At 42.9% G+C, this 138,923-nt stretch overlaps 5 protein-coding genes across 5 annotated transcripts; 1 reads left to right on the forward strand and 4 right to left on the reverse strand.

Annotated features, from left to right (window-relative positions):
- Positions 1-2,556: 2,556 nt before the first annotated feature.
- LOC139444072 (arginase-1-like) lies at positions 2,557-13,139 on the reverse strand. The gene is made up of 9 exons (XM_071224981.1): positions 13,065-13,139; positions 10,962-11,034; positions 8,906-9,012; positions 7,613-7,878; positions 6,968-7,024; positions 6,718-6,822; positions 4,737-4,813; positions 3,491-3,550; positions 2,557-2,717 (listed from the first exon to the last, which is right to left on the reverse strand). The coding sequence occupies exons 1-9, from the start codon at positions 13,137-13,139 to the stop codon at positions 2,557-2,559; spliced, it is 981 nt and encodes a 326-aa protein (XP_071081082.1).
- Positions 13,140-44,640: 31,501 nt separating this feature from the next.
- On the reverse strand, positions 44,641-87,374 carry LOC139443303 (nuclear pore complex protein Nup133-like). The gene is made up of 34 exons (XM_071224280.1): positions 87,134-87,374; positions 85,752-85,888; positions 83,202-83,305; positions 82,689-82,907; positions 80,868-80,933; positions 79,598-79,708; positions 78,659-78,775; positions 78,255-78,314; positions 76,800-76,861; positions 75,414-75,481; positions 74,672-74,751; positions 74,320-74,413; positions 73,347-73,406; positions 72,266-72,347; positions 68,864-68,909; positions 68,007-68,111; positions 67,520-67,676; positions 66,696-66,805; positions 65,545-65,651; positions 63,717-63,819; positions 61,421-61,540; positions 60,290-60,427; positions 59,009-59,222; positions 58,370-58,503; positions 57,781-57,820; positions 53,973-54,097; positions 52,845-52,904; positions 51,861-51,933; positions 48,774-48,835; positions 48,132-48,188; positions 47,809-47,889; positions 46,343-46,410; positions 45,606-45,691; positions 44,641-44,801 (listed from the first exon to the last, which is right to left on the reverse strand). The coding sequence occupies exons 1-34, from the start codon at positions 87,262-87,264 to the stop codon at positions 44,665-44,667; spliced, it is 3,414 nt and encodes a 1,137-aa protein (XP_071080381.1). The 5' UTR covers positions 87,265-87,374; the 3' UTR covers positions 44,641-44,664.
- A 1,535-nt stretch (positions 87,375-88,909) lies between these two features.
- On the forward strand, positions 88,910-98,108 carry LOC139443245 (protein ZNRD2-like). The gene is made up of 4 exons (XM_071224217.1): positions 88,910-88,983; positions 90,873-91,033; positions 93,948-94,032; positions 97,600-98,108. The coding sequence occupies exons 1-4, from the start codon at positions 88,971-88,973 to the stop codon at positions 97,974-97,976; spliced, it is 636 nt and encodes a 211-aa protein (XP_071080318.1). The 5' UTR covers positions 88,910-88,970; the 3' UTR covers positions 97,977-98,108.
- Positions 98,109-102,206: 4,098 nt separating this feature from the next.
- On the reverse strand, positions 102,207-111,840 carry LOC139443116 (uncharacterized). The gene is made up of 2 exons (XM_071224063.1): positions 111,829-111,840; positions 102,207-107,952 (listed from the first exon to the last, which is right to left on the reverse strand). The coding sequence occupies exon 2, from the start codon at positions 107,928-107,930 to the stop codon at positions 103,134-103,136; it is 4,797 nt and encodes a 1,598-aa protein (XP_071080164.1). The 5' UTR covers positions 107,931-107,952; positions 111,829-111,840; the 3' UTR covers positions 102,207-103,133.
- Positions 111,841-118,974: 7,134 nt separating this feature from the next.
- Positions 118,975-131,140, reverse strand: LOC139443936 (cytochrome P450 3A41-like). The gene is made up of 5 exons (XM_071224823.1): positions 131,035-131,140; positions 126,274-126,963; positions 125,897-125,998; positions 124,004-124,183; positions 118,975-119,452 (listed from the first exon to the last, which is right to left on the reverse strand). Exons 1-5 carry the CDS (start codon positions 131,104-131,106, stop codon positions 119,120-119,122), a joined length of 1,377 nt encoding a protein of 458 aa, XP_071080924.1. The 5' UTR covers positions 131,107-131,140; the 3' UTR covers positions 118,975-119,119.
- Positions 131,141-138,923: the final 7,783 nt, after the last annotated feature.

The following is a 138,923-nucleotide window of genomic DNA, read 5'->3' on the forward strand; positions in this document are numbered from 1 at the left end:
TAAGGTTCATAGCATGTATGTATATTTCTCAAAAACAAGGTCATGAAAACCATTTAGTACGCACCCTCCTTCTTGATTCGCATATATTGCAATTCGGTACCGATTACACTTACCAACTGCAGAATAACGAGCATTGTAGTCTGCGGCATAAAACATATTTTCCAAACCATTTCATATTCATAATCAAGGTGCTAACGTGATTTGATGCACCTTGTGAAGTCAGACCCGTTTTATTACAAAAAAGAACCTGATTATTGATCAGATCGTCTTGAGTGGACGCCGCCATTTTGTTTGAAGCAACTGCATGTGATATGAGGTGGAATCTGATTGGTCAATAAGAGGGACATAGAAGGGACATAACTCGTAATAGCCACACAGCTCGTAATTCCAGCCTAGTTCGGCAAGGGTGGAAACTGGCATTTTACAGTCAGTTAACTCCCTTGCCTCGGGAAGATGCATGTCCTGAGCAAACTGGCGGATCAACACGCCGTGGGTACTGTCCAAGAAAGAAATTTCCAAAAAAAAAACCGCACAAAACATGTTTTATTAAAACAATGGATCTAATGGTTTTAATTGGTTGGTATCAACCACTTTCGAAGGCAGTGAACATAAACAGCATCTACGTATTACCAGTGTCCTCAATACACCGTACGTCTGACACCAGAAGTAGCATAGGCGTCCTTGGCCCTCTTTATGGAGTACTCGGTGTACGGTGTACTAGGCTGGTGGGTACGTCACCTCGGGTTGTAACACCGGTTTTATGGGCATTGCTTGTACCAATCCAAAAAATAGGGATTAATAAGCAATCTGTTTGTAACAAACTTTCTTCTGCTTACACGAAACTTAAAAGCAACACACGAATTATTTTTTTTATTATATCAGAATAATAACTAAACAAAGTATAATAAATACAATCAATCAGAGATTCGCATCATCTGGTGAGGTAATGATAACAAATGGCCGATAGACAAATTGAGTAAGTTAGCGCTATTTATGCGCTTATCGAGCGTTAACAGCCATTAAGCTCAATGTTGACGTACCGGAATTATGTCGCGCCGCGAACAGCTGCAAAATTGTTAATGCGGCGTAAAGCAATATTCACTCACACACTGGAATTACGTCGTATGCTGATTAACAAAGAAATGATTAGATACTCTAGTCATTCATATTGGCTTTCGATACGGTAAACAAGCTATGGATGTTGCGTATAATTTGCTTCCTTTCTGATTCAGCCATAGCGTTTCACATCCGATATAAATATAATGTCACACACACAGAGTACACACAATATGCAGACCACCCCTACACGAAACGTCGCTGTTTTGACGCCTGTATTATTCCAGGATAACACAGATGTGCGTTTTTTGGTCTCCCATCAACCAAACCTTGGATAGGACGAAGTTTGTTTGTCTGTTGTTTAACGCCGCACTCAGCAATATTCCAGCTATATGACGGCGGTCTGTAAATAATCGAGTCTGGACCAGACAATCCAGGGATTGACATCATGAGCATCGATCCACGCAATTGAGATACGATGACATGCATCAACCAGGTCAGCGAGCCTGACCACCCGATCCCGTTAGTCGCCTCTTACGACAAGCATAATCGCCTTATATGTCAAGCATGGGTTGCTGAAGACCTATTCTACCCCAGATCTTCACGGGTGATGATTGCCGTGACTCTTACCTCAGCTTAATTATTTTCATTGTTCGTCAGTTTGAATTTGTATTTCATTTTAACTATCATGTTATTGGTATAATAAGAATGTATTAAGTTGGGGATTTTCCGTTAGTCTTAAAAACTCGAACCATTCTGATTATACAAACAAAAATGACAATTCACCTGGACAATCCTAAACTTTTTCAAAATTCACTATGGTGGCTTTCCCAAAGACATAGACCACATCATTCAAAGTACGTTTATTTCTACCATAGTTTTAATCGTAGTTTACTTGTAATTTTAATTGTTGGCTTAACCTTCAAACAATCACAAGTAGCCAGAGGGATGGTGTAAATCCTGCTGGAGTACCATCTAGGTAGCAGAAGTACCGTAAGTCCCCATGGTTACTAGTATGGTGACCTACCTTGGGTTGTTGGTGATCTATAACCCATTTTTATTTGTATTGTAATGAATAGTTCAAATTTTATAATGACATGCTAGTTTTAAATATAGGTCTGTGATAATCTAGTTATTTGACTGTCCTTTGTCGACAGGTTTTATAGTTCAGTTTTGTGTTTCATGAATATATAACTTGATTTAGTCACGATATGGCTGAAATATTGCTGATGTGACTATAAACCCATAACTCACTCACTCACTCACCCAAAGACATAACCAAAAATATAACCTACATTTGGGGTTAGAGGACAAATTTCAAGATTCTTGTAATGGTCACTTCAACACTGACGGCAACGATGTTACCTAGAGTGTAACGAAGGTGTCACGCACTGGGAAGGAGTTGCTCCAGTGTCAGACGTGGTTTCCATATTGTGGTGTGAACACAGAGGATATATGTTCTTGAATGACAGAGTCTTTGATGATGTGGAGCAGACTTCCTCAAGGCTCTGGTAGGGTGTACCCACGGGGAATATTACCACATCTCTTGCTGCCATAGAAACGGGACATGACTTCAACTGTGTTCTTGACGGTTCTTTGCTGTTCTTCTTTGCTGCCAAGCAACGCATTAACTTCCACACAGTCAAGGACACTAAGACGACCTGTAACACGGGCAAGTTACACATTCAACCACAAACAGCAAACCTGAACTATTTTGTTTTCGTTAAAAGTGCGAAACGGCCATGAAAATAATCATTGGCAGCATATTTGGTCAGACTTGAATGACGTGCAAACACGAAGGTTTGTTTGTTTGTTGTTTTACGCCGCACTCAGCAATATTCCAGCTATATGACGGCGGTCTGTAAATAATCGGGTCTGGACCAGACAAAATAAACAAACCCGTTGTCCGTTTTCTAGTGAGTGAGTGAGTATGGTTTTAGGCCGCCTTTAGCAATATTCCAGCAATATCACGGCGGGGTACACACATTGTACCCATGTCGGGAATCGAACCCGGGTCTTCGACGTGACAAGCGAACGCTTTAAACCACAAGGTCTAGGCTTCCCGACCGCCCCTGTCCATTTTCTAAGCTCACGGGGCGTATATTACGACGAATACGGTATTTCAGTTACATTACAGCTGGTAAAATGAAAGAGAATAAACTATCATTAACACGGTAACTTTCAATACTGTAAAACCCCGTAAATCCGGAATTCACCTCCTGAACAAAACATTCCGGATTAACAAATGTCAGGATTAGCTTGGGTAATTTGTAATATCGGGTAAGTTACATTTCGACCAGCGTCCCCAAAATTATGTTTTGAGAAGCGAGGATTCCGGTTTAACCGGATCCGGAATATCGAGGTTTTTATGTATACGGATAGTATCGTAACGGGATAAGACACGTATGTTGTTCATAACGGTATTCTATCTCACCTGTAGCGGCCACCTCCTCAGCTATGTAGTACGCCTCTCTCAGGGACAGACCGCCGGGGACTGTAACACATACATGACATAATGGAATCTGCTGGGGGGGGGGGGGGGGCAGGGCATAAATAAAGTTTGATTACGAATACGAAGATGACCACGAAAGAACTGACAGAAGAGAACGACGGTGAAGGGAAGAGTGAGTGAGTCTGGTTTTGCGTCGCTTTTACTTCCAGCAATATCATGACAGGTGACACCAGAAATGGGTTCGCACATTGTACCCATGTCGGGAATCGAACCCGGGTCTTTGGCGTTACGAGCGAACGCTTTAACCACTAGGCTACCCGGCCGCCCTGAAAAGGGAAGGTGCGGTTCTGGATAGGCAAATGGTCTTGGTTCCAATTACTTGGACCAGAATTTTATGTGGCAATTATTTATTTCTGATTAATCATTAATACAGTAAACTACGGTTATAACGAACACGCTTATAACGAACTAACGGATATAACGAAGTTACTTTTTGGTCCCGACTGTTTGCTGTAGTTATGCTGTATATATGTTTATAACGAACTACGGTTATAACGAACTAAAATTAGTAGTCCCTTTGAATTCGTTATAACCGTACTTTACTGTATGATGCTATTGAAAATTTAGGATATTACTTCATGATTTCAAGATTAACTTGTTATAAAAAAATGCTATGTGTGTTTGCTCTTTTTGTGACCGATTTTGATTTGAAGATGAATATCATGTATTGTTTGTATGCAATAAATTAAGACTGACTTATCTCCCTTGGTTATCAAATGTACATTGCTGCAAGTGTACTTTAGTAAGCTTGTGAAATTTGACAAATGTTACTTAAAACATGTATTTTCTTTAAGACAAAATTTAAAATCACGTAACAAATATATTGATGTAATTATAGTATGGGCCACATGGACAGAAATGTTGATTTATTGCATCAGCATCAGAAAAAAAACCCTTTAATTATTGGGAATTTCGCCAGATTCGTTTATATTTGACAACAAATGCGCTTCACACTTTAAACTGGTCAAGAAACGTTAAACTGGTCAAGATACGATAAACTCGTCAAGATACGTTAAGGTGGGCAGGATACTTAAAACTACGAAAGACCCGTGTAAACTGTGTTAAACTTCGTAAAATACTTCAAACTTGGCAAGATACATAGGATTTCACAAGATACGGTATTCTACTCAATCATATTGGAGCTAGTGCCAATAGCTTGGCGACTAACCTGCTGTCCCCGTGGAAGGGATGATGTCGGGGTCCATGGCGTCGACATCAAAGCTCACGTGGATTGGGCGAATCCCACTGAAACATCAATTCAGACATACACTCTGGTCAGACACTCTCTGGCCATGCTAAGTGTTAATAGCATGGGCGGATACAGCTTTTTTTAAAAGGGGGGGGGGGTGCACAATTAAGATCTATTTATTGTCTTTGGTGGTAATTTATACAGAAATAAAGATTTCTCTCTGAATAAAAAGGGGGGGTGCGCACCCCCCCATCCCCACCCACCCCCCCACCCCCCCCCCCCCCCCCCCCCCCCCCCCACCCCCCCACCCCCTCTGTATCCGCCCATGAATAGTCATTGGTAATGGCTACAACGCATCGTTCTGGTTTGTTTGTTTGTATGTTTGTTTGCACAGCGTGAGCTTCGATTTACCCAATAGGGATACGATGACATGCATCAACCAATTCAGCGAGCCTGACAATCTGATCCCGTTAGTCAACTCTTACGACAAGTATGGGTTGCTGAAGATCAATTCTGACCCGGATCTTCACGGGTAGCCAAATTCGGTGGCTCCTTATACGACCAGCAATGGGGTGCTTGGGACACATTCTACCCCACGGGGACTTCCACTGGTAATCTGCACCGTACGCATGGTCTCAGTGAATACGTTCCTGTACCCACGGGCCACGTCAATGAGTGTGTATATTCATAATGGACCGAGCAATTAGCTGAACAACATGTGATGCATCTTCACGAGGCAAGAGAGTTAACTGACTTTAAAAGTCCAGTTTCCACCCTTGCCGAACTAGGCTTGAATAACTGGGCTCGACCGTTGCGCCCCCAGTGGCTATTACCAATTATGTCCCTTCTAAGCCTCTCCTATGGACCAATCAGATTCCACCTCTCGTATCACTTGCGTTTGCTTCACACAAAAAGAGGGCGCCCAGTCAGGACGATCTGATTGATAATCAAGATCTATATTGTGATAAAACGGGTCTAACATCGCGAAATGCATCAAATCACGTGAGCACCTTGATTAAAAACATGAACGGATTTGGAAAATATCTGCTGACAACGAATTGGCTATGCACATGCTTTGCAAATCCTGCAATCGATCGAAATCTGCACAACAGTTTACGAACCGGATTTCGATTTCGGTGCGCGATTTTGATTGGACTATGCATAGACTCGTAAGCCCGGACAAAACGTAACTCCATAATACCAGCCTAGTTCGCAAAGGGTGGAAACTGGACTTTTATAGTCAGTTAACTCTCTTGCCTCGGGAAGATGCATGTGATGCGACATTAGGACAAGGGAAAACACATGCCATAGAAATTGATTGAGTGATATGCATATAGAGTGAGTGAGCTGGGTTTAACGCCGCTGTAGACAGTATTTCACGGCATGTCAGCTTAATGTGGGAGGAAAGCCCGAAGTGATGCAGGTCACTGTGCTAGAAACATAGCCATCCGTGTCCCGATAAGAATTTAGAGCATATAAAACACAACTTTTATCTAATATACAGATTCTCCTGAACCAGGAGATGGATTTGGCATTAAGAAATTTATGCTTGTAAACATATCTTCTTCAATATAAAAGATTATGTATCTTCAGTTGTTAATGGTCAGTCTGTAAACTAAGAACCTTATTTCCAAACCTGAAGATCCGGTTTAGAATTGATCTTCAACAATCCATGCTTGACGTAAGGTACAACTAACGGGATCGGGTGGCCAGGCTCGCTGATTTGGTTGATGCATGTCATCGTATCCCAATTACGTGGATCGATGCTCATGATGTCAATCTCTGGATTGTCTGGTCCAGACTCGATTATTTACAGACCGCCGTCATATAGCCGGGATATTGCTGAGTGCGGCGTTAAACAACAAACAATCAAACAAACCTTTCAAGAAAATGAAACTTATAGTTCGCTCCCTGCACTGGTCACTTATCATGAATTCTACAACTGGTGATGCCTTCTTACCTTGGATCCATTGCCTTCAACGCTCTCTCAACAACAGCTGCCACGCCGAACTTGTCAACCTCATGCATGGAGAAACTGTGTATACCCAACTTGTCAATTATCGCCCTGAAATACACACCAATCGATTTCATAACGAAACACATCATAACTGGCCCATTTGTAAAAACAATTGTATTATATTGTGTTTACATATTGAAGTTCGGACAATGCGGGGGGCACGGGTGGCCCGGCCAGTCGTCTAAAAACTCACTTCTCTCCACCGTCCACGTCGCGTAGACCGATGTACGCTATGTCTTTAGCTGCCAAACTGAAAAGTATGTAGGGTTTTATATCATTTCATAATTCGTAAGTATTCAGCGAAGTGTGTAAATGTTATCTGAATTGAAAATAATTGTGAAAAGCATTAGGATATATTGCCAACCATTTTATACTGGTATCGTAATACATGCACACCTCTGCAAAATGCAGCATGATCAAAACGTATTACCACATTGATATACTATATCTTGCTGGCGTAGCACCCTTTCTTGTGGAAACGTATGTTTAAATCTACAGTGAATGAGTGAGTATGGTTTTACGCCGCTTTCAGCAATATTCCATCAATATCACGGCGGGGGACACCAGAAATGAGCTTCACACATGGTACCCATGTCGGGAATCGAACCCGGGTCTTGGGCGTGACGAGTGAACTAGATTGTCTGGTCTAGACTCAATTACTCATAGACCGACCCCACATACCCGGATTTTTGCTGATTGCGGCGTCAAACAACAAACAAACAAATCTAATTCTATTGGTATTCAACTTCTGCAGGCGATCCTAACATATAGGAAAGTAAGTTCAGTACTGCGGTGATAGTCTACCAAGCTGAACATACAAATACCGTCCTCCACTCACCACGGCTTGGCCCACTCGAATCCAGGGATAGTGGGCATGTATGGCTCCAGTTCCTTCACGATGAAGGAGAGAGGCATGCCGTGCACGTTGCCGCTAGGAGACGTGAGGGGGGTGTTGATGTCGGCATGGGCGTCCACCCATAGCACCACGAGGTCCGGCTCCGCCTGTATGTGGCCCTGAATAGAACCCATGGCGATGCTGTGATCCCCGCCCAGTACCAGACATCCCTGCTTCTGTCGCACGACCTTCTCCACAGTCTCACACAGCTGAAGGATGAGGATGATGAAGGTTGCAACATTAACATAAAATCAAAGATATTACCACAAAAAGCCAACTTGTTCCCCATGCTACCATCACAGATGCTTTGTTGTGTGTTTGTTTGTTGTTTATCGCCGCACTTAGCAATATCACAGCTATAAGACGGCGGTCTGTAAAATAATCGAGTCTGGACCAGACAATCCTGTGACTGAAATCATGAGCATCGATCCACACAATTGTGATCGATAACATGTATCAACTAAGTCAGCGAGCCTGACCACCCGATCCCGTTAGTCGCCTCTTACGACAAGCATAGACGCCTTATTACGGCAAGCATGGGTTGCTGAAGACCTATTCTACCCCGGAATCTTCACGCCTGTTTGAAGTATGGTTTAACGCCACTTTTAGCAATATTCCAGCAATACCACGGCTGGGAACACCAGAAATGGGCTTCACACATTGTACCCATGTGGGGTAATCGAACCCAGGTCTTCGGCGTGACGATCGAACGCTTTAAATACTGGGCTACCCGAGCACTCGTTTTCCTCAGAGCTCTTTAGATACAGGACTAATATCACCCAAAATTTCATTTGTTATTTAGTTCCGCACGATGGTATCAGAAAACAAACGCATCTGAACATGAATGTTACGCAGCGTAAATACTGCCTGAAACCAGTATGTGTACTGCATTATACAGCACATGACATTCGTATGCTCTCGGTTGAGAACGAGATGTAAAATACGTAGACTTGAGAGAAAAATGGCGCTTGTCGGGCACAGATTACTGCATGAGGGTACTAAATGTATTGGATGGTCAGGTTCGGTGATTGTGAAATCAATCATTGGTTTGTCTGGCACAGATTCAGTTGTAAGACAGGTGGCCGAGACAAATCTAAACGTTTGCTGACTGGCGTTACGACACAGGATACTAACACTGTGTATAGATGAAGTGTTTATTTTTTTAACAATTGTATCGGTTTGGGTTTATAAAAATGTAATGCCATTATAACAAACTATTAATTTTGGAATACATACCAGCTTGTTGGCTGCTCCTACGTTTTTGGGTCTTGAAACGTTTTTGATTGGTTCGTCAGAGGCGATGTCAACCACTGCCAGATCTCCGTGATCTATCACGTCGTTCCCTGCAACAGCGTCGTGAGGAAAATAACTCGCAAAACAGGTGACCGTTAACCAGATAACTAAAGAGTGCAAAAGACAGTATTGTGCAGACGAACTTGAATGAAAGAGAGAGACTGGTTAGGTTTGTCTGTTTTGTTTGCATGATATTTTACGCCGCACCCAGCAATATTCCCGCACTGCAGATCTGATCTGATAATCGGGTACATGTGACGTGATGAACGTTTCACACCCATTTGGTCATTGGCTTTATTAATTCTTGAATGTGTGAGTGAGTTGGGGTTTACGGCGCTTTGAACGTTATTTTTTACACGGCTTGTCAGCTTATTTAAGGAGCAAAGCTCGAAGTGATGCAGATCACTGGCGTTTACCACTCGGTGCCTGGAAGATGTATTGTTGGTATGAATCGGTGCCAGGAAGATGTATTGTTGGTATGAATCGGTGCCAGGAAGATGTATTGTTGGTATGAATCGGTGCCAGGAAGATGTATTGTTGGTATGAATCGGTGCCAGGAAGATGTATTGTTGGTATGAATCGGTGCCAGGAAGATGTATTGTTGGTATGAATCGGTGCAGGAAGATGTATTGTTGGTATGAATCGGTGCAGGAAGATGTATTGTTGGTATGAATCGGTGCCAGGAAGATGTATTGTTGGTATGAATCGGTGCAGGAAGATGTATTGTTGGTATGAATCGGTGCTATAGGAAGATATATTGTTGGTATGAATCGGTGCAGGAAGATGTATTGTTGGTATGAAACGGGGCCAGGAAGATGTATTGTTGGTATGAAACGGGACCAGGAAGATGTATTGTTGGTATGAAACGGGGCCAGGAAGATGTATTGTTGGTATGAAACGGGGCCAGGAAGATGTATTGTTGGTATGAAACGGGACCAGGAAGATGTATTGTTGGTATGAATCGGTGCCAGGAAGATGTATTGTTGGTATGAATCGGTCAAAAGCGCCAGATGCCGATATCGTATCCCGTCAGTGCCCGGGTTGTTATTCAGCCTTGGGACCAACAATGTTTACAGGTCTTTACAGTGTTGTCACTACCCCTAGTGTACTGTACATACACCCTGGGCACTGGGCACTCCAAACAACCCACTCGTGCGATGGTAGATGACCAGATGGTGGAAACACGAATACGTACATACACCCGAAACACAAGTGTCAAAACTTGTGGTGTCACCCTGGGCAAGTGACTAAGTTCAAATGTGCCATTCACGGAATGGGTACCCGATATTTAAGGTGGATGTGAAAACTTCTAGAGCCCTAAAGAGATGTTTATGTGTGTATTACATGCACAAGCCGTCATGGTAAAGACATTTGACATAATAAGCGTTCAAAACAAAAGTTTGTATATCCAGCCTTATTAGGCTCATGAGACACATTAAAATACATGTGTATTCATTGTGAAATAATGAAATTTTCTTTGGGTTCATTGAATTTCCTGCATTCTGATTAGCTGAATTGGTCACGTGTTATAGCATTCATTTTCTAATAAATGTAAAAGATTAAGCCACGCCCACCGAAGCGGACTACTTTTATTACTACTAACTTTCGGTGAATCTCACACTCCGGCGCAGTGGTGACTCAGCATAAAAGTGTATCGTCATGCACGTGTATCGACATTTAGCGAAATTCATGCATATTCATTGTCCATACAAGCCTATGGGACAGAAGACCGAGAAGGAATGAAACAGCAAACGTGCAGGCTCGCTCGACTGTTTTTTTTACCCCGCGCTCGCCTCGATTCCACAACTTTCATGTCTTCGGGTTTCATTGAGGTATGAATCGAAAAATCGATGTGCAAACTGTATGAATCCGCTACTACACTGATGAACCGAAATAAATACACAGTCACTCCTTGAATAATAAATAAATAAAGAAACAAATGATGTCACGTTGGTGAAGTAGTAATGGGTCCTACGGATGATCTACAAACAAGCATCACCTGCTTCCCTCATCTTCTCCAGCATCCCAGCCTGACGGATCAGCTTCGGGGCAAGCTGCGTCCCCGCCTTGGGCTGCACAACAAAACACTTAATTATAGATAAACAGCATATTACATCACGTTACTTATATTTTGTTATCAACAATATATCTAAATATTCGATTGCGATTGCATACAACAAAACACCGCGCCTCACATAATGGTATTGTCTCTAAATGTATCTACACGGGCGAAGAAAATGATAACGTGTTTCAATTCTTCTCAGCTGGTCTCAAAAACCCGTGATGCAGGTCTTACACGTTTACCATATACTGCTGACAAACCTACTTGCCTAAGGCATGCAGCTCTGCACAGGGGTTACAGTCGTCTAAGGAGACCGAGCCACCTCACTACCTGTAACGTATTCATTGTTTATGATATGTCTCAATCTCATTAAAATGAGATCTTAGTTCTCGCTGCCGCTAAACAAAGATCTGAGGACATGAAATTACGGGTCACGTCAGACCGACCTTGCGCGAACTTTGACCGACCGATAGAAGGACTGACAAGAAGTCGACATTAGCCAATCAGAAGGCAGCTTTCTCGTGCTTTACGGCACTAAGTTCAAATTGGCCAATAGGCTTCGAAACAAATTCTCGATTACATTACATTACATTCTGGAATGGCTAATAGATGGTCTACATTGTATTGATTCAGTCGTTAAACCCGTAACTATCGTTCGGAAAACCGAGTGTTAAAGTTTTCGAGTTTGCATTATCAGAATTCACATTCCGAATGTCACTTTCATGATCTTGTAAGCGACGCTCTGATTGGTCGTATGAAAGGTCGTTCTGACGTGACCCCTAATGGGATGTCCTCAGATCTTTGTTTGGCGGTAGCGAGAACGAAGATCTGATTTTAATGAGATTGTGATATGTCTATGCAAAACATGACATAAGGATAACATATAGATGAACAACCTCTGTATAACCTGTAGCTTCACTGGAGTGGAGAAAGCTAATATGTACACAAAAGGGGTGATGTAAGGTAAACATCTTAACAGGTGAAGCCAGCAGTATAAATAAAAGGAAATATGACTGATAGGGTCATAAATGAGCTGGGGATACGCAGGGGGTATGTAATAGCATTGATCACGGTTGATTGATGGTCTTCTCCGCTCCGGTGTAACCACGCCCTAATCTACTGGGCTCTGTTCCACAAAGCGATCGTAATTCTACGACTGTCATAGGTCTATGTTAAAGTATGAGAGTTACGATCGTCTTAGCGCTACGATCGCTTTGTGAAACAGGGCCCCGAACTGTATAAACACTGCCTTATATATAAATGCTTGTCAACCGTACTCTGATAATGATGTTAGAACTTACAACGAAACGCCGTCCTAATTGTTATAAAGTTGTTCATCCAATATATCTTATCCTAACTTGGTACTCCAACTTTTGCGACCTGTGAAGATCCGCTGTAGAATAGGTCTTCAGCAACCCATGCATGCCGTAAAAGGTGTCTATGCTTGTCGTAAGAGGCGACTAACGGGATCGGGTGGTCAGGCTCGCTGACTTAGTTGATGCATGTCATCGATCCCAATTGCGTGGATCGATGCTCATGATATTAATCACTGGATTGTCTGGTCCAGACTTGATAATTTACAGACCGCCGTCATATAGCTGGAATATTGCTGAGTGCGGCGTTAAACAACAAACCAACCAACCAACTTCTAAATGCCTGTCATGTATGGTATTATTTCAAGTATAGTTAATTCTATATGTTTGTGATTTTTTTTATAAAAAAACAACAAAACTCTAACATGTCTGCTTTTATGAATCCTTCGCTCACTAATATCGAGAATTAAGAAGCCTTGCGGCTGAATGACTGAACAGACAGTTCACCTGACGTGACCTCAATTGAGGTGTCCTCAGACTCCACGCAACCACACCAACGGGGGTACAAGAGACCACACAATATACACATTGTATAACAATAAAATATATTAATCGTTATATCACGAATATGGACCTGATGTCAATATTACACATATTTATTTTTAGCTATTAATGAACACGTCAACTAGCAATTGAACAAATTTCCTTCTATATGGATATTACATACCTGTCCTTTCGAGAAGGGCATTCCGATAACGCCGATCTTCATTTTTGCACCTGTAGTAGAGATAGGCATGGTCATACTTGTAGGTGTTGAAATAATTCTCCTGGAATCAGCCTCTGACTGCCGACAGTTACTTACTTACTTACTTACTTACTTTGGAGATTTAACGTGCGCTTTCCGACTGATGCGTATTTCGCACACGGGCCCGGCCAGGCCATTTAATGTGTTTCCGAAAGGGGCGAGGGTGGTATGTGCAACCCAAGAGGGGGCTTTAGGGGTTGCTTATATAGAATTTGGGAATTTTGAGATTTGGAATAGATGCTGATGGGGTTGGGGAGGAGAACTAAGGGAGCTGCCGACAGTTTTAAATGAACTGGTTAAATACCTGCAGTGTAACTAAGGTGTCTTCTCCCATTGGCTGGGAACACTTGTTGCGTCAAAGGGGCGGGGCTAATTCATCGGCAACATATGTTCCCAGAAATGAGCGTGAGAGTCGTGTTCTTCTTCTTCTGTTGGAGATTTAACGAGCCCTTCGGGTGGATCAAATTTCGCACTCGGGGCATATCAAGAGAGACAGTAGTATATTAATGAGATGATAAATAAAACTGAAAGAAAAATTTGCAATTGATGCCCAAAATTGTTTCCATGGGTGGTTATGGGTGTTGAGGGAGGAAAATAATTAGGAAAGAATAAGAGGGATATTAGGAATATGGGCCTTGGGAGCAGCGAATGGCTGTGCCTGGGTTTCTTGTGTGGGGGTGTTCGGTTGGGTAGTTATATTCTACTGTTTAATTTAGTTTTTATGACGTGCGTGAGTATGGTTTTACGCCACTTTTAGCAATATTCCAGCAATATCACGGCACGGGACACCAGAAATGGGCGTCACATACTGTACCCATATCGACGTCATTTTCTTAGATTATGGAAGATTTGAGATCCATAATCAAGGCTTGACCTGATTAGTGTTTGGAAGATATTTAGTACGGTTTGTTTGTTTGTTTGTTTAGTCCCCAGTTTGAGCCGCTTTTCGATCACATGATATTTAAGTCCTAAGCACACCTGCTTTTAAGGTATTGACGTGTGCTTCCCTAATGAGATGCAGATCAACCCCAGGAATTTTGCTTGCGTGTTGAATGTTATATTTTGTCCATTTATGGAAATTAGGGGGGTTATTTGGCGCTAGTTGCAGAGTTTGAATACTATGCCTGTGTTTTTTTATATGTTTAAATTGAAAGTTTATTTGGCTGACCACTCGGCGACGGTGAGGTGAGATGAAGTCAAATTGGGTTTAACGTCGCGTCCAAGATTATTGCGCTTATATAACGTGTGTGTGTGGCTGCTTGTTCAAGTCCGGACTGATGCCGATTTTTAGTGCTAGCCCACTGAGATACCATGCCGCAGTTTAGCATGAATACCTCACTCAGACACAGTATACTGATTCCGAGCCGACCAGTATCTTTTAACGTCTTTTGGTATGACGCGGCCGATCGAACCCCGGACCTTCCGCTCTCCGGGCGGACGCTCTACCTCTAGACCACGGAGGCGGTCACTCGGCGACGGAGTTAATTGCGTTTGTTACTACTTGGATTTGGTTCGTGCGGACCCAGAGGAGTCCGTCGCCTGCAAACATAGATCTATTAACTGCGGGAGGTCGCCTATCGTTATATTGAGGGGGCACGGGTGGCCCAGTCGTCTAAGGTGCCGCGATTCGCTGTGCACAGTTGCCTCCCTTGGGCACGCCAGAAACCTATGATTGTGGGTTCGAATCCCGGTTATGTTTCTAGGTTTGTCAGCACCATACCCGTGCTTGTGGGTATATGTGTGAGACCTTTCCTCCCACATTAAGCTGACACGCCGCGATATAACTGTAATACTGTTCAAAGCGGCGTTAAGCCCAACTTACCCACTCACTCACTCACTCAGTATATTGAATAGAGCTGGGCTTCGTACGCTGTCCTGAGGTGGACCGTTTTCTAGCTTATAGGTCGGATGTGGTGCCATCAGCTCCAACTAGAAAGACGTGGATTAAGTTTGCCATTGTACCTTTCATGCCTTTGTTTTTTAGGTTTTACATTAGAGCGTGGTGCCAGACAATGTCAAATGCTTTAGAGAAATAAAGGAACTGCTACTGTATATTGTTTTTTAGCTGTTCCTCCACCAGCATCCTGTTTGAGCCTGATCCAGGAAATATTACCTACTACTAGCACAGATTTCTTAGCAACTGTGAGCTGTTACTAGTAGGTACAAAGACGGTCACTACGTCTCTGGAGACTAACATTTACTGCTACTACTAGCTAACAGCAAAGGAGCATGTCTTTGATTTTCATTGGTCAACGAGTCTACGTAGACGATAGGGCTGCAACGAAGGAAGGTCACGATATGATACGCATCTCGATATTCTGGTCACGATACGATACGTATCTCGTTTCGCAATGATACAAAAACAAGACTTAAAGGATGTCAAGATTGAACCTTTCATGATTTTGGAACAGTCAACATTATTTTATAATAACAAGACTACTGAAGTTGTTAAGCTTCAAAGTGGAACTTTGTCTAACTTTCCTTCAAAACAATTCAAAGTTCAAACAACAGGCAATAATTAATGTACTTCACCAGTGATACAGCCTCAAAGAATTTTTATGCAATGGTCGAAGAAATTGTATCTGAAATTGTTGTTTTATCAGGAATAATATATTCCAATATCGTGTTACTTTAGTTGCAGCTTTTACTCTATATGTATTTAAAATTATAAAAAACACAAGCGTAGCATTTTGGTACTGGTGATTGCTGTTGCAGGATATTTTTACGTATCGAACAATTTGACCAGTCACCGTAGGGACTTCCCTGCGACAGTTATTTCGAAAATGTTATGTTGAAATATATTAGCCAAATTGACACAAATATGACGTTTAACGAGTCAAAGTATGACATTTTTAATATATGTATCCATTCTTTAGCAACTAAAGCTCGTTTCAATGCGTCAAATGCGGTTATCTGACCGTGGTTGCTGTATCTCTTCACACACGATTTCGCTTAACGAAAATGAAAACAGTTTTATATGAAATTTTGAATAAAATTAATAAAATATGTTACAAACACATGTCCAGATATACAATGAACACGTTTTAATAAACAAGATAGTATAATGATTGTATTGAATTGCGTACTTCAGTTCGGTTTTGCTGAATGGTATTTCCGGTGTTATGTGCTTGCGGTGATCAGCTGATGTTTTTTGAAATGGGGAAAAACATCTGTCAGTGTAAAACCTGAATTTATTAAAAATGTAAGTACGTTTTGGGGAGCCATGCTTTACCGCGCCCCATAACCAAGTTAGCGGTTTATTGACAGGCAAAGACCGCCTCCATGGTCTAGTGGTAGAGCGTCCGCCCGGAGAGCGGAAGGTCCGGGGTTCGACCCCCAGCCGCGTCATACCAAAAGACGTTAAAAGATGGCACTTGTTGTTACCCTGTCTGGCGCTCGGCATTAAGGGGCTAAAACAAGGACTGGTCGGCTCGGAGTCAGTATACTGTGTCTGAGTGGGGTATTCATGTTAAACTGCGGCATGGTATCTCAGTGAGCTAGCACTATAAATCGGCATCAGTCCGGACTAGTACAAGCAGCCACACAAACACACACACGTACATGCACGTCGCTATATAAGCGCAATAATCTTGGACGCGACGTTAAACCCCATTTCACCTTATCAAAACAGTGTGAGTATACCTGTAAGCTAGATACAAGGGAGCATGCAATGGGTATGACCATGGCATGATAAGCTGAATCTGAAATCTGAAAAAACAGTAGATCTATTTTATACCATTGTTGGAGTGCATGATAACACACTTTTATCATCCAAAACTGGCTCCCACTTGAGATATCGCTTGAGTGAGATCAAGCGATATCTACACTGTAGATATCGCTGCAATGAAATTGCATCACAATGCTTTGCAGACCATTGTGACGTCATTGTTGCCATGACGTCACAATCATATGACATCACTACTGGTTCTGCTACTGAAGCTGTTTGCAGTACTTTTTACACTTAAGACACTGCTTATTACTGTCTACAAACTGAAAAAAAGTTGGAAGAATGATGTTGTATAATAAATAAAATCTCACCCTCGTGTCTTTTGATGTCAAATATATCAACACTCGTTGATAAAAGTGGAAAAAATCCTCGGCAAGCCTCTGAGTTTCCCACTTTTATCAGCTCGTGTTGATATATTTGATATCAAGAGACACTCTTGTGAGATTCTCTATATATAACCAATCATAGCTTCACTTCCAAACAGATTCATAGGAAACAAAAAAGGTGAAAGATGATGGCATGACTAAATGGAACATATGATCACTGAAACATAGCACATTGGAGATTGAAATATAGTATTACAGCCTGTTAAATGATTAACACCATGATACATGAGTACCTGGACAAAATAACATTCAATATGGCTGCAATGTCGTCAGCTCATATAATCAGTTTACCAGATTCAACCTAATTGAGGCTAGATGTGCCCATTGTATTGGTGCCATTAAACTGACTCATGTAACAGAGCTCCAGATAGCTTTTTGAGCACTTGAGTTTTTACTCTAAAGTTTCTGTTTTAATTGGGTAAGTACATTTTTCATTGGGTAACCAATATTTTTTCACTCATCTATTCATCACTCTATTGGGTCTTTCCCAAAATTAGCGAACATTTTAAGATTTCAAAAAATATGAAATAATGTACTAAATACATAGGTTTGACTCAGAAAGCAAATTACCTTGTAATTGTGTTTCAGAAATTAAGTCCTTTGTACGCATGCTGAAAAAGCTTCATTGGGCATTTACGCGAGCTGTTTTAATAATTTGAGCTTTTCATTTAATGCATGCCTTTCTGTACACAAGTTAATTGAAAGTAATTGGGTTTTAAATAATTTTGGGGGTATTTTACACAAATACGCTGCTTATCTGTAGCTCTGATGTAATAATTTTTCCCTCATTACCTTTCGCCTGCCCATCACATGACTGACAGAAATACTGTTCAAACAAACTATAGGTGTTAAAATGGCTCTGTAGCTCCCTTGAATTTTTTCCGGAATATATTATTACATCAAAAAGGCAATACAAGGGTATAAAAAATAAGCAAAAGAAACAAAACTATTTATCTACAGAACAGACTTTCTCACAGCATCTTGACCAAATAAAAGGATGGCAGTATATGCAAGAAGACAAATTCACCATTATCCCCTAAATATTAAATACTTGCCATGGAAACTAAATATTTGTTTTAAAAATCCCAAATTATCAAAAGGCACCAGTTCGACACTAGACCTATCTATGTGCCATGCTTGTTCAGGAAATATTGTAAGTTTTGTTTAATCTGCCCAGAAAGGAGCACTACCCTCATTTTCAGTACGACTCAAAGTTGTGGCAACTCAAAATTTTAATTTTTAAAAAATCCTAAACTATCAAAAGGCACCAGTTCACCACTAGACCAATCTGTGTGTCGAGTTTGGTGAAGAAATATTGTAGGTTTTTAAGGTCTGTTCCAAGAACGAACACTACCCTCCTTTTTCAGTCAAAGTTGTTGCCATTAAAAAGTGGTCAAATGTAGTGAATATGGGATAACAATGTCTTTGTAAAGTACAGATCCAAGTTCTTTTTTGGTTGGCCGGGACTGGGTAGTGTTGTAGTTTTATGTCCAATTCCTCTTGGGATACTTAGGGGCACGGGTGGCACAGGCGTCTAAGGCGCCTCGATTCGCTGTGCAGAGTTACGTCCCTTGGGCACGCCAGAAACCTATGATTGTGGGTTCGAATCCCGGTTCGCTCCGTTTATGTTTCTAGGTTTGTCAGCACCATACCCGTCATCGTGGGTTTCACCAAAGTGGTAAACGCCACTTCGGGCTTTCCTCCCACATCAAGCTGACACACCGTGATATAACTGGAAAACTTAAAAGCGGCTTTAAACCCAACTTACTCACTCTGGGGATACTCGGATTATGTCTCCTACCTGGATGGGTCTGGGTTTAGGGTCGTTGTAGGTTACATCAATTCCATCTATTTCTGGGTTTGTTGTTGTGTTGTTGTTTTGATTTACGGTGATTATGTAGACGTTGCCTGTTGGGACTACTTTGAAGCACCTGACGCCTTGGGTAGCAATGCCATAGTCTTTCGTAAGAATTTGGTTTAGAGGGCATGCTGGGGGTTGAGATGACATATAGACCTTTATGTTTGTAGATTGTTTGTTTAGGTTCTTGGGGAATGTTTGTTAAAGACAAACCAAAATTAACAACAGTTCTTTCAATTTTCAATTCTATATAAATTAAACTACCCTAAGAATATATAGTAACTTTGACTTAAAATACGGCCATAGATCATGCCAAATTGTCCACTGTCGCCTTAGGCTCGGCTGCAGTGACTTAAACGCTGATATGTTTAGACGACATGTATCAGACATACCAGACTGCACATGTGGATATCGCTTTGAAGATGCAATTCACTTTTTCCATACCTGGCAAAAATACGATAATATCAGAAACACTATGTATTTCTACACACATGGGTATGATTTAAAAACGATATTACATGGCAGTAGTTCAGTCAGCAGTTCTACAAACATGACTATTCTTCAGTTCCTTGTCAAAAGCAAAATATTTGAGTAGCTTAATTTTATGCATGTAGTAAAGGAAACCTGCATTATGTTATTTCACAGACACCACTTGCATCAATGTATTGGCTTCATGTATTTCATTTGTGCATTTAGTATGTTTATGTTTAGCACTATCTATATATAACCAGCTGTTGTGAAGTTATTACCTGGAGTGATATTTACATAAGCAAGTTTGGCTTGTTTACCGATCCAGATTTCTGTTGAAATATAAATATGTTTAAACCATATAGTAACAGTAATCGGGTGGTATATAGTGAACGATAAATACACAGACAGTTCATCTGTACATCTACTGTTCGGCCGTTACAGAATATCTTACTCTCTAATTCTTTATTCAGTAATTGTGTAGGCCTACAATTGGTCATCTTTCCGAGGCAAGGGAGTTAACTGACTTTAAAAGTCCAGTTTCAACCCTTGCCGAACTAGGCTGGAATTCCTGGGCTCGATCGAAGCGCCAACAGTGGCTATTACGAGTTATGTCCCTTCTATGCCTCTCCTATGGACCAGTCAGATTCCAGCTCTCGTATCACTTGCATTTGCTTCGAAGAAAACGGTGGCGCCCAGTCAAGGCGATCTGATCGATAATCAAGATCTATATTGTTACAAAACGAGTCTTACATTGCGAAGTGCATCAAATCACGAGAGCGACTTGATTAAAAACATGAAGAGATTAAGAAAATATCTGTTGACAACGAGCTAGCGGTGCACATGCTTTGCAAATCCTGCAGACGACCGAAATCTGCATGACACTTTACAAACCTTTACAAACCGGATTTCAAACCGGAGTGATGACAATAGCTTCAAAATTTGAACTTGTCACAATCTTCAGATTCACCGAAGTGAGCTAGCACTATAAATTGGCATCAGTCCAAGCTCACACACACACACACACACACACACACACACACACACACACACACACACACACACACACATGTATCACTAAGGTTATCTCCCAAAACCCCTACATCCCATTTCCCCTACAACCCAGTTCCCCTACAATTAGTTAAAACAACACGCGGCATTTACCTGTCTGGCATTATGAACTCACCTAAAGGAGACATTAAGGTCTGGGGTAGAGGTAGTAGAAATGAAAGGGGTAGAGCTTTAGGAGATTAGGGGACTTAAAGGAAAGTTTTTTGTTTTTTTTAAACAGCAACAGGCACCTCACTAGAAGCACTACACGTAGAAACGGGAGAACTCCCATTGAAACTAAGAAGAGAGCAGGCAATATTATCGTTCTGGGGACGAACATCAAACCCTTTGGTTAAAGAGATATGGCAAGACAAAAACACTCGAGATGAAGCCCTAGATCGAAAAAATCCCTCACTAAAGCCATCTGGGATATTAGTATGTGAACTCATTCGAAGTCACAATAGCGATGACATTCAGCCTCCAGAAAGTCACTACAAAGGGTTACACCCTCCCTGGACAAAGTTGACACTGCTTTAACATCAGAAGTCGCTAAAAATGAAAACCCAACCCTACTACGATCAGTAGCTATCACTAAAATTCAAACTACCTGGGACAGCTGGGCCCATATATACACTGATGGATCCAAGAATCCTATCAACAACAGTGCTGGTTACGGGATCCATATCCACAGCTCCAAACCCCAAGCTCATTCAGTTCGCTTGCCTGATGGTCAGTCAGTATTCACGGCTGAATTGGAGGCAATTCATCATGCACTCAAACTCATACCGGAACTTCCGGAAGCAAAGGCAGTCGTCTTATCAGACTCGCTAAGTGCACTTCAGGCCATCAGTGGGAGAAACTCAAACTCCAGGCCAAACACAGTCAACAATATTCTATACGAATATACAAAACTATCGGACCAAGGGCAACAGGTGGAGCTGTGTTGGATCCCCTCTCACAAAGATATTCATGGGAATGAAAAGGCAGACTCACTGGCGAAGCTAGCTCTAGACAAAGCGGGTATATAGCCTATTCCCTTTAGTAAACTAGAGATAAAAAGCAAAATCAAAGCCTCCATAGCAGAAAGATGGCAAGCCCAATGGGACGCAAGTAAGATCGGCAGATGGCTATACAAAATTCATACAAAGCCAAACTCATACTCAAATGAAAGGAAAATTGAAATTGCTATCTCACGCCTCAGACTTGGTCACAAAAAGCACTATGACAAGGTTTGTTAATCTTGCAATCAGGCTGAAACCATTGACCAAGTGTTACTAGAATGTCAAGAACATGCCCCAGCCCGGGCTAGGTTAAAACAAGAATTGCAGTTAGATCCGCTATCTGTCATAGATCTCCTAAAGCCAAGAGATGCAACAGCGAAGGCCAAACTAACTCTATTTATGAGAGATGGACAGCTGCTCGAACGTATATAAACAGAGCAGCCAAGGATAAAAATGAAATCATATCAATATATGAAAATAGAGATCATATCAATACAAAAACAGAAATTATGTGAGCACCGAACTCACAATAGATATGTGAACCCTTCTCACACACAGGAGCCCCAAAGAGGGACAGGTCAGCCGAAATTGCTTAGGCAGAAGGCGACCTCTTAAACACCTAATGCAACAACAACAACAACAACAACAACAACAACTGTTAGCTAGTCTGGTATTCCGACAGCACCTGTACGTACAGCCGCGAGTAGGATACGCCTGCTTGCTGGACTTCACTTGTGGTAGTCGAGTTGGAATCTCCGCTCGACATATTTCTGTTAGTAATTGTATTTATTTTATTGCCGACTAAAGAAGTTTGGACTCAACGTATTCTTCGTCTTCAATCTGAGCTAATTTCCCCGTCAACACATGCGCGTTGACAGTTGTATCGCTGTGTAGATTCTTTCATATGTTAACGATGTAAATCACCCCACTTTTAATGTAACATACGTCACTAAACCAGTTCATGTGCTCAACCATTTCCACTATCATTTTCACAAAAGATCGACGATTAAAAACAGTTATCACGATATATTGTACAAATCTTCAGAAATACATAATCTTTACAGGGAAACTGCCATCTTGTTCTACTATTGTATAACATTAGATATATGCTCCTGTACCGCCGCTGGTGGTTTAATTTATGACAAATAAACATAATTTGGTTTGCACCCAACCATGCGCGTGCTGAATTATACAGCGCCAAGCGTTCAGAGCGCCAACGAAGTTTTTCAAATTAGAAATTAAGCAAACGAATATTAATCAAATTTCTTATTGCTAGAGCATATGCATGAACAACAAGTGCTATAATGGGAAATATATTACACGGCACCCGGATGCTCAAAATCATAATACAATGGTAATATTCAATATTTGTGTTCCAGCGAGTGAATACCAAATAGACAAGGCCCAAACCAGTTCTACAGACACTGACTCTCTCAAAGGCAGCAAGGTGCATTATACGGTTAAATGAAAATTGGTCTGTATCGCATCCGCTCGTGACTTGATAAAAATGTCGGACAACTATAACATACATAAAGGTGTCTCGTCTGTTATTTCAAAAGACATGATTTTATTCTACCAAAACATAATATGTCAGTTGTGATGCATCTCATTCGTGGCAGGGGCGGTCGGGTAGCCTAGTGGTTAAAGTGTTCGCTCGTCCCGCCGAAGACCCGGGTTCGATTCCCGACATGGGTACAATGTGTGAAGCCCATTTCTGGTGTCCCGCGCCGTGATATTGCAGGATTATTGCTAAAAGCGGCGTAAAACCATACTCACTCACTCACTCATTCGTGGCAGGCTATATAATGCAGGCACGCCCCTTTATGTATCATTCAATCTTTAAAAGAGGCGCTTATTAAAATACGAGCCATAATACCATGGGTTTTTTAACCTAGCAAAACAAAACAGTTGATAGCAAACTGTTCACTCGTTTCCTAGAAATGGTACGGCACGGGGGGCATTTAGTACCCTATTTACGAAATGAGCGATACTGTTGTTCTCCCGTCTATTTTCATCATACACAATATATCTCATTTAATATCTTGAAGCTGGCAATGAAAGCACGAACTCAATTACAGTGCAAATATAAGAGTTCATTTTGTAAAAGTTATTATTTTTTAACTTCAAAAACTACGATGTGCCCACTGATACCGTCATTATGTTGACGGCCTGATTGTTAACAACCATGACTTGAGATATGTTATATCATTGCTTTGTATAACATCGGGTCGCATGCTGTTCACTTTCATTGGTACTGGATTCTTCTTTGCGCAATAACCAGCGTATCTCACTGATTGATTATTTGTTTTAAATTTAAGCAAGTTTTGTGCCTTGTGGAATTTTAGATGAAGAAACACACAAAAAACCAAATCGCATTTACATAAGTAAAGAAAAATATCAATTAAGTCTGAATACGTCAATGTATCAGTTTTTTGTTCTAAAAAGTACAGGTATTAGTATTCATATTCCACTTGTTAATAATTTGTATTTGTAACATTTTTTAAATTTTCTTGCATCGGTTGTACAATACATTTACAGTCGTAGTCTATTGACTTTGCAAACGATATTAGGCTGAGCCCCCATAATGTTTTTTTAAACATTGCATATTTAGCAATTTCGTGCCGTTTGGACAATATTCATACCAACAAATGTAATAAGTCAGTGGCAAAAGTAAATAAGTCAAATAAACAAAGATGGCGGATGCAGTAAAATTTCAAAGTTAAATCAGTACTTTTAAAAAATTGGGAATATCATAAAAGCAAGCCATCATCGGAGTATTTCTTTGTGATGCCACACCCCTCATTATAGTGCAAGTATTCGTGATAGAAAACGTATGATGTCCGGAAACCTAAGATCAGACAATAATAGTATTGCGTTATGAATAATAATAAAGTCATGTTTGATGCTGAAAGCTCTGATCGAAAACAGGACAATCCGCGACGGTTGTCCGGAAACACGATATTTTTCAGAGTATTTTCTTTTAAATCTTTGATTATATTTTTACGCGGAAGATGATTTTTCCAAGGACTACTGTTTTAAAAAACGCGATTTTCCGCGGATATTTGACATCATAACAATGTATACCGTACAATTAAACCGTACAAACCAAATTCATCACTTTTAAGTAATAATGATATAGCTTTCATCCTCTGTGTAATCCACTCTGTTGGCTAATCTGCTATGCGCACAAGAGCATGTTACAAATCACCTTGCGGCATCCCGTACAAACCAATCCAAGCTCAGCACAAATCGATTTCAACACTTTCAAGTGATTATAATAAAGAAGTCACCGCCAATGCAATCACCCCCGACTGCTAATCCGCTCTGTATATTTGACAATAAAGTCTACCCACATACCAAGCACAGCGCCAGGAAAAGTACCGGACGCCTCAATCGCTTACCCGTCAATATCATTGCAAGGAGAGTATAAGGACTCCCGCTAACAGTGAGGAGTACTATTTAAACATCCCAATAATGTTACACGCCACTATATCAGTTTTATTTGTAACTTGCTAATAATATTAATCGGCATTTTGCACATACAAGACAATTATAGAACAATACACAGCAGTTACCCCCCTTTATCAACATTTACAAAGAAACACAGTGCTCAACTTAAAATACTTCATTTTGCACACATACGATAATTCATAACAATTACCTCCCTTTACTTATATATACAAAGAAAAACAATTTTTGATACATCATATATACAAACTTGTATATTTTTGTATATGTCATGAATACAAACTTGTATATTTTTGTATATGTCATAAATACAACTGTATATTTTGTATATCTCATCATTCCAAACTTGTATATGCTTTGGATATGCCAACTTTCCAAAGCATATACAAGCTTGTATATGTGGATTTTTTTTGCACGAGCCATTGTCTATGTTTAGGTGAAGTGAAATTGGGTTTAACGTATATTTAACGCACTTATATAGCGACGTGCATGCACGTGTGTGTGCGCGTGTGTGTGGCTGCTTGTACTAGTCCGGACCGATGCCGATTTATAGTGCTAGCTCGCTGAGATACCATGCCCCATTTAACATAAATACCACACTCAAACACAGTATACTGACTCCGAGCCGACCAGTCCTTGTTTAAGCCCCTTGATGCCGAGTGCTAGACAGGGTAACAACAAGTACCATCTTTTAACTTCTTTTTGTATGACTCGACCGGGGGTCGAACCCCCGACCTTTCGCTCTCCAGGCGGATGCTCTCCAGGCGGATGCTCTACCACAAGACCACGGAGGCGATCGCATTGTCGATGTAAAATTTATCTAAATATACAACTGATAAATAACATCCCACAGCGAAGGTTGGTTTAAAAAAAAGCATTCTGGTGCATCCTTGAGCTACAAAAAATGCTTAGTGCCAGTCCTGTTCATAAGCCGATTTCAAACGTGTTACAAATTCAGAAATAAACAGTTTAGAAAAATCGACACCCCGACTCCCCCAAATATACCCAAAACCAACTTATACAAAAGCAGCTTAATTTTAGATGTCAAATTACATTTACCATTGGCAGCTGCATGATACAGCATGTTATAACATGTTATAGGGTAACGAGGATCAGGTATATTTACAAACATTACACCAATATGAAATACATCCCTTAAATACTGAGATATACAATGGATATCTTGCACATTCACCCCGGAAACAGGGGTTTGACGCGGATGACTTTACATCTAAAAACTGCTCACATACAAATAAATGGACAGTTTCAATTTCTTTGTAGATAGCTAGCCCCCAAATTTCAGCTCCATATAAATAAAATTTGGGCAACTTTCGTATAAAAAATCTTAAAATACACATCATATAAATATGGTTCAATTTACTCAGGGACTTTAAAACAGAGAACAAAACCTTTTTAGCTGCAGAGATATATTTGACACATGTTTGCTCCAATTTTTTGTTGTTGTAATATGGCCCCAAAGTATTTAAAAGATGACACACATTCCAAGCGACAGTCACCATTTTTAATTTTTTGACAATTTTCCGCCCTTTATGAGCACATTTTTTTTGTTTTATCAAGATTTACACAAACAGAATACCTACTACGATAACTCCTAAGAAAGTTCGCTTGTGGAAACCAAATACAACGTCAGCAACAACGTGAACAACAGAAAAAGCTCTATCAGCTCTGGGTGGAATTGGATTCCTGGAGAGCACCCCTATTCCATCTCCTTTGCTAAATCATTCATGAACATATTGAATAAAACCGGACTCATAATACATCCCTGCCGAACCCCATGGTAACATTCAAAACTCTGAAAAGTGATGGTCATATTTAATACGAGAATATACACATTTACAGATAGCTATAATAGTATTATACATCTTTGGAGAAATCATATTGTCATTCAACCCCACACAAATCTTAGTCCCATCGATAGAATCAAACGCTTTAGTGAATCCACAAAGAGAAAATTTTACCCCTTTTCTTAGATATATAACGCAGAATAACTGATTGGAGAATGAAACCTACCTGTGATTCCACTAGTTTATCTCATGCCTCACTCCAAAACGGCAATCTTGTATTGAGAATGGAAATATAAACCTTACTAAAGCTACTTAAAATGTAATGCCTCTGTAGTTTGCTAGTGAGTAGTATAGACAATGACAGTTCTGGACCACTTCCACAAGAGCCTGATTTATATACCTATACCACTACTACAGAAGGATTTTTTTATGGAAAAATGATGATGCGATTCAACGATCGTCATGATTCGTATCAAGAGGGCGTCTTTTTCTTCTTTGGCACCCTAAATTTCGGCACGGGTGGCCAAGTCGACTATGGCGCCGCGATTCGCTGTGCAGAGTTGCGTCCCTTGGGCAAGCAAGAAACCTATGATTGTGGGTTAGAATCCCGGTTCGCCCCGATTATGTTTCTAGGTTTGTCAGCACCATACCCGTGCTCGTGGGTTTCACCGAAGTGGTAAACGTCCGAGACCTGCATCAGTTCGGGCTTTCTTCCTTCATTAAGCTGACACGCCGCGATATAACTGGAATACTGTTTAAAGCGACGTTAAACCCAACTCACTCACTCACTCACTCACGATTACACTGATCCTGGTCGCTGATCATGTGACTGAAATCTACAAGTGAGTGGCAGGTGCTCCGACACTGACCTGGAAATGACCTTAAAATGGCTACAGAATGTAAACAGAGTAGTTCTGATGTGATGTTGCCTACAACACTCATGCCATTAGCACCTACGGATGTAAAGTCTCCCTTACCGACGTCAGCACCACACAGCCGTTTAATATACTCAAGTTCATTGCACTGGACACATTTAACAGGACTTTTCCAAATGAGTTCACAAGGATATCGCACGAGTAGGGCTTCAGGTCAATATATTCACCAAGAACAGTCATCAATTCCCAGCCATCCTGCAATATCGTCATCAACCGAATCTACTTCAATTCCCGTTCTTGCGTTAAAATCGCCACGAGTCAGTATGTGAATATTTCCAAGTTTATGCAGTACTTCAAACAACGATTTAATAGGCATTGCTATTCCACAGTTTTGGCTTTTTTGTTTGTTTGTTGTTTAACGCCGCACTCAGCAATATTCCAGCTATATGACGGTAATATATGTAATATATGTCTGTAAATAATCGAGTCTGGACCAGACATACCTTGGTGATTTACAGGTTTTACTCATGCAACAAGAGTTAGTGGGTATTATCTTACGCCGCTTTCAGCAATATTCAAGCAATATCACGGTGGAGGACATCAGAAATGGGCGTCACATACTATACCCATGTCGGGAATCGAACCCGGGTTTTGGGCTTTAGCCACTAGAAACAAGAATCTTTTTTTAGATTCAACACAAACAATCAATAAACATTAAAAATACAATAGATACAACATCCCCAAATACATGCTCTTTCACATACTTGACTAATGAATGGTCAGGCTCGCTGACTTGGTTGATGCATGTCATCGTATCCCAATTGCGTGGATCGATACTCATAATGTCAGTCTCTGGATTGTCTTGTCCAGATTCGATTATTTCCAGACCGCCGTCATATAGCTGGAATATATCTGAGTGCGGCGTTAAACAACAAACAAACAAACAAACAGAAGTTGACTACATTCGTTTGACTTTGATGCGGATTTCGCGGGTTCGAATTCTGCCGTCTTATTTACGTTTTTAGTGAAATTGTCCTATAATCAATGACAGTTCAACTGTATATCTAAAGTTCGTCCGTAAAAGAATACGTTACTCAAATACGCAACGTAATTTATCTTGATATACACGATGATAAAGCATTGTTGAACTTAGAAATCAATATCAGGTTTGTGTGAAATAAAGATGCGTCTATACAACTGTGTATACCATATAAAATATATATAAGTTATATTTCATCTGGTGCTTCTTATATTATTTAATTTAATTATGCTGCAAATCAGAGGACATTTTAATTGAACACTATAACTCTTTACATGTCATCGTGTCCCAATTGCGAGGATCGATGCTCATGTCAATCACTGGATTGTCTGGTCCAGACTCGATTATTTACAGAGTGTCCTCATGTAGCTGGAATATTGCTGAGAGCGGCGTTAAACAACAAACAACATAAAGTCTACATTTAAAATCAACACACTTATGTCGTGTTTACCCATTACCTTGCACGCCTGTAATTTCAATATTCTGCTGATTCAGGTATTTTAAACACAACCTACAGCAACATATGTCTTCAATCAAAAGTATTCATGTTTCAAAACCAAACATCCAAATCTAAACAGTTCCTTTTGGGGTAATTGTACCGTAGGGTCTGTTGATTGATTTTCAATATACGTATTTAAATATAACAAAATAATGTCAAACACGTGTCAAAGATAGTCAACTAAAGAAGATCTTCAACACATTATTGTGTAAGTTGTAGCAGTATCACGGGGGGAGCATGGGGTTTTGTTGTTGTTGTTGTTGTTGCTGTTGTTGTTGTTGCTGTAAGTGTTTAAGAGGTCGCCTTCTGCCTAAGCAATTTCGGCCGACCTGTCCATCTGTGTGAGAGTAGGGTACACATATCTATTGCGACTTTTGGTATTCATAAAATTTCTGTTTTTGTCTTGATATGATTTCTATTTTCGTATATTGATATAATTTCATTTTTATATTTGGCTGCTCCGTTTATACACGTTCGCGTAGCTGTCCATCTCTCAGAAATAGAGTTAGTTTGGCCTTCCAATAGCGTCTCTTGGCTTTAGGAGATCTATGACAGATAGTGAATCTAACTGCAATTCTTGTTTTAACCGAGCCCGGGCTGGGGCGTGGTCTTGACATTACAGTAACAAGTGAGTAATGGATTGAGGTTGATTGCAAGATGGACAAACCTTGTCATAGTGCTTTTTGTGACCGAGTCTGAGGCATGAGATGGCTATTTCAACTTTACTTTCATTTGGTCTTATGTCTCCCGCGTTAGGTTTCATGCCAGGAGCCAGAGACGAGTGGTATCACACCTAACGAGCCGAAGACGAGTGGTATCACACCTAACGAGCCGAAGACGAGTGGTATCACACCTAACGAGCCGAAGACGAGTGGTATCACACCTAACGAGCCGAAGACGAGTGGCATCACACCTAACGAGCCGAAGACGAGTGGTATCACACCTTACGAGCCGAAGACGAGTCTTATAAAAATTAACGTGCTGGAGACGAGTGTTATAAAACCTAACGAGCTGAAGACGAGTGGTATAAAAATTAACGAGCCGAAGACGAGTGTTATAAAACCTAACGAGCCGAAGACGAGTGGCATAAAACCTAACGAGGGCACATAAAAACACATGTATCCCTCGTGATACTGCAATAACCAATTTTCTGACAGACATGTTTTTTTAATATGACATTATAAAAGAATTGAAACAAATTCAAAATTGATAGAAAACAGCTGTTCGATTGAGCCGAGGTTAACTTGTGCTGTCACGTGACTTTCATTGACTCGGAAATAGCGTGAGGCTTTTTGCTTCAAAGCAAGGTTTTATTTTTACCTCTCAGAAATCCACGTCCGGTCTGTCTTTTTCGTGGCGGGGTATAAGGGATCTATTCTCCCGTTCCAAAACTTATTTCCCTCCAAGGCGGGGTACATAGAATTTTATCAAGATCACGTGAACCAATCAGATCTCATCATTCTCACGTGGATGTATGATAATGCATATTGTTTTGAAATGTCGTTATTATCACGTTCATTATTTCAAATTATTTCAGTATCGTACTCAATTCAGTACCGGACACCACATTTATCTATTTTACATGTATACGACGGCTAAATGGGCTATTTGCAAACAGTTTGTGTCTGGCACATTTTTGTGTGTTAAACAACGTGTTATTTTAAAGGGAGGTATACATATTTAGTTGTCTGTCCAGGTAACTAATTTTAACAATTGTTTTCTAAATAAAATATTATTTAAACCACGTTAGCTTACATCTTGCTGAAACCTGTGGCACGGACAATATCAAATATCCGTGTCAAACAAAACCCCTACATCACTGGCCTACAACAGTTGTACCTGCTTTTATAGAACACCAGCTGTTGTTATCAATCAATAGTTGTAGAAATATGAAACGTCAATGCTAGAAAATAACAAGTCAACGAACCAGATTCCACTAGGCGTAAAATGTCAAATAGCCGTGAATGGATCACTAAAAACCAGGCATGACATAAGGTTACATCGCGGCGCGTCAGCTTAATGTGGGAGGAAAGCCCGAAGTGATGCAGTTTACCACTTCGGTGAAACCCACGAGCACGGGAATGATGCTAACAAACCTAGAAGCTTAATCGGGGTTAATCATAGGTTTCTGGCGTGCTCAAGGGACGCAACTCTGCACAGCGAATCGCCGCGCCTTAGACGACTGGGCCACCCGTGCCCCCTTATTAACCTAGTGAATTTCACAGTCCACTCAGACACTAACATACTAATCAGTATTTTTTACGAGGTTAAAAAGGTTAAGTAGTAATCAGATTTACTTTAATTGTCTGCTTCCTTTTTAATACTGTTAGGCACACAGCAACAACTCCTTGATGAACACGACCCGTGAAGATCCGGGGTAGAATAGGTCTTTAGCAACCCATGCTTGCCGTAAAAGGTGACTATGCTTATCGTAAAAGGCGACTAACGGGATCGGGTGGTCAGGCTCGATGACTTGGTTGATGCATGTCATCGTATCCCAAATGCGTGGATCGATGCTCATGATATCACTCACTGGATTGTCTGGTCCAGACTCGAGTGAGTGAGTGAGTGAGTGAGTATGGTTTTACGCCGTTTTTAGCAATTTTCCAGCAATATCACAGCGGGGGACACCAGAAATGGGCTTCACAAATTGTACCCATGTCGGGAATCGAACCCAGGTCTTCGGCGTGACGAGCGAACGTTTTCACCACTAGGCTACCCGACCGCCCCCAGACGATATGAAAGCCCACCGTTTGATGCTAGATGTACAGGGTGTGATAATATGCATCTTCATCATAAACACTCCAGATTTCTTTATTCACAGATTCCTATTAATTTATTTGAATGACAGATCAAGGTTGATAGTCTGTTTCACAATACTCAATGTTGATTCTGACGAACGAGTGTTGACGAGCTGATACACGACTGGGCGTGGCATGCGCGTGACATGGGCGTGTCACTGTCAAGTCAGCTTATTTATGCATTTATGATACACCACCTCTGTATTATAATTACACCTGATTTATGTGGGGATTCGAAATTTAAGAAGAGTGTCTGCTTTCGAATGATTTTAATCAAACCAACCACGGTAACTTAATGCCATCTCCAACTACAGCCCCATATCTGATAGCGTTCCATGGTATTGATGATGTATGGTGTTATATTGACAATTCTGTTATATGCGTAAATAATACATATAATTCGCATCACCCGGTGACAAGCGTTTACCAAGCTATCCTGAAAACTAATTAATGTCGCCGTCGCATGAAGGTAATGGAGGGTAATGATCGTCACACACTGTTTGTTTGTTTGTTTGTTTGTTGTTTAACGCCGCACTCAGCAATATTCAAGCTATATGACGGCGGTCTGGAAGTAATCGAGTCTGGACCAAACAATCCAGGGACTGATATCATGAGCATCGATCCACGCAATTGAGATACGATAACATGCATCAACCAAGTCAGCGAGCCTGACAACCCGAACCCGTTAGTCGTCTCTTCCGACAAGCACAGTCGCCTTTTACGACAAGCATGGATTGCTGAAGACCTATCCTAACCAGGATCTTCACGGCAGTACATCTGTAAAAGTGAAAAGTTTCGGCTTTCGACTAAATAGCCTTTCTCTCTCCGGAGCACTTCAGACAGATTTTTCACGGGACCATGACACATTTCAAGAAGTGTTTGTTTTTGGAATTTTGGATGTAGCACCCACTAAAGTCCGATCTCCTCGACAAGCTCGTGTGTTACAGCTGAAATTCACCATCAGCTATCCTTGATCCTTCGCTGAAGACCATCGCTGTCCTTGATCCTACACTGAAGTAGGGGCAGTTTTCCTGTGATACCAAACATGATTGATACCATGCATGAGCCAGTGAATGTTGTTTAACGCCGCAATATTACAGCTTTATCACGTCAGCCTGTAAATAATCGAATCTTACTAAATAATCCAATGATTGACAGCATGAGCATCGATCCACACCCACGGGTTACGATGAACTGCAACCACCCATGTCACCGAGCATGAATACCCGATCCATCTCAGTAGCCTCTTACAAGTGTTGGTTACCGGGGACTAATACCACTGACTCCCCCCAGGGGACATCACGTATAAAAAGGTTTTTGCTCTGGACAAACTCCCCCAAAATACTTTTTCAAATCTACAAATACACCCTACATTTTTCGTGAATCTCAAGCATATTAAATAAACCATAAAAAACAACAGTTATGATGGTTCACAATAGACGACCAATGGGATCGGATGGTCAGGCTCGCTGACTTGGTTGATGATGCATGTCATCGTATCCCAATTGTGTGGATCGATGCTCATGATGTCAATCACTGGGTTGTCTGGTCTAGACTCGAGTATTTACAGACCGCCGTCATATAGATGGAATATTGCTGTGTGCGGCGTAAAACAACAAACCAAAAAAAACAAAAAAAAGGTGTTCTAGTAAGCAGTGTATATATTGATACATGATACACCCACGGGGTCTGTGAGGACTGCCAACGTGGTGGTCACGTGCTGCAGTGGTGACCATCGATACCAGGGACGTCTCCTTGACCTGGTCAGTGCGTGGCCAGATTACAGTATACACATGATACCTGCATAGACAGATTTATTGGTATGGGGAGCCAATGTTACAACCCAAAAGTGTATTTGATTACATTGTGGTGCTTATTACATTAATTTATGAGAGATTTATTGTCCCATTGGAAAAAGCACACTGATTGATAGTTCAATTTCACCTTAATACTGTTCTTGGAAAATGTTAACATGACCAGCTAGTTTCTTTCGTAACTCCTAGGTTTTTATACTTTTATACTATACAGTGCAGAGGTTGATATGTGAGCTAAAATAATGCCAAGGCACTGTAGCTCACCTGATATGTCGTCAACAAAAGTTGTTGCTGGTGTTGCTGCTCAAATATTAAAACATGTTTTGGTCCCACAAAAAAACCTCAATAAATACCAAATTCGATTACATTTATGTTACAAAATGGCTGAGATTTGGTCATAATTAGCTTAGTTAATGTGACTGCCATGGTATATTGAAAGTCAGGTTTGAACCTCTGGAGGTGAGGTTAGGTTTAACGTCGTGTCCAAGATTATTGCATTTATATAGCAACGTGCATGCAAGTGTGTGTGTGGCTGCTTGTACTAGTCCGGACTGATGCCGATTTATAGTGCCAACCCTCTGAGATACCATGCCACAGTTTAACATGAATACCCCACTCAGACACAGTATACTGACTCCGAGCCAACCAGTCCTTGTCTTAGACCCTTAATGCCGAGCGCCAGACAGGATAACAACAAGTACCGTCTTTAAATATCTTTTGGTATGACGCGGCAGGGGATCGAACCCTGGACCTTGCGCTCTTCCGAACCTCTTGAACAATTTGGGGTGTGATCATTGGTGAGAGCCAGTATGTGAAGTTTCAGCTTCATAGATCCAGTGGTTTCTGGAGAGATGTGGTTTACAATGTGAGAAAATGCATTCGTATTATATTCAAGGCTATTTTTCCTTTTAAGCACAATTGAATCTGTTTCGACAAATAATCGAAACTGGTTATATAATTGTTCTCCTTGAATAATTTCTATAGAATCGGGGTAAGAATGTAGGTCTACATCATTTATAGATTGTCATATTTACTTTAGATGCTTGTAAAGGTGGCTCTTTACTGGCCTTATTAAGCCCCCGTTACACTATCGTCGGAAAGGGCAAAGGACTATATTGTCCTGGGATTGGCTTCAGAGGAAGCACCAGCTTAGTGCCTTTAACTGTTGTCTCAAAGAGAGGATTCCAGTGCCGATGTCAGCTATTTAAGTGAGTGAGTGAGTGAGTATGGTTTTACGCCGCTTTTAGCAATATTCCAGCAACATCACGGCGGGGGACACCAGAAATGGGCTTCACACATTGTACCCATGTCGGGAATCGAACCCGGGTCTTCGGCGTGGGGAAGCTATTTAACAATGAACAGGGAAACGTTTGGCTTTCTTCTTGAAAACGTGAGGCCGTACATTCAACGCCAGGACACAAGACATCAAATCCATTAAAGTTTGATGAGAAACAGTATTGGTTTCTGTTGCATCAAAGTCGGTCAAAATCTTTGTGAAAGTTTTGGACGGTATGTTACACAAGTGTTTGATACTGTATCGGGGGCTTTAGATCACATAAGTCTCGAAGACAATACCAAATATTTATCAAATGTAACAACTTAGGTAATATTACACTTTATCATTTTCAAGTTTCAATTATTCTGCAAAACTCTGTTCAAGTATTTTGTTTTAAATAATCCGAGGAACCTTTTTTTCTCAGCGAAGGAATATGCCATGTAGGAGTTAACACATTGTTTATAGTGGTTCACAGCAACTTAACACGGCAATGGAAAACATGTATCACTAGGCATGATCTATGCGTAAGATTTCGACAATTTTCAGATATATATTTTAATGCATTTATTTCTCAAAAGGGAAACAATAAAGTGAAAGTGATAACTAGAATTAATCACTCGTGTTTTTAATATGGGGAAATGTCAACATCGTTCCGTTAATATTAGAATTTAAAAATACTCTCGTGATGAATCCTCTTTATATCCAATGCCCCAGTTTCTTAATACAATAGTTTCATTCAGATTTACTGACAAATGAAATCAGACCATAAAACCTTTAGTGAGAATATCAGTACCCTTCATCTGTACCAGATGGGACGTGTACCTTCACATTCAAATCATTATCAGATGGTTTATCATCAGATATGTAATTAAAAAATAACTACATGATACGTGTGGTATGTTAAGGCCTTCTAGTGTAAAGGAAGCCATTATGATGTACAGGGAGATGTCGTGCGTGGTTGGGGTGTTATTGTGCCAATAGCTACAAAGGGTGTCTGTTAATGGTAGCCAATCACTGGAGTCGTTAGTAACCTGATTATTTGCAGGTGACGCAAGTGTTCGTTCGTCATCTGGTAATATCAATATCACAGAAAAGGTAATAAATAAGATAACAATATGTAAACTCTGCAAGAAAAGAAACGCACAAGCGATTTTATATGATTCTATGATTTATATTTTATATATCATTTAAATAATCAACAGATGATAATTGATCGTTCAAATTTGATACATATTATTCTCATTGACCCAGGTTCCAGGTGGCACACGAGGAACACAGTATATTTTCAAGGTGAAGGTCATCTGTTCTCAATATCTTGTATGGCCACCATTAGAGTCCAAAACTGACTGGCATAGTCGTCCCATGGAATCAATTAGAATTGAATGTTCACCCACTCTGCCTGCAGTACTTATGCTAACCGTCGGAGGTTCTGTGGTCGTTGCTGACGTCCTCACAGTCGTTGATCCATTGCATCTCATAAATGTCCGATTGGGTTTAAATCTGGAGCCCCGGAGGGCCATGGCAGGACCTGGAAGTTGTGATTCCTGAAAAAGGATGTTGTCAGTTGTCTTGCCGTGAGAGGTCGGGCGTTGTCTTGTTTGAAAACGTTTGTTGGTTGCATAATGGGGAGGACGTGTGGCCGAAGAATCTCATCTGTGTAACGCTGTGTTGTTAAATTACCCAGAACTTGCACCAAGTCTGTTCTACTAGTGTTGGTGATGGCTGCCCACATCACCACACTACCACCACCAAATCTGTCCGCTTCCTGAATGATGTTTCGTGCATAACGTTCCACGCGACGCCTGTAATTAACACTAAAGTCTACCATCCGCACGGCGAAGCATAAAAAGGTGACTTGTTACTGAACCAAACTTGTCTACATCGTAATAATGACAACACTCTGTGACCTTGTCACAACTTACGTCGCAGCCGACAATGCAGGTCAGTCAAAATGACCCCTCGAACAAGTCGTCTAGCGCGAATTCATTCAGCGCGTAAACGGTTCATCACTATCTGAGCTGCAGATGTTCTACGCAATCCTGTCGTAATTGTAGAGGGGGCCGTCATGGTTTTTATCACGTAAATTACGTAGCCGTATGAATCTGTCCTGTGCTCTAGTAGTGCTACGTGGTCGACCAGATTTGGTAAGGTCCCGTGTGTCTCATAACGGTTCCAGTCTTGCAATGGTGATTGGTGGGACATGGTAACACCTGGCTACAGATAACAAGATTCTCCTGTTTGCAGTAGGCCGATGGCATTGTTGCGATGGGCTCCTGTCAGTCGTGGCATGTTTTCGCTGTTCACTCGCTGTAAGATTATGATGTTGCACGTGCATGTCATGTTGGTGTGTTTCAGCACCAATCTCTCACATGGTTATGTTTTACGATTTTTCCATCTTTTCACCAAATTTCTGCAGTACCTCATTCTTTCTACTAAAATTAAGCCCAACCAATGCAGAAAAGACCAATTCATTTTAGGTATAACTTTTGTGTGGATATCGACAACACTGTGTCAGATATTTACTTTTTACTACTTTTGCGCTTCTTATCTTTGCAGAGTATGTATAGAAAACGTTCATATTTTAAATATATGTCTACAGCGATACATGTGTTAAAACGAGTACTGTCGGAAATGGTAGAAAAATGTTTTTTCCGGCTTCATGTATTACATACGAATCATTGGGCTATTAAAATAACATATATCAAAATAACGAAAATCTTTTTATTCTATCCTATTCAACTGACACTGTGAACATTTAAGATTCTATAATAAACTGTATCTTTATATACCTATCCTATCTCACACTATGCATTTCTCATTCTAAGTGGAAACGTGCATAGATTTTCAATTTCTAAAAAAACAATTCACCTGAACACACCTTAACATCACCATGGTAACCTCATAATAATCCGGGACCGCCTCCGTGGTCAAGTGGAAGAAGAGCGTCCGCCCGGAGAACGGAAGGTCTGGGGTTCGATCCCCGGCCGCGTCATAACAAAAGACGTTAAAAGATGGTACTTGTTGTTACCCTGTCTGGCGCTCGGCAATAAGGGGCTAAAACAAGGATTGGTCGGCTCGGAGTCAGTACACTGTGTCTCAGTGGGGTATTTATGTTAAATTGCGGCATGGTATCTCAGTAAGCTAGCACTATAAATCGGCATCAGTCCGGACTAGTACAAGCAGCCACACACACACACACACATACACGTACATGCACGTCGCTATATAAGTGCAATAATCTTGGACGCGACGTTAAACCTTATTTCACCTTACCTTACGGGTCAAACGACCAAATGCATCTCATCTCCATGCTCGACGAGCACGTGATGTGCAGCCCTTTACAAATCGTCATATTACCAACAGACGACAATGGTGGTTTCAGATTCGTCCTGATTCACCTTGCACTTCCTTGATAGGCGTGGTTGTGTCGAAATGAACGTCAAGCCAATGTCAACCTGAGACCTGACAGATTTGGCAGTGGATCGGTTATTGTCGTTCTTCAAGATTGTTGGCGATCATAACATCTATTATCATACTTCACTGCCGTTTGTGGGGCGGTCGGGTAGCCCAGTGGTTAAGGCGTTCGCTCGTCACGCCGATGACCCGAGTTCGATTCCCGACATGGGTACAATATGTGAAGCCCATTTCTGGCGTCCCCCGCCGTGATATTGCTGGAATATTGCTAATAGCGGCGTAAAACCATACTCACTCACTCACTCACTCACTGCCGGTTGTAAAGTGTTCATAATTCTTTAATTATTTTCAAACAATTACTTCGTAGAAACTAATATCTCTTACAATTTTAGAAATTTTAAGTTATTTCCGAGTATCCTCGACATTTTTTGGAAGAATATCTATGCTCATACATTACTGTTATGGAGTATTGACTGCTAGATATGCCTTCATATGGCCCAATCGTCTAAGGCGCTGTGCAGAGTTGCGTCCCTTGGGCACGCCTGAAACCTATGATTGTAGGTTAGAACCGATATCCCGGTTCGCCCCGATTAAGTTTCTATACTTGTCAGCACCTCGTGGGTTTCACCGAAGTGGTAAACGTGCGAGACCTGCATCACTTTGGACTTTCTTCCCACATTGAGCTGACACGCCGTGATATAACTGGAATACGGTTAAAAGCGGCGTTAAACTCAACTCACTCACTCTTTTAACGCCGCACTCTGCAATATTCCAGCTATATGACGGCGGTCTGTAAATAATCGAGTCTGGACCAGACAATGTAGTGATTGATATCATGAGCATCGGTCCACGCAATTGGAATACGATGACATGCATCAACCAAGTCAGCGAGCCTGACCACCCGATCCCGTCAGACGCCATTACAGAATCTGAAAGAAATCTAAACGTGCTTCGTTTGGGCTATGGCATTACAGTTTATCTGTGTTTTTAACGAAATATGATATGATTTAAGGACTATGACACAGACTACATATAGCTGTACATGTTCATCTACATGCTGTCTATTAGTCTGTCTCACAGTCCTTGAATCACATTATTTTCCTCCTCCATAACCCAACCCGTAATGCTATACCAAGATGATGCAAGTCTAGATTTCTCCAAGATTCTGAATCTGAATATCCCATATTGCCGGGGCTCTTTTTCAATTCCCCCTGTGTTTTTTCTTTAAAGTTTAAAGTCATCAGAGAGAAAAACTCCAGTGGTCCTGAATGCAGTTGTAATGTATGATTCGGAGACGATGCCTTGAACTAACAGGAATTAGACCATGTGATTGGTGAGGGGGGTAATTAGCCACGGGACCTATGAAATTAGAACGGGGGCACCTTCCATTGCTCGTGGCGGCCATGGAAAATGAACCGAAGGAAGAGGCGGTGCTCCCGATGGATGGGGACGTGCAAATACCTAATCTAGACTGATCATGAAGTCGCTCGGACAAAGAATTGTACAAAGTAACGCAACTGATGTCATCCGAAAGTGTGGAGGTATCTCTGGATAGAACTTGTTGAAAAGTTTCATGTTGAATATGAGACGTAGTTGGTGGCTGTGTTGTGGGAGCTGTGCCCAGGCACTCTAGGACGTTCTTTGTAAGTAGCGTACCTATGGTATCTGTGTGAACCGGAAGCTGCATTTACCGATACAGGCGCACAAGTAGATTATAGCCAGTTTGTGAATAGACCCACTCTTCTGCCTGTGGGCGATGTGACCGCAGGAACGGCTGGGGCGGAAGTGCCCAATCGGTCTGAAGTCACTTGGAGTTGGAATCTCCCACCCTGGAACATTCGCCGCTACCTTTTGGTCCTGAAAAATACATGGTATGTCCACCGTAATTGGCACCATGTTGTCCTTGGCGACCACGTCACAAAAAGAACTGGATTTGCCACTAAAGCACTCTCGGAAATGCTAGAAAACTGCTTTCTGGCTTCATTTAATAAATACGAGTCATAGGATTATAAAAAGAGCATATATGAAAATAACGCATATTGCCCTAATCTAGCCTGTCCTAACTGACACTGTGATTACCCTTAGAATGTACTTTTAATATGTACAGGTAATATGATGATCAACTTAGAAAATATTCGTGTCATGCATGTATGAAATGGCCTTGGCCTATAACCTGAGGTAATTACCTGGCACCTGTCCCGAGGTGATGACCTCACACCGTCCCGTGCATTCTCACAGGTGCAAACGTCACCGAGTTGGGGGTGGTCTCAAAATATTGCTGTTGTTATTGGTTATTAATTGACATGTACGTTGATGTGGTAGCAAATATTTGTTGTTCCACAGATGATTTCTTGAGGTAGCATTTATCTCCGCTGATGACGTATATGAATCTTTACTATTGAATATTGTGTTATTTCTTGCCACGAACCCTTTACACTTACACTTTACACCAAGATGGGCACAACAGGCTTGAGCTCGCTATGTTTGACTGGCGTACGTAAGGCAACGTGACCGTGTTGTGCCGCCAGCACATATGCCTTGTACTTTACAGGGTTCTCATTCAGCCGAATTTTCTCTATGAGTTGAACTTTCTTTTCATATGGTCTGAAGTCGACAATGTCAGTATCCGATTCACGGACGTTATTTTAACTGACGTTGTTTAAAATGGGCAATAGCTGAAGTTCCAACCAGTCTATGAACACATCATTTCCTATAATTTCCTTATGAAAATAACTAGTTTTCTTTTTTTTCGCCTCAGCTAGCACACATCCATCAATAATCCCCATATCATGGGTTGCAGAGTACAAAACAATGACACGATTACCTTTACCTGATGGTACCATGGATGCTTTTTGTCCATCTGCCGATACCCACATGTAGTCAGTGGAATGATTCATCAAGGTATATTATCTGGACGCCCTGACTGTGATAATTATGAATGGTTCGGAGATAATGTGACCCCATCAACAGGATGGAATATTTTGGCCTGAAAAGTACTCGGTCATCGCCACGCGCAGTGTATCGAAATCCCATCTCTTGGGGAGCAAAAGTTAGTGCAGTTAATATTAATTGTATCTTTAATTCCTCCCAAAGTCAGGGTTACCTTCTGCTCATAAAGCTTGTACACTATACGCCTAATCACCCTGTATCAAAGCTGTCTATCATCCTTTTACGTCCCAGTTTTGTTTTTGAGACCACCCCTATGCCTGTTTGTTTTTTCATACCGTAGACTTGATTGTATGAAGTGAAAACCCAATAGCTTGGGCACAATCTCATTAAAATCAGACCTTAGTTCTCGCTACCGCTAAACAAAGATCTGAAGACATCCCATTAGGGGTCACGTCAGAACGACCTTTCATCCGACCAATCAGAGCGTCGCTTACCAGATCATGAAAGTCACAGTCGGAATGTGATTTCTAATCATACAACCTCGAAAACTTTAACACGGGGTATTCCGAACGATAGTTACGGGTTTAACGACTGAATCCATAAAATCTAGACCATCTAGTAGCCATTCCAGAATGTTCTTTTGTTCAGGTTCCAAATTTGTAATCGAGAATTTGTCAAAATATGTTTCGAAGCGTAGTCGCCAATTTGAAATTAGTGCCGTAAAGCACGAGAAAGCTGCCTTCTGATTGGTCATTCCATTGGTCAGTCAAAGTTCACGCAAGGTCGGTCTGACGTGACCCGTAATGGGATGTCCTCAGGTCTTTGTTTAGCGGTAGCGAGAACTAAGATCTGATTTTAGTGAGATTGGCTTGGGCGGTTCGGTAATTCACCCTATCTAAATTAATTAATGGTTTCCCGCTATCTCTCTAAAGTATAAAGAACTTGTATACATTTCCCAGTACAGACTCCATATCGTGTACCATGGTTATGTAAGTGTAATGTAACATGCATCATGGGAGCAATGTTAACAAAAAAAACGCAGCGTCATTTTGTCATTTTAGAAGATGCACATCTAGAATTTTCTCCAAATGAGTTTTGTGTGTGGATTAGATGTTTTATGAAGACTACATTATTATCATTATAACGGAGTCACGTGTGCATATTTCATATAGTCCGTTTCAGCCTGCCATAATTGGACTTAAAATAAATAAATACTTCAAACCGCAGGTAAGTCGATCGGTAGTTACTCGATATTTCAATAACCAGTCTGGGAAAATGTATATCTTTTACTAACAGGCCAAAAGCAATTTTCTAGCATTTCCGACAGTACTTTAATAGCCTCCCAGAGATGAGTGGGAGTGAAGGCAGGTGCTGGTCTTTTTTCTCACGGCGTTGTCGTTCTTCAAGGTTGGTTTGGTTTGTTGTTTAACGGCACACTGAGCAATATTCAAGCTATATGACGGCAGTCTGTAAATAATCGAGTCTGGACCAGACAATCCAGTGATTGACATCATGAGCCTCGATCCATGCAATGGGGATCAATGACATGCATCAGCCAAGTCAGCGAGCCTGACCACCTGATCCCGTTAGTCGCCTCTTACAACTTTTCTTGAACATGTTGAATATGTGCAACATAAAAGTCGTAATAAAAAGGTAGACAAAAAGTCCCAGAGGTTAAATCTTCATGTGTATTCATACGATACATGCAGAAATGGTTCAGTAAAGAGGTGCAATGGTGACTGGGTCAAAATTGAATCAGAAGTTAACCAACAGCATTTAGTTACATAAGCTTATGTGAATTTTGAGTCCAGGGTCCCCTTCCACGAAACTATCTCAGCATCATGACTATCATTTGAGTACTGGATTTAGGATCATTGTAGCGTTAAGATCATTTTATGCAAGTGGAACCAGGTGACCAACAGAAATTATGCAAAGTTAGTGAGTGAGTGAATTGGGTTTAACGCCGCTTTTAACAGTATTCCAATTATATCGCGGTGTGTCAGCTTAATGTGGGAGGAAAGCCAGACGTGATGCAGGTCTCCATTTATCACTTCGGTGAAACCCACGAGCACGAGCACAGTGCTGACAAACCTAGAAACATAATCAGGGAGCATGGGCGGATACAGCTTTTTTGTCTTTGGTGGTAATTTATACAGAAATAAAGATTTTTTTGAAATAAAAAGGGGGGGGGGTGCGCACCCCTCCTCTGTATCCGCCCATGAGGGAGAACTGGGATTCGAACCCCTTATAATAGGTTTCTGGCGTGCCAAGGGACGCAACTCTGCACCGCGAATTGCGGCGCCTTAGACGACTGGCCTACCCGTGATCCCTAACGCCAAGTTACTATTACTAAGACTTTGATCTCAACTATCATGCTAGACATCTTCCTCAGGTTTCAGGTTCATGAATTCATCCCTTTGACTGCATCAGAGAAGCCGAATGTGCTATGGACAGACAATACAACATGTGATAAACTCACTTAGGCCTTCGGTCATGGTGAGCTAAAAACATCAAAACATCCTTTTCTTTGGTGAAAATTGTATTGATTTCTGAGACATGATACAATATATACAAGACAGAAGCACTTTGTTTCTGTTAGTGAGAAATACAATGACCACACTGCAGCTGCTGATTCGCACCCTCTGAAAACAAAATGAAACCCAGCACAGGACCAGGCCTCATGCTGGACTCCTTCAGTTCTCCCCCACAGCACACTGTATACAGTGATTGGTTGGCCAAGACTCCTGCAGGTACAGACTGGGCGAGGGTTCGAGAAGCACTTCACTCATTTCATGTAATGTAAGAAAGACAAGGACATCCACTGTGTTAGGTTGAACTTAGATGGGAATCTCCTGATGTTTCTCAGTCATCCCTGCACAGCTTGTCTGTCAACTAGTCAACATGCTTGATTAAAAACAATAAGTTCTCTTGGCAATGATATCAACATGTTCATGTCAGATCATCACAATGTTCCCAAAGGAGAACACTGGATAAGGCAGTGTTGGTCCTGGGCCGTAGACAATGGCAGTGTTGCTGCTTATAAGCATTGGCAGGCTGGCCAGTGTTGTTGGTAGATTGTCGGAGTATTGTTGCCTGACATTGGTTGTTGGTGGACCATGTCATGTCTAACATCGTGGGGAGACCGGTCGGCTCTAGGCCATGATGTTCTTCATGTGTTCATAGCCTGCTTTGATGAGGTATTGGAAGTTGGAGTTGTGTCTGCAGGCTCCGAGCTCCTCGCTGGACAGGATCGCCTCCTGGCATGGCAGCACATCCTCCAGGTCTCCTCCTGCAACCGCAAACAGGCAGGATCAGACTCCCCATATCACATCTCAATTATCAGGGATGAAACTGTACAGATCTGTAGATTAGGGCACAGAGACACACACCCAGTCAAATCACAAAGTTTGATCACTGGAATTCTTACAGGAAGCATGTTATGTGTTGGTATAAGGTAAGATGAAGGTGGAAAATAAAATATGATGATTTGTGGAGCTGGCAGTTCCTAAACTGTGGATACATATGTGAACTTAGATCACCAGCACCAGCACCAGCACCAGCACAGGGATACAGATCACAGCACTAGCACAGGGGGATAGATCACAGCACTAGCACTAGCACTAGCACTAGCACAGGGAGATAGATCAAAGCACTAGCACCAGCACAGGGAGAAAGATCACCAGCACTAGCACAGGGAGACAGGCCCACTAGCACCAGCACAGGGAGAAAGATCACCAGCACTAGCACAGGGAGACAGGCCCACTAGCACTAGCACAGGGAGAAAGATCACCAGCACTAGCACAGGGAGACAGGCCCACTAGCACCAGCACAGGGAGAAAGATCACCAGCACTAGCACTAGCACTAGCACTAGCACAGGGAGATACATCACAGCACTAGCACCAGCACAGGGAGACAGGCCCACCAGCACTAGCACTAGCACAGGGAGACAGGCCCACTAGCACCAGCACGGGGAGATACATCACCAGCAAAAGGACAGGTGGACAAGGTCACCACACCAGACAGTGGGGGTCACATGATATACCTGCCAGGTGTATAGATCTACTCTGGACATTCCATGTTACAGGGACCTACCTTCTGTGTATGCTAGATCGATGGTCTTGAAGAACACTGTTTCCCGGATGACATCCAGTGGGTCACCGTCTGCAGTGTTGGTCCAGCTGTGAACACAAACACGGGTCAGTGGAATCCCTGGTACAGATGTCCAGGCCATGGATCTGCCACCTGGTCTTTATCACAAATCACAATACATATTTTGTTGTGATCGTCGATATTGTTGACATCGGTTGATAATTTTATCATTTAGTTTTTATGTCTACTGCAGGAACTTCCAAAAATGAGTGGAGTTTCTCGAATGGACCGATGCTAAATAATTACCCTCTCTTAACAGATTTGCAAATTATTTGTTTGAATTTGGTTGCAAATTCTTAACACATACGGGAATTTGGGACAGCTGGCAAGATTGAAAAGCATTTAGAAGTGACGCACATAAGGAAGAGAAATTAAGGATGTCAACTTCTTTATTATGAGGAACACAACGTTTCGGAGTATATACTTACTAGTACATCAGGTGAATGATGAAGGAGTAAGTATACACTCTGAAACGTTATATTCCTCATAATAACGAAGTTGACATCCATAAATTCTCTTCATCCAGTCTAGTTGAGAACCTTCTCCTTGGTCAAAATCTTATAACTTCAAACTCGGTCAAAAGAGACTAGCCTACTCACATTTTGGCAAACGATCTGTGCTTTGATATCTACTATTGGATATCCTGGTTGCTATTCACAAGATGCACCAGTCAGACTTACTTGTCTCTTAAAATGGCTCGGCACCAGATGTGTAGCTTGAGATCATTGAGGTCAGCACCTCCTTCAGCCTGAAACACACAGACAAAAGTATTCCAGGTACATCCACACAGGGGTCTCTTGAGGAGAGACTAAGGCAGATCACAGACACTCACGGAGGAGACCCTAGGTGTGCTACTAGGGGAGAGACAAAGGCAGATAACAGACACTCACGGAGGAGACCCTAGGTGTGCTACTTGGGGAGATACAAAGGCAGATCACAGACACTCACGGAGGAGACCCTATGCTGTGCTACTTAGGGAGAAACAAAGGCAGATCACAGACACTCACAGAGGAGGCACTAGGGGTGCTACTAGGAGAGAGACAAAGGCAGATCACAGACACTCACGGAGGAGACCCTAAGGTGTGCTACTTGGGGAGAGACAAAGGCAGGTCACAGACACTCACGGAGGAGACCCTAAGGTGTGCTACTAGGAGAGAGACAAAGGCAGATCACAGACACTCACGGAGGAGACCCTAGATGTGCTACTAGGGGAGAGACAAAGGCAGATCACAGACACTCAAGGAGGAGACTCTAGGTGTGCTACTAGGGGAAGAGACAAAGGCAGATCACAGACACCCTCACGGAGGAGACCCTAGGTGTGCTACTTGGGGAGAGACAAAGGCAGATCACAGACACTCACGGAGGAGACCCTAGGTGTGCTACTAGGGGAAGAGACAAAGGCAGATCACAGACACTCACAGAGGAGGCCCTAGGTGTACTACTAGGGGAGAGACTAAGGCAGATCACAGACACTCACGGAGGAGACCCTAGGTGTGCTACTTGGGGAGAGACAAAGGCAGATCACAGACACACGGAGGAGACTCTAGGGGTGCTACTAGGAGAGAGACAAAGGCAGATCACAGACACTCACAGAGGAGACCCTAGGTGTGCTACTTGGGGAGAGACAAAGGCAGATCACAGACACTCACGGAGGAGACCCTAGGGGTGCTACTAGGAGAGAGACAAAGGCAGATCACAGACACACTCACGGAGGAGACCCTAGGGGTGCTACTAGGGAAGAGACAAAGGCAGATCACAGACACACTCACGGAGGAGACCCTAGGTGTGCTACTAGGGGAGAGACAGGCAGATCACAGACACACTCACGGAGGTGACCCTAGGTGTGCTACTAGGGGAGAGACAAAGGCAGATCACAGACACACTCACGGAGGTGACTCTAGGGGTGCTACTAGGGGAGAGACAGGCAGATCACAGACACACTCACGGAGGTGACCCTAGGTGTGCTACTTGGAGAGAGACAAAGGCAGATCACAGACACTCACGGAGGAGACCCTAGGGGTGCTACTAGGGGAGAGACAGGCAGATCACAGACAATATTAATGGAGGTGACCCCAAGGGGTGCTACTTGGGGCAGAGAACAGTATGTGACATTACTATAGATATGATGGTCCTGGAGGTCACTCACCTTGTCCAGGTACTGTAAGAGGTCCAGGGCCTTCTTGAAGTCATACTCCGATGCCATCTTGTTCTTGTCCCCCACATACAGCTGAAACATAAGGCCATGTGTGTGTACGTATGTCAGTGTGCACTTAACCCAATTGTGTGGATCGATACTCATGATATCAATCACTGGATTGTCTGGTCCAGACTGGATTATTTACAGATGGCTGGCATAAATACTTGATCAAGTGTAACAGAAAACAGTCTGTTCATCTCCTAATTGATGACGCATAAAAGAGACAACCTAAAAACTTCTGGTTTTTTCTGCGAGACTGCCCCTGACCTCACCTCAATGAGTTCCGTGGTGGACATCACACCCATGTTGGCGGGGTCCATCCCCAGCGTCTGCAACACGTGATTGAGAGAAATCTATAATTACCAAAAATATAATCCTACAGAATCAATCAATATGGGATCGAAATAACTTCATAACCAGCTGACCTCAATCCTTGTGAGCACCTCAAAGTCAAGGCTGTTTGCAAATAGTACATTTGACGTGGCCAACAGGAGAAATTCACTGATCTTCATGATAAAGTTACTTCCTCCTGTGAATAGCTTGAGAAGACCTTAGACAAAATCATTCACTATTTACCCATGAAGATTCGGTAACCCATGCTTGCCATAGAAGGCAACTATGCTTGTTGTAAGAGGTGACTAATGGGGCCGGTTGGTCAGGCTCGCTGACTTGGTTGATGCTTGTCATCGTATCCAAATGTCATGGATCGATGCTCATGACATGAATCACTGGATTGTCTGGTCCAGACTCGATTTTATTTACAGACCGCCATCATATAGCTGGAACATTGCTGAGTGTGGCGTTAAACAACAAACAAACAAACAAACATCACTATTACACATAAGAATGTGAATGTGTCTGAGTGAGGTGACGTCGGCCAATGGCTGGACTGTGTCACTGTGTCACTGTCTCACCTCCAGCACCTCCTCCGGGAGCTGCTCCTGGTGCAGGATCAGGGTAAGCTCATCGTTGATGCCTGCAACACACACAGAGTCATTTCCTTCACAGCAATGTCCAGCCCACACATCTATACTTTAGAGTGGAACACACAGCCATACACACAAAACACACAAACAGCGTCAGTTCCTTCACAGCAATGTCCAGCCCACACATCTATATATCAGAGTGGAACACACAGCCATACACACACAACACACACACAGACGCACACAACACACAAACAGCATCAGTTCCTTCACAGCATTGTCCAGCCCACACATCTATACATCAGAGTGGAACACACAGCCATACACACACAACACACAAACAGAGTCAGTTCCTTCACAGCATTGTCCAGCCCACACATCTATACATCAGAGTGGAACACACAGCCATACACACACAACACACAAACAGACACACACAACACACACACAGTCATTTCCTTCACAGTATTGTCCAGCCCACACATCTATACATCAGAGTGGAACACACAACCATACACACACAACACACACACAGTCATTTCCTTCACAGCATTGTCCAGCCCACACATCTATACATCAGAGTGGAACACACAGCCATACACACACAACACACAAACAGACACACACACACAGTCATTTCCTTCACAGTATTGTCCAGCCCACACATCTATACATCAGAGTGGAACACACAACCATACACACACAACACACACACAGTCATTTCCTTCACAGCATTGTCCAGCCCACACATCTATACATCAGAGTGGAACACACAACCATACACACACAACACACACACAGTCATTTCCTTCACAGCATTGTCCAGCCCACACATCTATACATCAGAGTGGAACACACAACCATACACACACAACACACACACAGTCATTTCCTTCACAGTATTGTCCAGCCCACACATCTATACATCAGAGTGGAACACACAACCATACACACACAACACACACACAGTCATTTCCTTCACAGCATTGTCCAGCCCACACATCTATACATCAGAGTGGAACACACAGCCATACACACACAACACACAAACAGACACACACAACACACACACAGTCATTTCCTTCACAGTATTGTCCAGCCCACACATCTATACATCAGAGTGGAACACACAACCATACACACACAACACACAAACAGACACACACAACACACACACAGTCATTTCCTTCACAGTATTGTCCAGCCCACACATCTATACATCAGAGTGGAACACACAGCCATACACACACAACACACAAACAGACACACACAACACACACACAGTCATTTCCTTCACAGTATTGTCCAGCCCACACATCTATACATCAGAGTGGAACACACAGCCATACACACACAACACACAAACAGACACACACAACACACACAGTCATTTCCTTCACAGTATTGTCCAGCCCACACATCTATACATCAGAGTGGAACACACAGCCATACACACACAACACACAAACAGACACACACAACACACACACAGTCATTTCCTTCACAGTATTGTCCAGCCCACACATCTATACATCAGAGTGGAACACACAGCCATACACACACAACACACACACAGAGACACACAACACACACACAGTCATTTCCTTCACAGTATTGTCCAGCCCACACATCTATACATCAGAGTGGAACACACAGCCATACACACACAACACACACACAGAGACACACAACACACACACAGTCATTTCCTTCACAGTATTGTCCAGCCCACACATCTATACATCAGAGTGGAACACACAGCCATACACACACAACACACACACAGAGACACACAACACACACACAGTCATTTCCTTCACAGTATTGTCCAGCCCACACATCTATACATCAGAGTGGAACACACAGCCATACACACACAACACACACACAGAGACACACAACACACACACAGTCATTTCCTTCACAGTATTGTCCAGCCCACACATCTATACATCAGAGTGGAACACACAGCCATACACACACAACACACACACAGAGACACACAACACACACACAGTCATTTCCTTCACAGTATTGTCCAGCCCACACATCTATACATCAGAGTGGAACACACAGCCATACACACACAACACACACACAGAGTCACACAACACACACACAGTCATTTCCTTCACAGTATTGTCCAGCCCACACATCTATACATCAGAGTGGAACACACAGCCATACACACACAACACACACACAGAGACACACAACACACACACAGTCATTTCCTTCACAGTATTGTCCAGCCCACACATCTATACATCAGAGTGGAACACACAGCCATACACACACAACACACACACAGAGACACACAACACACACACAGTCATTTCCTTCACAGTATTGTCCAGCCCACACATCTATACATCAGAGTGGAACACACAGCCATACACACACAACACACACACAGAGACACACAACACACACACAGAGACACACAACACACACACAGAGACACACAACACACACACAGAGACACACAACACACACACAGTCATTTCCTTCACAGTATTGTCCAGCTCACACATCTATACATCAGAGTGGAACACACAGCCATACACACACAACACACAGCCAGACACACACAACACACACACAGAGACACACAACACACACACAGAGACACACAACACACACACAGAGACACACAACACACACACACAGTCATTTCCTTCACAGCCTTGTTTGGCAAGGGTGGAAACTGGACTTTTAAAGTCAGTAAACTCTCTTGCTTCGGGAAGATGGGAAGGAGCTTGTATGGCCAGTGGTCAGTGGAGGGTGACAACTCTTGCATTACTTCCTGGTACATAGAGGCCATGTAAACTGGGAAGGATTGCTTTTGATTTGTAAAGTTGTGGCCAGTGTTGAAAATGTGCAAATCACAGATCATCTCTAAAAAGTGTAGTGAGTATAATAGAAATGTTAAGAAGTAAATTTCATACATTTTGTAAAATTGAGTTGTGTTAAAAGGATGTTTCGTACATTGTGGGAGTGAGTGGGCAGAAAGGCTCCAGTACATGTATTCTCAATGTTCTACTGGAACAACAAACACATGATACAGTATCTCACCTTCTACATTCTCCTCCAAGGACTCGGGGTCGTCAGCTGCCAGGGCGGCCAGCTTGCTCAGGCTTAGCAGAGTCTGTAACAAACCATAGCAACCTGGCTCAGCCATACAGATGCTGAATCAACAGATGGACATATAGCTGACTCAGCCATACAGATGCTGAATCAACAGATGGACATATAACTGACTCAGCCATACAGATGGACATATAGCTGATACAGCCATACAGATGGACATATAGCTGACTCAGCCATACAGATGGAGATATAGCTGACTCAGCCATACAGATGGAGATATAGCTGACTCAGCCATACAGATGGACATATTGCTGACTCAGCCATACAGATGGAGATATAGCTGACTCAGCCATACAGATACTGAATCAACAGATGGACATATAGCGGACTCAGCCATACAGATGCTGAATCAACAGATGGACATATAGTGGACTCAGCCATACAGATGCTGAATCAACAGATGGACATATAACTGACTCAGCCATACAGATGGACATATAGCTGATACAGCCATACAGATGGAGATATAGCTGACTCAGCCATACAGATACTGAATCAACAGATGGACATATAGCGGACTCAGCCATACAGATGCTGAATCAACAGATGGACACATAGTGGACTCAGCCATACAGATACTGAATCAACAGATGGACATATAGCTGACTCGGTCATATGTACCTTGTACCATATGGATCAAGCACTTCATATGGAAGTACTAGGTAGCACAGGGTCAATTTTAACATGACTTGAACAATACAGAGAGGCATGTTAATCCAAATATGACATTATCATCAAAATAGGTTACATCTAGCACATGCACTATCTGACATACATTAAAATAGTCTCATTGTGTTGTCTCATTGTGGACCTGCATAGTTTACAGCAATTACATTCTCTACAGTTACGGTAGTCATCTACTAAAGTGTGAGAAATCACTGTGATATTAAGGGGATAACGACACACTACCTTCTTCTTTGCTAGGAAAGCTGTTTCTCCTTGAGCCAAATCAAACAATGTTTCGTGCGCCTGTAATGACAAATAATGATCACAAGAAAGCTCTTCACAGAAAAGAGAGTGCACTAAAATAGGAGGCTCTGTCTCTAGACTCATAACTGAAGCTTTCAGCAAATTCCATGACTGTAATAGCCAAGAAAAGAATGTGTGTGAAAAAAGTGGAAGTGACCATTTCAGGAGTGAGCGAGTTTGGTTTTACACTGCATTTAGCACTATTCCAGCACTATCACAGCGGGAGACACCAGAAATGGGCTTCACATGTTGTACCCATGTGGGGAATCGAACCCGGGTCTTTGGCGTGTTGGGCAAACACTTTAACCGCTAGGCTACCCGACCGCCACCCATTTCAGGGGTTTTGGTAATAGTGGAATACCATTGGCTTATAAAGTTATAGAAGAGACACAGAAACTGTCTACCACAGAGATGCCAGCTCTTATTGAAGGTTTGGAGCAATTAGTGGGGTAAAAAAGCTTAATTTCATGTGAAAAAATATTGTTTGTTTGTTGTTTAATGCTGCACTCAGCAATATTCCAACCATATGACAGTGGTCTGTAAATGATCGAGTCAGGACCAGACAATCCAGTGACTGACATCATGAGAAATCGATCCACACAATATTGGATAAGAAGACATGCTTCAAACAAGTCAGCGAGCCTGACCACCCAAACCCTCTTACGACAAGCATAGTCGCCTTTTACAGCAAGCATGGGTTGCTGAAGACCTATTCCAACCCGGATCTTCACAGGCCTTTTACAGCAAGCATGGGTTGCTGAAGGCCTATTCCAACCCGGATCTTCACAGGCCTTTTACAGCAAGCATGGGTTGCTGAAGACCTATTCTACCCAGGATCTTCACAGGACTTTTACAGCAAGCATGGGTTGCTGAAGACCTATTCTACCCAGGATCTTACGGGTCATGTGAAAAAGAGAAATGTTAACAGTGCTATGATGTGGGTTTGAGGCTTATCGTTAAACACATCAAATTAACACAAATCTTAAAACCCTGGACAAGTAGACAGTGTACTTATCCAGAGTCAAATGGCTACTTTTAAGATCACCACACCCCTGCTATGTTACTGACCTTATCAAAGTTGTTGGTGCCTATGTCGTGCAGCCAGCTAAGGTACCTGGTGTTGTCAGAGTTAAGGAACTGACTGAGGTCGGAGTCGGTGCCGATAGGCTGGGACAGGAGGCGGCCACGCTTGCCTGCAACACACAGACAGACAGTCAGCCTGCTTTCTTGCCGGTGTCGACATGGAGAACAAACATGGAGGATCAACATGGAGAACCAACATGGAGAACAAACATGGAGGACCAACATGGAGGAACAACATGGAGGGACAACACGGAGAACCAGCATGGAGAACCAACATGGAGAACCAGCATGGTGGACCAACATGGAGAACCAACATGGAGAATCAACATGGTGGACCAACATGGAGAACCAACATGGAGAACCAGCATGGTGGACCAACATGGAGAACCAACATGGAGAACCAACATGGAGAATCAACATGGAGAACCAACATGGAGAATCAACATGGAGGACCAACATGGAGAACCAACATGGAGGACCAACATGGAGAACCAACATGGAGAATCAACATGGAGGACCAACATGGAGAACCAACATGGAGGACCAACATGGAGAACCAACATGGAGGAACAACATTGAGAATCAACATGGAGGACCAACATGGAGGACCAACATGGAGAACCAACATGGAGGACCAACATGGAGGATCAACATGGAGAACCAACATGGAGAATCAACATGGAGAACCAACATGGAGAACCAACATGGAGAACCAACATGGAGAACCAACATGGAGAATCAACATGGAGAATCAACATGGAGAACCAACATGGAGCATGGAGAACCGACATGGAGAACCAACATGGAGAACCAACATGGAGAACCAACATGGAGAACCGACATGGAGAACCAACATGGAGCATGGAGAACCAACATGGAGAACCAACATGGAGAATCAACATGGAGAACCAACATGGAGGACCAACATGGAGGAACAACATTGAGAATCAACATGGAGAACCAACATGGAGGACCAACATGGAGGACCAACATGGAGCATGGAGAACCGACATGGAGAACCAACATGGAGGACCAACATGGAGAACCAACATGGAGGACCAACACGGAGAACCAACATGGAGGACCAACATGGAGAACCAACATGGAGGACCAACACGGAGAACCAACATGGAGGACCAACATGGAGCATGGAGAACCGACATGGAGAACCAACATGGAGCATGGAGAACCAACATGGAGCATGGAGAACCAACATGGAGCATGGAGAACCGACATGGAGAACCAACATGGAGGAACAACATGGAGAACCTACATGGAGAACCAACATGGAGTATGGAGAACCGACATGGAGAACCGACATGGAGAACCAACATGGAGGACCAACATGGAGAACCAACATGGAGAACCAACATGGAGGACAAACATGGAGAACAAACATGGAGAACCAACATGGAGGACAAACATGGAGAACCAACATGGAGGACCAACATGGAGAACCAACAAGGAGGACCAACATGGAGGACCAACATGGAGAACCAACATGGAGAACCAACATGGAGAACAAACATGGAGAATCAACATGGAGAACCAACATGGAGGACCAACATGGAGGACCAACATGGAGAACCAACATGGAGAACCAACATGGAGAACCAACATGGAGCATGGAGAACCGACATGGAGAACCAACATGGAGAACCAACATGGAGCATGGAGAACCGACATGGAGGACCAACATGGAGCATGGAGAACCGACATGGAGAACCAACATGGAGAACCAACATGGAGCATGGAGAACCAACATGGAGAACCAACATGGAGAACCAACATGGAGAACCAACATGGAGTATGGAGAACCAACATGGAGAACCAACATGGAGAACCAACATGGAGTATGGAGAACCAACATGGAGAACCGACATGGAGGAACAACATGGAGGACCAACATGGAGGACCAACATGGAGCATGGAGAACCGACATGGAGAACCGACATGGAGGACCAACATGGAGAACCAACATGGAGAACCAACATGGAGGACCGACATGGAGAACCGACATGGAGAACCGACATGGAGGACCAACATGGAGAATCAACATGGAGGACCAACATGGAGGACCAACATGGAGAACCAACATGGAGGGACAACACGGAGAACCTACATGGAAGAACATTCAAATCCTGGGTGAGGAAACTAAGTTAAACTATTCTGTGAGTTCTCAAAGAGATTCCAATCTCACCAATACAGAGGCAGACAATACAAGTATGAGAAGTCAAACAAATCAAATTTTTCACAGTTCAACTCAAACATGTCAAACGTATTGATGATATTCTAACACCAAACCTAGACCATATTCAGGACAACATTCAGGGTTTACTTCTGTGCAAGATCTATATTGACATATACTGGCAGTCAAGTTGAAACAGTTAGAATAGACCTGTGTTATGTTAAAACTCCTCCATTATATTGGCAATATATCCCCAGCAGCAAGATGTGGAGTGAGGGAGTGAATTAAAACTTAACGTCAAACTGGCAATATTTCAGCCATTTTGTGACTACAGCATTTGCAAACTTCACATCAACAAACCAAATCAAGCCAACAAAGGCAGTAAAACAACAAGTAACATCAAACTTGTGGAACTGTGCCAAGATCAAACAGTTGATTGCATCATCTACGTATTGATGGACAAATACAACATCATACCAATCATAAACTTAAATGTTTCGTTAACAACCGACACAAGTCCCTTGAACCGTCTACGGAACACTGCAATGCACATGATATTGACAGGTGTACATGTCAGGCTGTGACCTCTTCTCACGAGTCACTTTACACAGGACACTGATCTGCCCCATAACTCAGTAAGTGATACTGTAACATGTCAATCTTCAGGTTCACAACTTCATTATTAAATGTATCAAGCATTACAGGTTACTGTCAAGTCAAGGATTTCTCTCATGTGAAATCAACACAATCAACAACATAACAAGAAGAAGAAGAGGGAGAAGAAGGAGGAGGAGAAGAAGAAGAGGGTGAAGAAGGAAGAGAAGAAGAGGGAGAAGTAGAAGAAGAAGAGGGAGGAGGAGAAGCAGAAGAAGAGTGAGAAGAGAAAGAGGGAGAAGAAGAGGGAGAAGATAAGAGAAGAAGAGAAGAAGAGGGAGAAAAAGAAGAGGGAGAAGGAGGAGAAGCAGAAGAGAAGAAGAGAAGAAGAGGGAGGAGGAGAAGAGGGAGAAGAAGAAGAGGGAGAAGAAGAGGGAGAAGAAGGAGCAGGAGGCGAAGCAGACGAGGGAGAAGAAGAAGGAGAAGATTAATAACAACACACCAGTAATTTGACAAGTCATGCTACTATATATATATGTACTTAATAGGTGAGGTTAGGTAAGGTAAGGTAGGGTGAAATGTGATTTAACGACACGTTCAAGATTTTTGCATTCATTTAAGCTTAAGTTAATTGGTTATTTTTTTCGTTTGTTGTTCAATGCCACACTCGTAACAGCCAAACTAGTGGTTAATAGCATGAGCACGAATGGTGTCATCAGGGTACAATGGCACCCACTCACTTCGCCACACATCTAGAGCAGTTGATCCCAGATACATTCCTAATGTGAACGGGGCCATTCTTGGGTGAGTTTCATGTTGGAGTGAGTGAGTGAGTACGGTTTTACACCATTTTTAGCAATATTCCAGCAATGTCATGGCGGGAGACACCAGAAATGGGCTTCACACATTGTACCCATGTCAAGAATCGAACTCAGTTCTTAGGCGTGACGAGCGAATGCCTTAACCACAAGGCCGCCAGTTTCATGTTGGAAGTCAGCAGGCAGAACTTACCTTCCTTCATGTACCAGTGGAAGAGGAAGTTGGAGAAACCCTACAAGCAATACAGAGAACCATGTACACACTGCTCCGGTTAGGAAACAAGTTTTAAAGTTCAGTAAAAACGTTGATATCCTCAGAGGGAAAGTGTTTGACTGTTGCCAAAGGAATCCTACTTCGTAAAATTATTCATAAAACTGGTGACATTTAGTCCCAGAAATAAAGTTCTAATTCAAAAGTATATCAACAAAATAAAAAGTAAAATCCAAATGGAACCCACAACAATGCTTAATTTATAGAGCTGAGGCAATCAAGACTTGAGTTGGATTCAATTTTGATTTATTCACTAGGGTCTGGGAGGCAGACTGAAGCTGAGGCTGAGGATGGAATAAAATCCACTTGTGATCATTCCTGATCATTATCCAATGTAATGGAACTATAACTCTAAAAAAAAATACCCTGCCATCCAAAATTGGATTACTTCCTTTAGCCTCATGTTTCAAACAATTTTAATGCTATCCCAGTTCATCCAAACCTCATTCTTGTCACTATACACATCTATAAATCCACACCAACTTCACTCTTCAATAGTTGGTATACATACTTTGTCTGCAAACTGCTGTGTGTAACGCTGAAGCCTCTCCTCATTCTTCGTAAGTTCACAAATCTTTACCAAATTTTCAAAATCGAAGTATTTTTCAGCCAGAGTGGCAGCTCTCTCGTATTGTTCATGATCCACTGAAACAAGTACAACCATGGCAATCATAACTGCCGCATAGTGATTCCACAACGGAATACATCCAAAAGACAGCCAGTATAGATGTCTTCAGAGCTTCAAATAATGTTTCTTTAAGTGAACGACTTTTACAAAACACTTAGACAGAGAGTCAGGAACTAGCACATTATGCAGCTGTTGCATCACATGAGGCACCATTATACAGAGTTGTCTTGACAGACAAGAATCAATCACTTTCCAGGTGCTGTTGTCTGGACTACTTAAAGCATATGTAGTACCAGTTTTAGAAATGATGATACTGAAACGTCTTTCAATGTCCCCCTGGCACGAATCTACACGGTCCCCCTGACACGAATCTACACGGTCCCCCTGACACGAATCTACACGGTCCCCCTGACATGAATCTACACGGTCCCAAATACACCCAACATGAATCTACAGGGTGCCCTATTACCCTGACATGAATCTTCAAGGTGCCCCGTTACCCTGACATGAAGTGAGACATACTGAGTGGGGAGATGAGTTTGTCTCGCTCCTGTTCATATTTGCGATGCAGCTGGTTGTACTGGTCCTGTCTGCGGGGACACTGCTGCAGTGACACCAGCTGACTCTTGTAGCCGTCCAGGAGGACGTCCGCCAGCCCCAGCAGCTGCTGGAACAACACACCCTGCGTCTCGATGTCGCGCGCCTCCGGCACCGCGCTCTCTATCGTCAGCATGTACTGGAGGAGCAATACAAAAACACTCTTAGTAGATAGTAATACTCTCAGTAGACAACACTCTCAGTAGACAGTAATACTCTCAGTAGACAACATTCTCAGTAGACAGTAATACTCTTAGTAGACAACATTCTCAGTAGACAGTAATACTCTCAGTAGACAACGCTCTCAGTAGACAGTAATATTCTCAGTAGACAACATTCTCAGTAGACAGTAATACTCTCAGTAGACAACATTCTCAGTAGACAGTAATACTCTCAGTAGACAACTTTCTCAGTAGACAGTAATACTCTCAGTAGACAACGCTCACAGTAGACAATACTCTAAGTAGGTAATAACACTCTCAGCAGACAAGAATACTGTCAGAAGACAATACACTCAGTAGACAACGCTCTCAGTAGATAATGCTCTCAGTACGCAATAACACTCTCAGTAGACAACACTCTCAGAAGACAAAAATACTATCAGCAGACAATACTCTTAGTAGACAATAACACTCAGTAGACAATAACACTCAGTAGATAACACTCAGTAGACAATACTAATCTCAGCAGACAACTCTCAGTAGACAATAACACTTTCAGTAGACAGCTCAGGGTTATAAAAAAAAATATATCCAAGGATTTATCTAGAACTTCTCAGAATCCAATTTTGCGGCCACAAGTTTGCAGCAAATGTCAGTAACAAATACGCAAATGGAGTAAAATAATTCACATTTCTCATTGAAAAAATGTGACGTGCCTTCCATTTTATTGATAACAGGACCAATATAGAGGTAGGTGCTTTAATGGTCAATTTTACATCATTGCATTGAATGTTATCTTAAAATATGCATAAATTGCTCTTAAATTAGTAATATACAAACTCCCAATTGTGAACAACATAATTTCTTTAGCAATTTGCCTGCTGTGGGCACTTGGTTTAGGATCATAGATAAATCCATGATCCTTAAACATATCAAATATCACAGGGACATCCTAGCCACGATACATCCTTGTTCAAATCTGACATTAACAAAAATAGAATTCATATTCAAAGAGACTTGCTAGTTGATCTCTACAGACACTGACCTGTCTGGTGAGCATGGTGCGGATGCCACGACTGCCGCCTGCTGACGTCCAGGGTATGTACTCCAGCTGTCTGTCTGCACCCCCCTGGAACACCCCGGCGCGGGACTGGCGGTACTGCAGGCCACTGTGAAGCAGACCCTGCAGGCCAACAACAGAGTGTTACACAGGTTCTACCCCTCATGTCTCGTACTTATCTGCCATCTTCCCGAGGTAAGGGAGCTAACTGACCATAAAAGTCTCCACTCTTGCCGAACTAGGCTGGAATTTCAGGTCTCGATCATAGCACCACCAGTGGCGATTATGAGTTATGTCCCTTCTATGTCCCTCCTACTGACCAATTAGATTCCATGTCTCACATCACTTGAATTTGCTTTAAACAAAATGGCAACGCCCAGTCAAGACGATCTGATCGCTTATCAAGATCTATATTGAAATAAAACGGGTCTTACCCCGCGAAGTGCATCAAATAACTTGAGCACCTTGATTAAAAACATGAAAAGATTTGCAAAATATCTGTCTACGCCCAGTTGGTGGTACAAATCCTGCAGTTGAAATCCATGCTGTTTACATACTAGATGTTTAGTTTGTTACGTGATTTTGATTGTACTATGCATAGAGTCTTTGTCCAGCCAAACTGTAACTCCAGAATTTCAGTCTAGTTTGGCAAGGGTGGAAACTGGACTTTTATAGTCAACGCCCTTGCATCGGGAAGATGTTATCTCTTCACAAGTTCCTCTGAAGGATAGATATGTGTAGTCGGACGATACACTGACGCATAGGTGGATCACCAATTTTTACTTCTTGATACAAGTATCGATGACAGTCACACCGTGAGTAAAAAATATTGATTCTTACCTTAAACATTCATTATGTTTGCTGTAATAACTGTTAAACCAAACACTAATTAGTAGTGAAAACATAAATATTTTAATCCTTTGCGATACTTGACACTGCTAGCAGTAAATCGTCAGTGTGCCAGGTATTTGGCCATCCTGTCTCTGAAAAACATGGCTTATGCACCACAGATAAGACCACATGCAAGTATTGTGATCCTTTTGGATCGTGAGCAAGGTATCGTTATACTCATCGGATGGAATAGTTGGAGTATCGTGTACCCTAATAGATACATACCTCCAGTATTCCATTGACTGAGGACACAATCATCACACACTGTTTCGGAGACAGGTCCGAAGACAGGCTCTCGTCTTCATATTCCAACAATGCAGAGACTATTTCTGGGACCCTTGATACCTAAATTAGGGAAAAGTTTATTAGACCTAAACAGACTGAATAAACTATAACAGCATTAGAAACCAGACCTCCCAACCATTCCCTATGGTGTGGGTATTCACAGGACTAGTGGAAAATACTGGCGGAAATAAAATGAAATATAGATCCTAATCATAAAGAAAGGTTTGGAGGTTTGTGTCTACAGTTAAAACAGAAAGTCAAACACAATCTTTTACATGTTTTAGCGACTTTCTTGTCATTGTGATGCATCCTCGTTTATCCATTATTACTTGCCCGTGAAGAGATCACCCGTTTAATAAACATACAGCTGTATTACACATTGTGTAATACCAAAACGCGTGCTTATGTACTCTCGGAACACGTTTCACGAACAAATATTGAAAGCTCTCAACATCCCTTGGCTTATTCAACGACATTGTGTGTGGAGTTGATAGATCACTGAGAGGAGCTTGTACACTCGATGACCCCAGCAACCTTGTTGCTAGGCTGACGTCACATGGCATATTGTTTCGCCGATGGATCTTGCAACAAAATTCCACAAATTACGTCATCGGGTATTGTGACGTTATTGTAAACTTTGAGGTGCAACGCCTGTTCCACAAGGCGATTGTATTGTAGCGCAATGACAGTCGTTAGGTCTAAGTTAAAGTATGTGAGTTGTGATAGTCTTAGCCCTACGATAATTTTGTGAATTCTAAAGGTGGACCGTTACATGGTATCAAATTCATACTTTTCAACTTTTGACGTGTTTGAAGCATTATTCTGTTAAACTCAATTGGACTATGCCGTGGATCGTGTAGGTGTGTCAGCCTATTCACACTCAACAGTATAATTCTAAAAACGTTATAAATGGCAAGTAATAAATAAAATACTGAACTCGCTCCCGTGTAAAACCAATTTTATGAAACTCGTGAATAGTCATGGTATCTGACTCGCTTTCGCTCGTCAGATACCACAACTATTCACTCGTTTCATAAAATTGGTATTACAAGGGGGCTCGTTTAGTATTCTATATTATCATATCTCCCTGTCAGAATGGTGAGGTGAGGTGAAATTGGGTTTAACGTCGCGTCCAAGATTATTGCACTTATATAGCGACGTGCATTTACGTGTGTGTGTTTGTGTGGCTGCTTGTACTAGTCCGGACTGATGCCGATTCATAGTGCTAGCACACTGAGATACCATGCCGCAGTTTAACATGAATACCCCACTCAGACACAGTATACTGACTCCAAGCTGACCAGTCCTTGTTTTAGCCCCTTAATGCCGAGCGCCAGACAGGGTAACAACAAGTACCATCTTTAAACGTCTTTTGGTATGACGCGGCCGGGGATCGAACCCCGAACCTTCCGCTCTCCGGGCGGACGCTCTACCACTAGACCACGGAGGCGTCCCCTGTCAGAATGATGAGATCTGACTGGACCACATGTTCTTAATAAAATACTGTGAAACCTGCCTTGGAGGGTAATAAATTTCTCAGAGAGGAAATAAATTTCTTAAACCCAGCCATGACAAAGACAGGCTGATTTCTGAGAGACAGACTAAATCCCTTATTCCCCTCTTCAAAACAAAAAGGCAGACACTTTTTCTGAGTCAATGGAGGTCATGTGACACAGTAAAAGTTAACCTCAGCTCAATCAAACAGCTGTTTTCTATCAATTTTGAATTTGTATTTATTCTTTAACAATGTGACATTAAAACATGTTGGTAAGATAAATTCGTTGCAGCAGCATCACTCGGGGTACATGAGGTTTTATGTGTCTCTCGTTAGGTTAATAAAACCTAACGCGGGACTCATTAGACCCCATTTATCCCACGTTATCCTGCTACAACTTATAGTAGAACAAATCTCTATTCAATTATGATAAATACCTTGGACTCTTTTGCCACCAAAAGCTTCGCTGACTATTAAGATGAAGAGGGGGGTCAATGTTACTGGGTGATCCAGTTGTCATGGAGACAGTACACAACAAGATGAGTCATGTATTGTAGCAACTGCTGCTTGTTTCAATTAAGAAAAAACAGTGCAATTTGAATAAACAGCTATTCATGGAGTTGTGCATCTGAATCGTACTCAGTATGAAGCAATGGTGGCGAATATAGAATGGAGATAACAAACTGTATGATCAAGGATGATGATGATGCTCCGTTGTGAACAACTCCCTATACTACCAACCTCTCTGTAGAAGACGTCTGCTGGGGATAGGCCGGCAGGGATGTTGGCATCTCGCATGGACTCCAGCACTCGTCGGATACAGTTGTCTACAATTGCACTTTGGCTGGACATGAAGGAACACATTTCAGACACATCATCAGACAATAATGCCATGGGCACTGTAGCTCACCTGAATATGTAGTCCATGATTAAAAAGGTCAACAAAACAAATATTTATAAAAACTTACTGTTAACATTGATATTCAAATATTTTCTGCATGATTACTGAGGATTAAAAACTAACACTCAAATCTGAAGATTTGAACCAAATATGATGTCATCACAAGAAAATTGCAAAAGAGAAGATGTTTCAACAGCCAGTTTGTCTTTGAGGTCAAAACTAGGTCAAAATCAATTATTGCAAAATATGGAACATTTATTTTGAGTGCCACAACTACAAAAGACGTGTGCTTTCACAATAAGGCTTGTGAGATGGCCACCTAGAAAATCGGACTAAGCATGGTCAAAGTGCAGAGGTCAAGTCAAGGTCAAAATTTAAAATATGGTGAAAAACAGAACCTATCTATTGATCCCCACTACAAACTTCACAACTACCATATTTCATTAAAATTTGAACAGAAATTGCTAAGTAATGGCTAATAAGGTTGACAAATCAGATTCGAACCTCTTGAACAACTTTGGCTGTCATGATTGGTGGAACGAGAATTTAAACATTGAGTTTGTGGTCCAGTGGTTTCTGAGAAGATTTTTACATTGGACACCAGATGACGGTCAAGCAGACCACCACATCAGCCATCTTCCCAAGCCAAGGGAGGTAACTGACTATACCAGTTCAGTCTCCACCCTTGCCTAACTAGGCTGGAATTATGGAGTTACGTATTTTGGCCGGACTAATGAGTTTATGCTTAGTCCCATCAAAATCGCATAGCGAAATTGACATCCGGTTTGTATGCAGATTTTGAAGCTTGCCAGATTTGCAAAGCATATGTACTGCCAAATCAGCATTTTCAAATCTTTTCATGTTCTTAATCAAGGTGCACATAAGATTTGATGCACTTCACAAAGAAAGACATGATTTATTACAATATAAATTTTGATTATCAATCCGATCATCTTGACTGGGTGTCGCCATTTTGTTTGAAGCAAATGCATGTGATATGAAGTGGAATCTGATTGGTCAATATGCGTATGACTTCAAGTATTTCGATCAAAGAATCCCTCAGGAATAATTTTTGATTTAACTTATGTATTGCATCTTCAAATATACCCTAGATACAGTTAATGTGTTCATACTGTATAAATACCGTAAGTCCCGATGTGTTTTAAATAGCATCTGGTTGGTTGGTTGGATTGTTGTTTTACACCGCACTCAGCAATATTCCAGCTATATGACGGCGGAGTGTAAATAATCGAGTCTGGACCAGACAATCCAGTGATTGATATCATGAGCATCGATCCACGCAATTGGGATCGATGACATGCATCAACCAAGTCAGTGAGGCTGACCACCCGATCCCGTTGGTCGCCTCTTACGACAAACTTAGTCACCTTTTACGGCAAGCATGGGTTGTTGAAGACCCATTCTACCCAAGATCTTCACGGGTCAGATAGCATCTGGACGATATATGACATGGAGAAAATGTGAATCAATACGGAAAGAGTTGACAATTCTTTTAGCCCGTTTGTGCTTAGATGGAACCCAGTCGCAACAATGGCCCCGAGAGGGGCACAAGTCGATATTCGACTTGTCCTGGAATAAAGCGAGTTGGTCAAGAATGAGGGCTATGCCTCTGTATAAGTACTGTTACATTGCATGAGCCGTACATACTCGCTGTGCAGTTCTCTCAGTCCAACAGCAGCTGCCACCTTCTCTGCATGTTCACACAGCAACAGTTGGGTGGACATCATCGTGTCGCGAACAGACACTGCCTTCAACTGACACAGCAGGAAACAAATTTATTGAATAGGACAATAAAACTTTGTGGGGAGAATGTTGCATAGCGTTATGAATCAAAGAAAGTGGAGATGTGAAGAATTGGGAAACACTGCTGTGCAGAAAAATCCTGTATTTCAGTTGTTATTCTTCCTGTGTGGTATTGTCTATGATTTGGTGGCTTTAAGTATGACTGAATGTGGGAATTCCTGCACTGTAGGTACATGGTAGGCTGACAATTACATTCATTCACTGTGTCAGTCCTTACAACAACAGTGAACAAATCACTTAGCCTAGCTTCTAGACTTGTCTCCACATGTGTGTCCCCCAACTCAGCCTTTCTCCCAACACAGTCTGTCCCCCAACTCAGCCTGTCCCCAACTCAGCCTGTCCCCCAACTCTGCCTGTCCCCCAACTCCGCCTGTCCCTCAACTCAGCCTTTCCGCCAACTCTGCCTGTCCCCCAACTCTGCCTGTCCCCCAACTCTGCCTGTCCCCCAACTCCACCTGTCCCCCAACACAGCCTGTCCGCCAACTCAGCCTGTCCCCCAACTCAGCCTTTCCCCCAACTCAGCCTGTCCCCCAACTCAGCCTTTCCCCCAACTCTGCCTGTCCCTCAACACAGCCTGTCCCCCAACACAGCCTGTCCCCCAACTACACCTGTCCCCCAACACAGCCTGTCACCAACTCAGCCTGTCCCCCAACTCCACCTGTTCCCCAACACAGCCTTTCACCCAACTCTGCCTGTCCCCCAACTCCACCTGTCCCCCAACTCAGCCTGTTCCCCAACTCAGTCAGTCCCAAACTCAGCCTTTCCCCCAACTCTGCCTGTCTCCCAACACAGCCTGTCCCCCAACTCTGCCTGTCTCCCAACACAGCCTGTCCCTCAACTCAGCCTTTCCCCCAACTCTGCCTGTCCCCTAACTCTGTCTGTCCCCCAACTCTGTCTGTCCCCCAACTCTGCCTGTCCCCCCAACACAGCCTGTTCCCCAACTCAGCCTGTCCTCAACTCTCCTTGTCCCCAACTCTCCCTGTCCCCTAACTCACCCTGTCCCATAATTCCAGGCGTTTCAGGAAGCTGATGAGGTATTCGTGAGCCTTCTCCTTGTCCTTCAGCTGCTGCAAGATGATCAGGGATGTTGTGCTGCCTGCAGAGTCTGTAACACCAACATACAGGAACATGTAAGCCAAGTCAGAGAAATTACTTCACACACCGACCAGAAAACAAGAGTCAGTGCACTCTTCCAAATATTTTAACTTTGCCCTCAGCAATATTCCAGCTATATGACGCAGTGTGTAAATAATCAAGTCTGGACCAGACAATCTATAGATGAATATAGTGAGCAACGATCCACGCCAACAGAGGATGTTGACAGGCTATAGACAAAGTCACCTCGACCCGAGTGAGTGAGTGAGTGAGTGAGTTAGGTTTAACGCCGCTTTTAACAGTATTCCAGTCATATCGTGGCGTGTCAGCTTTGTGTGGGAGGAAAGCCCAAAGTGATGCAGGTCTTAGACGTTTACCACTTCGGTGAAACCCACGAGCACGGGTATGGTGCTGACAAACCTAAAAACATAATTGGGGCGAACCGGGAATCGAACCCACAATCATAGGTTTCTGGCGTGCCCAAGGGACGCAACTCTGCACCGCGAATCGCGGCGCCTTAGACAACTGGGCCACCAATGCCCTCCCACCTAGACCCGACTATCAGATCCTTTAATCACCTCATACAACCAGTAATGTTTGCTGGGGACACATACTAATCTCAAATCCCATCTGACATAACTTCAGGACCTGACTGAAACTCAAGTGTTTTTGAGCTACTTTGAAATGAGCAGAACAAGAAGGAAATGAAGCAGCTTCAGCTTACCATTTCTCAAGCTCTCCGCCCACCGGGGGTCAGATGTCGGGTAGTCATCGATGAGGTCGCGACTCAACATCGTCACCAGCTTGTCCATCTCAGATGTCAACTCCTCCTCAGCATCCGTCAACGGGAACAGGTCAGTGACGATCTTCTGAGCTTCAGGCTGGCACAGGGAGAGAAGGATCAGAATGTCACACGGAGAGATGGTTCAGAATGTCACACGGAGAGATGGTTCAGAATGTCACAGGGAGCCACATCTCACAGACTAGTTCAATTATCAATCAATCATTCGCCGGCATCCTTATTTCTACTTTTATCCATTGTAAGGGTGCTCCTCCACTGTCTGCATATAATAAGTTGTACGTTGACGTTTCATGTTACAGGCAAATAAGTACATTTTAAAGAAACTCTGTCTTCAAATACTTGTCTGGGACGAATAGAAGCCTGCACCTGCGACTACTGAATAAAAGCATCAGTGGTTGGATAGGCTTACCAAGTTGCCATTGAGAGAGTTGATAAATGCTGCCTTGAGTCGGGCTGACTTGTCGTCACTGGCTCCCATCTCGGCAACTTGTGGTCGGCTGGTCGCTAACGTGGACTAAAACATAATCGGGGAAAAATAGAAATACTGAATTCATCTTTTCTAAAATACTCTTATTTCTTGCCTGAAAGCAGAATAATCAATATCATGTAAGTTAGTATTGCTGAGGCTCAAGTTTTTTTTGGTTTTTTTTGTTTGCTTGTTGTTAAACGCCGCACAAAGCAATATTCCAGCTATATGGCAGCAGTCTGTAATTATAAAGTTTGGACCAGACAATCCAGTGATTGATATCATGAGCATTGATCCACGCATTTGGGATACGATGACATACATCAACCAAGTCAGCTAGCCTGACCAACAGATCCTATTAGTCGCCTCTTACAACAAGCATAGTCTCATTTCTCAGCCGCTGTCATATAGATGGAATATTGCTGAGTGTGGCGTTCAACAACAAACCAACCATTTCTCAGCAAGCATGGGTTGCTGAAGACCAATTCTCACCCGGATCTTCACGGGTCAGATGCTCAAGTGAAACAAAGAATAACATCTATATTCATGAAAACTGAGTGAGTGAGTATGGTTTAAAGCCGCTTTTAGCAATATTCCAGCAATATCACGGCGGAGGACACGAGAAATGGGCTTCACACATTGTACCCATGTCGGGAATCGAACCCGGGTCTCGGCATGACGAGCGAACGCTTTAACCACTAGGCTAACCGACCGCCCCTCATGAATACTAGTATGATCTTAATGTTATATTGTTGTCGAGGAGTCGGAGAGTATCGACTTGATCTGTTTCCAGTACTTACAACTTCGGATCTGGAGAGAGCCTCTTGTGCTGATTCCTCCAGGATACTAAATCAAAGAAACAATGAAAACACCACATGAGTGAGGACAGTGGGGGTCAGATGTGTGTAAGGCATTGGTAAGTCAAGAACTCTCCATCAACAAGTCAACAAATTCTCCATCAACAACCAGATACTGTTGACCTCACCAGAGCTACAGATAAGCTGCATATTTGCGTAAAATACCCCCCAAAACTATTCAAAACCCAATTACTTTCAATTAACTTACGTACAGAAACGCATGCATTAAATTAAAAACTCAATTGTTTGAAAACAGCAAGCGTAAATACCCAATGAAGCTTTTCCAACATGCGTACAACGGGCTAATTTACTTTCCAATCAAGTCTATATTTAAAATCGTTATGTACATCTAAAGCATTATTTCATTTTTTATTGAATCTCAAAATGTTTACTTATTTTTGGAGAAAAAAAACCCAATAGAGTGATGAATGGATGACTGAAAAAATATTTGTTACCCAATGAAAAATGTAATAACCCGATTAAAATAGAAACCTTCGAGCAAAAACTCAATTGCTCAAAATGTTATCTGGAGCCCTGCCTCACACTGTGGATTACCGACCGCCTCCGTGGTCTAGTGGTAGAGCGTCCGCCCGGAGAGCGGAAAGTCTGGGGTTAGATCCCCGGCCACGTCATACCAAAAGAAGTTAAAAGATGGTACTTGTTGTTACTCTGTCTGGCACTCGGCATTAAGGGGCTAAAACAAGGACTGGTAGGCTCGGAGTCAGTATACTGTATCTGAGTGGGGTATTCATGTTAAACTGCGGCATGCTATCTCAGTGAGCTAGCACTATAAATCGGCATCAGTCCGGACTAGTACAAGCAGCCACACAGACACACACATGTACATGCACGTCACTATATAAGTGCAATAATCTTGGACGCAACGTTAATCCCTGTTTCACCTCACCTGTGAATTACCATAATCCCAGCATGCATTGGGAGAGTTATTTCATCACCTCACGAGATCAAGATGTTATTGGCCATGTCTACAACATTGCTGAACTATTGCTAAGTTTTCTTTTGTTTAAATGTTAACTTAAGTTTTGTTTGCGTGTTGTCCAACACTGAGACTCAGCAATATTCCAGCTATATGACCATGGTCTGAAAGTAATCAAGTCTGGATTAGACAATCCAGTGATTGACATCATAAGCTTTGATCCATGCAATTGGAATCGATGACATGCATCAACCAAGTCAGTGAGACTGACCACCTGATCCCGTTAGTCCCCTCTTACAACAAACATAGTCGCAACCAAGTATGGGTTGCTGAAGACCTATTCTACCCCGGATCTTCACAGGTCGTTAACTTAAGTGCCATTATATTTAGAGGTAACCTGAATTTATCTCCATTCCGCCATAACAAAACTAAATGCAATGACATGAGTGAAAATAATGTTTTTTTTATTTGTTTGTTGTTAACGCCACACTCAGCAATATTACAGCTATATGATGGCGGTCTGTATAAATAATCGAGTCTGGACCAGACAATCCAGTGATTGACATCATGAGCATCAATCCAAGCAATTGGGATTGATGACATGTATCAACCAAGTCAGCGAGGCTGACCACCCGATCCCGTTAGTCGCCTCTTACGACAAGCTTAGTCGCCTTTTACGACAAGCATAGTCGCCTTTTACTGCAAGTATGGGTTGCTGAAGACCTATTCTACCCCGGATTCTTCACGGGTCAGTGAAGATAATGAGTGTTGTGGAATAGGTTGAGTTTAAACTTATGAAGCATTTAAGGAACTTTGGGGAATCTCTATCACACATCATTTACACAAGAAGAAATGAAACTTGTCTGTGTAGTACAGTTACTTCATAAGTTCACATTTACATGGATATTCCTATAGAAAACGAATCAAACCAAATCAGTTAGTACTAAACCTCACACCAGTATTATGAAATCACAGCAGTCATTGTGATGCAACCGGTATGAAGTCACAGCCACAGACAAAGAAGTGTCTTGAGTTGTATACTCCCCAGGGAGTTGAGATTGAAAATCAAGCGCACACTGATCCATTGACCGGGGAGATAATAATGCAGCACCACTAGCAAACTCTTGGACGAATTTGCTGCATTATAAATGGACATTATTATTAACCAATTAAGTGCTAAAATGCAATCTCTATGCAAATTTTTGACTAAATTCTCCTGGAGTTTATTATATACTATCTTAGTCTATCATATTTTTGGAGGAAAAATATTGCCACAGATGCTTTAAATATTGATTACAGTACAAGAATTGCTAGACATGCTAACATTGCTAATGAAATAAGGCAAAGTAGATAACACACACATGAATGAGGTGAACGTTAGGGAAGAGTGACTTCGGACAACATTCGCTGCAGTGGTGCCTCATGTCACAACTGTGTGGACCTATAATTACAAGTTTAGCAGCTGACGACCAGTGTTCCTGCTGGCTTTTGAAACTCCCATTTCAGAGGACTGGCATCTCTAAAAAATATGTCCCCCCAATTTTTGTCAGTCCCAACTTGGAACAGAAATAAAACCTTATGAAAATTACCTGGCTTTAATACTTTCAACATCATGTTCAATGCACTGTAAGTTGATGGCTGCCATATTCAATGATGTTATCCCTGAAGTAACTAAGTTAGATCTACACGTCATTCACACAAAGTTCAGTCACAAGTTTCTGTTTTTTTCCTTGGTATATTTCACTTTTGTTTGAGACAAAGTCTGTATAAATGGATATTTAACCTCAAAGAAAAGCGAAATGTTATTTCCTTGCACCAAAAATAGACAACGGGACTTTATTTGCCGGTCCACATGTACTGGCAGTCCCCTAAATTACTGGTCCAAGCCGTATTTTACCAGTAATAAACTGGTTATAACCAGTAAATGGGAACACTGGGAGTTTAGATCCACTTAGTGGACATGACACACCACAGCAGCAAGTGTTGTCAGTGGGACCCGTGAAGATTCCGGGGTAGAATAGGTCTTCAGCAACCCATGCTTGACGTAAAAGGGGACTATGCTCCACGAGATCAGGTGGTCAGGATCGCCGACTTGGTTGATGCATGTCATCGATCCCAACTGCGTGGATCGATGCTCATGATATTAATTACTGGATTGTCTGGTCCAGACTCGATTATTTACAGACCGCTGTCATATAGCTGGAATATTGCTGAGTGCGGCGTTAAACTACAAACCAACCAACCAACCAACCAACCAACCAACCAATGTTGTCAGTGGCCACACATGTAAACACAGACTCACTCAGTTGTGGCACAACTCACAACACGTGTTGCACTCCTCCACCATATTGCATTCAGTGATCCAGATCACTCACTCACTCACTCACTCTCTCTCTCTCTCTCATTACCTTTGTTCCAACTTGGCGGCCGAAGATAGACAGAAGAGGCCATGGGTGCTGGAGAAGAATACAGCGGTCTCACCATAGCGGCCTGGAGCAAGGAAGATAACCAAGCAAACATTTAATCACATAAACCGAAATTAAGGTTTCATAGTAAAATCAGGAAATGTGTAGATATCTTTACACATCTATACGGTAAATCTTGAAATTAACGCGGGCGTGAATTAAATGCGAAAAATGTGTGTGGTCTTTGCTCGCATTATTAAACAACGCATTTATATCAACAATAAGACATTTTGGATAGCAGAAATTCCAACTCAGACATAAGCTGAAAACAAACAGCTATGTATTCCACATCACTGTTTATTGAGCAGCACTTGTAACAAGTATATAAACAATGCCATTCAAACACTAATTACATCCTGTGAATTGTCACTGCTGGGGTCAAGACAAGAGTTCTACACACTTAGGTCATCAGTGATCACACCTGCAAGTCCAGACAGACGCCACCCACGCAACACGGTGTCTTTGTTCTTTGCGACTGAGTCAAAGGCCGACACGAGCCAGCGCGCATGTTTTGTTTTAGCGGAAGTACTCTAATCAGTGCTAATGAGCGGTGCTATTTGGTGTGAGATTGGACTAATGTAAGGTTGGATGAGGGTGAGGATTCTCCTGTAAACCTGACAGGACATTTTCTTTAGATATTAATCCACTGATGCTTGAGAGGAGGGGGGTGTCGCATTCATATTGAGTTACATTATTGACTAGGGGCCAGCGGTCGCATTCTCTGGAGATGCATTAATTTCACGATTTACAGTATTTACTGATTGAATGCAGGCATCACCTCTACATAAACACTACTGCAGTGAATTACGCACAAGACTGTTACGACTCATATATTGCAAGTTACACACTGTTGTGAGGTCATGTGAGCAAAATCCTTTCAAAACAACTCCCTGATTACGAAATATCCACCAGACTGGATCCAAGGGAGCAAACTATATTAATACCCAAAGAAACCTTTCAAATACCTAATGTGAATGATAACATATATCAAACAAATCTGGGGCTCTGAATGAGGTGACGTTACCTGCTCCAAGAATCTGATCTCCAGCAGACTGCAGCTCCAGCCTGTCGCTCATGGAGACCCCTGTGAACACAAGTACTAGCTCAGTTAACCAGCAGGAAACAATCGCAAAGTTGGGCAGGTATTTGAGGTGAGCTGAAATGGGGTTTAACGTCGTGCCCAAGATTACTGCACTTATATAGCGATGTGCATGCACACGTGTGTGTGGCTGCTTGTACTAGTTCGGACTAATGCCAATTTTATTGAGCTATCACACTGAGATACCATGCAGCAGTTTAACATGAATATCCCAATCAGACAAAGTGTACCGACTCCGAGCTGACCAGTCCTTGTTTTCAGCCCTTAATGCCAAGCGCCAGCAGGGTAACAACAAGTGCCATCTTTAACGTCTTTTGGTATAACGCCCCCGGGATCGAACCCCGGACCTTTCGCTCTCCTGGTGGACGCCCTACCAATAGACCACAGAGGCGATCGGCAGGTTTTTTAGGTAGGGATTTAATTTCTACTGCTCTGTTTGGAACATATTTAGTGAACATTCTACTTTGAATTTGGAAAATACAGATTCTTACTAATTAATCAGAGGTTTCAAATCACAATAACCTCCTCTGACTGAAACAGTTGAATTGACTGCATCACCACAGAAGCTTATGTTTATAGAAAAGAACTCTGCCAGCATTGTCATTTGTTGTTGTTGTTGGTTTGTTGTTTTATGCCACACTCAGCAATATTCCAGCTATATGACGGAGGTCTGTAAATAATTGAGTCTGGACCAGACAATCCAGTGATTAATATCATGAGCATCAATCCGCGCAATTGGGATCAATGACATGTATCAACCAAGTCAGCGAGCCTGACCACCCTATCTGGTTAGTCGGCTTTTACGACAAGCATGGGTTGCTGAAGACCTATTCTACCCGGGATCTTCACGGGTCCAGTATTGTCATGCATCAACACAAAGAATTTGTGGCTAACATACCTTGTTTGGCAAAGATGACCTTCTTATCATACACATAGGCTGTAGAGTCAGGAACAAGCAGATGAAGGTCGAGCAGATCCATCTCTGTGTCCTCCTACAACAGACAGGGCGATCTCATTAAACTCACGTCTGATACTCTGAAACCCTCTCTGACAAATCCTCTTTAGGAATGTGTCAGAAGGAAGCTGAGAGAACTTTAAGCACACAATTAAATTGAACAAGGTTTTTGAGTCAATCAGATGTCAATTTTCTTTAGATAGTTTGGTTTCAATTGATTTTCCGTCAGCTGAGCTAAAAAACTTAATATTCACATCATTCCGAGATTTTCTAAACGTATGCTTCAAGGCCCTACCTCATATCTCTCAGTGTGTTCCAGTGTCATGAAGTCATCCAGTGCTGTCGGGGGGTCCTCGTCTTCTGTCGAAAGTGTTGCTGCAACATTGAGGAAGATTGGCTAATGCTGCCAATAATAATGGCTCATGTTTCCATATACTTCTGAAAACAACTTAAACACCCACAATTGGAGTGAGTATAAGTGAGTATGGTTTTTACACTGCCTTCAGCAATATTCCAGCAATATCACGGCGGGTATCATTGAACCCATGATGGGAATAGAAACCAGGCAGGTCTTCAGTGTGATGAGCAAACGCTTTAACCACTAGGCTACTCCCCACCCCCCTTCCCCAAATTGGAAGGCCGTTTGCTGCACTACCCATTACCCATAAAAGTGAGTGAGTGAGTGAGTGAGTGAGTGAGTGAGTGAGTGAGTGAGTGAGTAGGGTTGACCACCACTTTTAACAGTATTCCTGTCATATCACAGCACTTTGGTGAAACCCACAAGCACAGGTATGGTGCTAACAAACCTAGAAACAATCTTGGAGAGCCAGGACTCAAACCCATGATCATAGGTTTCTCGGGTGCCATATTATATCATATTTTCAAATATCTTGGTTTCACCAAAGTGGTAAACTTCTGAGACCCGCATCACTTCGGGCTTTCCTCTCACATTAAGCTGACACACTGCGATACAACTGTAATACTGTTAAAAGCATTGACAAACCCAACTCACTCACAAACCATCCATACAGACTCACCAAGGGCATAGTGGACAACACTGTCGGTCTCTAGGTTGACCCCCGCTCCCAGCAGCATCACCCCATCACTGAAACACACAACAGAGGTCAGCAGCCACGGAGGAGTGGAAGGAAATCCGTAATAAGTGCCCCACTCTAATAAACGCCCACGGCAATATTTGCTAATATACTGGTTGGTGAACAATCCCAATTAGCACCTCTTCCGATTGATAAATGTACACAAGACTATTTATTCGTGTATAATACCTTTGTTATATACACCCTCAATTATGGGCAATAAACTTCAGGAAAAATATATCTGTCGTACATAAACATTTCAGGCTGTCAGCATAAACCACAAAATTTACCATCTTTCAACTCTATTTTTCACCAAAATAATATTCTAATAAGAGCCACCTATTTCTAATTTTGAGAGCGCCCTAGGCGCTTATTATGTCAAATACAGTAGTCACAACTCATGGACTGGCAACGTCTATCTTCCATCAAAGATCAATCTCATTAAAATCAGATCTCAGTTCTCGCTACCACTAAACAAAGATCTGAGGACATCCCATTATGGGACCAACCTTGCGCGAACTTTGACCGATCAATGGAATGACCAATCAGAAGGCACGTTTTCGTGCTTTACAGAACATATTTTGACAAATTCTCGATTACAAATTTGAAACCTAAACAAAAGAACATTCTGGAATGGCTAATAGATAGTCTAGATTGTATGGATTCAGTCGTTAAACCGATAACTATCGTTCGGAATACCCCGTGTTAAAGTTTTCGAGGTTGCATGATTAGAAACCACATTCTGACTGTCACTTTCATAATCTGGTAAGCGATGCTCTGATTGGTCGGATGAAAGGTCATTCTGATGTGACCCCTAATGGGATGCCCTCAGCTGTCGCAAAACAAAGATCTGAGAACATCCCATTAAGGGTCACATCAGAACGACCAATCAGAGCGTCGCTTACCAGATCATGAAAGTGACAGTCGGAATGTGATTTCTAATCATGCAACCACGAAATAATTGACACGAAGTATTCCGAACGACAGTTACAGGTTTTATGATTATATCCATACAATCTCGGCCATCTATAAGCCATTCCAGAATATTCTTCTTATCAGTTTGAATTTTTTTAAATCGAGAATACGTCAAAATATGTTTTGAAGCGGAGTCACCAGTTTGAAACTAGTGTCGTAAATCTAAAGAAATCTGCCTTCTGTTTGGCTAATGTCGATTTCTTGTCGGTCATTTCATTGGTCGGTCAAAATTCGCGAAAGGTCGTTCTGATGTGACCCATAATGGGATGTCCTCAGATCTTTGTTTAGCGGTAGCGAAAACTAAGATCTGATTTTAATGAGATTAGGGATACTGTAGACACTGTGGGTACCTACACTGTGGTTTTCATGTCTATGAGCCAGGATCGGAGTTGCGGCATCTGTACGGAGTCCAGGTCCTGGAACACACATGGAGGATATAAGTAAGGCTGTAACAATTCACTTGTGTATTCGATACATCGAACCGTATCCATTCATGAATTGAATTCTTTATTCGTGGCCACTAGATTTGAATATTTATCAATATACAAGCATATGCATTTACATAAAAAAAATACCCATAAGAACATATTTCATGCATAGATTTCTTCATAAGACAACACTCTTATACTATTTAATTTGACAGTATTGTGGTAATACCTACTCACTTAGGTTCTGCGTGCCAGCGTCTCTCTGAACAATACCTACTCACCCAGGTTCTGCGTGCCAGCGTCTCTCCTAACAATACCTAATCACCCAGGTTCTGCGTGCCAGCGTCTCTCTGAACAATACCTACAAACCCAGGTTCTGGGTGTCAGCGTCTCTATGAACAATACCTACACACCCATGTTCTGCGTGCCAGCGTCTCTCTGAACAATACCTACTCACCAATGTTCTGTGTGCCAGCGTCTCTCTGAACAATACCTACTCACCCAGGTTCTGCGTGTCAGCGTCTCTCTGAACAATACCTACTCACCCAGGTTCTGCGTGCCAGCGTCTCTCTGAACAATACCTACTCACCCAGGTTCTGCGTGTCAGGGTCTCTCTGAACAATACCTACTCACCCAGGTTCTGCGTGTCAATGTCTCTCTGAACAATACCTACTCACCCAGGTTCTGCGTGCCTGCGTCTCTCTGAACAATACCTACAAACGCAGGTTCTGTGTGCCAGCGTCTCTCTGAACAATACCTAATCACCCAGGTTCTGTGTGCCAGCGTCTCTCTGAACAATACCTAATCACCCAGGTTCTGCGTGCCTGCGTCTCTCTGAACAATACCTACAAACGCAGGTTCTGTGTGCCAGCGTCTCTCTGAACAATACCTACTCACCCAGGTTCTGCGTGTCAATGTCTCTCTGAACAATACCTACTCACCCAGGTTCTGCGTGCCATCGCCTCTCTGAACAATACCTACTCACCCAGGTTCTGTGTGCCAGCGTCTCTCTGAACAATACCTAATCACCCAGGTTCTGCGTGCCTGCGTCTCTCTGAACAATACCTACAAACGCAGGTTCTGTGTGCCAGCGTCTCTCTGAACAATACCTAATCACCCAGGTTCTGTGTGCCAGCGTCTCTCTGAACAATACCTAATCACCCAGGTTCTGCGTGCCTGCGTCTCTCTGAACAATACCTACAAACGCAGGTTCTGTGTGCCAGCGTCTCTCTGAACAATACCTACTCACCCAGGTTCTGCGTGTCAATGTCTCTCTGAACAATACCTACTCACCCAGGTTCTGCGTGCCAGCGTCTCTCTGAACAATACCTACACACCCAGGTTCTGTGTGCCAGCGTCTCTCTGAACAATACCTACTCACCCAGGTTCTGCGTGCCAGCGTCTCTCTGAACAGTCTGTCCACATCCACTTGGTAGAGAAGCTGCATGACGAGAAAGAAAATTACAGTGAAACATCCATGTTTACAAAGCTAAATCTTTTTACTTATGATCCCTTCACTTAGCATTAGTTGTTTACACTGTACACTAGAAAACACTCTCATAAAATTTACCTTTAAATTTTACCCTAAGAGGTCTTACTTTTCTGAGATCAAATGCTTATGATTTGTTAGGACTTTCGTAAAACAAATACTGTTATTTATCAGTTTTTTTAACTGAAGTAGTTTCCTCTATTCTATCACTGATTCAACAAAGGCAAGCTGCACATTAGACCAGAGCTGTTCCAGTAACCCATGGCAACAAGAGCAGTGAGATGTCTGGAACCAACCTTCTCTGGGCCCGAGTTGGAGATCTCCCACTTCTGTACGTGTGTTCCCGACAGGACGAAGAACGGTCGACTCATCTCCTCCTCATCTTCATCACCAGGGACAATAGCTTGGAAAGGCTGTGACGAAACAGATGGTCGTATTCAACTGTAACACCAACTGGGGACATCATCTTACACATATTTAAATTTTACAATAAATTGTATTTTTATACTTTTTCTATCTCACACTATGCACTTCTTCCTGCTTCGATCCTGGTGTGGAAATATCCAAGACCAAAGTTTCCAGTTTGAGGTGAGGTGAGGTGAAATGGGGTTTAACGTCGCATCCAAGATTATTGCACTTATATAGCGACGTGCATGCACATGTGTATGTGTATGTGTGTGTTTGTGTGGCTGCTTGTACTAGTCCGGACTGATGCCGATTTATAGTGCTAGCCCACTGAGATATCATGCTGCAGTTTAACATGAATACCCACTCAGACACAGGATACTGACTCCAAGCTGACCAGTCCTTGTTTTAGCCGAGATCCAGACAAGGTAACAACAAGTACCATCTTTTAACATCTTTTGGTATGATGCAGCCGGGGTATCGAACCCCGGACCTTCCACTCTCCAGGCGGACGCTCTACAACTAGACCTATACTTCGGGCTTGCTTCCCACATTAAGCTGACATGCCATGATATGACTGGAATAATGTTAAAAGCCACGTTAAACCCAACTCACTCACTCACTCACTCACTCTTAATCATGAAAGTGAATGGGTCCCAGTCATAACACTGATATTAGAAAAATGAAATTAAGGAGTTTACTTGCAAACCCCAATGGCCCCACTTAATTTTGAAAACTGGTTTGTTTGCATCTACAAACGTAACAAGTTAAACAGTATCTCTCGAGTCAGTAGAGGGTATCATCACACTTCAGGCTATTTGAGTACTTACAGCACCCATTGTCTGCATGGGAGAAGCTCCAAATATGAAAGACGACATCCTGCGCCCGATGCCAGCAAACATCCCCTGGGCCGCCTTCAGAGGCTGACACATGATGGTGTTCTGCAATGAAAACATTCTCCATGCACTGGAAACTTAAAGAAGAGCACCATAAATAATTTTTAGATTTTTATACAAATTTCTAATTCATTGGCGGGAGGTATTGTATTTTTAATATATTTTTTTTTCATACATACTGTTGAAATGGTCTGTGTAAGTAACTGCTAACTGTCGACTGGTGTGATGCAGTGAAAGCTCACAGCGGAGAGGGGTACAGTACCATACTAGGTCAGCCAGCTGACAGCAGAGAGGGGTACAGTGCCATACTAGGCCAGCCAGCTCACAGCAGAGAGGGGTACAGTGCCATACTAGGCCAGCCAGCTGACAGGAGAGAGGGGTACAGTACCATACTAGGTCAGCCAGCTGACAGCAGAGAGGGGTACAGTGCCATACTAGGTCAGCCAGCTGACAGCAGAGAGGGGTACAGTGCCATACTAGGCCAGCCAGCTCACAGCAGAGAGGGGTACAGTACCATACTAGGTCAGCCAGCTGACAGCAGAGAGGGGTACAGTACAATACTAGGCCAGCCAGCTGACAGGAGAGAGGGGTAGAATGTCACACGAGGCCAGCCAGCTGACAGCAGAAAGGGGTAGAATGTCACACGAGGCCAGCCAGCTGACAGCAGAGAGGGGTACAGTGCAATACTAGGCCAGCCAGCTGACAGCAGAGAGGGGTACAGTGCAATACTAGGCCAGCCAGCTGACAGCAGAGAGGGGTACAGTGCAATACTAGGCCAGCCAGCTGACAGCAGAGAGGGGTACAGTGCAATACTAGGCCAGCCAGCTGACAGCAGAGAGGGGTACAGTGCAATACTAGGCCAGCCAGCTGACAGCAGAGACGGGTACCATGTCATACTAGGCCAGCCAGCCAACAGCAGAGACGAGAACCATGTCATACTAGGCCAGCCAGCCATCAGCAGAGACGGGTACCATGTCATACTAGGCCAGCCAGCCAACAGCAGAGACGGGTACAGTGCCATACTAGGCCAGCCAACCCCTATTTTTATTTTATCCATAATCAATAGCCAGCCCATTCAGTTTATCACATTGTGGCCTTGCTAACAGGGGAACTCCTGCTAGTTACCATGGTGACTGCTGTGTGTGTGCGTGTGTGCGTGTGTGCGTGTGTGCATGTGCATGTGCATGTGCATGTGTGTACTTACCTGACCAGGGGTGGTGGTCAGCAATATGAGAGAGCTGGTGGTGGTGGCCAGGAGACATCCGAACGGCTATTAGGAAGAAAACACATTGTGAAAATATGGTGGACAGTCAGGAATTTATGTAGGCATTCTTAGAGCTTGAGAGACATAATAGCCAAAATTGAAATTAAAAGTTCAGGTAATAAACCATAGTTATGCATGTGAGAGAGAGAGGAGGTCGCTCAAAACTGTAGTCAGCAGTATTCCTGCTGTATATAGCCATGGTTTCAATATGATGGACACAAACATGAAATCTATGAAGTCTTTTAAATGTTCTGCATCTAATTTAGGATACATAGTCAATTGAATTATGAAACTGATGTTCATATTCGTTGTAATTTATGAAACATTACTCAAGGGCTTTCTTCAGACAAACAAGAATCAAAGGTTAGACACAAAATTTAATTCACTCCATGAAGCTTTCAGTCAACCTGCACACCTGGCCATGGGAAAACCATTTTCTTGTGACCATTACCATGACGACCAGTAGATCTAAGACATGATTATTATTTACAAAAAAGCTGGAGCAGCAAGGTATGACAGCCATACAAAATCAAAGTTGGCCTAACTTGTCGGCTTCATTGAAAACATCTACATATTCAGTAATATTCCAGCTTTTTGACGGCGGTCTGTAAATAATCGAGTCTGGACCAGACAATCAAGTGATTGACATCATGAGCATCAATCCACGCAATTGAGATACCAATTGAGATACGATGACATGCATGAACCAAGTCAGGAAGCTGGACCACCCTATGCCATTAGTAGTCTCTTTCGACAAGCATAATCGCCTTTTACAACAAGCATGGGTTGCATGTTGTCATGTGGGAGAAAAATGTGAGAAAAATCACTCTTGCATTTCCATCAATCTCAGAGATTTTAGGTGAAACGAAACTTGTTATATATTGTTAATCATATACACCAGCACAGATGAAATATTGCAATACATATCGTTTGAAAAGCGTATTATTACTTGCCCGTGAAGAGATCACCCGTTTAAACATACAGCTGTATTACACATTGTGTAATACCAAAACACGTATGTACTTATGTACTCTCGGAACACGTTTCACGAACAAATATTGAAAGCTCTCAACATCCCTTGGCTTATTCAACGACATTGCGTGTGGAGATGATAGATCACTGAGAGAAGCTTATGCACACTCGATGACCCAAGCAACCTTGTTGCTAGGTTGACGTCATGGCATTGTTTCGCCGTAGGATCTTGCAACAAAATTCCAAAAATTACGTCATCAGGTATTGTGACGTGATTGTAAACTTTGAGGTGCAAGGCCCCGTTCCACAAGGCGATCGTATTGTAGCCGAACGACAGTCGTTAGTCTAAGTTAAAGTATATGAGTTGGGATAACCTTAACGCTACGATAATTTTGTGGAACGGACGCCTGAATTCTAAAGGTGGACCGTTGGATGGTATTAAATTCATACGTTTCAACTTTTGACGTATTTGAAGTATTACTGTGTTAAACTCAGTTCGATTATACCGTGGATCGTGTAGGTGTCAGCCTATTCACACTCAACAGTATAATTCTAAAAACGTTATAAATGGCCAGTAATAAATAAAATACTAAACTCGCTCCCGTGTAAAACCAATTTTATGAAACTTGTGAATAGTTGTGGTATCTGACTCGCTTTCGTTCGTCAGATACCAGAACTATTCACTCGTTTCATAACATTGGTATTACACGGGAGCTCGTTTAGTATTCTATATTTACAGTACACCAAGCTGTTCTGGTACGTATTCATCCCATGATGAGCGAATGTTACCTGAAAGTTGATGACACACGCACACTCCTCGCCCTTCAGTTCAGCGCTGACCTCGCCTGTTGAGGACTCGTATGCAATGTTGGGCCAGTACCGGACCACCCCCTCTGGGGATACAGCCACACATGCTGCAGGCTGGTTGTCGCTGGGGATGACACACACCCTCTCCGCACTGTGGGCAAGGTCACTGGGGGGCAAGGTCAGCTCTTTACACAGGACACCCTGAAAACATATCAACAGTGAGTGAGTGAGTGAGTGAGTTGGGTTTAACACTGCTTTTAACAGTATTCCAGTTATATCACGGCATGTCAGCTTGATGTGGTAGGAAAGCACGATGTTATGTAGGTCTCAGATGTTTACCACTTTGGTGAAACCCATGAGAACGGGTTTGGTGCAGACAAACCTAGAAACAGGATTCGAACCCACGGCCAATTGTCGCACCTTAGACAACTGGGCCACCCGTGGCCCCCCCAAAATGTACATTTTTACATCTTTGTGAAATAGGTCGTCACTCACTCTAGTCCCTGGGTGTTGCTTGTATCTCCAGACAAACAGCTTGCGTCCCCCAACCAGCCACGCCCAGCCTGACGGGTCTACGTTAACTGTGATCTCTGTGTTTCCTGCAAGAAGCAAAGGAGTTCGTAAGTTGGGCATAACACTTTGTTGATCAGTCTGTCAGTTATATCACCTCGTGTCGGCTTACCATGGGAGGAGCGCCTAAAGTGATGCAAGTTGTACATATTTGCCACTTAAGCCCTAGACAGACGAGGATGGTCATGATGGAGCCGCTAGCTCGCTGCCTAAAAGGATCGATTGTCAAACTCACACAACAGCCGACAGTATGGGCAACGATGATGGGGGTCTTTCCCCGACTTGGGGCGTTTACAGAAATCACAACTCGTAAGCAGACAACATGTTATAAGCAAGATGGAGACCATGGCATGAAATGTGAAAAGTGACGCACACTGAAATGCAAAAATATACCACAAAGAAGTGTGTGTGTGTGTGTGTGTGTGTGTGTGTGTGTGTGTGTGTGTGTGTATATATATGTGTTAGAGGAAGGATATACTGAAAGGACACCAACAGAAAACATCAAGAAACGAAGAACGTAAGAACACTGTTCCAATAGGACACATCTGACGAGTGAGTAAGTGAGTTGCTCCGTTTAGTATATAAATTTACAAGTTGCTTTATTAAAGACTGATCTATGAGTGAGTGAGTGAGTGAGTTGGGTTTAACGCCGCTTTTAACAGTATTCTAGTTATATCACGGCGTGTCAGCTTCATGTGGGAGGAAAGCCCGAAGTGATGCAGGTCTCAGAAGTTTACCAATTCGGTGAAACCCACGGGCACGAGTATGGTGCTGACAAACCTAGAAACATAATCGGGGCGATCCGGGATTCGAACCCACAATCATAGGTTTCTGGTGTGTCCAAGGAACGCAACTCTGCACAGCAAATCGCGGCGCCTTAGACAACTGGGCCACCCGTGCCCCCACACATCTGATGAAGTCAGACAGAGAAGAATATGAGGGAGTACAGGCCAAGGCAGATAACTCCTGGGTATTGGGGCATGGGCTATAGTCTGTTTCAACTATCTCTCTGTTCCAGTACTGTCTGTTTGTTTTAGGTAGGGAAGCAAAAGCACTGTGTAGCGTCAGGTAAGGTAAAGCATGATTTATGACGAATACTGATCTGAGTATTTGGCAAACGAATCTGTATCTCCTACTTCACGCAAAGTCTGGCCTGAAATCACTTGGCCACTCATGCCCAAAGAAGAAACACATGCTTGTTGTTTTCAAGAAAATGTCGACATACATGATATAGTTGGAGTCAGTATTTTAATCACTGTGACCTGTCTTACTTGCCCTGAAAATCACTATATCATCATTATAATGAGGACCAATAAACATGATTAACAAAATTAATTATTAAATATTCATGACATTATTATATCAAAATTTAGATTGCTAATACCATGCTTGGGGTGAGTTAGTGAGTGTGTTTGGTTTTATGCCGCTTTTAGCAATATTCCAGCAATATCATAGCTGGGGGACACCAGAAATGGGCTTCACACATTGTACCCATGTCGGAAATCGAACCCGGGTCTTCGGCGTGACGAGCGAACGCTTTAAACCACAAGGCTACCCGACTGCCCCACCATGCTTGGGACAGAGATATAGTTTGTTTCAAGTGTGGTACAAGCCACACATAAAACTTTGGGGGAATTTAAGGGTGCCAAAAACAACAATCAAGAAGAATAAATTTGGATCCATCTTAAAACTTGTTGAAGTCATTTTATCATGAGCTAGTTAACATGGCTAAGCAGGCGTAATTTAGAAAGTATGCAGTTTCATTGACATCCTATTCCTTTTCTGAACATGGTGAATGATCTCCAGGTTTAGTTTCTGATTCATCTCATCATACTGTTCAATAAGGTTGTTCGTAAGCTTGTTTTGTTTTCCCAGATTATTTTTGCAAAAGAAAACTTTTCACCAGCTTATCATCATCACAATGCATATTAAAAAATGTGACTTCTAAGTTTTCATGTGTGCCCTTAATCATGTTCAGGCATCAGCATGATCAGGAACATACTTAAACAGTGCTACTGACACACTAATACTCGAAGCCTGCATGGCAATGTACATGATAATATGTAATGATCCTGGGCAGAATAGGTCTTCAGCAACCCATGCTTGCCATAAAAGGCAACTATGCTTGTCATAAGAGGCGATCTATCACCACCGAGTCTCTGGGACATACGAGAGTATGACTCCCTGCTTCAGTTAATATGTTTGGACCTACAGCTTTTCCACTGGGCCTACATTTTAACTGTTTTTTAAATGTGCGGGCGCCTCAAGGCTCTCAGTTTACTCTGCTGAGTTTCAGACACTGATGAGATATAAATCACTGGATTGTCTGGTCCAGACTCGATTACTTACAGACCGCTGTCATATGGCTGGAATATTGCTCTGAATGCGGCATTAAACAACAAACAAACATATCATATTATCAAACTTGACATTCAGAAGAATCATTTCAGAGTTGGTAATTTCCTTCTCACTCACTGTCGGCCAGGGTAAGAGCTTCTGTGATCAGAACAGGAAGAGGTACGCCAAAACTCTCAACACGGTGTTGTGAGCTGACATCATCAACTATCTGCGATGTCTGGAGAGATCGGTTGGATTTTGAAGGGGTGTGGCTTCTGAAAATAATAACACAACATTTACTATCATTAGACAGACATAAGTATTCACTGCCAACATGCAATTGTCTGGAACCACAGGAATATGAAGATGTTAAAAATGGAAGAAAAACAGACTTCAGCCTTCAGTCTTGTTGTATACAAGGTTTAAACCTTCTAGTATACATGGTCAATAATCTAATTTTCTTTAAGATATGTATTTCGGTGCTTGAATAAATACCCCAATTACAAGAAGATAATGTGCCGTTGAATATATGGCCACAGTAATAATATTTCAGTACTAACTAAATTAAATCTGAGGCACGTCGTTTGGAAATAGGCAGTATCTTTGCCGTGTTTTCCAACAATTTTACTTCCACCTAAAAATATATTACTCACTGCAATATTGTTTTCCTAATACGGGATCAAAAATACATTTCCTCCTTGTTCTAAGCACGAAACTATGTGCTACATAAATATCGTGCATATTATACGTACCATTCTGATACAGACACATTTAGTGTAACAAGACGGATGTTCCGATTGAACATTTTAGTCGGGCATCGGTTACCTCCCTTTATCGGCTTGTCGACCAGTCACTTGTACGCGAGACGGAAAAATATGTACATAGGAGAAAATCGCTGTCAAAAACTGAACATTTTGCTTGATTTTTGCACATTTTTATCCCAATTTGACCGTTTATTATTTTTCTTATGACATTTTTTACATGTCATTCGATAACTAGTATAATGATCAATAACTGTACTTAATTTTGTTTTATTATTTTCACAAATAACGCTTGTAGTGACATATTTGTGCAACATGCAGAACAAGCAGAAATCCATGGTCCACTGACAGGCCGTCACGCATACGAGTGACTCCTCTCAGGTGGCCGTCTCGCGTACACGTTACGTCCTCTACTGATAGATACATCAATATGTATTTTTTATACTATGTATACTGACCATTTTTTCTTGGGATTTTACTAGATTTGGTAATGACACTATTGGATATTACCAGTTTCTATAATCACATCCCAAAAAAACGCATGTAACAATTGCAGACATTCAGCATTACTGATACGTTGGCAATTTGTACATGCGCGAAAACTGATAACCCATAGAAGGAGGAATAAATGAATCGGCCAAATTCATATCCCGAACATAAATTAATTTCACAGAAATATTAAACATATGCTAGTTCATATCTTATAAAATTATACATGTACATCACAATAGAGTGGGTCGAGTATTAAATATGCCGTACCTTAACGAAGACAGTCGACGACTCTGCGGGGTAAACACACCCGATGAGCGTTTAGTTTGAGAGGCACGTTGTGATCCTGGTGTGAACGGCGACGCTCTGGCACGGGTACCAGTCGGACGTGGTGTGAACATGTTACCTACAAATCCGATAAACGGATAGACAGACACCTCCAAATGTTTTTAAGGAAACAAGTACCAACTTTCAATTTGTTTCAACTCCCGCGTGTTTGTATGAAAATATCTCTTCCGGTACCGGGAAAATCGCCTACAGCAATGAAAATTAATAATTGGCATGAACACGTATTAAGCCGCCAATGTTATACATCAAGGTTCCATTCATTTGCAAATCAATTAGAATTCTGTATTTAGACATTGCAGCATGATTTATATTTCTGTAAACATAATGCTCAATATTTCATGATTGTATGTGGCTTCGTTTTTGTAGCCAAGCTCCTTTTCAGCGCGTGACACAGGGATATCGCTGCGAGGAGTTTGATGTGTCGCGTCTTTTATCAAAACCCGCACTGAGCCAAATAAAAGAAATAATATTTTCATAAAACGGACGGAATTACGCAAAATGTGCACACCAGTTTTTAAAATTATACCTTCACATGTAAGTATAAAGTTCTTTGAGAATAATTGCAAATAATTTCACTTAAAAATTCAATTTTGATTTGTAAGAATAAAATTCAACTTTTCTTAGGTTTATTTCCTATATATGGGATATCAACATAATGTACAACGTCTAAGGATCTTGATAAAATGTACACGCTTTAAAATAGTTACCTTAATTTTAATAATGATGACTCCCTGAATAGAATCGTACCTGGGCAATGACGGACAAGTCCATTTTACGAACAGGTGGGTGAAGTTTCTCACAATCCTCACGTCGATTATCTGTACCTTTCCTTCCAATATCGATTGTCATATCTCTCTCACTTTTGGATGCGATTGTTCGGCCATTATGTTTATCTCCGTAGCCCGGCTATATCTATGGGGAACAACTTACTAGACACACACCCCTTTTAAAAATAGCGTCGTCCAATATATGATGTCATCAAGTTGCGAGCGCGTATTCGAATCTCCAGAAATGTCATGATAGAACAATGTTTTATCGTGAAATATATGATAGCTACGCGATAAATCGCAAAGAACAATGAAGAAATAACCACACTTAGTTCTTCATTGTTCTTTGCGATTTATCGCGTAACTATCTTATATTGTACAATAAACATATTCATATTTCTCAACCATTTCTTCAAATATTGTCTAAGTAAAGTGAAATGTTTTTCTTAGTTGTACTTATGATTATTGTTCAACACAACTCAAGAAAGTCTTAGTTTCTTTAAGGGCTGGGACGGGTAACTCGGGTACTTGGGTCGGATGGATACTGTGAAGTATTCGGGTTCCCACAGGACTACCCGGACCCGTGGTTAGTCACGTGATAAATTGTTTAATGACAAATATTATCTAGAACTCTATGTTTCAACAACAAGTTACTAATTTTCGCAGTTCTTTCTGACCACTACGCCCATTCCTTCTGGCTGTTTTTTTTCCAATTGGACAGTTTGTACCTACCTTTTGAGAACTACAGCGGGTACCCGGGTAGGGTCGGGTAGTAGGGGAGTGGGTACCCGGGTAGTAAATTTGGACCCGTCCCAGCCCTACTTTCTTTCACTCTTTACAATGTTGATCGGGTTTTCTACAAACCTAGCCGTTTTGACAATATCCACTGAGATCCGTTTTCTCTATGGGCTGTTTTAGATTGTATACGATACAAGCATGGCGTCTTGAACATTCATGTTGCAAGCTGTAACTAAATTCGGTATATCGGAATCATGGAACAATTTGGTAAATTTTATTTGTATTTCTGTTAATTTTCCATTACCCTGTTTCTTATAAATATATATACCCCATTCAGTGCTGATTATGTGAAGAATTATACTCATTTTCTGCGAAATTCGACGAGTCTACCCTGGAGAACGTCGGGGTCTGTTGCCGGTGGAGGCATTCCAGATTGGTAATTAGGGCTGGGACGAGTCCAAATTTACTACCCGGGTACCCAACCCCCTATTACCCGACCCTACACTGGTACCCACTGTAGGTCTCAGGAGATGTCTCAAAATGTCCGATTGGGAACGTTTTTAGCATAGCCCTGGCAAAACGTATTTAGATACATGTATTAAACATCTGGTCATTCATACACTGAAGTTGAATGAGGTTAAAAGGAATGGGTGCTTAGTCAGAAAGAAATGCTAACATTAGTGACTTGTAGTGTAACAATAGAATTCTAGATAATTTTTGTCATTAAACAATATTTTACAGGTCCGGGTAATCCTGTGGGTACCCGGCCCTACTCAGTACCCACCCGACCCGGGTACCCGGGTTACCCATCCCAGCCCTTGTGGAAATGGCTGTACAATCACGAGGATCTGGAGGTCAGGATCAGTGATTGGCAGATTGCGTATGATCATACTCCGTCGTCGTTGATCATTGCTCTTGATGTCAATCACTGGTTTTGCATGGCCCAGTCGCAGTTATATACAGGTGGCTGTTTGTTGTTAAACCAGACAATTTAGTGATTGACATCATGAGCATCAATCTACGCAAATGGGATATAATGACATGCATCAACCAGCTCAGTGAGCCTGACAACCGGATCTCGTTAGTCGACTTTTACCCCCAGCATTGGTTGCTGAAGAGCAATTCTTGACCTGATCTGCACAGGGGTACCTGTAGGCCAGGGTTAGAACTAAACTCAAAATCTTTACTAGCTCGGGTAGAGATAAAATGCCATTGTAATTTTAAAACAATGGGGAAATTTGGAAATTTGTACTAGCCTGCTGGAATTTGTACTAGCCCTGGGCTAGCGGGATAGCATTAAGTTCTAACCTTGGCAATATATTAAACGGTTAATCGACCTTCACTGACTCATAGATCAGTCGGGGCATGGTGGCCCAGTCGATTAAGGCGCTGCGATTCGCTGTGCAGAGTTGCGTCCCTTGGGCACGCCAGAAACCTCTGATTGTGGGTTGGAATCCCGGTTCTCCCCAATTATGTTTCTAGGTTTGTCAGCACCACACCCATGCTCGTGGGTTTCATCAAAGTGGTAAACGTCTTGAGACCTGCATCGCTTCGAGCTTTCCTCCCACATAAAGCTGACACACCGTGATATACCGGTAACTGGAATACTGTTCAAGGCAGCGTTAAACCCAACTCACTCACTCACTCATAGATCAGTCTTTAATAAAGCAACCTGAAAATTTATATACTAAGCGGAGCATCGGGTTTATGATGACACACACATGTGCAGGATATTCCATAAGGACATTGACAATGATGTATCAGTGTAAAATATATAATAAGGGTACCAGTAATTTCGACCCGTGAAGATCCGGGTTGAGAATAGGTCTTCAGCAACCTATGCTCTGTCGTAAGCATGGTAAGAGGTGACTATGATTGTAAGAGGCGACTCACAGGATCGGGTGGTCAGACTCGCTGACTTGGTTGATGCATGTCATTGTATCCCAATTCTCGAATTGTGTGGCTTGATGCTCATGATGTCAATCACTGGATTGTCTGGTTCAGACACGGTTATTTGGTGTATGCTGAAGAGTAGACAGTGGGTACATACATATTTATTTGATAGTGTGTTTTTATTCAGTTTGTGTCTTACACAAACATATTTGCTTATATACTAGATTATACAGTCTAATAGTTTTTGAGATTTGTGTTTCTAGGTGATATACATGAAGACAGTGACTATGAATGGAAGCCTCCTTCTGAAGCTGAGATGAAGATAATTCGAGCTCGCCGTGAGCGAGACAACAAGATCAGTCAGCGCATGGGGGACTACTTACTGAAGGGCTACAAGATGCTGGGAACTGTGTGTACCTGTGGGGTAAGTGTGTGTGCCTGTGGGGTAAGTGTGTGTGCCTGTGGGGTAAGTGTGTGTGCCTGTGGGGTAAGTGTGTGTACCTGTGGGGTAAGTGTGTGTGCCTGTGGGGTAAGTGTGTATCTGTGGGGTAAGTGTGTGTGCCTGTGGGGTAAGTGTGTGTACCTGTGGGATAAGTGTGTGTACCTGTGGGGTAAGTGTGTGTGCCTGTGGGGTAAGTGTGTGTGCCTGTGGGGTAAGTGTGTGTGCCTGTGGGGTAAGCGTGTGTGCCTGTGGGGTAAGTCTGTGTGCCTGTGGGGTAAGTGTGTGTACCTGTGGGGTAAGTGTGTGTGCCTGTGGGGTAAGTGTGTACCTGTGGGGTAAGTGTGTGTACCTGTGGGGTAAGTGTGTGTGCCTGTGGGGAAAGTGTGTGTACCTGTGGGGTAAGTGTATGTACCTGTGGGGTAAGTGTGTGTGCCTGTGGGGTAAGTGTGTGTGCCTGTGGGGTAAGTGTGTGTACCTGTGGGGTAAGTGTATGTACCTGTGGGGTAAGTGTGTGTGCCTGTGGGGTAAGTGTGTGTGCCTGTGGGGTAAGTGTGTGTACCTGTGGGGTAAGTGTATGTGCCTGTGGGGTAAGTGTGTGTGCCTGTGGGGTAAGTGTGTGTGCCTGTGGGGTAAGTGTGTGTACCTGTGGGGTAAGTGTATGTACCTGTGGGGTAAGTGTGTGTGCCTGTGGGGTAAGTGTGTGTGCCTGTGGGGTAAGTGTGTGTACCTGTGGGGTAAGTGTATGTGCCTGTGGGGTAAGTGTGTGTACCTGTGGGGTAAGTCTGTGTGCCTGTGGGGTAAGTGTGTGTGCCTGTGGGGTAAGTGTGTGTGCCTGTGGGGTAAGTGTGTGTGCCTGTGGGGTAAGTCTGTGTGCCTGTGGGGTAAGTGTGTGTGCCTGTGGGGTAAGTGTGTGTGCCTGTGGGGTAAGTGTGTGTGCCTGTGGGGTAAGTGTGTGTATCTGTGGGGTAAGTCTGTGTGCCTGTGGGGTAAGTGTGTGTGCCTGTGGGGTAAGTGTGTGTGCCTGTGGGGTAAGTGTGTGTACCTGTGGGGTAAGTCTGTGTGCCTGTGGGGTAAGTGTGTGTGCCTGTGGGGTAAGTGTGTGTGCCTGTGGGGTAAGTGTGTGTATCTGTGGGGTAAGTGTGTGTGCCTGTGGGGTAAGTGTGTGTACCTGTGGGGTAAGTCTGTGTGCCTGTGGGGTAAGTGTGTGTACCTGTGGGGTAAGTCTGTGTGCCTGTGGGGTAAGTGTGTGTGCCTGTGGGGTAAGTGTGTGTACCTGTGGGGTAAGTGTATGTGCCTGTGGGGTAAGTGTGTGTACCTGTGGGGTAAGTGTGTGTGCCTGTGGGGTAAGTGTGTGTACCTGTGGGGTAAGTGTGTGTGCCTGTGGGGTAAGTGTGTATCTGTGGGGTAAGTGTGTAAGATATAAAGGATGCAGCATTGAAACTAACAAAGAGAAAACTAGAAAATACAAAACAGTTGGAAACAAAAATATATGATCTAGAACATAAGATAAGAGAACATTTTCAAAGTTATTGATACCGAAACGTGAGAAGAATTATCAAAATACAAAACAGATTTAGAGAAAAAAATGAAGAACCTAGTGGAATACACATTTGGAACAGAATCCAGCGGTACGAACAGGTGAAATACCAACTACAGTCTGTAGTTACTTCTGGCACTTCGAAACCAAAAATGAAACTAATAAACTCATGAAAACTGATTCAATAAAAATGGAGAGGACGTTCCAATGGTCGGTTGGGAGGGCCTTTTTCCACGCTCCATTCACATCATTATCTTAAATTTTATCATGAAATGTTCATTTTTAACATGCCTCTTTCCAAATATGTGTATTTTATTTATAAACCTCCCCTAGAGACTGTCATATATTTTTGTGACCCTCCCCTGATTTCCTCTGACCACCCCTAAATTTATATATGACCGTTCCCTTACATTCCTGAATTTATATATGACCGTTCCCTTACATTCCTGAATTTATATATGACCATTCCCTTACATTCCTAAATCTATATATGACCGTTCCCTTACATTCCTAAATTTATATATGACCGTTCCCTTACATTCCTAAATTTATATATGACCGTTCCCTTACATTCCTAAATTTATATATGACTGTTCCCTTACATTCCTAAATTTATATATGACCGTTCCCTTACATTCCTAAATTATCATTATTCAGTTCTAACATGTATGCCTAATGTAAATTTTAATCTCTTACATCAACTTAAGGTATCCTGGTTATACTTCAACATAACAAGCTATAGTGAATCGTTTCCTATCTACGTACATCAGCCTCTTGACCCGTGAAGATCCGAGGTAGAATAGGTCTTCAGCAACCCATTCTTGCCGTAATATGCGACTGTGCTTGTCCATAAGAGGCGACAAACGGGATCAGGTGGTTGGGCTCGCTGACTTGGTTGATGCATGTCATCGATCCCAATTGCGTGGATTGATGCTCATGATGTCAATCACTGGATTATTAATACGTCTGGACCCGTGAAGATTCCCCGGTAGAATAGGTCTTCAGCAACCGATACTTGTCGTAAAAGGCGACTAACAGGATCGGGTGGTCAGGCTCGCTGACTTGGTTGAAACATGTCATCAATCCCAATTGCGTGGATCGATGCTGATTATGACAATCATTGGATTGTCTGGTCCAGACTCGATTATTTTACAGACCTCCGTCATATAGCTGGAATATTGCTGAGTCCAGCGTTAAACAACAAACAAACAAACTATCACTGATTGTCTGGTTCAGACTCGATAATTTACAGACTGCCATCATATAGCTGGAATGTTGATGAGTGCAGCGTTAAACAACAAACATACATCAGCCTATGATATTCCCACCTCAACGTGTGTGTTCCGCTGATCCTTCCAGACTATCCTCCTGCAGGACAAGCAGGGCAGCAACTACTGCATTGCCTGCAGCGAGCTGGACTCGGATGCTGATAAAGACAACCCAGGTATGTAACAGTGACGGTCAACATGCTTTTGGTAAGAGATACATTACATTATTAAACTTACCTACTGGCAGATCCATTGTGGGTGGGGTTGTTGCAGATCCAGGGTGTGGGTTGTTGCAGATCCAGGGTGTGGGTTGTTGCAGATCCAGGGTGTGGGTTGTTGCAGATCCAGGTTGTGGGTGGTTGCAGATCCAGGGTAGGTGGTTGCAGATCCAGGTTGTGGGTGGTTGCAGATCCAGGATGGGTGGTTGCAGATCCAGGGTGGGTTGTTGCAGATCCAGGGTGTGGGTTGTTGCAGATCCAGGGTGTGGGTGGTTGCAGATCAAGGGTGTGGGTGGTTGCAGATCCAGGGTGTGGGTTGTTGCAGATCCAGGGTTGTTGCAGATCCAGGGTGGGTGGTTGCAGATCCAGGATGGGTGGTTGCAGATCCAGGGTAGGTGGTTGCAGATCCAGGGTGTGGGTGGTTGCAGATCAAGGGTGGGTGGTTGCAGATCAAGGGTGGGTGGATGCAGGTCCAGGGTGTGGGTGGTTGCAGATCCAGGGTGGTTGTTGCAGATCCAGGGTGTGGGTGGTTGCAGATCCAGGGTGGTTGTTGCAGATCCAGGGTGTGGGTGGTTGCAGATCCAGGGTGTGGGTGGTTGCAGATCCAGGGTGGGTTGTTGCAGATCCAGGGTGGGTGGTTGCAGATCCAGGTTGTGGGTTGTTGCAGATCCAGGGTGGGTGGTTGCAGATCCAGGGTGTGGGTGGTTGCAGATCCAGGGTGGATGGTTGCAGATCCAGGGTGTGGGTGGTTGCAGATCCAGGGTAGCTGGTTGCAGATCCAGGGTGGGTTGTTGCAGATCCAGGGTGGGTTGTTGCAGATCCAGGGTAGGTGGTTGCAGATCCAGGGTGTGGGTGGTTGCAGATCAAGGGGGGGTGGTTGCAGATCAAGGGTTGGTGGATGCAGGTCCAGGGTGTGGGTGGTTGCAGATCCAGGGTGGTTGTTGCAGATCCAGGGTGTGGGTGGTTGCAGATTCAGGGTGGTTGTTGCAGATCCAGGGCGTGGGTGGTTGCAGATCCAGGGTGTGGGTGGTTACAGATCCAGGGTGGGTGGTTGCTGATCCAGGGTGTGTGTGGCTGCAGATCCAGGGTGTGGGTGGTTGCAGATCCAGGGTGGTTGTTGCAGATCCAGGTTGTGGGTTGTTGCAGATCCAGGGTGGGTGGTTGCAGATCCAGGGTGGGTGGTTGCAGATCCAGGGTGTGGGTGGTTGCAGATCCAGGGTGGGTGGTTGCAGATCCAGGGTGTGGGTTGTTGCAGATCCAGGGTGGGTGGTTGCAGATCCAGGGTGTGGGTGGTTGCAGATCCAGGGTGGATGGTTGCAGATCCAGGTTGTGGGTGGTTGCAGATCCAGGGTAGCTGGTTGCAGATCCAGGGTGGGTTGTTGCAGATCCAGGGTGGGTTGTTGCAGATCCAGGGTAGGTGGTTGCAGATCCAGGGTGTGGGTGGTTGCAGATCAAGGGTGGGTGGTTGCAGATCAAGGGTGGGTGGATGCAGGTCCAGGGTGTGGGTGGTTGCAGATCCAGGGTGGTTGTTGCAGATCCAGGGTGTGGGTGGTTGCAGATTCAGGGTGGTTGTTGCAGATCCAGGGCGTGGGTGGTTGCAGATCCAGGGTGTGGGTGGTTGCAGATCCAGGGTGGGTGGTTGCTGATCCAGGGTGTGTGTGGCTGCAGATCCAGGGTGTGGGTGGTTGCAGATCCAGGGTGGTTGTTGCAGATCCAGGGTGTGGGTGGTTGCAGATCCAGGGTGTGGGTTGTTGCAGATCCAGGGTGGGTTGTTGCAGATGCAGGATGGGTGGTTGCAGATCCAGGGTGTGGGTGGTTGCAGATCCAGGGTAGCTGGTTGCAGATCCAGGATGGGTGGTTGCAGATCCAGGGATTGGGTGGTTGCAGATCCAGGGTAGCTGGTTGCAGATCCAGGGTGGTTGTTGCAGATCCAGGGTGTGGGTGGTTGCAGATCCAGGGTGTGGGTTGTTGCAGATCCAGGGTGGGTTGTTGCAGATGCAGGATGGGTGGTTGCAGATCCAGGGTGTGGGTGGTTGCAGATCCAGGGTAGCTGGTTGCAGATCCAGGGTGTGGGTGGTTGCAGATCCAGGATGTGTGGTTGCAGATCCAGGGTGTGGGTGGTTGCAGATCCAGGGTGGGTGGTTGCTGATCCAGGGTGTGTGTGGCTGCAGATCCAGGGTGTGGGTGGTTGCAGATCCAGGGTGGTTGTTGCAGATCCAGGGTGTGGGTGGTTGCAGATCCAGGGTGTGGGTTGTTGCAGATCCAGGGTGGGTTGTTGCAGATGCAGGATGGGTGGTTGCAGATCCAGGGTGTGGGTGGTTGCAGATCCAGGGTAGCTGGTTGCAGATCCAGGATGGGTGGTTGCAGATCCAGGGATTGGGTGGTTGCAGATCCAGGGTAGCTGGTTGCAGATCCAGGGTGGTTGTTGCAGATCCAGGGTGTGGGTGGTTGCAGATCCAGGGTGTGGGTTGTTGCAGATCCAGGGTGGGTTGTTGCAGATGCAGGATGGGTGGTTGCAGATCCAGGGTGTGGGTGGTTGCAGATCCAGGGTAGCTGGTTGCAGATCCAGGGTGTGGGTGGTTGCAGATCCAGGATGTGTGGTTGCAGATCCAGGGTGTGGGTTGTTGCAGATCCAGGATGGGTGGTTGCAGATCCAGGGTGTGGGTGGTTGCAGATCCAGGGTAGCTGGTTGCAGATCCAGGGTGTGGGTGGTTGCAGATCCAGGGTGGGTTGTTGCAGATCCAGGGTGGTTGTTGCAGATCCAGGATGGGTTGTTGCAGATCCAGGGTAGGTGGTTGCAGATCCAGGGTGTGGGTGGTTGCAGATCAAGGGTGGGTGGTTGCAGATCAAGGGTGGGTGGATGCAGGTCCAGGGTGTGGGTTGTTGCAGATCCAGGGTGGGTGGTTGCTGATCCAGGGTGTGGGTGGCTGCAGATCCAGGGTGTGGGTGGTTGCAGATCCAGGGTGGGTTGTTGCAGATCAAGGGTGGGTTGTTGCAGATCAAGGGTGGGTGGTTCCAGATCCAGGATGGGTGGTTGCAGATCCAGGGTGTGGGTGGCTGCAGATCCAGGGTGGGTTGTTGCAGATCCAGGGTGGGTGGTTGCAGATACAGGGTGTGAATGGTTGCAGATCCTGGGTGTGGGTGGTTGCATTTCCAGGGTGGGTGTTTGCAGATACAGGTTGTGGGTGGTTGCAGTTCCAGGGTGGGTGGTTTCAGATACAGGGCGTCATTAAGTAGCTACGTCATTAAGTAGAATGAGTGAGTGAGTTGGGTTTAATGCCGCTTTTAACAGTATTACAGTTATATCGCAGCGTGTCAGCTTAATGTGGGAGGAAAGCCCGAAGTGATGCAGGTCTCAGACATTTACCACTTCGGTGAAACCCACGAGCACGGGTATGGTGCTGACAAACCTAAGGGACGCAACTCTGCACAGCGAATCACGGTGCCTTAGACGACTGGGCCACCCGTGCTCCCCTCATTAAGTAGAGGCTTCTGTGACAGTCTGTGTCTTCCTGTGTATTCCAGTGAGAAACCAAGCAGCGGCTCTGTCACAAGTGCGAGAACAACAGCTTTCATCTGAGAGACTAGTCGGAGAGGAATCTGTAGAACAGTCAGCGCCACCATCAGGCCCAGGTGCCACTCCCGCTACTCACCCCACCCCTACCACCCACAGTCACGACTCTGTGACATCCACAGTTCCAAGTACTCTCAGGCTTACTAGTGGTATGCAAGCAGTTATCTCCCCTGTCGTACCAGAATCTGTTGACATTCTGCACAGAAAGCTGGCATGGGCGTCCAAGGAGCTACAACAGACTAGCAGTGTTGAATATAGCATACAGTTGTGTCAACTTATCAAACACTGTGCTGATGCAATCCACAGCTTGCAGTGTGTGGGGACTTGAGTAGAGATTGTACATAGTCATATTCCTTTCCATAAATGTGATATTATCCATTTGAGACTGAGATTTGAGATTTGAGACACCAGAAGACTTTGGTGTGTGGATCATTAGGTACCTTGTGACCAGAATAGGTACAATGGCTTGTTTTTTATGTAAATCAAACATTAAAAACATAACACTGAAAACATTGTTTTTCTTTTCTTATTCTCTGATGTTGGATGTATTATTTGGAACTACACCACTGCCTAGTCTAGTGGTAGAGCATCCGCCCAGAGAGCAGAAGGTCGGCCTGGAGTCAGTATACTGTCTGAGTGTGGTATTTATGTTAAACTGCTGCATGGTAACTCAGTGGGCTAGCACTATAAAATCGGCATCAGTCTAGACTAAAAAAAAAAAAAAAAAAAAGTACGCATGGAAATGTAAAAAAACCTGTTTTGCTGGATTTAATAATCGACACAAAGCATTACATAGATGTAAATGCGAAATAACAAAACAACTGGAAAAGTACTAGTCTGGATTTGCTAGTTTTATCTCAGTGCTCAATACAATATGTACTTTACAGGAGGTAATTTGTAGGCACTTTCAACATTCAAAAATGAAACTAAGTCCAAATTGACATGGCAGAAACAGGCTTTAAGCATTATGCAAATTAGCCTTGAAAAAGGTTATGAAATCAACAATAAAAATAACAGCTATGTTTAAGTACATAATAATAATAATGGCATGTAAGTTGTTGTTTGAGAAGGGAATATGTTACTTTTACGTTCTGATATTTTGACGATGATTCACTTCCCCACAATGCCACTCACAAATCACTAACCACTGACAAATCACATGCACGTGGGTTTCAAGCACCGGTTTTCACCTGTCGTCAAGGTGTCATAGGCCAAGGCCCAATTAGTACTAATTGAGTTGTTTGAATATTTATATATGTTGTATATTAACTGCATTTATTTAAAATCTGAGATAAACAAAATCCGTTTTTTTTTTCATTTTCGTGAGTACTTTAGTACAAGCTTAAGCAGACACACACAGGCAGACACACACAGGCAGACACACAGACACACACAGGCAGACACACACACGTGCATGTACTTTGGTATATAAATGCAATAATCTTGGACGCGACCTTGAAACCCCATTTAACTTTCACTTGGGACTACATGTGTGTAGGAAACGTTGGTGGGTACGCATCTTCCCGAGGCAAGAGAGTTAACTGACTATATGAGTCCAGTTTTAAGTTAGTTTCCTCTCTTGCCTCGGGAAGATGGCGGGGACGTTGCTCCGCAGCTCTTGATTAACTTGAGAGGTGGTGCACTGCAACAGGTGAGGGCAGACAAAGAGGTGTTGGCGGAGTGTGAGAATGTCGTAAATTGATAGGAGTAAAAATTGTAATACGCGAACATGATGCAGAAGTGAGTGTGAGTTTGGTTTAAAGCTGCTTTGAGCAGTATTCAAGTTATATCTCTGCGTGTCAGCTTAATGTGGAGGAAAGCCTGAAGTGATGTACATCTCAGACGTCTACTACTTTCGTGAAACACAGGTATGGTGCTGAGAAACCGAGGACATAATTCGTGTGAACCAGGATTCGAACCCAAGTGGCTACTGCTTGTCGTAAGAGGTGACTAACTGGATCGGGTGGTCAGGCTCGCTGACTTGGCTGATGCATGTCATCGTTTCCCAATTGCGTGGATCAATGCTCATAATATCAATCACTGGATTGTCTGGTCCAGACTCGATTATTTACAGACCGCTGTAATATTAGCTATAATATTGCTGAGTGCAGTGTTAAACTACAAACAACCAATCAATCCCACAGTGATAGGTTTCTGGCATGCCCAAGGCACATAACTATGCAATGAGAATTATGACACCTTAGACAATGCAGAAAGTCTTTATCTTATAATATCGTGAATCACAGGATTGTCTGGTCCAAACTCGATTATTTACAGACCGCTGTCATATAGTTGGAATATTGCTGAGTGCAGTGGCAAACAAACAATCATATAATATTCTTACATAATCAATTTTTAAGGCATTGGTTCATTCACTGCATTAACTTCCAAACTGCACAAGAATACAAAACCAGAGTGAGTCGCTCGATGTATTCTATGTGCCAAAGAATTTGCAACCATGTTTGTCTACAGAATCACTCACAAATTGCCAAACCTGTATAGTTTTTTAAGGAATTTCAAACAATGGGTTTATTGGGCAGCAGGCATCACATGAATGTATGTCGCTTAAATTCAATAGTTTCCGCAAGGTGACCTCACTTGCATGTGTTTTAGATGGTTTGTCCCATCAGTTCCACTACCCATTGGATACACGTATGTCTGACCACATGGAATGACACATGTAGCTGGTATTATCACCCACTGCCAGCTGTGACCTGGCTGTCTTAGTGTACAGTCTTACCCCAGAGACACAAATCCTGATCATCTGTGACCTGGCTGTCTTGGTGTACAGTCTTACCCCAGAGACACAAATCCTGATCATCTGTGACCTGGCTGTCTTAGTGTACAGTCTTACCCCAGAGACACAAATCTTGATCATATGTGACCTGGCTGTCTTAGTGTACAGTCTTACCCCAGAGACATAATTGCTCATCATCTGTCACCTGGCTGCCTTTGTGTGGAGCTTTACCCTAGACACACAACTGCCCATCATCTGTGAACTGGCTGTCTTTGTGTGCAGTCTTACCCAAGAGACACAACTGTCCATCATCTGTGAACTGGCTGTCTTAGTGTACAGTCTTACCCCAGAGACATAATTGCTCATCATCTGTCGTCTGGCTGCCTTTGTGTGGAGTCTTACCCTAGACACACAACTGCCCATCATCTGTGACCTGGCTGCCTTTGTGTGGAGTCTTACCCTAGAGATACAACTGTCCATCATCTGTGACCTGGCTGTCTTTGTGTGGAGCTTTACCCTAGACACACAACTGCCCATCATCTGTCACCTGGCTTTCTTAGTGTACAGTCTTTGTCAGCACCATACCTGTGCACACGAGCCTCGCCAAAAGTGGTAAAATACATTACTCCGGGCTTTCCTCCCACATGAAGCTGACTCAACGAGATATAACTGAAATACTCATCAACGTGGCTTTAAAATAACTCACACGCTGGCTCATTCAAAGTTCACTTTTGTTTTTCTTCATATTTCAATATATAAATAGACATGCCGTGTTTCCTTGTTCACTTGCCACTACTGGTATATGCAGTGTGCGTGTCCCATACTTCCAGGAGTTAATAGCACCCTCAGCTATCAATCTCATTAAAATCAGATCTAAGTTCTCGCTGCCGCTAAACAAAGATCTGAAGACATTCGATTACGGGTCACGTCAGAACGACCTTTCGCGAACTTTGACCGACCACTGAAACGACTAACAAGAAGTCGACATCAGCCAATTAGAAAGCAGCTTTCTCGAGCTTTACGGCACTCTTTTCAACCTGGCGATTTCCATTTCAGACTACGCTTGAAAAATATGGTGATACAGTTCTCGATTAAAATTTTGAAAACTGAACAAACGAACATTTATGAATGTCTGATATATGGTTGAGATTGTATGACAGTGCTTCCCACGTACTGTGCAGCGCCTCCTCTGTTCAAATGTTTATCCCACGGAAGCGAGAGACGGAATAATTTTGACGGAATCACTCGTAATTGTCGTTTGGAACACCCCGTGTAAACGTTTTCGAGGTTGCATGATTAGAAAACCCAACTCGACTGTCACTTACATGATCTGGTAAGCGACGCTTTCATTGGTCGGATGAAAGGTCGTTCTGGTTAACGCCGCTTTTAACAGTGTTCCAGTTATATCACGGCGTGTCAGCTTAATGTTGGAGGAAAGCCCGAAGTGATGGAGGTCTCAGACGTTTACCACTTCGGTGAAACCCACGGGCACGGGTATGGTGCTGACAAACCTAGAAACATAATCGGGGCGAACCGGGATTCGAACCCACAATCATAGGATTCTGGCGTGTCCAAGGGACCCAACTCTGCACAGAGAATCGCGGCGCTTTCGACGACTGGGCCACCCGTGCCCCCTCATTAATGGATGGGATTGTTATATCAACTTTATACCCTTTACAGAAAATCAACTTCAGTTTGGGAACAATGGCATCCATGGTACATGCGATGTATATGATCAATGTAACACGACCAATACTGTGAGCAATACTGTAAATTGATATTAAAGGATTTACAGTGATCTGCAACAACACAATGGCTGAATCCCAATAACACAAGACATGTCTGACTGAATCACACTGGCCTCTCCCAATAACACAAAGAATGTCAGGCAGAATCACTCCTGGCCTCTCCCAATAACACAAATCATGTCTGACAGAATCACTCCTGGCCTCTCTCCCAATAACACAAAGGCTGTCTGACTGAATCACACCTGGCCTCTCCCAATAACACAAATCATGTCTGACAGAATCACTCCTGGCCTCTCTCCCAATAACACAAAGGCTGTGTGACAGAATCACTCCTGGCCTCTCCCAATAACACAAAGGATGTCTGACAGAATCACACTGACCTCTCCCAATAACACAAAGGCTGTCTGACTGAATCACACCTGGCCTCTCCCAATAACACAAATCATGTCTGACAGAATCACTCCTGGCCTCTCTCCCAATAACACAAAGGCTGTGTGACAGAATCACTCCTGGCCTCTCCCAATAACTCAAAGGATGTCTGACAGAATCACACTGGCCTCTCCCAATAACACAAAGGCTGTCTGACAGAATCACACTGGCCTCTCCCAATAACACAAAGCATGTCTGACTGAATCACACTGGCCTCTCCCAATAACACAAAGCATGTCTGACTGAATCACACTGGAACCTCCCAATAACACAAAGCATGTCTGACTGAATCAAACTGGCCTCTTCCAATAACACAAAGCATGTCTGACTGAATCACTCCTGGCCTCTCCCAATAACACAAAGCATGTCTGACTGAATCACACTGGCCTCTTTCAATAACACAAAGGATGTCTATAAACCTATATGAGCGGGGTATTCATGTTAAACTGCGGCATGGTATCGCAATGAGCTATCACTATAATTCGGCATCAGTCAGTTGAAAGTCAATATTCGACGTTTAGGTCGCCGTATAATGTTCAATAGCTGTATTTCTCTGACTGGTACATCACATCTATTTGATGTTAAAGAATCTCAGATATGTCTGGAGAAGGTCCCTGGTTGGTCTAAGCAGCTGTCTTGTGGACTCACTGATTAGCAGCTCTGTGTTAGTTGTGTCAAACACGGGCCAGTGTCGAGCGCGATCCCAGAAGGCTGACGTGAAAAACGGCGTAAGAGGGAGCAGTTCTATATTGTCCTCAGGAGCACACCGAAGTTCTTCTCGCCACCTCTCAAGTGGCAATGCCGATAGGCCCATTCCCTGAAACAGTTCCCTGAAAGGAATAGTGTCTCGATTGAACAGATGGAACACCTGGAGACCTCGCCCTTCTCCGATTCGGATCTTACAGGCAATTTCCACAATAGCTTTCGCACAGAAATCCACAGGAGTCAGGTCATAGGGAAAGTCCATATCAGGATGACTGCCCAGTTTCCGCATCCCTATCAAGGTGGATGCGAAGAGATCATTCCATGAACCAACGCCATCCGTGGAAGTACCTGATACCCGAGCCGGCCTGAAGATGGCGCCACCTGGGAGGAACTCTAGTGCTTGCAGCACCAGTCTCTCACTTGCCCACTTACTCTGACCATATCCGCCTTCAACATCCACAGGTTCATGAAAAAAGTCTGACTCGAGTATCGCAGAGTGATCTGGCTCACTGAGTCCGGGCGTTGGGAAGAGAAAGACGCTGAGTGAAGATGTCATAAAGAGATATTTCCTTTTGTTAGTAACAGCAAACTTTATAAACTCCTGTGTACTGACAACATTTGCAATTCGGTGATCTTCATAGCTTCCGTTGAAGTTCATCATAGCAGCATTGAGGAAGATTGCGTCAACGTCATTCGTCAGACTGCTGTAGATGTCAGGAGCGATTCCAAGTTTTTCCTGCCTCAGGTCAGACAGAATGATGGCAATTCTGTTCCCATATTCAAACTTCCACAGATTGTATTTTCGCATGTTTTCAACTACTCTACCGAGTCCCTTGACTTCTGTGGTTTCTCTGACCATGCAGCATATATTGCCCACCGTGTGTTCCAGGAGTTCGCTCAGAAGAAATGCTCCCAGGAATCCTGTAACTCCGGATATCAGTATTGTCATGGGACTCTTCTTCCCATGAAAAGGGGGCGAACATTTCGGGCCTAATGTCACCCCCAAGACTGTGTTTGAACTGGCATCAACTTCTAGTTGTGAATCCGACATGATGTAGGTGTTTAACTGGTCTGACTGTCGTCTGGGCATGCCATGGTTTGTTTTAACAATTTCCCTTTTCCTGGAGATGATTTCGGCAAATGCTTCAACAGTATCAGCAGCACCAATATCAGTAAAGGAGAGGGAAATGTTCAATCTCTCTTCAATTGCTCTCTGCAGCAGTACGAGATGGAGGGAGTTGCCACCCATCTCACTGAACGAGCTCATCCTGTGCAAGGAGTATGTAAAGAAGGCATCCAAGTTTAGAACCTCGCACCATAATCTCGCAATTTGAAGTTGTACCTCATTCAAATGGCTGTATCCTATGCATGGGTACTGATCGTGCACACTCTCATCCATGGACAGAGCTTTTCTGTCTATTTTCCCATTCAATGTGGTTGGAAATTCTTGTTTTTTGAGTTTCTTAATATATGTAGGGATCATGTACTTTGGCAGCACTGTTGCAAGATATTCCCTCAATTCTGAGAGGAACACAAAATCAGGCGTGACAAATGCAGACAAGACCGATTCCTTTGTGACGGAACATTTATGAATAACAACTACAGCAACTTGGACCATGATGTGTTGTATCAACACCTGCTCAATCTCACTCAAATCAATCCTTTGGCCCCTGATCTTGACCTGATCATCGAGCCTACCGACAAATGTGATGTTGCCATCAATGTCCTGGATTGCATGGTCTCCAGTCTTGTACAGTAAATCTGGTGTATTGGTGTGAGGATTCTGTAGGAATGATTCTGGATTTCTGTCTGCTGCATGGCCTATATATCCTCCAGACACACCCAGCCCTCCAATATACATCTGACCTACAGTTCCTGGAGGAACTGGTTTGACAAAGTCGTCAAACAGATATACATGACATCCAGATATGGAAGGTCCAATTGGCAAGTCCTGGTTGACCTCTTCAAAGTGATTCTTTGATTGAAATTCATAGATGGTGGCGCAAACTGTTGTCTCTGTTGGGCCATAGGCATTAAAGAACCGATTTCCAGTTTGTTTTGTCCACTTCATTGCAATATTGAGTGTGCAAGCTTCACCAGCTGCAATGATGTTTCGGACAGTTGGGAGATCTGAAGGTGAGTATATGTTCAGAACAGAAGGTGGCAGAGTGATTGTAGTTACCCCTAGCATAGTCACAGTGTTTACCAACTCATGTCCTAACCGCTGGTCCTTGTTGAGGACAGCTAGTGTCCCACCTGACAATAGAGACGTGAATATTTCAGATATAGAGGCATCAAAGCCAATAGAGGCAAACTGAGCTGTCACATCATATGGCCCAAGATCCCACTTGTCGATCTGAGCCAAGACCATATTCAGAACACTAGACTCTTTCACCAAAACACCTTTTGGTTGCCCCGTAGATCCAGAGGTGTAGATGACATAACATGGGTCCTCCACCGAAGTGGCACATTTCGGTAGGCTCCTATTGCCGTCTCCAACGTAGAAAGAATGATTGGTATTCTCCGTTAGAATGTCTCTGTTTTCGTTCATTTTCAAGCTAATCAGCAGAATCGGATGTCCAGCAAGCTTTGTCTTGAAGATCACTGTTGAAATATTTTTCAGAGACTCAAAACTTTTGCTGTCATATAGTTCCTTGGATGTTAACATCATCTTAGCATTACAGTCCGACAACGTGAACATAACACGGTCAGATGGAATATCCACAGGCAAGGGCAAGAAAGGGAAGCCACTCTTAAGTGTTGCCAAAACAGACAGAACATAGCTGATGGAATTTGGTAGATGAATTGCTATAAGCTTCAGTTGGTTCAACGTATGTTCCAAATTTTTGTTCAAAAGCTTTGAAAGATGTGTGACCTCTTTTGAACACTTTTGATATGAGAGGAACTGCTTGGAGGATTTCAAAGCAATTGCTGATGGTCTTTTTCTGCATTGATTTTCAAATTCTTCAAAGATAGATGTTGTTTGGCTGGGAAGAACTTCAACAGGAGTATACAACTTTTGTACCTCTTCTTCTGACACAAGTGAAACGTCAGACACGTTGCTTTCAGATGAAGCGGATACAGATGATAGAAAGCTGGGGAAATGTTTTAATGTGTCAATGATTTGAAGGTGGTCCTGGCCAGGTTTTTTGTTGTACACTGCAGTCAAGTAACGTTCTTTGTCCCCTTGCTCAGGAAACAGCAACACGATGTTGCAGTCGTGAAATACGTCATCAGGGAGGTGTGATGACTGTTGTCCAATAACCAAGTTGTGGAAAGGATATCTGTTGACCTGCACATCAGGATATCTGTACAATACATCTTTCATAAAAGGCTTACTGAGATTGAGGCCCTTCAGATCTCTGAGAATCTTTTCAATAGCAGCTTCAATGCGTGATGAGAGGTTCACATGGAAGAGACAAGGGCATATATCAGTGTACAGCGTCTTGCAGTTCTCAGCGATATCTGTTTTGTCAGCAATAAACCCAACATTCACGTCAGCCACACAACATACTCTTGCTAGAAATCCCAAGAAAACTGCCTGAAGATGCATCAAGTCTGTGCCTACATCAACATTGCATATCCGAGTCCTTTGGAGGTTTTTTGTAGCGGAGACATCAAGGATGTTTGCGAGGACATTCATTTTTTGGCGAAAGAAAGTCAGAGGTTCATAAGCTTTCAGTATTTTCGTCCAAAACCCTTCTTTCTTTCTTATGTTCACAAGGTGGTCATTGTCAGCAGTAGTAAAGTTGTTCTGAAGGACAAGCCCTGTGGCTAACCCAATATGTTTGAACTGTTTTTCAGGGATAGGAGTACCATCCAAGTGGGCAAGGCATAGATGAATTGGGGCGGTGGCAGTAGCAACCACTACTTCTTCATCCATAACGTCCAATATTGTACCAGGCAATGACGAATGTTGTCCATTTAAAGACCGTTCTGCAGTTTTGACCAAAAGAAATACCCCACTGGCTGTTCTAACTTTTGCTGATCCCAACTGGTTTTCATTACGTCCAAGTTCTACCGATCTTACAAAATTGTAAAGGGTATCACAGGGTAAGTTGAAGGAGAGCACACCCAGGGATGGTAGCAGTTTGTACAATCCATAGTAAGATCTTTTGGACAGGTCTTGGGGAATACTTGTAATGTCACTGTTAAGAATATCCTGAAGGAGACGTCTGAATGCTTTCTTTGAAGCTTCCTGACATTTTAGATTGAGAGTGAATGCTGTGTCTTGATCGTCAATTTCCAAAGTCTCGGATCGTAGGATGTGCCCTGTGTCAATTCCGGTCTCAATCACGTGCCAACTTATACCATGGGTTTTCTCCCCTTGCATAATTGCCCAACAGGTGGCATTGACACCTGAGTAGGCAGGTAGTGGTGAGTCGTGGTAGTTGATAGCAAGGCGTCGTGGCAGGAGGATCTCCTTTTCCTTCAGGATTCGTGGATTGCTGATGCTGAATAGATAGTCTAAGTGACACGCGCCTACCAGTTCAGTGATTGACGCGCGCCTTGGATACACAGAAATGTGTTTCTCCTCACAATATGCCGCCACTTGCTCAGAGTCCGAGAACACAGCAGCCACATTGAAATCCGGTGCTTTCAGATCTTTCAGGCAAGAAAGTAGCAGATTTCCTTCACCTATAGCAGCCACTTGTAACGCCATCTTAACGATGGTGGTACTTCAACTGCAACATCAAGAACATGTGTGACATAAGCATCAAACGGAACGCTGACTGTATTCTATTTAAATCATACATTGAATTGCCATGTATGTCTCTTTTACAAATCTACTCAAAATGAAACGCTAAAAAAACAGATTTGAGTTCGGGAGAATAGTTTGAGAAATTGTGAGTGAGTGAGTTGGGTTTTAACTCCGCTTTTAACAGTATTACAGTTATATCGCGGCGTGTCAGCTTAATGTTGGAGGAAAGCCCGAAATGATCCAGGTCTCAGACGTTTACCACTTCGGTGAAACCCACGAGCACGGGTATGGCGCTGACAAACCTAGAAACATAATCGGGCTAACCGGGATTCGAACCCACAATCATAGGTTTCTAGCACAGCGAGTCGCGGCGTCTTAGACGACTGGGCCCCCGTGCCCCCCGAGGGATTGTGATGAGCGAACGCTTTTACCACTAGGCTACCCCTTTATCTCTGTTACATCATCGCAATACACCCACAGTAAGAAAGTGGCTAGGTTTTAGTACCGTAGATAATCTATTTGAAGCCAGATAAATATCAAAATTAGGAATAAAAGGATTTTAGTTCATACATCATGTCAAATTATGATTAACGTTACACACGTATTCAAACTTATATTCACCATCGATAGAGAACAGCCTATTTAACTGTGCATTGCGTTATCACACGCGAAAGAAGCTAGGTTTCAGTACCGTAGATTGAGGTCGTGGTTTGGATAAATGTCAAATTCCGGATAGTAGGATTTGAGTACATACATATATTGTGGAAAATGTGTACTTTCAAATTAAGATGAAGGATACAAACGTATACACGCTGTTATTCACCATCTACAGTGTTTCACACTGGATATATAGTCCGTACACCGAGAATAAATATATTTCAATCTAAATCTTTGTTGAAGAAAAATATTAATGTAACGTCGAGTGAAGATCGGGTGGCACAATGTATGACCGGCTGGTTTAATTAATTATTCATTTATTTAAATATGGCTGTGAGTGAGTGAAAGTTGTTTAACGCCGCTTTTAGCAATATTCCAGCAATATCACGGCGGGGGACACCAGAAATGGGCTTCACACATTGTACCCATGTGAGGAATCGAACCCGGGCCTTCGGCGTGACGAGCGAACGATTTAACCACTCACTAGGCTACCTCACCGCCCCTTAATATCGCTGTGACATAACTGGAATATTTGTGACTGTGGTATAACGTAAAACGTTAACACGAGAAAATAATCAGTCTCGATTATCTGCCGAAACATTATGAATATAAGACAACCGAAATCATTCACAACAATTTCGTACACACTTACGTACGTCCGCAAAGACGTTTGTTTGTTGATAGACGCCGCACTCAATAAGTTTTCGGCTATATGACGGAGATATGTAAATAATCGAGTCCAGACCAGACAATACAGTGAGTTACATCATGAGCATCGATCTAAGCAATAGGAATACGAAGACATGCATCAAGCAAGTCAGCGAGCGTGACCACCCGATCCCGTTAGTGGCCTCTTACAACAAGCATAGTCGCCTCTTAAGGCAAGCATACGTTGGTGAAGGCCTATTCTAACCCGGATCTCCACTTTCTCAACGACATATTCGGCCGGGCACTTAATCGAGGATATACGGCAGATGAAAAGCAAGACACATAATCAGGGCGAGTTGGGAATTCGATCTCACGATCAGAGGTTACTGGTACGCATAGGGGACGCCACTCTGGAGATGGGATTCATGGATTTGAGCGAGTGAGAGTTTAATCGAACGTCGCCTTGTTTCAGTTATTTGACAGCCTGTCAGCCTGATGCGCGAGGAAAGCCCAAAGTGATGCATGTGTTAGTTGCTGGTATTCGAACCGACGATTCGAACAGAAGTTTTCTGCTATGCCTAGGAGATGCCACTCTGCACAGCGAATATATATATTTGAGCTAGTGAGTGAGTTTGGTCACGTTAGTCACCTGGAGTCCTAATAGGATGGGTGACCGTTTTCGGATGCTTGGCTCCTGAGAGTTTCTTGGGTTTCGGTACCGTCACAGCCCCTTGCATGACACACATATACCATCAGAACTTACAACGAACTTGGTACACTATTTACATAGGAGACCCACAGCCAACTGCGCCGTCTAAAACGACAGAGCCATCGGTGTGTCATTTAAAAAAAATGTCGGAGACATGAATTAAATTAAATGGAAATGCATAGTGTTTATTCTTTGCTTTGAAAAAACCCCGTTTGGTTTATGAAAACCATCTTCCCGAACTAGGCTGGAATTCCTGGGCTCGATCGTAGCGCCACCAGTGGCTATTACGAGTTATGTCCTTTCTATGCCTCTCCTACTGACCAATCAGATTCAACCTCTCGTATCACTTGCATTTGCTTCAAACAAAACGGTGGCGCCCAGTCAAGACGATCTGATTGATAATCAAGATCTATATTGTGAGAAAACGAGTCTTACATTGCGAAGTGCATGAAATCACGTGAGCACCTTGATTAAAAACATGAAAAGATTTAGAAAATATCTGTTGACAACGAGTTAGCGGTGCACATGTTTTGCAAATCCTGCAGTCGACCGAAATCTGCATGACACTTTACGAACCGGATTTCGATTTCGGTGCGCGATTTTGATTGGACTATGCTTAGACTCGTTAGTCCAGCCAAAATGTAACTCCATAATACCAGCCTAGTTCGGCAAGGGCGGAAACTGGACTTTCATAGTCAGTTAACTCCCTTGACTCAGGAAGATGATGCAAACCGACACAGAAAATAACGATATATGAACTTATTTCTAAAGCATCGATGAACAATTTGTTTTCATTTTGAGAAAAACAAACCACATTACCTTTGCTACTTTGGTTTCAGAACCATTGGAACTAACAAAAGACCAGTGGAGTTTGAAAAGGAGTATAACCATTTCGGCGCATGCATAGATAAATTCACTTACTACGCATGCGCACCATTAATTGAAAAGTGCGACAATGCGACATTATCAAATGTCGCGTTGTCGCATTGTCGCGTTGTTGCCCATTTTAACGCCTTTTTTTGCACATTTGTGATGGGGCGAAAATAACGGAATTGGTTGATGCATGTCATCGGACCCCAAATGCCTAGATCGATGCTCATGTCAGTCACCGGATTGTCTGGTCAATACTCGATTATTAACAGACCGTCAGTCATATAACTGGAAAAACAAATAAACTTTGAGCAACATGTTGCTAACCGACTGCTCGGAGGCGCCACGGAACGTTGCCTTACTTAATTCTCCTCATCTATGCGTTATATTCCCGTGTAATGAATCGTCCCCATTCGTGACCAGCTCGTGTTATTCTGGGACCAGCCGAATAGCGACTCGTGCCCCTCTCGTGGCCATTTTTGCGACCGGGTTCCGTCTGAACGCGAACGGGCATACCTACAACAATTGTCAACTCGTTTCGCAATGGTTCACATACATTTCCCCATATATCATTTATATTTCAGATGCAATTAAAAGCACATCAGGACATGCGAAATTAAACAGTATGATTGAACACATTTAACTGTGTCTTTGGTATATGTTTAGATGCAAGACATATGTAAAAACATAAAAATTATTATTATGTCGTACTTTCGCACATAACATTCATCGATAGGGGGACGAGTCTTCTTGCAGGTTACGGAAAGGGGCGATTGGTGACGAATGGAATCGTTCCGTTTCAATACATGATGTCATGTACTTGTAACGGGTTTATTTTCCTACGATTCATATAAAGTCTAAACACGCCAATGTTCACGATATCCATTTCAGTATTTTGGATTTGAAACTTTCTACATAATATTTTTTGAAGAAATAAAACAAAATACCTAAATATATTATCTGAAACATACTTACTTTAAGTACACGTCAGCTGTTGTTTGTGTGGCCGAACACTGACTGCCATATACATTCATATATATATGTGGTACATATCTATCTGCCACAGTTTACAAGTTGGTTGTGGTAATCTTATCTTGGCCTCGCCTTCTTTGATAGAGTTTCTCTATCGCCTCAAGTATCACTATAGTGATTTGAATACCACGTGAAATTTTCTTGTCCGTTCACATTTTGTTATGGATAACAAAGAGAATTGGTACGAGAGTTGTATGGTATTTAGCAACACAGAATCATTATAGAATATAGATTATATACACATGCACAAAACTTAAGCGCCACCATATTCATAGTCTCTTTATTTCACGTGTGGAAATCAGAAATACGAAATATGATGATGTATGACTTAATTATGCTTCCATAGTTACATGAACCCAAATTGGTCCAGATACCACAAGGAAAGCGTGTTTTACGTGTTGCTGCAGTTCCCCTGCTCTATAAATAGTGTAATTCAAGTTTCAGACACGCGGTTGCACTTTGCTCCTGTGTGAGATTCCCCTTCCAATAGAGGTTGAAAATCAGCCATGGTGAGGAGAAAGTTAACGAACGCTGAAAGATGGCAAGTGATAGGCATGAAAAATGCTGGCATGTCATGCATCAAGACAAATGGGTCGTCATCACAGTGTTATCACTCGTTTGATTGTCAAACATGGTCAAACCAATGATGTCAATGACAGGCATAGGTCTGGTAGACCAAGAAAGACCTCTAACAGAGAGGATAGACGTCTTTTCAGGATAGCCAGACGAAATCCATTTGCAACTTCAACAGATTTAAGACCGCAGTGGATTACCCATCAGAGACTCTCGACGATGACCGTAAGGCGTCGCCTCAGAGCGGCTGGTTATAACGCCAGAAGACCAGTAAAACGTTCTCAACTGACTGAGAGGCACATGCGGAATCGTCTGATATGGTGTCGTGCCCGTAGTCGATGGAACTTGGCCAACTGGAGAAGGATCCATTGGTCTGACGAGTGTCGAATGCTGCTACGAACTGTTGATGGTCGAATACGTGTTTGGAGGCAACGTAACACTCGTTTTGCACCAAGGAACATCCAGAAGACCTTAGCATGTGGCGGGGGGTATGTCATGATATGGGGTTGTGTTTCCTTCGGCTGCAAACTTCCGCTGGTGACAATTCGTGGAAACCTGAATGGCCAACAATACCAAGATGCCGTTCTTCGTCCAGTGGTAGTCCATCATTTTGACAACCATCCTCTTCAGACAAGACCTGTTTACATGGACGACAATGCTAGACCACACATATCTCGGGCAGTTTTGGCTTATTTGCGTCAAGAAGCTATTGCCACTCTTCCTTGGCCGGCCTGTAGTCCGGATCTTAATCCGATTGAGCATCTCTGAGACATTCTTGGCTGGAAAATAAGACCTCTTGATCCCCCCAGTTCAAAATCTTGCTGGACTTTAAGCCGCACTTCATGAAGAATGGATCCGTTTGCATCAGAGAAGCATTCAATGACTTGTAATGAGTATGAGGTGTAGGGTTGAAGCTGTGGTCAATGTCCGTGGATAATACACACGTTACTGACGTTTCTGTCTTGAAATAGACTCTGCACTCCCTAGGGTGTCTATGTGACACCTGATATGGTCTGCTGATATCATGACAGTTGTATGACAAAAATGTTTTTCAATGTTTTCTAATCCTTCAATTTCTGGTCTTCGGTAAAATTCCTTTCTGCTCATATTCTTTTGGAACACAAGACAAAGTTGCTTTGGGACAACTTTTGCATCACATGAGGTTTACATATACGGCTTATAACAATCGTACATCTCGTTATAATAGTCATCATTAAGTGCCAACAGTAACAGCTCACAAATATGGTGGGTGGCGCTTAACTTTTGTGCATGTGTATAATTAAATTTAAACAGTGCTATCAAATGTGACAAAGTAGAGAAAATTTATGGATAACAGCCTTGCTTGAAAACGGTATAAGGATCTATACCGAAACGGCGCCTTTACAGTCCCTATGTTAACTATAAATTGTCTCTACTTTGTCATCCGTCAACTTCTAATTAATACCTATCAAATAATTCTAGTCAATATGCTTTGGTGCTGATTCTCTATGGCCCAGTCGCCGAAGGCGCCGCGATTCGGTGTGCAGAGTTGCGTCCCTTGGGCACGCCAGAAACCTATGATTGTGGGTTCGAATCCCGGTTCGCCCCGATTATGTTTCTAGGTTTGTCAGCACCATACCCGTGCTCGTTGGTTTCACCGAAGTGGTAAACGTCTGAGACCTCCATCACTTCGGGCTTTCCTCCCACATTAAGCTGCCACTTCGTGATCTAACCGGAATACTGTTAAAAGCATCGTTAAACCAAACTCACTCACTCACTATGATTAGGCAATGTGTGCAGAGAGATACAATTTAATGGTCGTGCAGCCAAGATAACAACAGCGGCGAGTGGTTTACCAAATACACTTTTTTGTGTAAAAGGAATAGGAAAATACCAGTTTTCACTTTGGGTAACATCACCGTACATACTCATTGTTTATTTTGTCGTGTATTGTATGATGTGGGGAATACAAACTTGTGTTGAAGACTATTTTCCTGTCGCAGCTTCAAAAGAAACTGCCTGACAAATAAAGTATGACATCCATCCATCCATCCATCCATCCATCTCACAGGCCGGTGGCCTCGTTATCTAGATTAACTTGATAACGTATGTAACATCGGAGTCAAAGTCTTTTTTCTTTGTCCGACATTTTACAATTTTTCTGACAGAAGAAGCCAAGCAATGATTAGACCCAAAAAACATTTTTAGTGTATCAAGTGAAGACTTTGTGTAAAACCCATGGCAAAATTAATGTCTCTTCATTTCTTGAAAAAATAACAGTTGAGTAAATAGAGGTACCGCAGAATGACCTGTTGAGTACGTACAGGGTACTGCCTACTCCAATGGGTTCGACATATGTAGTTGTCGACTGCCTCCTCCTATGGGTTCGACATATGTAATTGTAGACTGCCTACCCGAATCGGTTCGACATTTTTGGTTTGGTGCTGCCAACTCCAATTGGTTCGACACGTGTAGTTGTTGACTGACTACTCCGGTCGGTTCGACATATTTGGTTGTTGACTGCCTACTCCAATGGGTTTGACTTATGTACTTGTAGACTGCCTACCCCAATCGGTTCGACATTTTTGGTTTGGTGCTGCCAACTCCAATGGGTTCGACACGTGTAGTTGTTGACTGACTACTCCGGTCGATTCGACATATTTGGTTGTTGACTGCCTACTCCAATGGGTTTGACATATGTGGTTGTTGACTGCCTACTCCAATTGGTTCGACATATGTGCTTGCTGACTTCATAGTACGGTCGGTTCGACATATGTGGTTGTTGACTGCCTACTCTAATGGGTTCGACATATGTGGTTGTTGACTGCCTATTCTAATGGGTTCGACATATGTGGTTGTTGACTGCCTATCCCAATGGGTTCGACATATGTGCTTGCTGACTTCATAGTACGGTCGGTTCAACATATGTGGTTGTTGACTGCCTACTCCGGTCGGTTCGACATATGTGGTTGTTGACTGCCTACTCCACTGGGTTCGACATGTGGTTGTTGACTGCCAACTCCAATGGGTTCGACATATTTGGTTGTTGACTGCCTACTCTAATGGGTTCGACATATGTGGTTGTTGACTGCCTACTCCGGTCGGTTCGACATATGTGGTTGTTGACTGCCTACTCCACTGGGTTCGACATATGTGGTTGTTGACTGCCAACTCCAATTGGTTCGACATATTTGGTTGTTGACTGCCTACTCTAATGGGTTCGACATTTTTGGTTGGGTGCTGCCAACTCCAATTGGTTCGACAGGCATTAACTTACTCACTCACTCACTAATGGGTTCGACATGTGTGGGTGTAGACTGCCTACCCCAATGGGTTCGACATTTTTGGTTGGGTGCTGCCAACTCCAATGGGTTCGACACATGTAGTTGTTGACTGCCTACTCCGGTCGGTTCGACATATGTGGTTGTATATAAGTATGGAGAAAACAAGGGCTCACCGTTCTCTTTGGCGAAGTGTGCTCTCACAGAGCTTTCCCTTTGCACGAACTGGTCCCGTGTTTGACAGAATGAGTGAGTGAGTGAGTGAATATGGTTTTACGCCGCTTTTAGCAATGAACAGCAATATCCCGGCTTCGGGAATCGAACTCTGGTCGAAATAACTAACCACTAGGCTACCCGACCGTTACCTTGACAGAATGAATGAGTAGAGTTTTATGACACTTTAAGCAATATCACGGCAGGGAGACAGCAGAATGGGCTTCACGCAGACTTCAGGGGCACGGGTGGCCCAGTCGTCTAAGGCGCAGCAATTCGCTGCTGACACAACCTTCACATACGCATGCTCATAATTATCGCCACCACGAAACTAAGACGTACATGTCCAGGGTGACTGTGATTATGAGTAGGGGTATATAATAAAAACTAGACAAACAAAATGCAAACAATCATTTGAAACATTGGTTGTTTAAAGAAGTTTTTGATGCATTCGGAGAATACTGGTGACGAAGAAATATATATACCTGTTATATTTACATACTTTTCACGTTTAAATGGTATTTAGAAATTCTGACAATCGAAATACTTGAAGCCTTCGAGTAAATCACTTTGACGCAATTGTTTCATGTTTTCCCTATGATATATCTGTGTATCCCGAATAATACTTTAATCCCCAACTTCATGACTAATATTTATGGTGTCAATACCTTACGGTGTTTTGGGCGATATCCATGTAAGGTTTAAAGACACTTATATATTGTTGTCCATTGGAATACATATTATTCATTACAACCTGTCATACCCATGCAGTGTTCATTAATGTATGTGTGCCTGTGTTTCTGTGTGTCTGTCTGCCTGCGTGTCTGTTTGTGTGTCTGTGTCTATGCCTGTGTCTGCCTGTGTGTTTGTCTATGTGTCTGCCTGTGTGTCTGTTTGTGTGTCTGTCTGTGTGTCTGTCAATGTGTCTACCTGTGTGTCTCCGTGTCTGCCTGTGTGTCTGTCTATGTGTCTGCCTGTGTGTCTGTCTATGTGTCTGCCTGTGTGTCTGTCTATGTGTCTGCCTGTGTGTCTGTCTGTGTGTCTGCCTGTGTGTCCTTTTGTGTGTCTGCCTGTGTGTTTGTCTATGTGTCTGCCTGTGTGTCCTTTGTGTGTCTGTCTGTGTGTCTGTCTATGTGTCTGCCTGTGTGTCTGTCTATGTGTCTGCATGTGTGTCTGTCTATGTGTCTGCCTGTGTGTCTGTCTATGTGTCTGCCTGTGTGTCTGTCTATGTGTCTGCCTGTGTGTCTGTCTATGTGTCTGCCTGTGTGTCTGTCAATGTGTCTGCCTGTGTGTCTGTCTATGTGTCTGCATGTGTGTCTGTCTATGTGTCTGCCTGTGTGTCTGTCTATGTGTCTGTCTATGTGTCTGCCTGTGTGTCTGTCTATGTGTCTGCCTGTGTGTCTGTCTATGTGTCTGCCTGTGTGTCTGTCAATGTGTCTGCCTGTGTGTCTGTCTATGTGTCTGCCTGTGTGTCCTTTTGTATGTCTGTCTGTGTGTCCTTTTGTGTGTCTGTCAATGTGTCTGCATGTGTGTCTGTCTATGTGTCTGCCTGTGTGTCCTTTTGTGTGTCTGTCTATGTGTCTGCCTGTGTGTCTGTCTATGTGTCTGCCTGTGTGTCTGTCTGTGTGTCTGCCTGTGTGTCCGTTTGTGTGTCTGTCTGTGTGTCTGCCTGTGTGTCTGTCTATGTGTCTGCCTGTGTGTCTGTCTATGTGTCTGCATGTGTGTCTGTCTATGTGTCTGCTTGTGTGTCTGTCTGTGTGTCTGCCTGTGTGTCCTTTTGTGTGTCTGTCTGTGTGTCTGCCTGTGTGTCTGTCTATGTGTCTGCCTGTGTGTCTGTCTATGTGTCTGCCTGTGTGTCCTTTTGTATGTCTGTCTGTGTGTCTGCCTGTGTGTCTGTCTATGTGTCTGCCTGTGTGTCCTTTTGTGTCTGTCTGTGTGTCTGCCTGTCTGTCTATGTGTCTGCCTGTGTCTGTGTGTCCGCCTGTCTGTCTGTGTGTCCGCCCGTGTGTCTGTCTGTATGCCTGTGTGTCTGTCTATGTGTCTGCCTGTCTGCCTGTGTGTCTCCGTGTCTGCCTGTGTGTTTGTCTATGTGTCTGCCTGTCTGTCTCCGTGTCTGCCTGTGTGTCTGTCTATGTGTCTGCCTGTGTGTCTGTCTATGTGTCTGCCTGTGTGTCCTTTTGTGTGTCTGTCTGTGTATCTGTGTGTCTGCCTGTGTGTCTGTCTGTGTCTGCCTGTGTGTCCTTTTGTGTGTCTGTCTGTGTATCTGTGTGTCTGTCTGTCTATGTGTCTGCCTGTGTCTGTGTGTCCGCCTGTCTGTCTGTGTGTCCGCCCGTGTGTCTGTCTGTATGCCTGTGTGTCTGTCTATATGTCTGTATATCAGCCTGTGTGTCTGTCTGTGTGTCTGTCTGTGTGCCTGTGTCTGTCTGTCTGTGTTCGCATGTCTGCATGTCTGTCAATATGTGTTCATATATTATGACTTGTTTCTTAGTCCACTTCCAGTTCAGTGTACCGTCTTTATGAATGAGAGTAAACACAGTGTGCATGTCTTGAAGATCAGTGTTGCGCTGGATCTGTAGAGCAGCAATCTCACGTCACAGATTACAGAGCTGGTGACACAAATGATTATCTTTTGTTTTCAGAGTTAATAAAGATCAAGACGACCTGATGAATACATTTACATAACCGAAACATTCCTATTTTAGGCCTGCACTTATCTCGTCGTTCCAGAAAAAGAGTGAGAAGGGGTGTAATGTGTTGTCTGGTGTAATGCTGCTGGCGTAGTTTGTCGACATCTATCTTGTAAAAGCTCAACGTGCAGTGACGGTCCTTTCTGTAATAAATATAGGCATACAAAACCTACACTATACGTTGTAACAGTATCACGAGGAGTATATTTTGTGCGTCACACGTTTGGTTTTATACTGGGGAATGAAGGATGAAAGCCATAAAACTATGTAAACACCAGAAAAATACTAGAAATATTTGAAATTCATTTAATTCCAAAGATCGAAACACAATCTTTACAAAACATAATGGGGATCCATGGAGCTTCTGTGATTAATTTCACAAAGAAAAGACGACATTTGAATATATTCGTCGTTTACGAATTGATGAAAAGAATATGGCCAGCGACGCTTCAATTCCCCCTCCTCTCCTCCGCCCCAAGGATTCGACTTGGCTTCTGGTTGTCAAGGTGATCTCGCCCTGACTCCAAGAATGATGTCTTTGTCAGGGTGGACGACTGCATGTTCCCAATCAACACAAAACTGTAGTTCGGGTGTTTCCGGTATAGCGAAGAATGTGAAGTGATGAAGCAGGAATGTGAGAGCGAGGCGTAGCTCCACCCACGCCATATGCTGACCAATACAAATGCGGGGTCCTGCTCCAAATGGAATCCAGAAATATGATTGGTTGTTGGTGGACGACTGGAGCTTCAGGAATCTGTCTGGTTTGAAGTCTTTAGAATCTTCCCACATGAAGGAAGATCGGTGGATTCCCCACGTGAAGATTCTCAAGTCAGACTGGAAAGAGAAGAGCGATGTCACGTTAATAAGTAATTTAATATAGTTTCAATTAGATGACCTTTTGTGGAGAATACTTCAGTATCAGTGATGAGGACGTTTCAGTTCATTGAAGCCCCTGACACTCAATTATTGCTACGAGATCGGTAGTTAAACACATACTCGGTCATTGCCATAAATATGGCCTACATACAGAATACAAAGTGTTACCACAGTCAGCTCCTAGCTCCGTGTGCACGTACGGTCTGCATGAAAAACCGTTATTGGCCTACACGTGGCCTACATACAGAATAAAGTCAGAGTAGATGTATACAGTAGACAGATGACATCGGGTACAGCCTACACGTGGCCTACATACATAATACAGTCCGAGTAGAGGTATAGTTGACATGATATCAGCACAGGCACAGCCTACACGTGGCCTACATGTACATACAGAATACAGTCTGAGTAGATGTATAAAGTTGACAGATGGCATCAGGTACAGCCTACGCGTGGCCTACATACAGAATACAGTCTGAGTAGAGGTTTAAAGTTGACAGATGGCACCAGGCACAGCCTACACGTGGCCTACATACAGAATACTGTCAGAGTAGAGGTATAAAGTTGACAGATGGCATCAGATACAGCCTACGCGTGGCCTACATACAGAATACAGTCAGAGTAGAGGTATAAAGTTGACAGATGGCATCAGTACAGCCTACACCTGGCCTACATACAGAATACAGTCAGAGCAGAGGTATAAAGTTGACAGATGGCACCAGGTACAGCCTACACGTGGCCTTCATGCAGAATACAGTCACAGTAGATGTATAAAGTTGACAGATGGCATCAGTACAGCCTACACGTGGCCTACATACAGAATACGGTCTGAGTAGAGGTATAAAGTTGACAGATGGCATCGGTACAGCCTACACCTGGCCTACATACAGAATACAGTCAGAGCAGAGGTATAAAGTTGACAGATGGCACCAGGTACAGCCTACACGTGGCCTACATACAGAATACATCAGAGTAGAGGTATAACGTTGACAGATGGCATCAGTACAGCCTACACGTGGCCTACATACAGAATACAGTCAGAGCAGAGGTATAAAGTTGACAGATGGCATCAGTACAGCCTACACCTGGCCTACATACAGAATACAGTCAGAGCAGAGGTATAAAGTTGACAGATGGCATCAGTACAGCCTACACCTGGCCTACATACAGAATACAGTCAGAGCAGAGGTATAAAGTTGACAGATGGCATCAGTACAGCCTACACGTGGTCTACATACAGAATACAGTCAGAGCAGAGGTATAAAGTTGACAGATGGCATCAGTACAGCCTACACGTGGTCTACATACAGAATACAGTCAGAGCACAGGTATAAAGTTGACAGATGGCATCAGTACAGCCTACACGTGGCCTACATACAGAATACATCAGAGTAGAGGTATTAAGTTGACAGATGGCATCAGTACAGCCTACGCATGGTCTACATACAGAATACAGTCAGAGCAGAGGTATAAAGTTGACAGATGGCATCAGTACAGCCTACACGTGGCCTACATACAGAATACATCAGAGTAGAGGTATTAAGTTGACAGATGGCATCAGTACAGCCTACACGTGGCCTACATACAGAATACATCAGAGTAGAGGTATTAAGTTGACAGATGGCATCAGTACAGCCTACGCATGGTCTACATACAGAATACAGTCAGAGCAGAGGTATAAAGTTGACAGATGGCATCAGTACAGCCTACACGTGGTCTACATACAGAATACAGTCAGAGCACAGGTATAAAGTTGACAGATGGCACCAGGTACAGCCTACGCGTGGCCTACATACAGAATACAGTCAGAGTAGAGGTATTAAGTTGACAGATGGTATCAGTACAGCCTACACGTGGTCTACATACAGAATACAGTCAGAGCACAGGTATAAAGTTGACAGATGGCACCAGGTACAGCCTACGCGTGGCCTACATACAGAATACAGTCAGAGTAGAGGTATAAAGTTGACAGATGGCATCAGTACAGCCTACACGTGGTCTACATACAGAATACAGTCAGAGCAGAGGTATAAAGTTGACAGATGGCACCAGGTACAGCCTACGCGTGGCCTACATACAGAATACAGTCAGAGTAGAGGTATAAAGTTGACAGATGACATCAGGTACCGCCTACGCGTGGCCTACATACAGAATACAGTCAGAGCAGAGGTATAAAGTTGACAGATGACATCAGATACAGCCTACACGTGGCCTACATACAGAATACAGTCAGAATAGAGGTATAAAGTTGACAGATGACATCAGGTACAGCCTACGCGTGGCCTACATACAGAATACAGTCAGAGCAGAGGTATAAAGTTGACAGATGGCATCAGATACAGCCTACACGTGGCCTACATACAGAATACATCAGAGTAGAGGTATAACGTTGACAGATGGCATCAGTACAGCCTACACGTGGCCTACATACAGAATACATCAGAGTAGAGGTATAACGTTGACAGATGGCATCAGATACAGCCTACACGTGGTCTACATACAGAATACATCAGAGTAGAGGTATAACGTTGACAGATGGCATCAGTACAGCCTACACGTGGCCTACATACAGAATACAGTCAGAGCAGAGGTATAACGTTGACAGATGGCATCAGTACAGCCTACACGTGGCCTACATACAGAATACAGTCAGAGCAGAGGTATAAAGTTGACAGATGGCATCAGTACAGCCTACACGTGGTCTACATACAGAATACAGTCAGAGCACAGGTATAAAGTTGACAGATGGCACCAGGTACAGCCTACGCGTGGCCTACATACAGAATACAGTCAGAGCAGAGGTATAAAGTTGACAGATGGCATCAGTACAGCCTACACGTGGTCTACATACAGAATACAGTCAGAGCAGAGGTATAAAGTTGACAGATGGCACCAGGTACAGCCTACGCGTGGCCTACATACAGAATACAGTCAGAGCAGAGGTATAAAAATGACAGATGGCATCAGTACAGCCTACACGTGGCCTACATACAGAATACAGTCCGAGTAGAGGTATAAAGTTGACAGATGGCATCAGTACAGCCTACACGTGGCCTACATACAGAATACAGTCTGAGTAGAGGTATAAAGTTGACAGATGGTATCAGTACAGCCTACACGTGGTCTACATACAGAATACAGTCAGAGCAGAGGTATAAAGTTGACAGATGGCATCGGGTACATCCTACGCGTGGCCTACATACAGAATACAGTCAGAGCAGAGGTATAAAGTTGACAGATGGCATCAGTACAGCCTACACCTGGTCTACATACAGAATACAGTCAGAGTAGATGTATAAAGTTGACAGATGACATCAGATACAGCCTACGCGTGGCCTACATACAGAATACAGTCAGAATAGAGGTATAAAGTTGACAGATGACATCAGGTACAGCCTACGCGTGGCCTACATACAGAATACAGTCCGAGTAGAGGTATAAAGTTGACAGATGGCATCAGTACAGCCTACACGTGGTCTACATACAGAATACAGTCAGAGTAGAGATATAAAGTTGACAGATGGCACGAGGTACAGCCTACACCTGGCCTACACACAGAATACAGTCAGAGTAGAGGTATAAAGTTGACAGATGGCATCAGTACAGCCTACACCTGGCCTACATACAGAATACAGTCCGAGTAGAGGTATAAAGTTGACAGATGGCATCAGTACAGCCTACACGTGGCCTACATACAGAATACAGTCAGAGTAGAGGTATAAAGTTGACAGATGGCATCAGTACAGCCTACACCTGGTCTACATACAGAATACAGTCAGAGTAGAGGTATTAAGTTGACAGATGGTATCAGTACAGCCTACGCGTGGCCTACATACAGAATACAGTCCGAGTAGAGGTATAAAGTTGACAGATGGCATCAGTACAGCCTACGCGTGGCCTACATACAGAATACAGTCAGAGTAGAGGTTTAAAGTTGACAGATGGCATCAGTACAGCCTACACGTGGTCTACATACAGAATACAGTCAGAGTATAGGTATAAAGTTGACAGATGGCACCAGGTACAGCCTACGCGTGGCCTACATACAGAATACAGTCAGAGCAGAGGTATAAAGTTGACAGATAACATCAGCACAGGTACACCCTATGCGTGGCCTACATGTACATACAGAATACAGTCCGAGTAGAGGTTTAAAGTTGACAGATGACATCAGCACAGGTACACCCTACGCGTGGCCTACATGTACATACAGAATACAGTCTGAGTAGATGTATAAAGTTGACAGATGACATCAGGTACAGCCTACGCGTGCCCTACATGTACATACAGAATACAGTCTGAGTAGATGTATAAAGTTGACAGATGACATCAGGTACAGCCTACGCGTGGCCTACATACAGAATACAGTCAGAGTAGAGGTATAAAGTTGACAGTATAGGTATATTCAAGAGGCCTTCAAATATTGTTAGAAATCGACATAAAGAAGGATTTCGATACAATAACAGTAACGTGTTGCTCTTCCACTTGATAGTGTCGAACACAGCCTACCCCTGCTGGAACGTGGACGTCTCCCAGCTGGAGTTCCGAGTCAGTGTGTCGACTTATGAAAGGTGCAATAGGGTAGACGCGGAGGACCTCCTTCATGGCACTCTCCAGCTTAGGTGGAACGGACCCAGGAGCTTTACGTAGGATCCCCACAAACTCATCAGCTTCCGTCTGCAGCTCCGTCTGAAACAGGACATGAACAAAGTTGCATACAGCGGCGGTCATGTTTGGTAGGTGAAAACATACACAATTCAACTGTTTACACGCTCATCTGAATGTCTGGTGTAGCGACTCACCTGAATGTCTGGTCTGGCGACTCAACTGAATGTTTGGTCAAGTTGCTCGACTGAATGTCTGGTCTGGTGACTCACCTGAATGTCTGGTCTGGTGACTCACCTGGATATCTGGTCTGGTGACTCACCTGAATGTCTGGTCTGGTGACTCATCTGAATGTCTGGTCTGGTGAAACACCTGAATGTTTGGCCTGGTGACTCACCTGAATGTCTGGTCTAGTGACTCACCTGGATATCTGGTCTGGTGACTCACCTGAATGTCTGGTCTAGCTGCTCGACTGAATGTCTCGTCTGGGGACTCACCTAAATGTCTGGTCTGGTGACTCACCTGAATGTCTGGCCTGGTGACTCACCTGAATGTCTGGTGTAGTGACTCACCTAAATGTCTGGTCTAGTTGCTCACCTGAATGTCTGGTCTGGTGACTCACCTGAATGTCTGGTCTAGTGGCTCAACTGAATGTTTAGTCTAGTTACTCGCCTGAATGTCTGGTCTAGTGACTCACCTGAATGTTTGGTCTAGTTGCTCACCTGGATGTTAAGTCTGGTGACCCACCTGAATGTCTGGTCTGGTTAGTCACCTGAATGTCTGGTCTGGTTACTCACTTGAATGTCTGGTGTGGTAACTCACCTAAATGTTTAGTCTGGTGACTCACCTGAATGTTTAGTCTGGTTACTCACTTGAATGTCTGGTCTAGTGACTCACTTGAATGTCTGGTATTGTTGCTCACCTGGATATCTGGTCTGGTTAGTCACCTGAATGTCTGGTGTGGTGAAACACCTGAATGTTTGGTCTGGTGACTCACCTGAATGTCTGGTCTGGTGACTCACCTGAATGTTTGGTCTGGTTACTCACCTGAATGTCTGGTGTGGTGAAACACCTGAATGTCTGGTGTGGTGAAACACCTGAATGTCTGGTCTGGTGACTCACCTGGATGTCTGGTCTAGTGACTCACCTGGATATCTGGTCTAGTGACTCACCTGAATGTCTGGTCTGGTGACTCACCTGGATGTCTGGTCTGGTGACTCACCTGGATATCTGGTCTAGTGACTCACCTGAATGTCTGGTCTGGTGACTCACCTGGATGTCTGGTCTAGTGACTCACCTGGATGTCTGGTCTGGTGACTCAACTGGATGTCTGGTCTAGTGACTCACCTGATTGTCTGGTCTGGCGAGTTACCTGGATGTCTGGTCTAGTGACTCACCTGAATGTCTGGTCTGGTGACTCACCTGAATGTCTGGTCTGGTGACTCACCTGGATATCTGGTCTAGTGACTCACCTGAATGTCTGGTCTAGTGACTCACCTGAATGTTTGGTCTTGTGAGTCACCTGGATGTCTGGTCTAGTGACTCACCTGGATGTCTGGTCTGGTGACTTACCTGGATATCTGGTCTGGTGACTCACCTGAATGTCTGGTCTTGTGACTCACCTGAATGTCTGGTCTGGTGACTCACCTGAATGTCTGGTCTGGTGACTCACCTGGATGTCTGGTCTGGTGACTCACCTGAATGTCTGGTCTGGTGACTCACCTGAATGTCTGGTCTGGTGACTCACCTGAATGTCTGGTCTGGTGACTCACCTGAATGTCTGGTCTGGTGACTCACCTGGATGTCTGGTCTGGAGGCCAGGACATGCAACACGACAGGGATGGTGGCGGCCGTTGTCTCAGACCCTGCCATAAGGAACAGCTTCAAGTTATCCTTGGCCTGGAGAGACCAAATATATTCAATGAACGATGTGTTGCCTAATATGAGAATGTAAAACCATTCAGGCACCAATTTAATCATTTTTAATTAATACTGAAAAAATATATCAGTTTAGCTCATAATGAAAATGAAATTAATCATATCTTTATATTCTAGTAGAATTATATAATTATGCACGAGTGGGTGAATAGGTTGGGTTTAACGTCGCTTTGAACAGTACTTCTATTAATTATAATGTTTTTTACCCTGAGCAGGGTATTTTAATGACTAAGTACCTCATCAAAACCGCAGGCTGTGTGTAAAAGCTGTGGTAGGTTGACATCAACACCAGGCCTCGCATCGCCTGAAGAAAGGGCGTCCTCTAAAATGTTTGTTGTCAGTTTGTCAAAAATCTCACTAGCTCTCAGGAACTCTTCTGAGTCGTACGTTATTTCCCCCAGTGCGTAGGCTTTATGTAAGATTGTCATCATACATTCCAATATTTTGTCCCGTTTTCCGTCCAGAGCTTCAAGGTCGACGTCAATTAGAACGTGACCCACGATGTCAAGAGCTAATTTCAATGTAACTTCGTTCACATTTATCATCGTATTTTTAGAAATAATTTGAATCATTTTCTCTATGTCTTTTATCATCAGCAATCCCCTTTCTTCCATGTTGGATTTTCTAAAGATGGCGGAGATTGATCGTCTGGTTTCTGGACTTTTGTTCGGCGAGCCGAGGAAGCTGTTTTCGAGGGGTGAGTTAGAAAGATACTTTTCTCCCCCTTTCTCCGACCTATTTATGACTGCTTGGCAATATTTGGCGTCGATTATGTAAATTTTGTCCTCATATCTGAAAAGTCCGTGTGAAAAGAAATGTTCAAATAGGAACTCCAATATCTTCAGTTTATTGTTTCCAAATATAGCCTTGAGTCCAAGGTCAAGGACATAGCAGGGTTCGGGTATTGTTGAACCGGGAGCCCATATCTGAAACGATAAAAGATGACCGTTGTATCAGACGGGGAATTAGCGAATAGCGACACGTAACGGATGTGTTTCCATCTAGCTGCCATCTATGGTCTGGGTGCCCTAAATGAAAAGTGTGTAGTTCACACAGGGACAAATAACATAACCATTATATGTAAGCATCACTACATTAATTGTTCGATCAAGGAACTTGGTATAAGTAACATATCAAATACAGTAAACTACGGTTATAACGAACTCAAAGGGACCACTAATTTTAGTTCGTAATAACCGTAGTTCGTTATGGGCATATATACAACATTTATACAACAAATGGTGGGACTAAAAAATAAGTTTGTTATATCGGTCAGTTCGTTATAAGCGTGTTCGTTATAAACGTACTTTACTGTAGTCCCACATATAAGGCCAGTATCTGCCCAAACCATGCATCAGTACAGTCAACTTTTGACTCTGTCCATTCCTGTCTTTGAAAGGCATTTAGAAGTGATACACATAAGGAAGAGAATATATGGCTGTCAACTTCTTTATTATGAGGAACACAACGTTTCGGAGTATATGCTTACTCCTTCATCAGGTGAATGAATGCCATGAGGCAGAGAGCATATATGCAGGTAAGGATAACAAAAGGTTGAAAGTAGCAGAGGGTAGAAACTAACAAGGGAAGCCTTTTGTTATCTTATTATTTCGCTGTCCCTACCTGTACATATACATGCTCTCTGTCTCGTGGCATTCATTCACCTCATGACGGAGCAAGCATATACTCCAAAACGTTGTGTTCCTCATAATAAAGAAGTTGACATCCATAAATTCTCTTACTTCTGTCCATTCCTCTTTTGTACTGGATTCTAAATCTCCATAAAATCCGCACAAAGAGAGCCACATTGCTGGGTGCAGCAAATGTACCACTAAATATAAAGATTAACCATAACCCTTAACACAATCAAGGAAGGGTTTCTTTGTATTCATAGAAATGGAATTAATACGATGTGGATTCTCAAAAACTCATAGGATTTGCTTGACTTTTTGCAATCTCAGAAAAGAGTTCAAAACATTTGACTTTCAACTTTGTACGCCACATATCCTACATGGCAAACATTCGTCACCACTCGCCCCTTTCCGTAACCTGCAAGAGGACTCGTCCCCCTATCGATGAATGTTATGTGCGAAAATACGACAAACAAATCAGAATGCGCGTATGATTTCAAGTTCTTCGTCAAAGAATCCCTCAGAAACAATTTATGATTTTACATGTCTTTGATCTAAAAATATACCCAAGACACAGTTAAATGTGGTCAATCATATTGTATAAATCCGCATGTCCCGATGTGCTTTTAATTGCATCTGAAATATATATAATATATGGGGAGAATAACAAACGGCAAGAAGTGATATTAACTTCATAAAGGACCATCTGTCATTTGTCGGCCTTGTCAATGTGGAACTAACGTAATTTTTAAGGAACGTCAACAGATTGTGTACGGGCTAGTCACTTACGACAAAGGGAGACAATATAAGGGGAGGTAACTCCTTTATGACAATAGTTCCGTCAAGGTGTTATGTTCATTGCAGTGAAATATCAAGTGTTATTGCTTGCCCGTGAAGAGATCACCCGTTTAATAAACATACAGCTGTATTACACATTGTGTAATACCAAAACGCGTGCTTATGTACTCCCCGAACACGTTTCTAGAACAAATATTGAAAGCTCTCAACATCCCTTGGCTTATTCAACGACATTGCGTGTGGAGATGATAGATCACTGAGAGGAGCTTATGCACACTCGATGACCCCCGCAACCTTGTTGCTAGGCTGACTTCATATGGAATTGTTTCGCCGATGGATCTTGCAACAAAATTACACAAATTACGTCATCGGGTGCCGTGACGTAATTGTAAACTTTGAGATGCAAGGCCCCGTTCCACAAGGCGATCCCTATAGTCTACTACTGTAGCGCAACAACAGACGTTGGTCGAAGTTAAAGTACGTGAGTTGCGATAACCTAAGGGCTACGATAGTTTTGTTAAACGGACGCCTGAATTCTAAAGGTGCACCGTTGTCTGGTATTAAATTCATACGTTTCAACTTTTGGCGTGTTTGAAGTATTATTATGTTGAACTCAATTGGATTATGCCGTGGGTCGTGTAGGTGTCAGACTATTCACACTCAACACCATAATTCTAAAAAACGCTATAAATGGCAAGTAATAAACAAAATACTAAACTCGCTCCCGTGTAAAACAAATTTTATGAAACTCGTGAATAGTTGTGGTATCTGACTCGCTTTCGCTCGTCAGATACCACAACTATTCACTCGTTTCATAAAATTGGTATTACACGGGAGCTCGTTTAGTATTCTATATTTATGTTCACTGCAGTGACATATCAAGTGTTTTGTTCACTGCAGTGAAAATATCACTTTTCTCTACTTCGGAAAACTCAGTCTTTCACACTGAAGTATACAATAAAATATTGAACCGCTGATGCCGTCATAATAGGGCAGGAAAACGCATATAACCTATGACCCCTAGTTTATTTTTCAAATCGAGCGTTGTAATGGTATCAGTATCACGTGTTCCAAATGAATTATATCTGTTGAAAACCAAAGTGTAACGTGGGAACAAGCACAAGACTCATACAGCTGTTTAGATCTCAGAAGTATATCTGCCATTGTAGATAAGTATAGTCCTTGCTTACGCCAGAGACCATATAATAGACGGACGGCCTATGCGCGAAACCATCAGGGCTACGGCTTGTACTGCGCAGCCTGTCCTGAAGCGAGCAGAAACGCGTTCACTGCAGTCACCGTTGTCGCCTTTTTTCCCAAGCAAACGATATATTTCACAATACATATTTACACTCATGTATTTCTTAACATTGTTTACATTACAACTAAGAGTTGTTGGTGCCCTAAAGCATGTCGTTGTCACTGTATTTGATGACTGTGATGACCGTCCCTCTATTATATGGTCTCTGCTTACGCCAAAACATGGAAGGCAACGTTTTGCTGTTATTAGTATGTGGTATTCACAAACTGGTGAGGGAATTCAGTAGAGTATAACAAATATAAAGTGTTCCTGTTGTGCTTTCTGTGGTAATTCCAAAACGTGTACAATAGGGAAAGCTTATCTACGTGATGTCAAGGTGAGATGAAATGGGGTTTAACGTCGCGTCCAAGATTATTGCACTTGTATAGAGACGTGCATGCACGTGTGTGTGTGGCTGCTTGTACTAGTCCGGGCTGATGCCGATTTATAGTGCTAGCCCAATGAGATACCATGCCGCAGTTTAACATGAATACCCTACTCAGACACAGAATACTGAGCCTGAGCCGACCAGTCCTTGTTTTAGCCCCGAGCGACAGGGTAACAACAAGTACCATCTTTTAACGTCTTTTGGTATGACGCAGACGGGGATCGAACCCTGGATCTTTCGCTCTCCGGGCGGACGCCCTACCACTAGACCACGGAGAAGATCAATGGTACAATGATGTCTATAGATATGCAGCTTTGCAATTAGTTTCGTGAATTTATCAAACCAGTTATACATTATTTACCATAGTTACGCCCGTGCGAGTATACATTGGAATCCAATGGAATAATACCGTATTCGACGTAATAGCCGCCCCGCTCTAATCAGCGCCCGGGGCGATATTATCTAATATACTGGCTAGTGAACAATCCCAATTAGCACCCCTCCGATTGAGCAATGTACACAAGACTTATTTATTCGTGTATAATACGCACTCGTGTGTTATATGCACCCTAAGTATGGGCAATTAAATTCTGGAAAATATATCTGTCTGTATAATGCGCACATACCTTTCTTTTGTATCATTTCAGGCTGTCAGCATAAACCAAAATTTACGATCTTTCAACCCTGTTTTTATTTCTTACCAAAATTATATTCTAATAAGAGCCCCCTATTTCTAATTTTGAGAGCGCCCTGGGCGCTTATTACGTCGAATACGGTATACTGAGTTAGGACTGAATTACATCTATGTCACATGACAATCGGGAGAACAATGGCGTGCATTAATTCAACAGGTTGTGTATTGGATAAAGTTAGTGCCTACCTTGTCACGGAGTGATCTCCATATCATCAACAGTACCGACACGGCACGTGTGACTGCGTCCCCAAACCACATGGTCGTCAAAGGTGTAGAACAGGGATGCTTTCTAGAACACTAGATATCTAGAACACTGAACAACAATGCTTTTGCATTTTCGCGATACCGGACAATTGTCACACAATGAATACTGTGTGTATCTGCACCTGTTGTGACAGCCTCGAAGTATATAGTACCAGAATGTTCGTTCAGAGCATTCGAGACGTGAATCAATCAATTTTATTTTTGTACGTATTGTTTGTCTTATATGAGGAATTTTAAAGAAACAGCTTATCGGGTGGTATCCTAGTGATAGGGTATTACATAATGCCATCTTATACCTATCTTATCTGAAGTAAGTATTCTGAAAGGAACTTGGTGAATGGCCTGTGCCCTTGTTGTCATAGCACAGGTGTTCACGTAACCACGAGATTGCCTTATCACCAATATGAACGCCAACTTTGTTTCAAGATTCTATCTTTATTTCTATTCTCATTGTGTTAACGGCGTTGATGTCAAGAAGACTCAAAGGATTTTTGGTTGCGTGGCACTGAATATGGCATTCCTCATCAAAAGACCCGTGAAGAATAGACCTAGGGTAGAATAGGTCTTCATCAACCCATGCTTGCCGTAAAAGGCGACTATGCTTGTCGTAAATGGCGACTAACGGGATCGGGTGTTCAGGCTTGCTGTCTTGGTTGATGAACGTCATCAATCCCAATTGATTGATAATAATCACTGGATTGTCTGATCCAGACTCGATTATTTACAGACCGCCGTCATATAGCTGGAATATTGCTGAGTGCGACGCTAAACAACAAACCAACCAACCAACCAAACAAACAAAATCCTCATCACAGTGTCAGCGGCTTTTACAAGATTTCTGAGTACTTCTAAATAAAGTTCACTTGCGTATTCATCACTTCTGAAAAAAGATAGAAATTGACTTTGCTGTTTGAAAATAAACCAAAGACGCGGACTTGGAACCATTGGGACAATATAGAACAATACCAACCTAGCATGGGTCAGCACAGCAAGCAGAACCAGGTCGATCGCTGTGACACGGAAAGCTGTGCTGATATCATTCGCCATACGTACACTGGTTCGGGGCTGGCGACAGGGAAGATCTGACATTATCTAGACTTATATCACTTTTGTTTGTTTTATTTACTAATGCTTCAGGCACGTGTTACAAAGTTTGCTTGTGAGCAGTGTGTTAATGCTACCATCACACCAAAGTGGTTCAATCCCGTTCTAAACAAAATACTAGAACGGGCTGTGATCACGGTAGAACGCGTAGTTTGGCATAAAATACGATGCTAGTTCGTTCATAAGCAGTCCTCAATACGTCTATCACGTCCTTAGCCAGTCAGCAGTCCGTTTGTATCCAGTTCAGATCGTGTAAAAGTGCCCGTTCACCTCATCCCGACAACGTTTCGAAGCAGTTCGAGCACGTCCGTAGCCGTTCGGTACCCATTCTTAACCAGTTCAAACTCGTTCTACCCTGTTCATACCATTCTTAACCAGTTCAAACTCGTTCTACCCTGTTCATAATACGTCCAAGCCAGTTCTCACTAATTCTTAACCCGACCAACAGCGTTCGCAGTACATCCTCATCTCGTCCGAAGTGCGTGTGTATTCGCGTCCTGGCCCGACTCCTATGGATACCGAGCGTTGTCAATCCGACTAATTGCAGAACGGGATGGATGGGAATTTATTTTGAGCAGGCTCAAAGTTCTAGAGCACCCTCCCCGTCCGAGCCCGTCCATGAAGTTCGTAAAAAGACTGTCAATATTTGCTACAACGTCCACCACGTTCATACACATAGTTTGGTGTTGATGGGGGTATAATATCACACACACCTGAACGCAACCCTGGTTGAAGGGAAGTGTGGTGCTATTGTAGAAAATACCATCGGTAACATACATCAGGATCATGTACTCTCTTAACACCATCGCAAAAAACAAAATCACATCTAAAAATGAGACATCCGCAAGTACATATAATAAATGTGTATTAACCTTTTTCGCCAGGAACTGAAAATATCTCCTCGTTAGCACCTCCATGTTCAGCTTAACACGGGTCCTCCTTTGGTCAGAAGTTTGTTCCCCCTGTAATGAGTGTGTCACGCGTTGCATACGCGTGACGAACGGGGTGCACACCAGTGTTCAACGCGTTGCACACGGGTATCACACGCGTGGCGGACGAGTGACCATGCGTGCCCATGCGTGTGGGGGGAATGAATTTCTAGGCAGTAGTGTAAGTATAGAAGACACTAGCCACAGTGTAGGAGAACGAGACACGGTATCGGAGACCCGAGACACGACATAGGCAACACAAGGCACGGTACAGGAGACATGGTATAGCAGACACTATGTAGAGGACCAATTTGACTAGCCGGACCAATTTTTTCTAATCAATATTAAAAAATCTCGCAACGTTTTCATGAATATTATTTTATTATATATAATGATAAACAGCGACTAAAATACGCGGAGCATCTTTAGAATACAGTGCCACTACTACTCGTGAGGACGATCTCTGCCGTAGGACACATGTCACTTGACAAGCAACCAGTTTTAGAGAGAATCCGTCGGACGCGAACCCGCGACCTTCGGATAGTTAGCCTGACAGCTAACCGACTGAGCTACGTCCACACTATTAAACTCAGTGCAAATTTACCTAGTCATGCCTATGACGTTACGGAACTGAACGAAAAGGGTCGAATAGGTGACGGACACTTACGAAGATTACAGGTAGGCATGGTGTCTCGTGACTTTAGTCTACGGACACTTACGAATCATCCCGATGCCATTTGGCACACTCGTCCCATTCCGTAATCTACAAGATAACGAGTGGTGAGGAATGAGCCGATATGCCGCGAACTGAAAACGGCTCCAGACGTCAGACATCAGACGTCGAACTCGCGAGTGCGCATGAATGATATGGTATTTAATAATTCGTCAGGTGATTTTTGTGACAGAAAAGTGTGGTAGAGAACACTGTAAGGAGGAATAAGCATGGCTAGTGACGACACAACGGTGAGTTCGCTTTTGAATCAGTACTGAAAAATGTAGCCGGTGAAAGTGGCTTGTGTGAATGTTCCAGGACAGTTTCCAGTAGCCAAAATATTCGACACAAAAACATTTAATCCTTTTTACTCGACGTTTTTGTGGGAAGAATATAAGGAGCCGCTGTATAATCTAAACCCTAATGATCGTAAAGGGGTGATTGATCGTAAAGGGGATCCAAGGGTTAACCCTCTTGGTGCCACGGGACCATATATGGTCCCTCACTTTTCACACCCGCATAGTGCCAGGGGACCATATATGGTCCCGAGAAAATGCCCTTTTTAAACTGTGAATTTTGATATTTAACACTCAGTGCGCAAAGTCAAAACTATAACCATCATCACCCCAATCATCTTAGCTTTAACACCGTATAACTCATACTTTATACAATGCTATGGATTGCGAAATATGGCGAGATTGGTAAAGTGGCTACCGCTCTTCTCGGCCTTTTTCTGCCATGTTTGAACAGCAAGCGAATGACGGCGAATTTTGATTATGCACCCATGTCACATACACGTAAATATTTTCAGACAAAATCCTTGTTCATAAGAAAAAATATGACCTGAGTGATCAGAAAGACATATTTTTCCCAACTGTATACTTATTCACGTAAATACAATTCTGTTCACTCCTTATGAACAAGTTTATTTACACGTTTTGTATATTTTTATCGACTATCGGTAATGGCGGAATGGTCGGTACACATGAGAAAACGACAGTGTATATTTCCATTACATTTATGACGTACATTGAATGAATTTATAACCATCATCACCCTAATCATCTCAACTTTAATATCGTGTAACGCATATTTTATGCAGTGCTACGGATTGCGAAATATGGCGAGATTAGTAATGTGGTTACCGCGCTTCTCGATCTTTTTCTGCCATGTTTGAACACCAAGCGAATGAAGGCAATGGTTATTATGCACCCATGTCACATACACGTAACTATTATTATATCAGACAGCCAATTTGAAAAAGAAATCTGATCGGACTGATCAGAAAGATTTACTTGTCCCCACTGTACAGTTATTGGCGTAAGAGTACTAACGTTTAGTCGGCCGCGGAAGTTCTTTGTTCAAGTATTGCATATGTTTATCGACTGTGTGTCATGGCGATTTAGCACGGCGATGCATACCAACCGACAGTGCAGATTGTCTTTTTGTTTATGATGCTGAATTACAGAAAATATTCAAATCAAAGATATGGAAATATAGCTATAATCGTTAATATTAAGTTGGTATTGTGTATATTTATGGGCAGGAGGTTCATGATCAAAACCTAAACATTGAATGGCCAAGCCCGAAGTGATCGACAGGGCACGTTCGCCTCATATCTGTGCCGCGATTTCTTGTTTACGGGTTGTCCTACATACTTGCCCGTTCAGACAAATAACTGCTACTTTTTTCATATGAAATGACTAAGAGTCATGTGTGATTGCTCAAACTACCTGACCGTGTGAGTGACTTGCCCTAACTGTTTCACATTTTGTCGCAAATGGAGATTTCAGAAGTGTGGCCACGACATCTAACGTGAGTCGACGCCATATTGTAAACAAAATGTGTCGAGGTCGGTTCCACATGTGGTAGCTCGGGCCCCGTTTCTGTCGATAGTACACGCGATACAAACATAATGCAACTACTGAAAACATCAACATAACTTCTACAATGATGACATCAATACCTTTTTGTATTTGGATTAACCGCTTATGGATACGATGTGCTTTTAAGTTCAATTTCGATTTGTTTTTCCTTTCATTGAAACTGTGATAATGGCGGTGTGATTGGTTTGCTGAAATAGTATTTTCCATGAGTCTAATGTACATGGTACATGTTGTGATTGTAGAAGATAATTGATAACCAATTGTGTATGCATATATATCATCAAATACACATTACTAATCTCTTCAGAAAATGGAATATATTATAGCTCGTTTTCAAACATTCTGCTATGGATATTAGATCAAAAAATGATACTAGATTTACAAATTATTTATGTACACTGTACTCGCGATTAACGTATCTATTGCAAGTCTTCAACTCTTATTTGATATGTCATCTGAAATGTCAGCAATGAGTACAATTAATTTTATTTCGTTACAATCTGCAATTTTATTCAAATAGGCTAATAGACGGTCGGTGATTTCCCGCCGCTGTGAATTTGTCGTCTGGACAGGTGCGCGTGATTTGACCTCGCGTGTTGTGACGTGGATGACGCCACATGAAACAGCTGATCTAATGTTGTGGTAGTATAATGGAAACACGTGGTTTCATTTTCCAAATAACAATATTCTCTTTGACTGAACTAGAAAGCATATCTAGTACATCACGATTGGAAAATGTCTACGGCGACCGACGAGTGAATGAGACCGCTTATCATTTGACTAACGGTGTTAGAATATTTGGCGCAGTTTTCTAATTTTGGTATGTTGACATGTGCTTTTCATATCTGTTTGAAGGCTTGATATTCCAAAAAAGTAATATGCATTTAGTTGAGTACAGCGAGAAAGCTGTCAAAATGCATCCAATATTAAACCACCTAGATTTTTAATATTTTAGCTTCATCTATTGGAATCTCGAATGGTTCAATTTATAACATAAACAGTAAAAGTAATTAGATCTTCTCACAATATATAGATAATCAATTTCTGAAAGACAAAAAGTTTTTAGTGTAAATGTGACTTCGTTTTGATGTTTTATATAGTTATATGTATGTCTTTTTTCACTCTGCATTATCTAAATTACCAAATACTTCGACCAGTGACATATAGTAGTAATTATATTCTACTTTGTTTTTTTATCCTAGCTATGAAATAGATTTTCTTTTTAAATAAATATTTGTCTAAGAGCAAAATCAATACATTCTTGTGGTTTTTTTTCACCATTTTAATTTGTATATCTTCCCTCCAAGCTGTTGTTTAGCTAGGCCAAAATTAAGAGAAAAAGGAAAGACATAATAAACCATTTTAAGTAAGATTTTGCTGGTTAAATTTTCGGAGTTCAATACCAAGAATATATTTTTCCTTTTATGACAAATAATTCCATTACTTTCATTTATCTACGATCATTATCTATTTCAAACTTTTCCTTCAGTAGAATGGGATGGAATGGGAAACTAGTGGAAATAAACCATCACGTATGTCCTTTAATGTACATGTACATACCTAGCTATAGGTGTAAATACACTTCTAAAGTCGTATTTATAAATCAAATGAATAAATGAAAGAAAAAGTGGTATTTCATGGACTGGCCATACAAGTATATTTTGAGCAAAGGTCTAAGTTAGGCAGCCAAGTGCGAAATACGAGCTGATACGAGGATGTATGTTTTCTGGTGTTCATAGTGAAACAATGACATATGGCGCGGCGGCGCCCGAGTTGCGAGTGATCGAAAATAGGTTTGTTGAATAGATTTGCTGCCCATGAAAACGTTTCAACAAATTTGATTGAATCTACATGTACTTACTCTTGGGTAGTATTACGTAAGTATAATCTTGTTAATTATTAAGAAATAACAATGATGCCCGATATTGAGCGATGTCAATTTGAGTATTGTCAGGGCTGTTTAGCGATCTTTCACATTTTGTCCTTTGAAAATGTACGATGTCAATTACCCGGAAGTTGTTTTTATCACTAATAAAAGAGCACGGTCATTGAAACATACATGGACGTAACCGGGATTTCTTCACGATATACATTCCAAACTGTCATTCGTTTTGTGACATAATCTTTAAAACAGTCTGCGTATGAATTAATCACGACCACTTCCGTCAATTTTGTTTTGACGTCAAAAACATGCACAATTTCATCGGGTTTTTTTATCGGTAAATATAACTCACGGAAAATTCTCAGTGAATGTGTACTTCAACATAAATATGATATGTCTATCACTGTTAGGACATGTACTTGCCAATGATATGAATTATTGGTCACTTAGATTTCAAACAAGGGCGCTTACTTGACTTTGCTTGCCGTATTCGGGAGCGTCCATATTACGATTAATGTGGAAAAGTAGGAAACTTATAATATCAGCACATTTATCAATGGCTGGGCAGTGCATAGATCTTTGGGATTTTGTGATTTTAGATACTGTTGGAAAGACAATCAACTCGAGTTGCATGTTATACAATTTGGTTACATTGTGTGAAGAAATAAAGACGTTGCAACACTTTTGATACAATGTATACGTTTTTGTAACCGCGACGTCAGCACAGTGCGGCACTAAGCGGTTTGCAGGCTGACTGACGTCTAGGCACCATGAGGGTTAAGGATAGACTTAGGGTAATCGAATAGCCACTAAACGGGTTCCTAACCCTAATGATCGTAAAGGGGTGATTTATCGTAAAGGGGATCCAAGGGCTAAGGATAGAGTTCGGGGTAACCAACCTTAAAGGGGCACTGATCTAACGCAATTCCCCGGGACTGGTTGTTGCCTTTGTTATTGTTTTTTCCCAGTGAGTACCCGGATGTAGAGCAGAAATCTAGACTAGCTCGCGACCTCTGTTGCGCCATTCGTAAGCGCATTAGTCACTTTTATGGATATCGGTAGTAATAAGAGCGTATGGTCACATTGATCAACAAAATGAAATACAGTTTTCGAGATAATAAGGAAATGTAGGTATCTTTGTGGGTAGCATCGGTAATGGTGACGAAGTTTTGATAAGTCACTTGCTTGGTAATTTTGCGGTTTTCGTTTACACTATTTTGACTTGCAACACAAAGTAAATTTTTCATCTGAGCATTGCTTTTTTTATAGTGTGTATATTTTTTTACTGTCAAAATGTG

This window comes from Haliotis cracherodii, unplaced genomic scaffold, assembly GCF_022045235.1.
Source record: "Haliotis cracherodii isolate W230 unplaced genomic scaffold, xgHalCrac1.p SCAF_5, whole genome shotgun sequence".
Taxonomy (NCBI): domain Eukaryota; kingdom Metazoa; phylum Mollusca; class Gastropoda; order Lepetellida; family Haliotidae; genus Haliotis; species Haliotis cracherodii.

What these genes read in the sequence shown, in the direction of transcription:
- LOC139443936 (XM_071224823.1), bottom strand. Translation starts at nt 131,106, where the DNA reads ATGTGGTTTGGGGACGCAGTCACACGTGCCGTGTCGGTACTGTTGATG. An exon ending in GGAGATCACTCCGTGACAAG is followed by an intron (nt 126,964 to 131,034) that starts GTAGGCACTAAC and finishes TTATCGTTTCAG; the next exon opens with ATATGGGCTCCCGGTTCAAC. An exon ending in CAGCCTGCGGTTTTGATGAG is followed by an intron (nt 125,999 to 126,273) that starts GTACTTAGTCAT and finishes TGGTCTCTCCAG; the next exon opens with GCCAAGGATAACTTGAAGCT.
- LOC139444072 (XM_071224981.1), bottom strand. Translation starts at nt 13,139, where the DNA reads ATGACCATGCCTATCTCTACTACAGGTGCAAAAATGAAGATCGGCGTT. An exon ending in TTCGAGTGGGCCAAGCCGTG is followed by an intron (nt 7,025 to 7,612) that starts GTGAGTGGAGGA and finishes CATACTTTTCAG; the next exon opens with TTTGGCAGCTAAAGACATAG. An exon ending in TTGAAGGCAATGGATCCAAG is followed by an intron (nt 4,814 to 6,717) that starts GTAAGAAGGCAT and finishes TTGATGTTTCAG; the next exon opens with TGGGATTCGCCCAATCCACG.
- LOC139443245 (XM_071224217.1), top strand. An exon ending in GAACTGTGTGTACCTGTGGG is followed by an intron (nt 91,034 to 93,947) that starts GTAAGTGTGTGT and finishes TGATCCTTCCAG; the next exon opens with ACTATCCTCCTGCAGGACAA. An exon ending in TGCTGATAAAGACAACCCAG is followed by an intron (nt 94,033 to 97,599) that starts GTATGTAACAGT and finishes TGTGTATTCCAG; the next exon opens with TGAGAAACCAAGCAGCGGCT.
- LOC139443303 (XM_071224280.1), bottom strand. Translation starts at nt 87,264, where the DNA reads ATGTTCACACCACGTCCGACTGGTACCCGTGCCAGAGCGTCGCCGTTC. An exon ending in ACTCTCTCAATGGCAACTTG is followed by an intron (nt 67,677 to 68,006) that starts GTAAGCCTATCC and finishes TCCCTGTGCCAG; the next exon opens with CCTGAAGCTCAGAAGATCGT. An exon ending in CAGTCAATGGAATACTGGAG is followed by an intron (nt 60,428 to 61,420) that starts GTATGTATCTAT and finishes GTTGGCCTGCAG; the next exon opens with GGTCTGCTTCACAGTGGCCT.
- LOC139443116 (XM_071224063.1), bottom strand. Translation starts at nt 107,930, where the DNA reads ATGGCGTTACAAGTGGCTGCTATAGGTGAAGGAAATCTGCTACTTTCT.